We start from the raw sequence: 144,179 nt of genomic DNA on the forward strand, positions 1-144,179 counted from the left end.
TGACAGAATATTGTAGTGATCAGCGTCACACTATGCGACTCTTCAATTCCACCCGGGGGGGTAAACGTTAACATTATACAAAGTTATTGTTTGTCTGTATACCTGCATTGTTATCACTCTTTAATTTAATATTGTTATTATCAGTATGCTGCTGCCGGAGTATGGGAATTTCCCTTTGGGATTAATAAAGTATCCTATCTATCTATCTATCTATCTATCTATCTATCTATCTATCTATCTATCTATCTATCTATCTATCTATCTATCTATCTATCTATCTATCTATCTATCTATCTACATTTTGACAGAATATATGCCACTAGCATTATTTTTATTATTATTATCATTCATTATTATCCATCCATCCATTATCCAACCCGCCATATCCTAACTACAGGGCCACAGGGGTCTGCTGGAGCCAATCCCAGCCAACACAGGGAGCAAGGCAGGAAACAAACCCCAGGCAGTGTGCCAACTCACCGCAGGGCACACTCACACACCAACACCAAGCACACACTAGGGACAATTTAGGATCGCCAATGCACCTAACCTGCATGTCTTTGGACAGTGGGAGGAAACCAGAGCGCCCGGAGGAAACCCACGCAGACACGGGGAGAACATGCAAACTCCACGCAGAGAGGACCCGGGAAGTGAACCTCAGGTCTTCTAACTGCAAGGCAGCAGCGCTACCCTCTGCACCACCATGCCACCCACGGGTACAATGCCTGAACACATCCAAGCTGTAATGGCGTCCATTTTGCAGTCTCCTAGACGTTCAGCGCCCTTCCGCCTTTCGGCATTTCCATCACGTCTTTGATTTTGCACGAGGACCTTCATTTCCGTTGATACCAAAATGATGGCAGTGCAGGAACTCACTGAGAGAAACTGGGAGAGCTGTAGAGAGTTGAGCACCAACATTCTGTTCATCGAGATGCCATCGTCATGTGACATCAGCCACAAGGCCCATTTTCATTTGAGTGGTTGCATAAATAAGCAAAACTTTCACTATTGGGCTGAAACCCACCCTTGTGATCTTCATCAGAGACCCCCGCACAGTCAGCGTTTTACAGTTTGGTGTGCCGTTGCAGAATTTGGCGTAGTAGGCCCTTACTTATTTGAGGAAGGGAGGAGCAACGGCCACCGTCTCTTCAAAACGTCACATTGAAATGCTAGAGAACTGGAAGAAATGGATGTGGTGGACGCCTGGAGCGAGAGCTCACACGGCCTGCGCGGAGATCCATGTAAGTTTTGGGGGAGATGTTTCTGGGGAAGTTGATCTCCCCGTGTGGCCATGTCAGGTGGCCTTCACATTCACCTGATCTCGCTCCGTGTGATGGTCTACACAAACCGACCTCAAAAGCTTGAAGCACTCAAGGATGCTATTCACCAAGAAATTGCCACTATTCTCCCTTGAAATGGCCGAACGAGTCATGTGAGCGTTCAGAAATTGTCTCGAAGGGTGTATCGATAATGATGGCTGCCACACGAAAAAACCCGATCTAAATCCGTGAAGTAGTTCTCTTGTACAAAGCGGACAGACAGACAGATGTTGAAATTTATATGTTGTCACGCACGAGCGCTTGGGGAGCAGCTTAAGGACCCGTTTTGCATCGCGACAAGTCCTGCAGGGGGACAACGGCAGCGTACTAATCTCCCTCTCTTTGCTTCTTCAGGAAGGCCGAGACATCTCCGCCGTAAAGATCTCCCGGATGACTTTAAGAGACGCACACTTCTGGGTCCTGCTTCCTGATTGATGACATCATACTCCCATACTCCACCACGATTCTCCCAGCATTCCACAGTTTAATTTCTGGTCCTTCCCCATAAACTGTCTGTCCTCCCTCCCTTTGGTGTCTTTTGAGTTTCGTATAAACAATTGACGGAATTTTTGTTATAGTATACGGGGCTAAAACCCCAAACGTTTATGAGTGTTTTGTGCTCTTTATTACAATATATTTAAAGACTACGTAGTAGTGAAACAGGACAAACTTTAAAAATCAATACACAAAAAGCTAAGCGAAGGCAAGTTACACTCCAAAACACAGAGGTAGAGCGACTCCCCACTCATGACGTCAGGCTTCCTCCTCCCCTCGTCCCGCAGCCTCACTCTCGGATTAGCGCGAATAAATTGCTCCTGTAAGCGAACTCTGATACTTCGCCCGATGAGAGAAGTCGCAAAAGAAAACCGGAATGTTCAAGCAAATTCTAGAAAAACGCTCGATCTAAATCAGTGAAGTACTTAACCTGTTCGCTCACTAAGCTGAGGTAAGCTGAGGCGGGCCCCACCATTCTTCCCTCATCCCGCTGCGTCTCTCTTGGAGTCGCGCAAATAAATCACTCCTGTAAGCGAACTCTGATACTTCGTCCGATGAGAGAAGTCGCAAAAGAAAACCGGAATGTTCAAGCAAATTCTAGAAAAACGCTCGATCTAAATCAGTGAAGTACTTATCACGTTCGCTCGCTAAGCGGAGGTAAAGTACGTGCCCCGAGGTTGGTGCATGAGTGTGGTGGGCTCCGCCACTCTCCCCTCGTCCCGCTGCGTCTCTCTCGGATTCGCGCAAATAAATCAATGCAGCAAGTGAACTGCGATACTTAGCATGATGAGAGAAGTCGCACAATCAACTGGAATGTTCAAGCAAATTCTAGAAAGAATAATAATAATAATAATACATTTTATTTATATAGCGCCTTTCCCATGCTAAAGGCACTTACAGAATATAATAAAGAACGGCAGCGTATACAGTATATAGCATTGTACAAACCAGATAAATAAATAAAGAAGATTAAGACAGTGATTAAGATTAAGAAAAAAGATTCCGAATCCGTTAAGTAGTTCTCTCTCGTTCGTTAACTAAGCGGAGTTAAGGTTACGCCCCAAGGCAGACGCATGAGTGGGGAGGGCCCCACAGCCCGATGTGTCTCTCTCGGATTCGCGCTAATAAATCGAAACCGCAAGTGAACTGTGATACTTAGCGCGATAAGAGAAGTCTGACAAATCAACCGGAATGTTCCAGCAAATTCTAGAAAAACGCTCAATCTAAATCAGTGAAGTACTTAACCTGTTCGCTCACTAAGCCGAGGTAAGCTGAGGCGGGCCCCACCATTCTCCCCTCGTCCCGCTGCATCTCTCTCGGATTTGCGCAAATAAATCAATGCAGCAAGTGAACTGCGATACTTAGCGCGATGAGAGAAGTCGCAAAATCAACTGGAATGTTCAAGCAAATTCTGGAAAGAAAAAAGATTCTGAATCTGTTAAGTAGTTCTCTCTCGTTCGCTAACTAAGCAGAGTTAAGGTTACACCCCGAGGCAGACGTGTGAGTGAGGAGGGCCCCGCAGCCCGATGTGTCTCTCTCGGATTTGCGCTATTAAATCGAAACCGCAAGCGAACTGTGATACTTAGTGCGATGAGAGAAGTCGCAAAATCAACCGGAATGTTCAAGCAAATTCTAGAAAAAACCCAATCTAAATCAGTGAAGTAGTTCTCTCGTGAAAAGCGGAGAGACAGACCGACATTGGATTGTATATGTAGAGCAATGTAACGAGTTACTTCATGAGGTAGAAGCACATCATAAACAAGAATAGTAGCATCAAATATTTCAAGTATTAAAATGTGTCAAGTCGGGGAGCATGCACTACACGTCGAACAGTTGGCAATGCCAAGGCAGACACGCGGTCCAGTCCCACCCTCCGGAAATTACCTTTTATCTGCTGCAGCCAGGTGTTACGTAGGCAACCCCTTGGCCTGGTCCAGCTACTCAGGTCCACAACAATGAGGATCTTATGAGCTGGATCACCCTCGGGGAGACGCGCCACATGGCCGTAGTGCTGTAACTGACTCTCCCTCACAATGCAGGTCATGTGACTCTTTCGGGACTCCATGAGCAACACAAAGTCAAACCAACGGCCCCCCAAGGATTTTCCGGAGAGACACACATGAAGGAGTCCAGTCCTCATCTCAGGTCACTGGATAGCGTCCAAGTCTCACAACCATATAGTAAGAGGAGAAGCACCAGGACTTGGACCTTCATCCTTTTGCATAGATATCAGGAGCGCCACACACCCGTTTGTGGTGACCTCATGACCCCCCGTGCTCTCCCAATCCGTCTACTGACTTCACAGGAAGAGTCACCAGAGACATGAATGTCACTGACAAGTTAAGTAAACCTCTTAATGATGAGGTCGAGACACTCTCTCCGCAGACAGACACACTGATGATGGCTGTGCCCAAGAGGTCATTAAAGGCCTGGATCTTTGGTTTTTATCAGGACCCTCACAAGCCCAGACACTCAGACCCCTAACTCAGTCTCTCAAGACCCCCGATCAGAGCCTCCATTAACTCAGTGAAGATCACAGCATCGTCAGCAAAGTCAAGATCTGTGAATCTTTCTTCACCAACAGATGCCCCACAGCCGCTGGACCCCACAACCCTGCCCAACACCCAGTCCATGCCAGCATTGAACAGAGTAGGAGCAGAACAGACTGCTGACAGACCCCAGAATCAACTGGGATAAACTAAGAGGTTCTGCCTCCACTCTGCACAGCACTCACAGTACCAGTGTACAGGTCGGCCATGATATCCAGCAACCTCAGGGGGATCCCGCGAACCCTCAGGATGTCCCACAGGGCAGCTTGATCAACTGATTCGAATGCATTGCGAAAATCAACAAAGACTGCAAAGAAACTCTGCCGATATTCGCATTTGCGCTCCATGAGAACCCTCAGAGCCAGGATGCGGCCGATGGTAGACTTCTTAGGCGTAAAACCAGACTGTTCCGTTTGCTGGTAGGTGAGCAAGTAATCACGGATCCTATTGACGACGACCCTAGCAAGGTCCTTACCTGGCACCGAGAGCCATGTGATCCCCCTGTAGTTGCTGCAATCCAGGGGTCTCATGTATAAACGGTGCGTACGCACAGAAATGTTACGTACGAATGTTTCCACACTCAAATCGCGATGTATAAAACCTAAACTTGGCGTAAAGCCAGACACATTTCCACGGTACCTCATGCCCTGATGTACGCAATTTCTCTGCTCGGTTTTGCAGACTGGCGGCACCCAGCGTCAAAGCAATGCTACTGTTCCTGTGTGGTTACCTTTTCTTTCTTAGACCCACATTCCTGACGCGGCTTTATAAATACACTGAAACTAACTGCATATTGTTTATTAGTGTAATGCATCTGATTGTAATTAACCTGCAGCAATATAATGGGCCAGGGAATAGCCATAGTATTCCAAATACCATAACTGCTTTAGCATTGTTACTCTCACTGCATCTTCTTCTTCTTTCAGCTGCTCCTGTTAAGGGTTGCTACAGCAGATCACCTTTTTCCATATTACTCTCACTGCACCACTCGGAGTATTTATATCACTGTATCTCAGTGGGGAATCACAGCAGCAGCTGATCGGAAAGAGAATTATCGGTATACAGTTTCAAACACACACTACTTCAACCACGGCAAAAAGCGTCAAAGCCTTTCCTGTACGGACCTCGCGTTTCAGAAACAGTTTCATCCCAAGAACTATAAACGCACTCAATCAGTCCATCAAGTGCTCCTTGTAGAACTGTTTGTACTTATAAGTACAATTACCGGTACCTCACTGTAAACTTACACTACAGTTATAATATTGCACAACCTGCGCCACTTTATAAAGCGCGTATGATGACAATACAATTTTTAAGATGAAATGCAGCAAAATATGTTGCTTATAGTATACAGATAAAACTTTAACTTCATTTAAATAATCTGTATTATTAATAATTAAACATGTGAGGACACGGTGGCGCAGCGCTAGCTAGTTCTGGGATTGTTCCGGTCTTGCGCTGTATTATTGCTGGTGCTGACGCGACACTGGAAGGATAGACGGATAGAATAATTAAACATGTACTATGAAGATATTTCAATGTTCCTTAAAAGTTTTGAAGAATCGGCGTTCTAAGCTTACAAATGGCTTCACGTCTATTACAGAGCTGATTGTGTGGCGATTGGGTATTTGGAGAAAGAAAAGTAAGGACAGGAATTGGAGGTTAGTACATTTGAAAGAGACAGTACTGCTGTGATAAATTATTTCATCGAAGGTCGCACACGGCGCAGCAAGCCTCTTGCGTGAGATATGAACAATCACTGCGCCACCGTGTTCCCATGTTTAATAACATGCTTTAACTCCTATCATCATGAAAAAGATATCACGTATACATCTCAGTATTTTAATTATTCAGAGAGCTGTAATATCTCGAATGTCATGGATTATGTGTCCTGTCGGAGAAAGAGAAAGAACGGAAGCACGTAGTGATTCACACACATAGCGGACATAGAAGATCAAATACAGAACAAAGCATTTAACGTGCTACTTGAGAAACTAGTAAAATAAATGATTTTAAGATGAAGTTTATGATGTTCTACTTTAATGACAAAATAAACTACATGATTAAAGTGGAAATTTCGAGATTAAAGTTGACATTTCGTGCTTTTTCCCCACTGTGTGCCTATTTTTTTTGTCTGTACCCTAATAAGCTTTCATATGACACTCAGACGGTGGGCTAGGACTTGCCTTTTCACGGCGACTTTGATATTTTTTTTGATACTTTGCACTTTTTTATTTCGGGCACCGTGCGACTTTGTGAACTTGAGCTTTCAAGTTTCTCCGACACGCTATGTCACTCGATCAACTTTCTTTTGTTGATTATCCCACTGTTTAAACCAACAAATAGTACGTTTTTTGTTTGCCTCCACTTGGTATTCACTGAAATTCTTATATTTTCCCCTGTGCTTTTCCCATTGTCTTTTCTCAGAAGGCTATTTATATCGATTTGCAAATTCAAAGAGGCGTAATTCTGGGAGGAGTTGGGGTGGGACAGAAGGCGCGTGCACGTGCGTTACTTTTCACGCTGATTGGGATTTATGTAGTAGAAGAACGTGAAAGTTTGCGTGCACACAGATTCCTGCATCTGGATTTTTCTGTGCGTACGCACAATCCCGCTTTTGTGCTTACGCCATGTTATAATGTGAGTTCTACGCACGGCGTTATACATGAGGCCCCAGGTGATCACCCTTCCCTTTCCAGATAGGGACGACAAGTCCATTGCTTCCATTTGGGAGACTGGCATTAAAATGTGTGCTTCAATTTAAATGTTTTCAGTACACACATCTGAGATTGGGTGGCACGGTGGCGCAGTGGGTAGCGCTTCTGCCTCGCAGTAAGGAGACCCGGGTGTTCGCTTCCCGGGTCCTCCCTGCGTGGAGTTTGCATGTTCTCCCCGTGTCTGCGTGGGTTTCCTCCCACAGTCCAAAGACATGCAGGTTAGGTGGATCCTAAATTGCCCCGTGTGTGTGCTTGGTGTGTTGGTGTGAGTGTGTGCCCTGTGGTGGGCTGGCGCCCTGCCCGGGGTTTGTTTCCTGCCTTGCGCCCTGTGTTGGCTGGGATTGGCGACAGCAGACCCCCGTGACCCTGTAGTTAGGATATAGCAGGTTGGATAATGGATGGATGGATATCTGAGATTGTAATACCACTTGGTCATTTTTCACCCTCTGATAGGTCCACAGTGGAGTAGGCCCCCAGTAAAGGAAAAAAAAAAATCAAAAATAAACCCACAAACATAATCTCTGACTTTGAAATAGTCTAAAACGATAGCCCAGATGCTCATGTTTGAAATTTGTCATTTTTTATTCTATAGGGCTAGGACCACCGGTGTAGAATCAAATATCAAACTTATGATCATATGTGTGATCAGCCCCCTCGAAATCCCATTAAACAACCCTCCACAGGCCGATATTAACACCCCCCCCCCACCTTTTCAAAGTTTTCTGTCACTTTGACCCCTCGTATCCCATTAGAGGGGGTGAACCCCCCTGGGCTCGGTTGATGGGTACAGCACAAGTTCAAGGCCTTCTGATCGTTTCTGCTCAAGAGGCCGATTGGTTTGCTTTTTATCAGAAGGGTGTAATTTCCTGCACAAAAATAAGATTCACAGATGGCCTGAGAATTAGGGATTTTTTTTGGGGGGGGGGGGGGTCTAGAGCATCAAAAATATGGGTTGGAGGCAGTTAAAGGGCTCAGATGAGGGAAAGTCCATGCCAGACCAGCAGGTGGCAGAGTGTACTGATCCTTTCTCTCTTTCCATTGCAGGCTGACTACTGGAAATTCCACCTGGTCCCGATGATGTCATTTCCGATTCCCCCAGGGTCCAATGACATCACTTTCCAGTTCCGGCCCCCGATGACGTCACTTCTGGGTTCCACCCACCAACCAAACATGACGTCACTTCCTCTACTCTCCCTTGAAACTGCCGTCTTTGCATCATCAAGACAGTTCTGTTTTGGACTCGAACTTGTACACCACCGTACATACAATTCTACTATTTTGCTGCCAGGAATAATTATACGGGTGGCTACCCCAAATCTTCTTTTTTTTTTGGGCCCCTTTGTCTCCTCTTTGACAGGGGAAACCCAAAAAGCAAACCAGACATCAAGACAAGCTGGACGGCACATCATATGTGAGGGTTTTCTCATAAAGGTATTTAAGGAGGTGCCGGACTAAAAAATAGAAAACTGAAGTAATTTCAAAGAATTCATATAAAGGGGCCAAAGGGGCACTTCAGAGCGATGCCATAGGAGAAAAACAGCCATCAGCATCAGGGGGTGATTGACCTCGGTCCTGGAGGGACGCAGTGGCTGCAGGTTTTTGTTCCAACTCAGTTGCTTAATTAGAAAACAAATGGTTGCCAATAGCAAATCTGATTTAATTTCACGGCTTGTTGGGGTTTTAACTCTGCAATGTCAGGCCATTAATACATCGCAGGCTATTTCCATTTCTGTGGATCTCTAAAAGTACTTCTCAGATCTTCACTTTGTTCTCTTCATTTTCCTTCCTTTTTAATATTTTAATAAACCGGACAGATCACGAAGACTACACACAGCTCTAAATGGAGACAAGTTAGATGTTTGCCATTGACATTTCATTGCTAATAAGAAGCAAATAAAAAATAGGGAAAGCAGTGTTTGAAGACTAAAATAAACAGTTAAGGGTAAGGAATCTAAACATGTGAGACAACAAAAATGAAGCCAAAAAATGTCACTTGAGCAGTAAGAGCTTCGTCAGCAATAACTGACTTCTCATGAAGCAACCGGGCTGAAACAAAAACCTGCAGCCACTGCCGCCCTCCAGGACTGGCATGAAGTTCTAAGAAGAACCTTAAATGATTTACACCCACAGCAGACTTCGTAAAGAGCCATGAGCAGATGACAACAGGTTAGTACAATAGATGGAAAGATAGAAAATAATAATAATACCTTGTATTTATATAGCACCTTATCACAGACTCAAAGTGGCTAAAATAAGATAATCAAGATTATAAAAGCATACAGATGCTAAAAAAACACAGAATATTTTAAAACAAGTTAGAATACATAGCAGAACACATTTTTATTATTTTAAAATATGAACCGATGAGTAAAGACTGTTAGGTTTGAATTAAGGAATGATAATGTTGAGCAAAAACAAAAGATACTATATAAGCAGTATATAATAAATTAACACTAATGAGCTATAGATACATACCTAGACATAAAGACAGATGGATATGAAAGCAGGTTTGGGAGAAGGATGGATAGACGGATATGCAAGGCACTACATTGTATAGATAGATAGAATGAAAGGCAGTATAAAATAAGATATAGATAGATATGAAAGGCACTATATCAGATAGATAGATAGAAGTGAAAGGCACAATAAAATAAGATAGATAGATAGAATGAAAGGCAGTATAGATAGATAGATAGATAGATAGATAGATAGATAGATAGATAGATAGATAGATAGATAGATAGATAGATATGAAAGGTGCTATATAAGATAGATAGATAGATAGATAGATAGATAGATAGATAGATAGATAGATAGATAGATAGATAGATAGATAGATAGAATGAAAGGCAGTATAAAATAAGATATAGATAGATAGATAGATAGATAGATAGATAGATAGATAGATAGATAGATAGATAGATAGATAGGCACTATAAAATAAGATATAGATAGATAGATAGATAGATAGATAGATAGATAGATAGATAGATAGATAGATAGATAGATAGATAGATAGATAGATAGATAGAATGAAAGGCAGTATAAAATAAGATATAGATAGATAGATAGATAGAATGAAAGGCAGTATAGATAGATAGATAGATAGATAGATAGATAGATAGATAGATAGATAGATAGATAGATAGATAGATATGAAAGGCACTATATAAGATAGATAGATAGATAGATAGATAGATAGATAGATAGATAGATAGATAGATAGATAGATAGATAGAATGAAAGGCACTATAAAATAAGAGATAGATAGATAGATAGATAGATAGATAGATAGATAGATAGATAGATAGATAGATAGATAGATAGATAGATAGATAGATAGAAGTGAAAGGCACAATAAAATAAGATAGATATGAAAGGCACTATATGATAGATAGATAGATAGATAGATAGATAGATAGATAGATAGATAGATAGATAGATAGAATGAAAGGCAGTATAGATAGATAGATAGATAGATAGATAGATAGATAGATAGATGTGAAAGGCACAATAAAATAAGCTAGATATGAAAGGCACTATATGATAATAATAATAATAATAGATAGATAGATAGATATGAAAGGCACTGTAAAATAAAATAGATATGATAGATATCAGATCTCAACCTAATGAAGCATCTGTGTGATGTTTTTGAACAAGCCTGACCCATTTCACAACCTACGGGAGTTAGAGGGTCTGCTGTTAATGCTCGTGTGCAGATACCACATGACGCCCTCCTTCAGAGGTCTTGCAGAGTCCATATTGTAAATTTCCCCTTGAGATTAATAAAGTATCTATCTATCTATCTATCTATCTATCTATCTATCTATTGGTGGCACACGGAGGAGCTGCAGCAGGTTAGATGTGTAGTTCGAAGTTTTTGGCTCATCAGTGTATGTAATGAAGCATGAAGTCTCCATGGTGACAGGTGTGCCCTTTTGTCTGGTGTGTTTTTTTCATTTAGATAGATAGATAGATAGATAGATAGATAGATAGATAGATAGATAGATAGATAGATAGATGAAAGGCACTATATATTGCGTCTTCGGCGGCGTAAGACTGCGGACCCGTCCAAGATCTCATTCTGATTTTTTGCACCAAAGGCTTCCGAAAATTTGCGCTCTGAAGAAATGCACAGGTGGAAGCCCCTAAAGCACGCCGAGCGATTGTGAAAATGGAGTCTAAAAATGAGACTGACTAGTGCAGTCACCCTGCTCTGGGACACGTCGCGTTATGGCGACTTTGCATCTACCCAATGCGTGACTCACTTCAGTCATGCCAAGCACTTTGTTCAGCTGATAAAGCGTTTGGTGATATCGCCGTGGAATTTGGGCTAACTCAGTACACGCAGGCTGCCATGATTCACAGTTTCACCTCCTCCTCCTCCTCCTCCTGGTACGGAGCGCGCAACAATCCAGTAGCAGCTCGTCTGCCATTAAACCAAAAGAAAAAAAAAAAATCGTTTATTATGTCGTAGCTTCGAGCGAACCAATCATCATTAGCGGGGCGTGCCCTGTTACGTCACCATGTACACACCAATGAGTGCTCACCGGGCGCTATACAGTAAGCACAGCTTTCAAAAGACACAGATCGAGTGAGGGCAGGCGATTGAGAGGGTTATGTTCGCTGTCATTTGCTTCCTTTTGTGTTTTTAAACTTAAGCACGGATCTGCGTTCAATAGAGCAGCTTCCTCGTCTCTGTAATTTTAATCGATAGAGGTCTATATCTATTTAAAGCAATCGATTTACTATTTTTATTCCCACTACATTTCTATTTAAATTAACCTCCAGAAGACAAAATGAAAACCAAGTTCATGAACGGCGTCTCCACATCCCCCTCCTTGACTCTGGGCCTACTGGTAGACACGGGCGAGCTTCAAGTTCAGCCCGATCCGCAGCCTGAATGCAAAGACGTGATCCGAGCCGAGGAGCCCGACGAGCAGACTCGACGCAAGGCGTACCTCTGGTGCAAGGAATTCCTGCATGGCGCGTGGAAGAAGATCAACGTAGACGAATTTCACATCAGCATCATAAGGTGAGCGCAGATATCAGGAGACCGTACTGTACCCTATCGGGTTTCATAGAAGACAGGGAGGCGATCAGGAACGTCGATGGGTTAAAGTATTCATAAGAGAAGTCTTAAAGCGCGATTCTTTACAGAGGGCGGCATTTTTTTCTTTTTTGTGAGAAAATGTAAAAATGAACACATTTCTGTTTTATTATGCTGGATATAAGAAGTATAAATGTAAGGCAGATACGAGTCACGCAGTGAATGCGCCACTGACTGAAAAGAGGGGGTGTGGCGCCTGGAATATACGGTCAGTGACCCGCACGAGGATTTGCTCGTTGTGTGCCCTTTGGAGGAAGTCCTTTCGCTAAAACACGGAAACCGTTATATACAGGGAAATTTTAGAAGTGGGGAAAAAGAGAAATATATGTATGCAAAAGTCTCACGCGCGATGTGCCCCCCAAGTTGGAGGTAGTGCTTCGGCAGTCGGTCCGGGTAGAGCGGAGACTTAAAGCGAACGAACGAGATGAAAGGGGCGGGCACGCGCACCCACCAGTCCGAAGAGAGGCGAAAGCAGGCGTTCGCGCGCGGGGACAAGGGGTTGCCCGTATCTTTGTACTGTCACCATACTGACTGTCACGCAAACCCAAAATAAATGTGCTCTTGTATTCTTCTTGTAGAGGAGGGCTAAGCAACATGTTGTTCCTCTGCTCCCTGCCAGACACTGTGGACAGCGCCGGGGACGAGCCCAGGAATGTGCTGCTCCGTCTGTATGGGGCCATCCTGCAGGTCAGTCTGGGCGGGGCATGGGGCGGCGGGGTTATTAAAACTAGGAATGGGAGATCATTTGTGGGGCCCTAGCTGTAACAAGTGCATTATACTGGATGTGTTTCTGTTTGTAACAGTAAGCTTTTCATGGCTCAAATCAGTTACGTGCATTGTAATGAAACGGCATTCCCACCCAAGGAAACAGAACTTGGAACAAGTCGGACTTTAAGTATCTGGGAGACGCCTAATCAACACCGAAATTAGCAGATCAAGCTAAATTCCTAAAATATTACATTTGTACCCTCTCTTTGTCTTGAGTGTCATTATGAAATCTGACTTCTAAGAGGACAGGGCGGCTAATGAGATAAGGAACTAAAACACGAAAGTCAGTTTTTAGTTTTATTCAAAACATCTCAAAGTAAATGTTTATTCTACACCGGTTTGTGTGTTTTCAAATTGTGTCATCTGTTGAGCTGACCGACGTGTAACTGCCACATTTATTTTCTCAGCAAATACTTTTAACTTTATTATTATTACCTCGTCATTGCCGGACGCCTTTATCCAAGGCAGCTTACAACATCTGAACTGCAAATGGTTCCATTTCTTCTGTTGTCCCAATCTTATCTATCATATAGTGCCTTTCACATCCATTGATTACATAGTGCCTTATCTATCTATCTATCTATCTATCTATCTATCTATCTATCTATCTATCTATCTATCTATCTATCTATCTATCTATTATATAGTGCCTTTCTTATCTATCTATTTATCTATCTATCTATCTATTATATAGTGCCTTTCTTATCTATCTATTTATCTATCTATCTATCTATTATATAGTGCCTTTCTTATCTATCTATTTATCTATCTATCTATCTATTATATAGTGCCTTTCTTATCTATCTATCTATCTATCTATCTATCTATCTATTATTATATAGTGCCTTTCTTATCTATCTCTATCTATCTATTATATAGTGCCTTTCTTATCTATCTATCTATCTATCTATCTATCTATCTATCTATCTATCTATCTATTATATAGTGCCTTTCTTATCTATCTCTATCTATCTATTATATAGTGCCTTTCTTATCTATCTATCTATCTATCTATCTATCTATCTATCTATCTATCTATCTATCTATCTATCTATCTATCTATTATTATATAGTGCCTTTCTTATCTATCTCTATCTATCTATTATATAGTGCCTTTCTTATCTATCTCTATCTATCTATTATATAGTGCCTTTCTTATCTATCTCTATCTATTATATAGTGCCTTTCTTATCTATCTATCTATCTATCTATCTATTATATAGTGCCTTTCTTATCTATCTATCTCTATCTATTATAATTATTATTATTATTTGGCTGATGTGTATTATCCAAGGTGACTTACAGCATTTGAGATACAAGTGGTTCCATTCATTTGTTTTTCTGTCTGGAGCACAGGCAAGTGAAGTGATTTCCTCAGGGTCACACTTTGTCAGTAGCAGTAGATTTGAACCCACAACCTCAGGGTGTGCAGTTGAAATCCATATCCACTACACCACACTGTCTCCCAGAAAGACATCTCACAACATCTGGGTTTCATTTCTGTCGTTCTGTCCCCATCAGAGCACTGGCAGGTGAAGTCCCTTGCTCGTGGACACACAATGTCCGTGTGGGATTTGAACTCGCAGCCTTGGGGTTTGTTGTCTGACACCTTCACCACTATGCCGCACAGCTTGCCAGAATGGTGATGTACAACATTTGAGATAGAATTGGTTCCATTTCTTTAGTTTTTCCACTTGGAGCACAGCCCGGTGAAGTGACTTCCTCACAGTCACCCAGTGTCACTAATGGGATTTGAACCCACAATCTCATTGTTTGAAGTCAGAAACCTTAACCACTACAGTACACCACACTACCTGTTTGAATAAGAGCAGAATTATCTGAGAATTTCCACAAGTGACCTGCCTTGCTGTTATTTTTTTTTTTTGTCTGAGGTGCACAAGGTGGAGAGATGAGGAGACGCCATTGCTTGATGGGCTGATAGGTCAGGTTTTTAAGACAGCGTTAAGACCAGCTGTGATGTGTGGAGCCGAGACGTGAACAGTCAATGGAGAGTATGAGAAGTTAGAGGAGAAGTGAGAGCATTGAGATGCATGTGTGGAGTTCCAGAAAAGGACAGAATAAGAAATGAGACAATTGGAGGGAAAGTGGGGAAAAACATAAAGTACAAGGAAAGTGGGTTGAAGTGGTATGGACATGTGATGAGGAGAGACGATGAAGATGTGGGCAAAAAAGTGATGGGGATATGGAAGAGGAAGCAAGAGATGATAATAAATAAATAATTCTTTCCATTTATATAGTGCTTTTCTCACTACTCAAAGCGCTTAGCAATTGCAGGTTAAGGGTCTTGCTCAAGGGCCCAACAGAGCAGAGTCCCTTTTGGCATCTTACAGGATTTGAACCGGCAACCTTCCGATTGCCAGTGCAGATCTCTAGCCTCAGAGCCACCACGCCACCAAAGCAGAGGTGGATGGAGAAAGTAAAAGAAGATCTGAAGGAATAAGGCGTCTGACAGGCAAGGGTGGTGCAGGACTGAGAGCTATGGGGAAGGCTGTTCAGGCACATTGACCCTTCATAGAAGTGGGAAGAAGAAGAAGAGGAAGAAGACGAGACTGAGCCTGTAACCGTACAGCTTAATAAAGTTCAATGGCACACGTTACCATAATGTGGCAAATTGTCATGCTGCATGGAGGACAAATTCACATCTATAGATAGATAGATAGATATGTGCAAGGCATTATATAATAGATAGATAGATAGATAGATATGAAAGGCACTATATAAGAAAGAATAGATAGATATGAAATGCACTAGATATGTGAAAGGCACTATATAATAGATAGATATGAAAGGCACTATATAAGAAAGAACAGATAGATATGAAATGCACTAGATATGTGAAAGGCACTATATAATAGATAGATAGATATGAAATGCACTATATAAGATAAATAGATATACACTCATACCTAGACCTCTAGTGCTCTCTCATCTCAGGATATTTACAACAAACATCTGGTTTTTAGAATCTGTTAGTAACTACAGTCCCTCAACAGGCTGCTTGCTTGGGATCTGGACTTTGACAGGCTGCTATCTATACTGAAGTACAAATTATTTGCTGAATGTCGATATGATACCTTTTTAGTAGTTGAAGGGGGGCTTGATTCATCTGTGTGCAACTTTAATCTTGTATCTATTTTTGATGCTGATTTAGATAGATAGATGCGAAAGGCACTATATAATAGATATAGATAGATAGATACTTTATTAATCCCCCAGGGGAAATTCACATGCTCCGGCAGCAGCATACTGATAGAAACAAAATTAATTAAAGAGTGATAAAAATTTAGTGCAAGTTAAAAAATGCAAGGTGGAGAGTGCGAGGCAGGTATAACAGTCAATAACATTCAATAACAGTCAATTATATATTGATAAATATTGCGTTTTATATTGTAAAATTGTTTCAACAATTGGTGTCAGTAGTGGGATGTTGACTGGAAAACCCACATTCCCTGGGGGTCCCAACTGCCTGTTTTCCTGTGGTTTGTGTCTGAAATGAATCTAGCATACCTCCATCACTCTACTCATTACCTAATGTTACTTGATGTTTTGTAAGTCGCTTTGGACAAAAGTGTCTGCCAGGCAAGTAAAAAAAATGTAAATGTACTCTGAATTTTGTGTTTTAGTTCCTTACATCAGCTGTTTTATTGGTCAACTTGTTGCTGCAAGTAGCTGCAATAAAGAGGGGATTTGTACTTTGTTAAAATTTTGTTATAATAAAGTAAGAAAAATATAAGATGGGTGGAGAGGTGGGAAAGCAGTCTCTGGTACCACAGAGCCCCAGGATGGTGCCATTTTACATGGGAGAGACCTTAACTGAGGCCACTGACAGGAACACACATACACCATAGTAAAGAAAAATATGCAGAATTCAGTATTATTGAGTTATGTAAAAATCTGTAAATGAAATGTAAATATAAAATTATTGGTGATGAGAGACCCTGAATTGCACGTGTCTTCTGAACGGAGCCCAGTGGGTGAGGGGATTTTACCAATTGGCAGTTCCAAATAGGCCACGTGTGAATGGGTGTCCTGTCCAGATAGACAGAGAGATGGATAGATAGATGGACATGAAAGACCCTATAAAATAAGTGATAGATAGATGGATAGATGTGAAAGGCACTATAAGATAGATAGATGGATAGATAGATGTGAAAGGCACTATAAGATAGATAGATGGATAGATAGATGTGAAAGGCACTATATGATAGATAGATGGATAGATTTGAAAGGCACTATATGATAGATAGATGGATAGATATTAATTGTAGCATAGTTGGCAGGATAAGACAGACGTAGATAGAGTGGAAGGCCCTATATAGATAGGTTAATAGATAAATGTGAAAGGCACTATATAATTAATGGATAGATGTGAAAGGCACTATATAAATAATAGATATTAATTTTAGCGTAGCTGGCAGATTTAGATAGATTGAGTGAAAGGCAATATACAATAGATAGACAGATAGATATTAATTTTAGCATAGTTGGCAGGATAAGATAGAGTGAAAGGCACTATATAGATAGATAGATTTGAAAGGCACTATATAATAAATAAATAGATTAATAGATAGATGTGAAAGGCACTATGTAATAGACAGACTGTACACTCTGAGGTTGGGATCTGGTGTCCTGTCCAGGGTTGGGTCCGGTGCCGTTGGATTGGCTCCAGTTCCCTTATGACCCTTAGCTGGATTAAAGAGATTTGAGTGTTTTATGCTATAATAATATCATAACATTAGACTCTCAACCCCTCTTATATGGCAAGGTGAATGAACATTTAGAGATTTCTCAAAAAGCATTTTAAAACCTCATCTTCCTCTCGTTTATATCCTGCATCGACACAGGGTGCACTTTACGGCATATCGTTCTCCATGGCACCTTCTGGTGTGGCATCGTCTTGTTTCATGTCCTCATTCAATTGAACCAGCCATCTCTTCTTCGGTCTTCGGTCCGCATGGTCTTTTGCCACCAGGGTTGAAGTGAAAGGCTTTCTTGGCCACCGCCTGGTTGTCACTCTGCATCACGGGACCGTACCACCGCATATCTGTGCGATTGATGCCACTGCCATCACTCTTTGTACGTCTTCGTTCATTCCACGATCCATCAGGCCCAGGCTCAGGCTCCAGTGTAGCGTCTGCATTTCCATGACATGCACTGCTTGCTCCTGCTCGGCTGGTCTTGGTTGGCTTGGTCTTAAAATGAATTACAGATATCTGGACATGCATCTCAATCAGGATAATCACTAATGCGCTTTAAGATATCTTGAAACAAGTTTCTGTGCATTTTGAGATGCCTTTAAGTAAGTCTGTAGGCAGTTTGAAATAGCGGCAATACAGTTGAAGGGGTCTCAGAATGGTCTTTTGTGAAAAGGCCTGTGTTTTCAATGGAAGGGAATTTCAGATATCTGGAAATGAGCAGGGTGCTATTTTGAGACATCTTGAAAATGCGTTTCAGATATGCGCTGAGATATCTGAAGATGTATTTGAGATATCTTAACACTTTGGAGGCAGGAGTTGAGTTGCGTCCGCATAAGCGGGTGAAGGCGAATGTCAACTAATGTCGAAATCCGGAGTAGAGGGTGGTAATCGGTTGTACCCATCGAGCAAATGACGCCATTACCTTTATAATTTGACTCTGTTTGCTAGCGGGCAGTTAGTGACGTTGATTTGTTTGTGTGTAGAGTAGCGTGAAGTAAGCAACATCTAAAATGGGATCGTCAACTGGCGAGCGACCAAGGTGAACGCTGAAAGCGAAATACTCTGTCGACGACGTTTTACGTATTATTGCTGAATCAGGACTCTTATTTATCAGACTCCGATTGTGAGGCAAGTGATGTTGGATTCGAAAATGACAGTGAGGTACCTGCATCAGCTGATCGGTAGCTGACGTGGCTATGGCAACATTCGCCCTGGGAGGACTACACGGACCGAGAGATCTGTGGGAGGCAAGCTGGGTACCGGAACTCGCCAAACAACGTGGACGCTACGGATTACCAGCCACTCGACTTCATTCAAACTGTGTTTTTTCCCCAAAAGTGCCTTTGAGTTTATGAGCCTATGAGACAAACAGATATGCCCAACAATTTTTTGATTCCTCCAGATGAACTTTCACTGTATTCTCAAAGTGGAAGCCTACAGCTAAGGATGAAATGAAGGGTTATGTGGCATTGCAGACTGAGATGGGACTTGACTGGCGCTGAAATGGTGTCACACTGTGCATCATGGCGTATGTGAGGTTGCACTGACCAGTGACTACTACTGTACCAGCAGTCATACAGTATAGCGATTGAATGCTGCCAATTTCCGCAAGAAGGTGGTAGACGTCTTGCTGTCCAGAATACGCCGCAGTACCCACCGTGAAGCACGGAAGGCCATCACAAAGGCCACTTCCAGACAGGCTAACCAAGCGCTAATTTCCTGCCACTTTCGATGACAAGAGGTACAAACCAGATTGCGTCGTGTGCAGAAGCGGCCACACTAGTGTGGCGATGTGCGTCACTTTGAATGTTAGATTAATGCTGACGGAAGTGGAATAACGAGCACCTGGAGCACTTCTGGGTACTTTATAAAATGAGTCCGCAGGCGCTACTCTGGGTGTCAGTGTCGGGTGGGAGAAGACGAAGCTTGCCTGGAGGAGTGGAGGAAAAAAGAAGAAGAGAAAGAAGAAGAGTTTTGTGTTGTGCTTGTGGGAAACGAGGGAAGGCGTTTCCCACAAAGAAAGAGAAAAATAAAAAAACATGTGCCTTGAACTTGTGTCCCACGTCTGTCTGTGTCGGGTTTGGACGGAGGTGTGCCCCTTGGTGGTCCACACCAGGTATCTTAAAATGTACTTTGAAGTTATCTCTAAATGTTAATTAGCGTCTCGTATTACAGACTTTTTCTAAGATATCATGGCACGTATTTGAGATCTGTCAAAGTGCACGGCAGTTTATTTCAAGATATCTTGTATTGCATTTGAAATACTGTGAAATGCATTTGAGATATCTTAAAATGAACAGCGTATCAATTCACGTTATCTTGAAATCTTTTCGAGATTTCTCAAAATGCATTTCGGGTATCTTGAAATAGACCAAATTTTCAGATATCTGCAATTCATTTTAAGATATGTCAAAATCTTATTTTGGCTTGCCACAGTCTCTGCTGCATTCCAGAAGATATCTCAAATACATTTTACGATACCTTTGATAAAACAAACTTATTTCAGAATCTCTGAATGTCATTTTCAGATAACTCCTATATAATTTTAAGATATCACAAATACATTTCCACGTTACCATTCTAGCTTCTTGCACATTTTCAAATATCTGAAATCCATTTCAAGCGATCTCAAAATAACTGGTTTATTCAAGATATCTCAGATACATTCAGAGATTTCTCAAAATTGACAGGGAGACGCATTGAAAGAATAGGAAATTTTACAAGAAATTTCAAGATATCACATTTCTTTCCAAGATATCTCAAATATATTTGAAGATTTCTCAATATTGACAGGAAGACGCATTGAAAGAAGAGGAAATTTTACAAGACGTGATTTTGAGATCTCATTTCTTTACAAGATATCTCAAATGCGTTTTGAGATTTCTTAAAATAGACAGGAAGATGCATTGAAAGAATGGGAAATTTTACAAGATGAATTTCACATATCTTAAAATACATGCAGGGTCAATTCGAGATCTCTCAAAGTGCGCGGGAGCTTATTTCAAAATATGGTATCTTGAATTGGATTTGAGATATTATAAGAGGTATTTCAGATATCTTAACATGAACAGAGAATCTTTTCAAAATATCTTGAAATCTTGTTGAGATCTCTTAAAATGCATGTAGGATGTCTTGAAGTAGACATTTTTCAGATATGTGTAATTCATTTCAAGACCTGCCAACGTCATGTCCACATATAGTAAAATACATTTTGAGATATCTCTAGATGTTAATTCTGCTTGCTGAAATCTCGGCTCTATTCCAGAAGATATCTCAAATTAATTTAAAATGTCTTTGAAAAGACAGAAATGTATTTCGACATATCTGGGTATCATTTCCAGATATCTCCTATATAATTTAAGATATCTCACATACATTTAATAAATTTCAGATATCCATGCAGGGTTCAATTTGAGAAATCTGAAAATGTATTTGAGATATCTCAAAATGCATGGGAGCTTGTGTCAAGATTTCTTGAATTGCATTTGAGATACCATAGGAGACATTTCAGATATCTTAAAATTGACGACATATCATTTCAGAATATTTTGAAATCTTTTTGAGATCTCTTAAAATGCATTTAAGACATCATGAAAGAGACATTTTGCAGATATCTGTCATTCATTTCTTAAAATACATTTTTGAGAAATCTTTAAATGTTAATTCGGCTGGCCACAGTCTTACCTCCATTCCAAAAGATATCTCGGATACATTTTAAGATGTCTTGGAAAAAGACAGAAACTTATTCCAAATTATCTGAATATTTATATCATTCAAGACGTCTCAAATACGTTTTCAGATATCTCAAAAATAGAGAGCAAGTTGCAATGACACGATAGGGAAATTTTACAGGACGTGATTGTGAGATATCTCTAAGTGTGTTTGAGATCCCTTAAAATGCATGCAGGGTCTGTTTGAGTCTCTGAAAATGTATCTGAGATATCTTGAAACAGACAAGCAATTATTTTGAGATATGCATTTGAGAAAGTACAGAAATCATAAATTGAAAAGGGTCATATTTGAAGATATCCGAAATTCATTTTGTGATCTCTCTCTAAATGTTCATTCAGCTTGTCATACTCTTACACTGATTCCAGTTTGGCAAACAGGCTGGAACCAACATCAAGAAGAAAAGGCTGGAGCACTGGCATTATATAATGTTGCTCAGTCATATCATATTACGAGGGTAAATACGAGCAGAACTGGGCTTCACTCTGTCTATCGGTTCAGTACACGTCAACACTTGAGACCGCAGGGATCTCTGGGTCAGCAGGGATATTCTGTAAACCTATGCGACTGAGCTTTCTGCATTTCTTGAATAGCCATCTTAGATTAACGTTACATTTTTTAGCTCTTGTTGCTTATAGTTGATGACTTGTTTTATTTTCTCAAGGGTATATCATTATTGGTCCATTTTGTTTCATGTGTTCTTGATAACTGATAACTATGGTGGTGCCCAGTACTGTTTGTATTTACCCTCTTAATAGGGTTTAAGGCGCTATATAAATAAAATGTCTCCTTCTTCTTGTTCTTGTTGTTTTTATTCTTTGCCCTGTATAACTATGTATGTGACAAAATGAATAAAGAATTCTTGTTCTTCTTATTGTTCTTCTTATTTGTATTCTTATTGTTCTTCTTATTTGTATTCTTCTTGTTGTTCTTCTTGCTCTTTTTCTTATTGTTCTCCTTCTTCTTGTTCTTGTTGTTCTTCTTCTTATTGTTCTCCTTATTCGTATTTTTGTTCTTTTTCTTATTGTTCTCCTTATTCGTATTTTTGTTCTTCTTCTTATTGTTCTCCTTATTCGTATTCTTCTTGTTCTTCTTCTTATTGTTCTCCTTATTCGTATTCTTCTTGTTCTTCTTCTTATTGTTCTCCTTATTCGTATTCTTCTTGATCTTCTTCTTATTGTTCTCCTTATTCGTATTCTTCTTGATCTTCTTCTTATTGTTCTCCTTATTCGTATTCTTCTTGATCTTCTTCTTATTGTTCTCCTTATTCGTATTCTTCTTGTTCTTCTTCTTGATCTTCTTCTTATTGTTCTCCTTATTCGTATTCTTCTTGATCTTCTTCTTATTGTTCTCCTTATTCGTATTCTTCTTGATCTTCTTCTTATTGTTCTCCTTATTCGTATTCTTCTTGTTCTTCTTCTTGATCTTCTTCTTATTGTTCTCCTTATTCGTATTCTTCTTGTTCTTCTTCTTATTGTTCTCCTTATTCGTATTCTTCTTGATCTTCTTCTTATTCTTCTTGATCTTCTTCTTATTGTTCTCCTTATTCGTATTCTTCTTGATCTTCTTCTTATTGTTCTCCTTATTCGTATTCTTCTTGATCTTCTTCTTATTGTTCTCCTTATTCGTATTCTTCTTGTTCTTCTTCTTATTGTTCTCCTTATTCGTATTCTTCTTGATCTTCTTCTTATTCTTCTTGATCTTCTTCTTATTGTTCTCTTTATTCATATTCTTCTTGATCTTCTTATTGTTCTCCTTATTCGTATTCTTCTTGATCTTCTTCTTATTGTTCTCCTTATTCGTATTCTTCTTGATCTTCTTCTTATTGTTCTCCTTATTCGTATTCTTCTTGATCTTCTTCTTATTGTTCTCCTTATTCGTATTCTTCTTGATGATCTTCTTATTGTTCTCCTTATTCGTATTCTTCTTGATCTTCTTCTTATTGTTCTCCTTATTCATATTCTTCTTGTTCTTCTTCTTATTGTTCTCCTTATTCGTATTCTTCTTGATCTTCTTCTTATCCTTATTCGTATTCTTCTTGATCTTCTTCTTATTGTTCTCCTTATTCGTATTCTTCTTGTTCTTCTTCTTATTGTTCTCCTTATTCGTATTCTTCTTGTTCTTCTTCTTATTGTTCTCCTTATTCGTATTCTTCTTGATCTTCTTCTTATTGTTCTCCTTATTCGTATTCTTCTTGATCTTCTTCTTATTGTTCTCCTTATTCGTATTCTTCTTGATCTTCTTCTTATTGTTCTCCTTATTCGTATTCTTCTTGTTCTTCTTCTTGATCTTCTTCTTATTGTTCTCCTTATTCGTATTCTTCTTGATCTTCTTCTTATTGTTCTCCTTATTCGTATTCTTCTTGATCTTCTTCTTATTGTTCTCCTTATTCGTATTCTTCTTGTTCTTCTTCTTGATCTTCTTCTTATTGTTCTCCTTATTCGTATTCTTCTTGATCTTCTTCTTATTGTTCTCCTTATTCGTATTCTTCTTGATCTTCTTCTTATTGTTCTCCTTATTCGTATTCTTCTTGTTCTTCTTCTTATTGTTCTCCTTATTCGTATTCTTCTTGATCTTCTTCTTATTCTTCTTGATCTTCTTCTTATTGTTCTCTTTATTCATATTCTTCTTGATCTTCTTATTGTTCTCCTTATTCGTATTCTTCTTGATCTTCTTCTTATTGTTCTCCTTATTCGTATTCTTCTTGATCTTCTTCTTATTGTTCTCCTTATTCGTATTCTTCTTGATGATCTTCTTATTGTTCTCCTTATTCGTATTCTTCTTGATCTTCTTCTTATTGTTCTCCTTATTCATATTCTTCTTGTTCTTCTTCTTATTGTTCTCCTTATTCGTATTCTTCTTGATCTTCTTCTTATCCTTATTCGTATTCTTCTTGATCTTCTTCTTATTGTTCTCCTTATTCGTATTCTTCTTGTTCTTCTTCTTATTGTTCTCCTTATTCGTATTCTTCTTGTTCTTCTTCTTATTGTTCTCCTTATTCGTATTCTTCTTGATCTTCTTCTTATTGTTCTCCTTATTCGTATTCTTCTTGATCTTCTTCTTATTGTTCTCCTTATTCGTATTCTTCTTGATCTTCTTCTTATTGTTCTCCTTATTCGTATTCTTCTTGTTCTTCTTCTTGATCTTCTTCTTATTGTTCTCCTTATTCGTATTCTTCTTGATCTTCTTATTCGTATTCTTCTTGATCTTCTTCTTATTGTTCTCCTTATTCGTATTCTTCTTGTTCTTCTTCTTGATCTTCTTCTTATTGTTCTCCTTATTCGTATTCTTCTTGTTCTTCTTCTTATTGTTCTCCTTATTCGTATTCTTCTTGATCTTCTTCTTATTGTTCTCCTTATTCGTATTCTTCTTGTTCTTCTTCTTGATCTTCTTCTTATTGTTCTCCTTATTCGTATTCTTCTTGTTCTTCTTCTTATTGTTCTCCTTATTCGTATTCTTCTTGATCTTCTTCTTATTCTTCTTGATCTTCTTCTTATTGTTCTCCTTATTCGTATTCTTCTTGATCTTCTTCTTATTGTTCTCCTTATTCGTATTCTTCTTGATCTTCTTCTTATTGTTCTCCTTATTCGTATTCTTCTTGTTCTTCTTCTTATTGTTCTCCTTATTCGTATTCTTCTTGATCTTCTTCTTATTCTTCTTGATCTTCTTCTTATTGTTCTCTTTATTCATATTCTTCTTGATCTTCTTATTGTTCTCCTTATTCGTATTCTTCTTGATCTTCTTCTTATTGTTCTCCTTATTCGTATTCTTCTTGATCTTCTTCTTATTGTTCTCCTTATTCGTATTCTTCTTGATCTTCTTCTTATTGTTCTCCTTATTCGTATTCTTCTTGATGATCTTCTTATTGTTCTCCTTATTCGTATTCTTCTTGATGATCTTCTTATTGTTCTCCTTATTCGTATTCTTCTTGATCTTCTTCTTATTGTTCTCCTTATTCATATTCTTCTTGTTCTTCTTCTTATTGTTCTCCTTATTCGTATTCTTCTTGATCTTCTTCTTATCCTTATTCGTATTCTTCTTGATCTTCTTCTTATTGTTCTCCTTATTCGTATTCTTCTTGTTCTTCTTCTTATTGTTCTCCTTATTCGTATTCTTCTTGTTCTTCTTCTTATTGTTCTCCTTATTCGTATTCTTCTTGATCTTCTTCTTATTGTTCTCCTTATTCGTATTCTTCTTGATCTTCTTCTTATTGTTCTCCTGATTCGTATTCTTCTTGTTCTTCTTCTTATTGTTCTCCTTATTCGTATTCTTCTTGATCTTCTTCTTATTCTTCTTGATCTTCTTCTTATTGTTCTCCTTATTCGTATTCTTCTTGATCTTCTTATTGTTCTCCTTATTCGTATTCTTCTTGATCTTCTTCTTATTGTTCTCCTTATTCGTATTCTTCTTGATCTTCTTCTTATTGTTCTCCTTATTCGTATTCTTCTTGATCTTCTTCTTATTGTTCTCCTTATTCGTATTCTTCTTGATCTTCTTCTTATTGTTCTCCTTATTCGTATTCTTCTTGATCTTCTTATTGTTCTCCTTATTCATATTCTTCTTGATCTTCTTCTTATTGTTCTCCTTATTCGTATTCTTCTTGATCTTCTTATTCTTATTATTGCCTTATATGACTGGGTCACATTATATGACGCCTAACATCTATTCTTGAGTAAACTGTTAGTAGGTGTTATAGCATAAGAAGATGATTTAAAATTCCGAACCAACATCGGACATGGCACTAGTCCATCAGAGGGCCCATCGTTGTATTCTATATCAACTATAGTGCCTTGCAATAGGTGCTTCACAAGTAAACTCAGATCACAGTTCAATTTTAGTAACAATAGGCATTTCTAGAATATCCCAGATATTTCAGGTTTCCTTTGAGGGTAAATGAAACCCCCCAATCTGATAACCAGCACTTGTTGCCATGGAGATGTTAAATATTAATGTCCCGCTGGGCTATTTTGTTAACAATGTCTAAACCTTGAGTGGGGGTGACTGCCTTTTGTTCATGAAGTTATCTCGCAGTGTAAATAAATAAGACAAAGAGCCACCCGATTCCCAAACCCAGTGTCACCGGGGCCAGGTGTCTTCCTGCCTACTTTCTGGTGGTCCTCCTCCTCCTCCTCCTCCCCATGAAAGCTTTGGAAATAAGTCTCCTGTTTGCCGTGACCGTCTGTGTCATTTATGTTTTATTTTTTTCCTCTGAGATTTCTTTTCTTGCATGGAGCTGCTGCGGTTGGTCGAGCGAGGCCTGGGGATGGCTAAGGAGGTGATTTGGTCACCAGGTAAATCCTGAGCAGCTGCTGGGATGGCAGATGCTGCCAGGAGTCCTTTTATCCATTTGAGTGTGGCGCATGAAGAAATGTCAGGAGAAGGTCAAGAGAAGTGGCGACTGCTGTGGGCTGACAGTTTATTATTTCAGATGAGATGTTTTGGGGGAGGGTGGTGGTGGTGGTGGTGGGGGGGGGGGGGATGTGTTATGCCCTCAGCAGTGCCCTTCTAAACTTAGATGGGGCATCTTTATACTCAGACCTGCATGTGTGTGCTGTGGATTAAGCCACGGCAGGTTTGAATGTACCCCAGATAAGCACCTAAAGGGGGCAGAATGTGAATTCAGTGAAGTCCTAGTGAATGTCAATGTCGCCCAAATGTTTAACTAATCCTGTACATGGCATCAAACTGGGCATCCTCCTTCAAATTCCCTAAAGCTGCCAGTCTTATCTTGTGTGTCCACCAGGGCCAAAGGGCCTCAGGGAATGACGGTGGACGATAGAGAAGCTGCAAGAGGCCGAAAAATCAGGGGGCAGAGTGGGTGAAGGTGACTGGGAAGACTAAAAAAAAGAAATCACAAGCCTTTCATTTGCATCATACGGAAGTCGAGAGAGAGGACGTGCAACATCGTTATTTTTTTTTTTTTTTAAATTGTTTCCTAGAGATAACGGACTAATTTTATCGAAATCTCGATAAAACAAAAGATCTTGTTTTCTCGAAATTATGAAATAATTGTATCTTAACGTTGTAATGTTTAGCTTATTGAAGCCACGTCCTGTTTGAAACGGCAGAAGAGCAGGACTGTATTGATCAGCGCGTCACACTTTTGTTCAATCAGGGGCTGACGCTGGCTGAAATACGTTTAGAAAATAATAACGTCAGTGTCCGCCAGTTAAGAAGACGGTTAGCAAGGCTTCAGCTGTATAGGCGTCGCAATCTAAGCGAGCCCGACGCCAGGAGCGAAGGTTAAGTTTCGTTTTCTCGAGATCGCGATAAAATGAGTTTGTTATCTCGAGGAGACATTTTTAAAAAAATAACGATATTGCACGTCCTCTCTCTCGGCTTCCGTACTATCATTGACTTAATTCCTATCATTTTTTTTTGTTTGTTTTTAACTGTACCGGCGTATCTTTCGGGAATTTATTGGAGTGTTGCTAATTCTACCAGAATTCAGAATTTTGTAGTTAGTGGGTCAGCCTCTGTTTTATAATAGCGACTTTCACAACAAGCAACACCACATTTGAACAAAACATATAATGTGACAAATCCACCACCTTAATACCAAATTATAAAGTGTAATGACATATAATTCGGGGACACAGCCGGCTGAATCCCATCTCACACACATCGGACACATGAGGAGCACGTCGGCAAGGACCAACCCGGGATCGAGCACCAGTCCACTGCATTATATTATATTATATTATGGGGTGGCGCAGTGGGTAGTGCTGCTGCCTCGCAGTTAGGAGACCTGAGGTTTGCTTCTCGAGTCCTCCCTGTGTGGAGTTTGCATGTTCTCCCCATGTCTGCGTAGGATTCCTCCCACAGCCCAAAGACGTGCAGGTTAGGTGCATTGGCGATTCTAAATTATCCCTAGTGTGTGCTTGGTGTGTGTGTGTGTGCCCTGTGGTGGGCTGGCACCCTGCCTGGGGTTTGTTTCCTGCCTTGCGCCCTGTGTTGGCTGGGATTGGCTCCAGCAGACCCCCATGGCTCTGTTGTTAGAATATAGCAGGTTGGATAATGGATGGATGGATGGATGGATATTATATTATGGGGCGGCATGGTGGCACAGTGGTAGCGCTGCTGCCTCGCAGTAATGAGACCTGAGGTTCGCTTCCCGGGTCCTCCCTGTGTAGAGTTTGCATGTTCTCCCCGTGTCTGTGCAGGTTTCCTCCCACAGTCCAAAGACGTGCAGGTTAGGTGCATTGGCGATTCTAAATTGTCCCTAGTGTGTGTGTGTGTGTGTGTCCTGTGGTGGGTTGGCACCCTGCCCAGGATTGGTTCCTGCCTTGTGCCCTGTGTTGGCTGGGATTGGCTCCAGCAGACCCCTGTGACCCTGTGTTCGGATTCAGCGGGTTGGATAATGGATGGATGGATGGATATTATATTATGGGGTGGCACAGTGGTAGCGCTGCTGCCTCACAGTAAGAAGAACTGGGTTCGCTTCCCGGTCCTCCCTGTGTGGAGTTTGCATGTTCTCCCCGTGTCTACGTGGGTTTCCTCCCACAGTCCAAAGACATGCAGGTTAGGTGCGTTGACGATCCTAAATTGTCCCTAGTGTGTGCTTGGTGTGTGTGTGTGTGTGTGTGCGCCCTGCGGTGGACTGGTGCCCTCCCCTGGGTTTGTTTCCTGCCTTGCGCCCTTTGTTGGCTGGGATTGGCTCCAGCAGACCCCTGTGGCCCTGTCATTAGGATATAGCGGGTTGGATAATGGATGGATATTGTTGGATATATATGGATATGGTCCTCTGCTGAGATGGAAGAACCTGTAAGAAGGACCACCGTCTGAGCAGCACTCCATCAATCAGGGGTTTATGGTAGGAAGCCACTGTTGATTGATGGCCTGAAAGACTTTGAGATCAAGAGGAGAAAGAGTCTGTGGTCCAATGAGACAAACATGAAAGTCTTTGGGCAGACCTCCAAGCACACACTGCTCATCACTTGCCTAAAATGTCCTTATGGGGAACCTCCATGTTGTTGGTTTAACGAAGCACATTTGACTGAAGTGGCCATTCTAACCCATTAGATGCTGGCAGTGACCAGAGAAGAAGCAGGAGCACACACTTTATTATGAATCGATCAAATCTGAAATTACATGACGCCTTTGACAGAGGGTGTCATAACATTCAGCTCGGTTTATGTGTGTATAGCGCCCTTCATTGACCCGGAGCACTGTGACAAGTTCACCAGTCAGTGCAGTGACCGGCTTTACAATTTGTGAATTCCGTGAGGTGCACACAGAAAGATCCACAATTTTTTGAAACCGAAAGGTGAAATAAAGTCATTGAAAACCAATTAACGTAAATGGAACCCAACAAAATCTGTCTGTTAATTAATTGTCGCTTTTTACAAAATGGAAAAAAAAAAAACACACACACCAGATAAGAAGACGTACCTGTCACCATGGAGTCTTCATGCTTTATTGCATACTCTGAGGAGCCAAAACCTTCTGACCACCCATCTACCCTGCTGCAGCGACTCCACCGTGTGCCACCAATATGGACTCTGCAAGACCTCTGCAGGCGCCCTGTGGTATCTGCACCCACACATCAACAGCAGACCCTCTGAATGTCGTAGGTTGTGCAATGGATCCAGAAGTGGGGTCAGGCTTGTTGTTCTAACACATCACACAGATGCTTCATTGGGATGAGATCTGAGGAATTTGGAGGCCAATAAAACGCCTTGAACTCCTTATCATGTTCCTCAAATCATTCGTGAAAGAGCACATAATCCTGCTGAAAAATGACACTTCCAGTGGGGAATACCAGACAAATGAAGTTTATCTATCTGTCTATTATATAGTGCCTTTGATCGATCAATCTATTTATGTATCTATTAGATAGAGATAGATATGAAAGGCACTATATAAAAGATAGAGTGAAAGGCATTATATAGTAGATAGATAGATGAAAGGCACTATATATCTAACTATCTATCTAAGGCACTATATAATAGATAGATATAGAGATAGACATGAAAGGCACTATATATCTATCTATCTATTATATAGTGCTTTTCACTCTATTATATAGTGCCTTTCATATCTATCTCTATCTATTATATAGTGCCTATCTATCTATCTATCTATCTATCTAAGGCACTATATAATAGATAGATACATAGTGCCTTTCATATATCTATCTACCTATCTATTATATAGTGCCTTATATAGTGCCTTTGATCTATCTATCTAATAGATAGATAGATCCTTTCATATCTATCTCTATCTATTAGATAGAGATAGATAGATATGGATAGAGTGAAAGGCACTATATAGTAGATAGATATATAGATAGATATGGATAGAGTGAAAGGCACTATATAGTAGATAGATATATAGTGCCTTTCATCTATCTATCTCTATCTATCTATCATATAGTGCCTTTCATATCTATCTTTGTCTATCTATTATATAGTGCCTTTGATCTATCTATCTAAGGTACTATATAATAGATATATAGTGCCTTTCATATATCTATCTATCTACTATATAGTGCTTTTCACTCTATCTATCTATTAGATAGAGATAGATATGAAAGGCACTATATAATAGATATATAGTGCCTTTCATATATCTATCTATTATATAGTACCTTTCATATCTATCTAATAGATAGATAGAGTGAAAAGCACTATATAGTAGATAGATATATGAAAGGCACTATATATCTAGCGCCAGTGCTAAGTGCTTATCAAATTAACATCCAAATCAATGCCCAAGATCCAGGGTTTCTTAGCTGATCACTGCTCAAAGTATCCCACTCCTTCCACCAATTTAGCTTTATCCCACAGTGCTTCCTAATGCCATCTCTTGTCCAGGTAAATGATGCCCAGAACATAGGATTCATCTGACCAGACACCCTTCTTCCATTGATGCAAGGTCCAGTCCTGACACTCGTGGCCATTGTAAGCTCTTTCGACGTTCCACACGAGTTAGCACGGGCACCCACACCCCATACACAGCAGTGTGTGTCGTGGCACACTACTCCCATTTTTTACCAACATTAATATTGTCCGAGATTTGTGCCACTGTAGCCCTCTTGTTGGTTCGTACCAGACAGGACAGCCTTCGTTGACCTCTCACATCGATGAGCCTTGACCACCCAACACTCTGCCTAAAGAAATCTCACGACAGCACGTCTTGACCAATGGTGCAGTCCCACAGCAGAGCATCCATGTTCATTTGACCTTGTCTTCAACTATACCATGGGCCGCGTGTTGCCACTGTCGGCTCGCAACTTACCCTTGTATCCAATGGGAGCTTGTTGTGAACGGTCTGCTGATGGTTTCAGTGATCCAGATTGCTCTGCCATGATGTCTGCGGCGATTCTCCAAGGGAAGCACATGTTGACGATCATCATGGACTGGATCTTGAAGACACTAAGAAGGGCTGCACTTTGTGTGCTCAAATTACCCACAAGCCACCACGAATGTGTTGTATTGCGTCGGCCGCTGCGGTCACTGTGTAATATTCAGATTGCCTTTACTTTTATTTTTAACCCTCGTAGATCCCCAAACTCCATTTGTGCCACCGCTACGAGATCACCGACGTCCATCGCTTCACATGGGAGGGCTTGGAATGTTTTGGCTCCTCGGTAAATGTGCACAGTAAGACCCAGAAACGGACGGAAAGTTGGGTGCAGAACAAACTAACAGACAGACAGACTTGGATGGCGTGTCCACCCGTTGTGCTAGATGATGGGCAGCACGGGTCACAAGTGCCACCCTCTCAAGTCCAAAGGCTGGATGAGATGCAGTTGAAGTCCGGCGTTTCGAACCTTTATACTGGACACTCTCATGGAGTGATGAGACCCCTGCGCTTCTGCCTGGCGGTGACAGGATTCCCAGATACAGAGTAGCCGGAATGCCCGATGCCCACTAGTTTGTAACTATTTCATTGCATAGATTTACTTAGCGATGAAGGCAAAGTGTTGAATTGGGGACGGGGTTGGGTGGGGTGGGGTGGGGTGGTCCTTCATCCTTCATAACTTCTTGTGTTTTTATTTAATTTTGAAGTACAGTATATGTTGGTGTTTTCATGTCTTTTTTTAAATATAAGCTTTGTTTGCACCGAGCGGGGGTGGTGTATTGTATGGGGTGGGGCTGGGTGGGGGGTTTAATGTACCACCATGGCTGTACATGCGTGTGTTCTTTGCCGTAGGCTGTGCCCCCACCCTGCGATCGTGCCTAGCGCACTCTGGTTTCCAGGTGACAGACACGATGCACGGTACAGTATGAGATCTCTGAAGATTGACGCATTACCTCTTTTTTAATTTTTACTTTTATTATTTTATTAATTTATGTATTTATTTTTGTAAACCCATAAACGTCTCTTCTTCTCCTTTCTTGATCCTTCTGACTTGTTTAGATTTGTTATATTCTAGCATATATTTGCATATTTCTTGTGCTAAGTCTGCAGCAGGGCTCACTTACTGTGTTTGACCAGCTAGAGAAAGACAGTGCATGCTGATTGGCCGCTTCTGTTGTCGGCCCCCATAATTATCTGGCACCGGGGGGGGGGATATAAGAATCGTAAATCTAACGAGCCGAGGGAGATTTGAAAAAGATGTTCAGCCAAATGTGAGTGTCGGCGAGCCAACCTGAATGAGAACCCTGAGGCTTCTGACAGGGGGAATGGGTGGGATGTTTTGCCTCCCCCAAGTCCGCAGCCTGGCAACATGGCATTCACTGGAAAGAATGGCACTGGGTAGACTGAAATGACTTGGCAGCGATGCTGGGGGGAGTCATATACTGCATAACAGACTTCGGTGGGGAGGGACACAGCGGAAATCCTGACCTCCTGGGGGGGAATTGAGGTATACAAGTAGCTCAGGTGTGCAAACAGTAAAAAAAAAAAAAAAAAAAAATCACAGTGCTGTGAAAAAGTATTTGCCCCCTTTCCAGATAATAAGAGTAATAGGGTTAATTTATATAGCACACTAAAATAACACAGTCGCCCCTTGAATGAATGCAGCAGTAATACTAAACAAATCTGTGTGGCATGCTAGGCTCTTTGGTTTTCTCACGTCACCAAAGACTACAGTCATGTCACAGGCCATGTCACATTTGACGAATTTTCCAGTGATTTTCAGTTGTAGCCTTCTTATCTTATCATATCTTACATAATCTTATCAAGTCGGAGGTAGTTAATGGTGGGTGCCAGAGAAAGTCATTCATCTACATACACGTATCTGTTGGCTTGCTATGTGTCTGTTATATGCCATTTGTTGTGGGATTTGTAAAAGCAGCGCTAATGTTTGTAATGCGCCGTCTGTTGGAATGAGAAAGGCAATGCATCTTATTGCTTCATGCACAACTTAATATATTCTAATAGATGGTGCACTACAGACATTAACAGTGAACACGTCCAACACAGAATAACTACCGGACTGGCAGAAATCCACTTGTCCACCTTAATAAAAAGACAAGTGTCTGTCTGTGGGTGTGTCTGTGTATCTGTGTGTCCATCCAGTTACTATGTCTCTGTTGTATACCATTTGGTATGGGGTTCATAAAAGCAGTGCTAATGTTTGTGATGCACCATCTGTTGGAATGATAAATGCAGTGCATATGTCTCTGTTAAATGCCATTTGGTATGGGATTGGTAAAACCAGTGCTAATGTTTGTGATGTGCCACCTGTTGTAATGACAAATGGAATGCATATGTGATGCGCCATGTTGTAATAACAAATGCATTGCATATGTCTCTGTTTAAGCCATTTGGTATGGGATTCGTAAAGCAGAGCTAATGTTTGTGATGTGCCACCTGTTGGAATGACAAATGGAATGCATTTTACTACTATGTGCAGTACTAAATACATTCCAATATGTAGTGCACTACAAACATTAATGGTGAATACATCCAACAGAGAATAACTACCAGACAGACAGAAATCCACTTATCCACATTAATAAAAGGACAGGTGGCTGAGCCTCTGTTATAAGCCATTTGGTATGGGGTTCATAAAAGCTGTGCTAATATTTTTAATGTGCCATCTGTTGGAATGAAAAATACAATGTATATGTCTCAGCTAAATGCCATTTGGTCTGACATTTGTACAAGCAGTGCTAATGTTTGCTGGAATTGACAAATGCAATGCATATGTCTCTGTTAAACACCATTTGGTATGGGATTCGTAAAATTCTGGAATGGAAAATGCAATGTATTTTACTACTATGTGCAATACTAAATAAATACATTCCAATAGGTAGTGTACTATAAACATTAACGGCTGTTAACATTAAAAGAGAATAATAATAATAATAATAATAATAATAATAATTCATTACATTTATATAGCACTTTTCTCAGTACTCAAAGCGCTATCCACACAGGGAGGAACCATGAAGCGATCCCACAATCTTCCACAGTCTCCTTACTGCAAAGCAGCAACACTATCACTGCACCACCTGTGAGGTTAACTACCGGATGGATAGAAATATGCTTGTCCACCTTAATAAAAGGACAAATGGCAGTGTGTCTGTGTATCTGTGTGTCCATCCTGTTACTACGTCTCTGTTATATGCCTTTTGGTATGGGGTTTGTAAAAGCAGTGCTAATGTTTGTGATGCACCATCTGTTGGAAAGAAAAAATGCAATACATTTTATTACTACATGCATTACAAAATACACTTCAATGGTTGGTGCATTGCAAATATTAGCATAGAACACGTCTAAGAGAGAGTCCCCACCATACTGACAGGAATCCACTTACCCCGCCTTAATAAAAGAACAAGTGTCTGTCTGTCTGTCTGTCTGTTTGGTTCCTCAGGTTAGGAAGAAAAATGTAAACATAGGCAAAACATGTATAAGTGGGATAATTAATAAAAATACCAAGTAATGGTCTAAAAATAAGAAAAATGGTCTTGTCCGATGGGTGGCACGGTGACGCAGTGGGTAGTGCTGCTGCCTTGCAGTTAGGAGACTCGGGTTCGCTTCCCGGGTCCTCCCTGCATGGAGTTTGCATGTTCTCCCCGTGTCTGCGTGGGTTTCCTCCCACAGTCCAAAGACATGCAGGTTAGGTGCATTGGCGATTCTAAATTGTTCCTAATGTGTGTGTGCCCTGCGGTGGGCTGGCGCCCTGCCCGGGTTTGTTTCCTGCCTTACACCCTGTGTTGGCTGGGATTGGCTCAGGCAGACCCCCGTGACCCTGTAGTTAGGGTTGGATAATGGATGGATGGGTCTTGTCGGATTAGTCTTGCTATTCACCAGCAACAGACCCGCTTGAGTCATGTGAAAGAGGTTTATATGGCTGATATCTGTTGCCCACCACAGAAAGTTGAGTGGAAAATAACAATAAATCAGTGCATACATTGGGACATCCAAGACCCGACATGACTACGCTAGAGTCGCTAAACCAGGCCAATGTGGTAGCAACCACAGCTGCCTTTTCCAAGCACAACACTTTGACTCTCAGAGTGGTCACTTCAGTGAGCACCGCTGAGAGAAAGCGACGAGAACGGGCGGCTCTATCCGACGAGGAAAAGACCGCCATCGGAGAAAGGGACTTACACCAGACCAAATGGACAGCCCATGTATCAAATAAAGACAGCACATCAACGTTGATTATTTCAATTTCAGCCCATCTTAGACGGGGAGCACCGCTAGTAGCAGAGCCGGATTGAGACCCCCACAGGCCCCTGGGTGACGGAGCTCCTTAACAGAGAGTTCATCGTACTTTCAGCAATGACACGTTTAATGCAGCTCAGTAATTCTCACTTTTGATGTGGATGTGGGACGTGGAGTGGGATCCCCTCTTGATCATGTCAGCTGGTGGATACTTCATTTTTTCATCAGGCAGGGGGGTCTCGGTGAACAGGCCCCTTGCCATCACTTGCACCCAGAACATTCTGATGGTAGATCTGCCCCCTGGATAATAACTTAATCCAGGATATTTTAAACAGAAAATGAAGAAAGAATGATAGAGGGAGTGCTAATCTCCTTTGAGTCCTTTAAACACTCTGGTGGTCCGCTCTCATTAGTGTAGTTAGATGAACGCATCTCTTTCTCTGTCAGTTCTCCCCGGTGGGTTCCCCCCAGCTGCAGTCATCATCAACAGACTCTTCATCCCGCCTGTCTTTTTGAACTTTGGCCCAGATGCGCCTAGCCGGCCCTCCATCATCCCATACATTGTACCCGGACCGTAGGAGGGTCCGTCCCAGTCCCTGCTTTTATACTAAAGCTAAGCGGGGAACATCCCTCAGGGCACCATTGCCTTTGCTCCCTCTCAGCGACCCCAACCACCCTGCCTCCTCTCCTTCTCCATGCTTGCTTGCCCCACCGATCTTACCTTGAAGCTCAGTCTCCTTATCCTGCAACCTCCTCTCCTTTTGAATATCGGCGGGCACAGGTGCTTATCTGGGTGCCCCAGAGTGCCAGTGAGGCTATCAGCCCAGACTGTGCGCATCTGCACGTGAATGCACGATCCACTGACCACCTCAATAACACACCGCAGCCGCTCCACCACTTTATAACTCACCTGCACGCTGCCCACTGAGCTTATCGCACTTTAAATTTGTACCACCAGTGGCAGATGGCCAGGGTCTTTAAGCCTTTGGAGTGCAAAGTAACAGGTGAGAGGGCATACACTGGGCACTCTCTCTGTCTCTCTCTGCCGGATCGCTAAATGGCAGCCCTCTTGAGTTGCATCGGTGCCTCGAATTCCCACTGGGCACCATGGGACACGGAGGTCGGCAGCTCTGCCCTGTTGTTCTCCATGGGTGCCGCCAGGGGGTGCTGCAGAGCTCTGTTTCATCGAGCTCCCACCTTACCAAGCCTAAGGGATTCAGAGTCAGGAGGTTGTGGACAATTCTTGCTGGAGGAGGAGTGGAGGTAGATACAAAGAAGGAGTTGCTGTGTGCTGCGTTATTGCAGTTATTGTACTGTGCTGCTGTGGGAAAGAGTTGGGAAGAGTTTCCCACAGAAAAAATAAAGCCAGTGTGTCGTACTGGACTTGTGTCTGCGTCCGCTTCTGTCAGGTTTGGGGAGCCGGCGCACCCCCTGCAGGCCACACACCACGGATCTGATCTTCATGACACTTTTCCCATCATTTTTGCCTATTTCAAAACTTCTTCCTTAGGTTGTGCTGTATGCACCATCTGTTGGAATGCAAAAAATAAAGTGCATATCATTAGTGCCTGTGGTGGGCAAGGTACCCTGCTCGGGGTGTATTTCCTGCATTGTGCCCTGTGTTGGCTGGGATTGGCTACAGCAGACCCCCGTGACCCTGTAGTTAGGATATAGTGGGTTGGATAATGGATGGATGGATGGAGGTTGTGCTGTATGCACCATCTGTTGGAATGCAAAAAATAAAGTGCATATCATTAGTGCCTGCGGTGGGCTGGCACCCTGCCTGGGGTTTGTTTCCTGCCTTGCACCCGGTGTTGGCTGGGATTGGCTCCAGCAGACCCCCGTGACCCTGTAGATAGGATATAGCAGGTTGGATAATGGATGGATGGATGGAGGTTGTGCTGTATGCACCATCTGTTGGAATGCAAAAAATAAAGTGCATATCATTAGTGCCTGCGGTGGGCTGGCACCCTGCCCGGGATTTGTTTCCTGCCTTGCACCCGGTGTTGGCTGGGATTGGCTCCAGCAGACCCCCGTGACCCTGTAGTTAGAATATAGTGGGTTGGATAATGGCTGGATGGATATCATTAGTGCATGGAATGGGCACGTCGAGAGCAGTGAGCCTGTTGTGAGTGACATTTGAGGCATTGCAGACAGGGCTGTCTTAATGCATGGGCACGCTGGGCAGTTGCCCAGGGGCCCACGTTTTTTCTGATGTATGTTTCTGTTTTGCTATCAAAACAGGAGCCCCAGTGCTCTACTTTGCCCAGGGGTCTATGATGCCGTTAATAAACGGCCCTGATTGCAGAACAGCAGAGTTTGAATTAGATGACGCTTCTGCACTTCGATTTAAACGCTGAACCAACAGTCCACCACAATTTATCGTGACATCTCCCGGCTAATATTAGATAAATTTGGATATTTCAGATGAAATGTGAAAAGAGCACCTGCTGACTAAAACGGGCATACCAAACTACACACGACAAATCGGGCGGGCGATCCAAATCCTGCTCCATGCTGCCTCATTTGCACCCAGTGGAACTCCCTTCAGGTTGGCTTCGTTGACACTGGTTTGGACATTTTAACATCAAAAACAAATCTTTAGCTCCAGATTTAGAAGTCTGGTTTGGAGGACAAGCAATCGGAGATGTTTGTGGTGCCATTTTCTTCGGTCGTTTGAGACCTGATATGAAGAACGCAGTGCTGTAGCCAGCATGTGCTGTGTGGAGTCGGCAGCGGCAGCAAATGGCACGAGCAGTGAGAAGAAGGGCCACTAAGGGAGCCAACTGCAGGGCCATCTGCTGCCTCTGCCGCCGGGCGAAAGTTAAGGCAGATGAGGGGCGACGTGGAGATGGCAGAGCTGCCACACAAGAGCCAGTCTAGGTTGTCAATTGTCTGAATGCTTAGAATAAGGCAGACGTTTCATTTTTTTCTTGTTGCTTAATAAACATCTGCTCTTTCTCTTGTTATTAGATGTCTTGTAATAAAGGGGACTCCAGACAGGCTGAAAAAGAGAACGACTTTCAGGTAAGTGGCCTCGTGAGCCATGTTGGTGGCTGTCCACCCGGAAATGACATGTTGGCCGAGAAAAACTGTAACGTCGTGTCTTCAAAAACCAAAGATCCAGGCGTTTAATGACCTCTTAGGGAAGGCCATCAGCAGTGTGTCTGTCTGCAGAGAGAGTATGGACCTCGTCATTGAGGGGTTTACAGACCTCGGCAGTGACATTCATGACTCTGGTGACTCTTCCTATGAAGTCAATAGAATGATTTGGGGGTCATGAGGTCACCACAAAGGGGTGTGTGGCACTCCAGATATCTCTGTAAAAGGACGAAGGTCCAAGTCTTTAGAGTCCTGGTGGTTCCTGTTTGTGAGACATGGACGCTGTCCAGTGACCTGAGATGAAGACTGGACTCCTTTGGCCTGTAAGTGAGGGTCTGAAGGGCCAAAAATGGGGTCGGAATCCAAAATGCTTGATGTCTTGCACAATTAGACCTCAAGGTAGGTTGACCAGCATGTGCATTTCCATTTGAACAGAGGAGGTCCGGCTTGTAGTGTGCAGGAAGGGAACCCACTAATAGGAGTTTGTTTGTTCTGATGGGTGACGTCTCCAGCATAGCAGCTGAATGATCCATATTACTAACCGAGAATGCTAAACCGGATGATGGACGCAGGCACATCCGGCAATGGGCCGTAGCTGCAAAAAGACGTACTGCGCAGGCGCAAAAAGAGTCCGCGAGGGTCGGCTGAGGAGCCGAGAAAGGCGGATAGAAGAGGGCGAGAGAGGCGGACAAGACCACAGAAAAAAGGAGTGAGCACAGGAAAAATTGAGAAATGAGGCGCAAAGAGCACCGAAAAAAGGAAACGGCACATAAAAAAGTATTCAAACGCAAGCAAAGCACGAAACACATTGCACACGAAACTAGACCCAAAAAAACAAAAAAAAAAAAAAAAAAAAGAGGCTCGCGCACAACAGCAAGGCACCCCCCCCCCCCTACAGGCACCGGACGGGACACACACCAAGAGGGGGATTCAACAAGCCCATGGAACACAAAAAAAAGAACACAAAACCACCCCACAGACCCTACAAGCAAGGGACGGGACACACACAAAGAGGGGGATTCAACAAGACACAGGAACACAAAAAGAAAGAAGACGCTCGCGCGACAACAATCCTCAACCCCCCCCACACACACACACACACACACATCCATAAGAAGTGACACCCAAAGCCACATATTCTAAAGTGAACGTCAGCACCTTCACACTACACAGCATAGGTGTCAGCATTGGTGGATCTCCTTACAATAAAGCACTATTAACCGTTCAACTGCAGAAAAAGAAACATATTAACAGTGACTGCGATCCTTCTTATTACTTATCCATATTTCGCATGCTGAGAAAGAAACAAGTCATGAATACACGGTCACGGGTACAAAACGAAAAGGAAAGGATAACAGGAACAAACACACGAAAACGAAAGAAACAACAAAATAGACGGCTATGCGGCATAGGTGGATCTCATTACAATAAGGCACTATTAACCGTTCAACCGCAGAAAAGGCTCCATATTAACAGTGAGTGCAATTCTCCTTATTACTTATCCATATTTCGAAAAGAAAAAATGTCTCGACTCCAAAAACGCAAAGCTCAACTAAAGCTTCTAACTAACGATGTACCTAAAAGTAAAAACTTTATGAACTGCATTAGATCCTACAATAGTTCATTTGCTTTTAGTAAATATCAGGCCACCAAAAGGCAATGGCCCATACTACTTTCCCATATGTGCACAAATACTGCATCGCATTGGAACAGTGCACCCTGAAACAAATCAACAACGCAAATATGCACAAATCTACATCCTAGATCCACATTACGCAATCTATCAATCAAAGTGCTGCATCGCAACAGGCACGGATTCAAAACGAAACACCTCCCGTCTCAGACATACGTTAATGGCAGCGAAGGCTACAACGGGCTTCTCACACAGCACAGGCAAATCGATTACAGCTCCAAAACAACATGTCCCAAATACTACACATGCAACAACGCGCCTCTCAAACGGCACAAGCAAAACATACACCAGGAAAATTCATTCGGATTAATGAATGTCATTTGCAATCATTGTCATTCAGTTCACTTCCCTGAAGAAACAACTGGAAATACAAGTTATACATTTACACGTTGTTGTCAAAAGGGTCAAATTAGACTGCCTTCTTTACATTCATATACTGAATATCTACAGAAGCTTATAACTGACGATGTACCTGAAAGTGAAATCTTTATCAACTACATTAGATCCTACAAATCGGTATCCACTATGAACATTAACGGTGGCACTGCACGTGACATCCGTCTTGAAAAAATGTTGTTTATTGATGAATGTACAATGGCATAAAGTCACTTACTCAACACCATTCATAAACTTCTACAAACGTTTATGAATAATAATATTCGATTTGGAGGAAAGGTACTTTTATGAGGAGGAGATTTTAGACAGTGCTTAGCTATTCTTCCAGATGCCATGCACTCAGCTATTGTTCAGTGCACCTTAAAATACGCAGACAATTGGCATTGCTTTCAAAAGATACAGTTAGTAAAAAAGATACGATGTCCAGAACCAGATCATAACAATTGCTTATTACAACTGAGAGATGGTACACTCACCAATACAGATGGACTTCAGCCACATATTATTACAATTCCTCAAGCCTTTATCTGCGACAACTTAGTTACAGAGAGATTTCGAACAGCAATCTCATTAGACCAAATGCCCCTTTTAACACAACGCACTATATTATGTCCAAAAAATATTAATATGGAAAACATTAATACCCAAGTCATTCCATTACTTCCTGGAGAGACACAACTCTTTCTAAGCTCTGACAAACTTGACTCTGATCACAACAATAACCATTTTAAATGACCTTACAAGTTCTGAGCTGGAATTACCTTTTACACTTAAACGGCGTGTACAAAGAAATTTTCAAATAAACCTTTACACTGTGCCACACACTTTATTGTTTGCTTTCTATTTGCATCATCTACACCGTCACACTATTCTATATCTCATTCATACATCACGCTCTTTGTCATTCCCAAAACCAGGGGTTGGCGAGCGAAGCGAGCAGGGGGCGGAGCCCCCTAGTTCATCATTAGAATATTAGAGAGATTCACTGATCTCGACTTTGCTGACGATGCTGTGATCTTCATGGAGTCCATGGAGGCTCTGATCAGGGCTCTCGAGAAACTGAGGGAGGGGTCAGAGTGTCTGGGCTTGTGAAGGTCCTGATAAAAACCAAAGATCCAGGCGTTTAATGACCTCTTGGGCACAGCAGTGTGTCTGCCTGCAGAGAGAGTGGACCTCGTCATTGAGATGTTTACTGATCACGGTAGTGACATTCATGACTGGTGACTCTTCCTATGAAGTCAGTAGATGGATTGGGAGAGCATGGGGGGGTCATGAGGTTGCTGGACAGGGGTGTATGGTGGTCCTGATAGCTCTACAAAAGGATGAAGGTCCAAGTCTTTAGTGTCCTGGTGCTCCCTGTTTGTGAGACATGGATGCTATCCAGTGACCTGAGATGAAGACTGGACTCCTTTGGCCTGTAAATGAGGGTCTGAAGGGCCACAAATGGGGTCTGAATCCAAAATGCTCAATGTAGGTTAACCGGTATGTGCATTTCCATTTGAATAGAGGAGGTCCAGCTTGTCGTGTGCAGGAAGGGAACCCACTAATAGGAGTTTGTTTGTTCTGATGGTTGAAGTCTCCAGCATAGCAGCTGAATGATTCATCATTAGAATATTAAAGAGATTCACTGATCTCGACTTTGCTGATGATGCTGTGATCTTCACGGAGTCAATGGAGGCTCTGATCGGGGCTCTCGAGAGACTGAGGGAGGAGTCTGAGTGTCTGGGCTTGTGAGGGTCCTGATAAAAACCAAAGATCCAGGCGTTTAATGACCTCTTGGGCACGGCCATCAGCAGTGTGTCTGTCTGTAGAGAGAGTGTCGACCTCATTGAGAGGTTTACTGACCTCAGCAGTGACATTCATGACTCTGGTGACTCTTCCTATGAAGTCAATAGAATGATTTAGGGGTCATGAGGTCACCACAAAGGGGTGTGTGGCACTCAAGATATCTCTGTAAATGGACGAAGGTTCAAGTCCTTAGAGTCCTGGTGCTCCCTGTTTGTGAGACATGGATGCTATCTAGTGACCTGAGACAAAGACTGGACTCCTTTGTCCTGTAAGTGAGGGTCTGAAGGGCCACAAATGGGGTCAGAATCCAAAATGCTCAATGTAGTTTGACCGGTATGTGCATTTCCATTTGAACACAGGAGGTCCAGCTTGTAGTATGCAGGAAGGGAACCCACTAATAGGAGTTTGTTTGTTCTGATGGTTGAAGTCTCCAGCATAGCAGCTGAATGATTCATCATTAGAATATTAGAGAGATTCACTGATCTCGACTTTGCTGATGATGTTGTGATCTTCATGGAGTCAATGGAGGCTCTGATCGCGGCTCTCGAGAGACTGAGGGAGGAGTCTGAGTGTCTGGGCTTGTGAGGGTCCTGATAAAAACCAACATCCAGGCCTTTAATGACCTCTTGGGCACAGCAGTGTGTCTGTCTGCAGAGAGAGTGGACCTCATCATTGAGAGGTTTACTTACCTCTGCAGTATTAGGGTGTTGTACCGTGTTAGCCAATAAGGATGTAGTGAGAAGTCAAGCAAACTCTTTATTGGCTAGCTAAAAAGATTACAGTATGCAAGCTTACATCTTGCCTGAAGAAGGGACCTGAGTTGCCACGAAAGCCCACATATTGTAATCTTTTTAGTTTTAAGGGTGTCATTTTGCTTGACTTATCGTTACCTTGGCAGTGACATTTGTGTCTCCGCCAAGTCTTCCTATGAAGTCAGTAGATGGACTGGGAGAGCATGGGTGGTCTTGAGGTCACTGGAAAGGGGGTGTGTGATGGTCCTGATATCTCTGAAAAGAATGAAGGTCCAAGGCGGAGAGAGTGGACCTCGTCCTTGAGAGGTTTACTTACCTCGGCAGTGATGTTCATGACTCTGGTGACTCTTCCTATGAAGTCAATACAATGATTTGGGGGTCATGAGGTCACCACAAAGGGGTGTGTGGCACTCCTGATATCTCTGTAAAAGGATGAAGGTCCAAGTCTTTAGAGTCCTGGCTCTCCCTGTTTGCTCTCCAGTGACCTGAGATGAAGACTGGACTCCTTTGGTGTGTCTTCAGAGAATCCTTGGGGTGGGGGCCGCTGGTTTGACTTTGTGTTGCTCACGGAGTCCCGAATGAGACACATGACCTGCAATCAGTTACGGCACTACGGCCATGTGGCGCGATTACCCGAGGGTGATCCGGCTCACAGGATCCTCATTGTTGAGGGCCCACACGTATTAAATAAAACAGACCACCATGGCCCCCTAAATCCCATATATTCTCATTAGCAGACCATTTCAGTTTCTTGTGAAGCCTTACGAAGGTCTTACCATCAGAAGACATTTGAAACACCAAAAAGAAAAGTGACAGGAAGTAGCAACTTGTCTTACCTGCTTAAAATGCCCAATGTCAGGTGCCAGTTAGGGGTTTGGAGTGGCGCAGAGGAACATACCGTACCACTATAATGAAATACTTGGAGAAAAGAAGTTTCTAGAAGCCTGCAACTCTTGTATAAATCGCAAAGGTCACAAAGGTCTGGTCAGGGCCATTTGGCACATTTGGCACCTGGCGGGTTGGACATGTGGATGCAGTGTCTGCCCACCCTGGCATGTGTGTGGTGTGATGGGCCAATACCCCGGCCAGGATTGGTTGCCCTCTGTGTGGCTGCTGAGTCAGAACTCGACACAAATGAAATATTTATTTTATCGGCAGTAATGTGAATGTGTGGGACAGTCCCGTGTGGCGTTTCTTAAATACGCGTAGAGGTTTTGCTTTTTGTTTCTTCCCCCCCCCCCCCCCCCCCATTCTGTACGAATTTATGAAGCGCGAAGGTTTTGCAGAAGTGCCAGTCACCACTTTTTTTTCACTAATGTGTTAACAGGACGTGCCATGAATTGGCAGCGGTGTGTTGTTCGGTTGTGGGCAGACGCCTGTAGAAGTCCGATTGTGTGGATTGACAAGTCACTCGATGGGGTGTGAGCTGCTTGATCAGTCCGAGTCCATGGCAGTGATGATTCAGCTTCGTCTTTTTAGCTCCCTTTCTTTATAATGCCCCTCCATTCCTTACAAAGCCTCATTTTACTCTTTTTAAATGGACTCCGACCACATTTAGCATTCCCGTCAGCCAAAGCAGAAGAATTAGCGTCAGTCACAAAGGGACATTGCGGCACAACTGAACACCACAAAGAATTAAAGGATAAAAGCAAAGGCAAGGAAGTCGGAAGCAGCAGCAGGCATCTTGAATTCTCTCCTCTGATGCTGTGCCATGGAAAGCTGCCAAGAAGCAAGTGGCAGGAATGTGTGTTCCTCTGAAATGTCCGCCGAATGTGCAAACGCGAGGATGACGACGATGCTGTGTCTACCCCCCCCCCCCCCTTTTATTTTTTTTAATTCACAACTTATTTGCCTTGGCACACATCGGCGGTCCCACTGTGAGGACTTTACAGATGCTGTGAGTCGACAGCAGAAGTGGAAGATGGTGGAAGATTTCATATCATTTGGCATTCCAGTCAGTGCCAGTTGAAGCCCATTTGGAGGCCTAGGTGGGATTTTTGGGGGTTGGGGGGGGGGGGGGTACAGCCTTCAATGTCCCTCGATGTCCCTCGATGCCCTAGCAGGTACTCAGTATTGGACCCTGACAACTGCTGCTGTCCACAGTGTAGTTATATAAATGGCGCGCCCCTCTCTGTGCCCCTTAACTTTTACAAATGTCAAGTCAAGTTGGGCTGCGGTGGGTTGGCACCCTGCCCGGGATTGGTTCCTGCCTTGTGCCCTGTGTTGGCTGGGGTTGGCTCCAGCAGACCCCCGTGACCCTGTGTTCGGATTCAGCGGGTTGGAAAATGGATGGATGAAAGTCAAGTTGGGGAGCATGCCATGTACTGCGCATTGCCACACCCACTACACGACAAAACAACTGGGGATCCCGGTTGGCAACCCCCCAGGCAGACATGCGGTCCAGTCCCACCCTCCGGAAATGACCCTCTATCCGCTGCAGCCAAGTGTTACGTGGGCGACCCCTTGGCCTGGTCCAGCCACTCGGGTCCTCAACAATGAGGATCGCCCTCGGGTAATCACGGCACCTGGCCGTAGTGCCGTCACTGACGCTCCTTCACAATGCATGCCATGTGCCTCATTCGGGACTCCATGAGCAACACAAAGTCAAACCAGCGGTACCCAAGGATTTTCTGGAGAGACCCGAAAGTCCAGTCTTCGTCTCGGGTCACTGGATAGCGTCCATGTCTCATAGACAGGAAGCACCAGGACTCTAAAGACTTGGACCTTCGTCCTTTTGCAGACATCGGGAGCGCCACACACCCCTTTGTGGTGACCTCTGACCCCCCATGCTCTCTCACTTCGTCTACTGACTTCATAAGAAGAGTCACATGAATGTCACCGCCAAGGTAAATAAACCTCTCGATGACGAGGTCGACACTCTCTCCTCAGGCAGACACACTGCTGATGGCTGTGCCCGAGAGGTCATTAAAGGCCTGGCGCTTTGGTTTTTATCAGGATACTCACAAGCCCGGATCCTCAGACTCCACACTCAGTCTCTCGAGACCCCCAATCAAGGCTTCCATTGACTCTGTGAAGATCACAGCATCCTCCGCAAAGTCAGGATCCGTGAAATCTTTCTTCACCTACAGATGCCCCCCAGCCGCTGGACCCCACGACTCTGCCCAACACCCAGGCATTGAACAGAGTAGGAGCAGAACAGACCCCCTGAGGGATCCCAGAATCAACTGGGCACAACACAGAGGTCCTGCCACCACTCTGCACAGCACTCACAAATGGCGCTCGGCTGTAATCACCATTCTGAACTTTTATGGTGCAGGTTGGCCCATGTCACCCATACCTAAATCTGCCATCGAGTCCACTGGAGGTTTCATGATGGAATCGTGATGGATGAGTTGACAGCATTTACTGTAGCTGTTGATCTCTGAACATCGGGACATGTTGACTTGGTCCGTACCAGGAGCGATAAAGATGGAAGTCAAGGTGTGTGGAGAATCAGCCCGGACCCAGACAGAAACTGGACACACGAGTCCAAAACACACACGTTTTATTCTTTTATCTTCTGCCCTTTACAGCACCGCATCATCACCAACCAGCTACAACGCGGTCCTTTTCTTTCTCTTTCTTTCTTTCCTTCTTCACGTCTTCGCTCCGTCCTCTGCCTCCAGCCTCCCTGAATGGAGTGAGGTGGCTCTTGTGACGACGTGGGTTCTGCTCCATGCTCCCATCTTAACTCTGGGAGCCCTCGAACCCGACACCGTCGGTAACATCACCGATGAGCTGGACAGTGAGACACAACAAAGCAAGGGGATGGTGCAAAAAGTGTGAAGTGTTTTTATTAAAAATCAAGAAAATGAAAACAGTGTTCAAGTAAATAAGTGCAGTGTCTCTCAGATCTTCAGATAAATAATCCAATCTGTGGAGGTTAAAAACACAATAGGAAAATCCTTTTAAAACGAGGTCAGAAACGCTGGAGGCAGTCTTTCTTAAAAACTAAAGTCGGGTACGTTCTTCTACTGGCGGCTCCCCTACTTCTCCCATTTGGACCCCGCAACAGGGGAGTCGGCCTACCAGCAGATGCAGCTCCTTCTTTTCTGGTCCGGTAGCTCTCCGATCCCCCAAGACATTTCTACAATGGAGAGACGATACCAGGGCAACAGGAATCCGTCAATGCTTGCTGACTGCTGTTGGACACTGCAACCTGATGTACCAGACATTGAATAGAAAAGAAAATCGGGAGCAAAACACTTTGAATTCTGTTGAATTTAATAGCTTATGCGAAACATAAATAGGACTACATATAAACATATACAGTGCATCCGGTAAGTATTCACAGCGCTTCATCACTTTTTCCACATTTTGTTATGTTACAGCCTTATTCCAAAATGGATTAAATTCATTTTTTTACTCAGAATTCTACACACAACACCCCATAATGACAACATGAAAAAAGTTTACTTGAGGTTTTTGCAAATTTATTAAAAATAAAAAAAATTGAGAAATCCCATGTCCATAAGTATTCACAGCCTTTGCCATGAAGCTCCAAATTGAGCTCAGGTGCCTCCTGTTTCCACTGATCATCCTTGAGATGTTTCTGCAGCTTCATTGGAGTCCACCTGTGGTAAATTCAGTGGATTGGACATGATTTGGAAAGACACACACCTGTCTATAGAAGGTCCCACAGTTGACAGTTCATGTCAGAGCACAAACCAAGCATGAAGTCAAAGGAATTGTCTGTAGACCTCCGAGACAGGATTGTCTCAAGGCACAAATCTGGGGAAGGTTACAGAAAAATTTCTGCTGCTCTGAAGGTCCCAATGAGCACAGTGGCCTCCATCATCCATAAGTGGAAGAAGTTTGAAACCACCAGGACTCTTCCTAGAGCTGGCTGGCCATCTATACTGAGCGATCGGGGGAGAAGGGCCTTAGTCAGGGAGGTGACCAAGAACCCCATGGTCACTCTGTCAGAGCTCCAGAGGTCCTCTGTGGAGAGAGGAGAACTTTCCAGAAGGACAACCATCTCTGCAGCAATCCACCAATCAGGCCTGTATGGTAGAGTGGCCAGACAGAAGCCACTCCTTAGTAAAAGGCACATGGCAGCCCGCCTGGAGTTTGCCAAAAGGCACCTGAAGGACTCTCAGACCATGAGAAAGAAAATTCTCTGGTCTGATGAGACAAAGATTGAACTCTTTGGTGTGAATGCCAGGCGTCACATTTGGAGGAAACCAGGCAGCGCTCATCACCAGGTCAATACCATCCCTACAGTGAAGCATGGTGGTGGCAGCATCATGCTGTGGGGATGTTTTTCAGCGGCAGGAACTGGGAGACTAGTCAGGATAAAGGGAAAGATGACTGCAGCAATGTACAGAGACATCCTGGATGAAAACCTTCTCCAGAGCGCTCTTGACCTCAGACTGGGGCGACGGTTCATCTTTCAGCAGGACAACGACCCTAAGCACACAGCCAAGATATCAAAGGAGTGGCTTCAGGACAACTCTGTGAATGTCCTTGAGTGGCCCAGCCAGAGCCCAGACTTGAATCTGATTGAACATCTCTGGAGAGATCTTAAAATGGCTGTGCACCGACGCTTCCCATCCAACCTGATGGAGCTTGAGAGGTGCTGCAAAGAGGAATGGGCCAAACTGGCCAAGGATAGGTGTGCCAAGCTTGTGGCATCATAGTCAAAAAGACTTGAGGCTGGAATTGTTGCCAAAGGTGCATCGACAAAGTATTGAGCAAAGGCTGTGAATACTTACTGTAAATGTCTATTTCTCAGAGTTCCTACGTGATGCATTAAAACCAAAACTATATTTATGCATACCCAGTACGTACAGTGAGTACGGAAAGTATTCAGACCCCCTTCAATTTTTCACTCTTTGTTATATTGCAGCCATTTGCTAAAATCATTTAAATTAATTTTTTCCCTCATTAATGTACACACAGCACCCCATATTGACAGACAAAAAAAAGAATTTTTGAAATTGTTGCAGATTTATTAAAAAAGAAGAACTGAAATATCACATGGTCCTAAGTATTCAGACCCTTTGCTCAGTATTTAGTAGAAGCACCCTTTTGAGCTAATACAGCCATGAGTCTTCTTGGGAAAGATGCAACAAGTTTTTCACACCTGGATTTGGGGATCCTCTGCCATACCTCCTTGCAGATCCTCTCCAGTTCTGTCAGGTTGGATGGTAAACGTTGGTGGACAGCCATTTTTAGGTCTCTCCAGAGATGCTCAATTGGGTTTAAGTCAGGGCTCTGGCTGGGCCATTCAAGAACAGTCACAGAGTTGTTGTGAAGCCACTCCTTCGTTATTTTAGCTGTGTGCTTAGGGTCATTGTCTTGTTGGAAGGTAAACCTTCGGCCCAGTCTGAGGTCCTTAGCACTCTGGAGAAGGTTTTTGTCCAGGATATCCCTGTACTTGGCCGCATTCATCTTTCCCTGGATTGCAACCAGTCGTCCTGTCCCTGCAGCTGAAAAACACCCCCACAGCATGATGCTGCCACCGCCATGCTTCACTGTGGGGACTGTATTGGACAAGTGATGAGCAGTGCCTGGTTGTCTCCACACACACCGCTTAGAATTAAGGCCAAAAAGTTCTATCTTGGTCTCATCAGACCAGAGAATCTTATTTCTCACCATCTCAGAGTCCTTCAGGTGTCTTTTAGCAAACTCCATGTGGGAGTTGGCCTTAAGTTCAGTTTTTCATTTTTAATAAATCTGCAACAATTTCAAAAATTCTTTTTTTTGTCTGTCAATATGGGTTGCTGTGTGTACGTTAATGAGGGAAAAAATTAATTTAAATGATTTTAGCAAATGGCTGCAATATGACAAAGAGTGAAAAATTGAAGGGGGTCTGAATACTTTCCATACCCACTGTACTTGTCACAATCAGCAAAACCTGTTCAGGGAGCAAGACTTCTCAAAAAAAATTGTTGTGCAGTGTCAGGTGTCCATGAAAATTTAAAAAAAAAAAAAAAAAAATCTCATGCTACTCGTGTGGCACAATCCACGTGTGAAGTCCTCCGGTCGTGGGCTCACTGCAGCCCACTGTTACGTCCTAATCCAGTCAGTGGGTCTGAAGCTATGGATATGGAGACATTTTTGAGCTCCTCTGTCCCTTTCTCACCCACTCTGATCTGTGGATGAATGGCATCGGGTGACACCACCACCTCGTGGTGTCAAATCTCACTGCAGACTCTTTTCATGTGTGGCTCCTGGCTGGTGGAACGAGCTGCCCACCTCCATCATGACTAAGAAGCGTTTGACGTCTCTCGTTTGTCGAATTTCGATCTAACCGATGGTTTTGTTACCTAGGACTTGTAATGCGCTCGTATTTTTTTTCTGAGCTCTTCACTTGTGGTGATCAGTTTTGTCACCTTGTCCCATCCCACTTATTCCCAAACAGCCCCCCAGGACTGATGTGTACTTGATTATGTCGACCTCTTTTTGTAGCATCTGCTAAGTGAATAAATGGAAATGTATAATGTAGGTGGACGGAGCCAGCTCAGGGGGTGCATTGTGCCCCTATGCACTGTTTTGGTTGCACGTGTCCAAAAAGTGACATCCAAAGGAGAGTGACCCTTTTTTGTAAGTCACTTTGGGGGAAAAAGAAAACATCTGCCAGGCAAATAAATGAAACACTCGACTGCTGGCTCTCCCTTCTGACTGGAGATAAATAGCCAGGAGGAGGAGTCAGCAGTTGTGACATCAGGGCCTCCTGAGGGGAGGCTCCTCCCACAAAACACAGGGAAAGGAGGCACATTTTTAAAGGACCAGAATACAAATAACAAATGAGAAGTAAAACTAAACATAAAAAGATAAAAAATAATGAAAACTAAAATACACAACAGTTTTAACTGATACTCGGGAAATTAATTAATGACAGGCAGTTTTGTTTGTGAAGAGACGTTCTTGTTGATCACACTGGCGTCTCCTGTCACGTGAAGCTGCTGGCCGTTGTCTCGTGTGTGTGTGTGTGTGTAGTTCCATTTTTGTCGAGAATGAGCTGACTCGAGAATTCCCCTTCCTTGATCTTTAAACGGCCTTTGTTTGCTGCCACTTCTCATTTTAGATCAAGGACGCTTTTGTTTCCTTGGCACGAGGTTTAGCGGGACTCGTCTCTTTACACAATCTGTGGTATTAGATGGGGACTTTGTGCTGGTCGAGCTGTACAGGTGGCTGACATTACATAGTGCGATTATGTTAGGAGAATTATAGACGTCATGCAACCTTCTTGGCAGCAAACTTCTAATACTGTGATGGTTACAAGTGTCGAATTCATCAGGAACTTTCTTAGAACTGGCTGATGTTAAGAGTGGTGAACAGCAGGGCTCAGTGATCGGGAGCTGTTTCTGTTTTTTAATATCTATAAATGATTTAGATAAGAATATAAGTAACAAACTGGTTAAGTTTGCCAATGATACCAAGATAGGAGGATTAGCAAATAATCTGGAATCTGTTGAATCATCACAGAGGGTCTTGGATAGCAGACAGGCTTGGGCAGATTTGTGGACGATGAAATTTAATGTCAGTAAATGTAAAGAATTACACATAGGAAATAAACATGTGAGGTTTGAATATACAATGGGACATCTGAAAATCAAAAGTACACCATATATGAAGAATTTAGGAGTCATAGTGGACTTGACAATTTCCAGGCAGTGTTTAGAAGCCATGAAGAAAGCTAACAGAATGTCAGGTTATATAGCGCCTTGATGTGTGCAGTACAAGTCACAGGAGGTTCTGCTCAAGCTTTATAACGCACTGATGAGGCCTCATCTGGAGTCCTGTGTGCAGTTTTGGTCTCCAGGCTACAAAAAGGACACAACAGCACTGGAGAAGGTCCAGAGAAGAGCAACTCGGCTGATGCAGGGCTACAGGGGATGAGTTATGAGGAAAGATTCAAAGAGCGGAGATTAACACTTGCATTAAGTTTACGTCTTGTTAAGTCTGAATACACAATGGGTGGTCTGGAAATTGAGAGTACACCTTATGAGAAGGATTTAGGAGTCACAGTGGACTCAACACAATCAACTGACAGTGTTCAGAAGCCATTAAGAAGGCTAACGGAATGTCAAGTTATATAGCGCCTTGACGTGTGGAGTACAAGTCACAGGAGGTTCTGCTCAAGCTTTATAACACACTGGTGAGGCCTCATCTGGAGTCCTGGGAGCAGTTTTGGGCCCACCAGACATAGCAGAACTAGAGAAGGTCCAGAAAAGAGCGACTAGGCTGATTCAGGACTACAGGGGATGAGTTATGAGGAAAGATTCAAAGAGCTGAGCCTTAAGGAGATGAAGAGGAGACCTGACTGAAGGGTTTAAAATGATGAAGGGAGTTAGTCCAGCTAAATCTCGTGTCACTTTTCATTTCAACCCAAAGCTGAGCCTAACACTTGCATTAAGTTTAGGTCTTTTTAGATCTGAATACACAATGGGAGGTGTGAAAATCAAAAGTACGCCTTATAAGAATGATTTAGGAGTCGTAGTGGACTCGACAACATCAACTGTTCAGAAGCCATTAAGAAGGCTAACAGAATGGCAGGTTATATAGCGCCTTGATGTGTGGAGTACAAGTCACAGGAGGTTCTGCTCAAGCTTTATAACACACTGGTGAGGCCTCATCTGGAGTCCTGTGGGCAGTTTTGGTCTCCAGGCTACAAAAAGGACAAAGCAGCACTAGAGAAGGTCTAGAGAAGAGCAACCAGGCTGATTCAGGGCTACAGGGGATGAGTTATGAGGAAAGATTAAAAGAACTGAGATTAACACTAAGTTTAGGTCTGCATACACAATGGGAGGTCGGAAAATCGAAAGTACGCCTTATGAGAAGGATTTAGGAGTCATAGTGGACTCTAAGCTCTTGACTGCCCTCGTATCGCAATAAGGGCACCTAGTGAGAATGGCGCTGCTTATGTTAACAATGAGCAGTGACACTCCATTAATGCAGGAGTCATCTGTGACAAACGTTGTGGCTAAGAGGCCTGGCTCAACCTGTGATTCAATTCTTTTGAGCCAAAGTAGCATTGATCAGACAGCTTGCTGATGGTGCTCTATGTGATGGCTGGCATGTTGGTAGGGTGAATGGCTGAACCCTCCATGTTTCATGTGGCTTTTAGGTTTCATTGTAACCGTTTCCCAACGTTACAACCTGGAAACTCTCCCCTGTAGTCGTGCCAGCTCACCAGAAGCATTTCCGGGTCCAGCATAAAAGCAACAATTACAAGTAGCGTAGTCGGCAGGATTTTTGGCCATTTGCTTAGCAGGGACCTGCAAAATTTTTTTTAAGTGTAACCAGCAGAGGGGGTACCACCAAGATGCAAACCCCAGATCCAGAAATGTCACAGGTCCATACAGTATAATGCATTTTTAGTCCTCCAAGCACCTTTTTACAATAAAGCACAGCCAATAAATCATACAATGGACGCCTATCCTCTCCTTCCACCTGCAGTTGAGTGTTGCCCGGCTTATTTTATGCTGGACCCGGTATGGCTCCTGGTGACTTGACGTGACTTGTGGGGAGTACTTTTCGGGAATCAGGATAGTCCTCTCCCAACAGTGCCCCCTTGCAGCACCCAGGGACCCCAGACAGGGTTGAACTTCCGGACTCCAGTTTCCATGAACCCTTGTGGGTGTCCAAACTGGGACGCCTCCAGGGAACCACTGCCACCTAACGTATGGTGGGAGATTTAACTGCTCCTGGCCTCCAGTTTTCTGCTTGTCCATCCCCTGGCACCTTCCATTGTACCCAGAGGTCATGCTGTCCGCCATGGTACTCACTCACATACTACAGTAGTTTTGGTGACTGTCTGCAGCTGGAGTACTGCTCTGTTAAGAGATTAAATAAGGGTCATGGTGGCACTTCTGATTTAATATGGCATCTTCTACTATTTTAAAAATCCTTTCTACGTACGCCATAACTGTTGCCATAGTTCTGGTGGCAGAACATGTGTCAACCTTCAGGACGTGTGCAATAAGAAATCCATGAGATTTATACATTTGAAGTTCCAAGGAAGCTCCTGATCACACTGTAGGACACAATTACAGTCAGGGAGTTGCACTGCCATGTGTGCAGAACAGAGGGCGCTGGTGCCTTCCAGAGGTCAAAGGGCGCGTGTTGATCAAGCAGAACAGGAAACAGAGACGTTTAATTCCTGAGCAGAGCAGAGTTATCAGGAATGGCATCCTAGGATTCCACATCATCACATGACATCCACAAGATGAATTGAGCAAATTTCTTGCAGCACTCGAGAACGTTGGTGGGGAAAGAAAAGAGGAAGCGCTTTTTAAGTAAGGAGGAAGTAAAGATTTGGAGGTCTTTAGATAAAGAAAGTTAGTTGAATTGAAGAAGTGACAAGATGATAATAATAATAATACATTTTATTCCTATAGCCCCTGTCCCATGCTCAAGGCATCCCCTGGAGAGGAACATGCAGCCATCGCCCAGGGGGGTCTGCTGTAGTAGTAGTGGAGTGATCAGGTGTCCGCAGAAGCCCAGGCGGGCAAGCAGAGGAGTCTGAGATTTGGACTTGAGAGGCCCATTGTGAGCCTCCATGGCCTTTGGGGACCCTGGCCTGGGCCCGGAGAGAGGGAGCCTTACCATAGCCATGGGACGACAGGGACCCGGAAGGTCAGTAGGGGGACTCCTCTGCTGCGAGGCCCGTACGGGATAAGCAGGGGAGCCTTCAGTTAAAAGAGCAACACGCCCGGGCTTTTAGAAAAGGACACTTACCCACCACCGGGATTTCATGGATTGATTTAATTGTTTTAATTGGATTATTTGTTTATTTGGGAACTGCACACTGCGCTTTTTGAACACTTTTTTTTTTTTTTTCTTGAATTACTTTAATAAAAGCACTGAGCAGATGGCACCTTAATAATAATAATACATTTTATTTATATAGCGCCTTTCCATGCTCAATGCACTTCAGAGTTTAAGATAGAATGGCAGGGTATACAGTATATAGCATTGTACAAAACTATCCATCCATTTTCCAACCTGCTGAATCCGAACACAGGGCCACGGGGGTCTGCTGGAGCCAATCCCAGCCAACACAGGGCACAAGGTAGGAACCAATCCCTGGCAGGGTGCCAACCCACCGCAGGACACACACAAACACACACACACTAGGGATAATTTAGAATCACCATTCCATCTAACCTGCATGTCTGTGGACCGTGGGAGGAAACCCACGCAGACATGGGGAGAACATCCACGCAGGGAGGACCCGGGAAGTGAACCTCAGGTCTGCGCTACCCACTTTGCCACCGAGAGAAGACATCGCCTTGTTTTTCTTCGTATTCCTGTTATCACAGGAATGTGTGCCTCGCTTACCGAGGCTGTCAGGGAGGTCAAAACAGTTGGCAGCAGGTGGCATTCTGTTTGCATTTTACACGGAGTCTGTTTTTGCTTTTGTGCCTGGTCTGCCCGCAGTTGGCTCTTTCTATCTCTAGATTTGTGTATTTTCTCAAAACATGAGCACTGTGCTGCTTATGGAAAGGCACTCGATGCCACCTGCCGTGTAATTTGGTTTTTCTGCACACATTCCCCCATCTATCCCTATTGGAGACATTTTGTTAGTTTTTTTGCACTAAATGTGTACATTTATTGTCACCTTTCTGTCCGGCAATTTCAATGTGCTTCATATGCCACGGTGGGCAGTGTCACTAGCCTGTAAGGTTTGCACCATCGGTCGCTTCCCACCTCAATAGGACCGGAATGCTTTCTGCTCGCATATCTGGTGTTTTACGTTAAGGCGTCAGTCCATCCTTCAGTCCGTGGCATCAAGAACCACCGATGACCGCAGTGTCACACAAACACTTGCGCTGAAGTTGACTGAAGCAGGACTTAAGTGTGGTACTACACTTCTGGTTTATTTTACAAAGAGGCCGAAAGCGGAGTGAGAAGCAGGCCCGGACCCTCGTCTGTTATATCTCAGCCCCTAGGAGCAGGCGCTGATACAGTGCATTGCTGCATCCACCAACTCAGAATCCCAGATTAGGACCCGAGTGCAGCCATTCAAAGGGTGACACCTCATGACCACACCAGTTTAGATGGAATGGAACAGGGTGAGGCTTTAAATGGTGGCTGGAGTGCCAATTCTGCCACCAACCCCTAGGTTGGAGGGCCTACATGCAGGGCTGGATGCAGATTAACGTCATACCCGGGACGGGGCAGTTGCTCAAGTACCCAGTGGAGTTGTCACTTTTGACGTTTTACGGGATTTGAACAGGCTACCTTCTGATTACCAGTGCAGATCCCTCGCCTCAGAGCCACCACTCCGTCCTGCCAGGCGCTGCCAGGCTGGGGCTCAAAGTCTTGGTTTATGCCTGTTTTGTTCATTTTTAAGTCATTGAGGTATATTAAAGGTACTTTTCTTTATTGTCCGCTTTTGTTTTTTTGTGCCCGTGTGATGTTCCATACGTTTTATAGGTGGTCCCCCAAGAGGCGGGACCAGCTGCCAAGCATCATCAGGAACTGCCCGCCACCCTAAAAATCCAGAGGGTCTTCCACAGTTCCCTTACGGTTAATTTCAAATGTGTCTTGGGAGTGTTTGGTGAGTTTCTGTTATTTTTCTGTGCTTGGGATTTTTTTGTGGATTATTTTGAACCTCTGCTCTGTCACCTTGGATTCTGCATTGAGACTTTGTTCACTTGCATTGCCTCGTGTTGCTGGAAACTGAGCTTTGCAGTGTAACGAGAGTATTTTGTGAGAATAAATCTTTTGTTTTATAAAAAAAATATTTTGGTATCTAGCCAGGGTTTTTGACAGGATTTCCCCCTCTAGTAGGCATTTCTGGAAGTGTTCCAGAAACTCTTTTGTACTTTTGGGCTCTCAGTCATAACACTGTCATGGTTCTCCTTTTTATGTCCTTTGTTTTCTACTTAAATTCCGCTTTTATATCATCTTTGTTTAAATTCATATATTTTCATGTCTATCTTGTTTATTTATAATAATAATACACTGCGGTGGGTTGGCACCCTGCCCAGGATTGGTTCCTGCCTTGTGCCCTGTGTTGGCTGGGATTGGCTCCAGCAGACCCCCGTGACCCTGTGTTCGGATTCAGCGGGTTGGAAAATGGATGGATGGATAATAATACATTTTATTTATATAGCGCCTTTCCCATGCTATAATTTATGCTCCATTTATGTTACTTCATTGGTATGTACTTTTAGTTTCTATGTAATGTCACATTTTCTCCTGTGTTCCTTGTGTTGTGTGGCTGATTCCACCTGTCAGTCTTCATGAGGAACCATAAAGGGCTGAAGAGACCCACAGGTCAAGTGCGGCTCATTTCTTCTGTTTTCAGTGTTCTCTTGGTTTTTTTGGAATTTTATTGTTATTCTTTGTTATGCAATGTGAGAATTCCCAAGCATGTAAGTCCCAAACAGTTCCAAAAATGCCCTGTACTGGGGGAAATCCAGTCGAAAAACCCTGGCTAGAAACCCAGAGAACCATGTAGAATCTTTGTAAAATAAAAAAGATTTATCCTTAATGAAAATGCTGTGAAATAACATGAAGCTCCATAGAGCACAAAAAAGGTGAAAGGAGGACTTGCCAGAAAAGGCAAAGGCAATCCAAGGCAAACAAAGTCACAATGCAAAATCCAAGGTGAAGTCAAGAAACAGAGCTCAGGTTCAAAATCCAGAGAATCACAAAAGGACAAGAACTTGCCACACCACACATGCATTCAGATGAACCGCAAGGATCTCTGGGAAACCTTCATCTTTATTGAGCTGAGGGCAGTCCCACCAAACTCCAGCAGACAGCATGCAAAATGAACTCTGCTGGACTTCAATTTGAAGCCGTCCTTTAAAGGACTCCTGGGTGGTCCCATGTTGGTGATGGATGGATGGATGGATGGCTCCGCCTCTTGGGGGGGATCCTCCCACAAAATACAAGAAACATGAGAGAACCACAAAACACACACAGATACTACATAATAACTAAACAGGATAAAATGAACAGACAGTACATTCTGAGAAGATCATGTATCGTCGCTTTGCTTTTGCTTTCCAGGATGGATTTTTTTTTATAATAGATATACTGTATATGAAAGGCACTATATAATACAAGAATGGATATGAAAGGCACTATATAATACAAGGATGGATAGATATGAATTCACTGTATAATAATGGATAGATAAATATAAAAGGCACTATATAATACATGCATAGACAGATAGATATGACAGATACTATATAATACAACAATGGGTAGATAGATATGAAAGGCACTGTGTAATACAATTATAGATAGACAGATAGATGTAAAAGGCACTATATAATACAAGGATGGATGGATAGATAAATATAAAAGGCACTATATAATACATGCATAGACAGATAGAGAGATACTATATAATACAAGGATGGGTAGATAGATATGAAAGGCACTGTGTAATACAATTATAGATGGATAGACACATAGATGTGAAAGGCACTATATAATACAAGGATGGATGGATAGATATGAATTCACTCTATAATAATGGATAGATAAATATAAAAGGCATTATATAATACATGCATAGACAGATAGATATGAGAGATACTATATAATACAAGGATGGGTATATAGATATGAAAGGCACTGTGTAATACAATTATAGATGGATAGACACATAGATGTGAAAGGCACTATATAATACAGGGATGGATGGATAGATAAATATAAAAGGCACTATATAATACATGCATAGACAGATAGATATGAGAGATACTATATAATGCAAGGATGGGTAGATAGATATGAAAGGCACTGTGTAATACAATTATAGATAGACAGATAGATGTGAAAGGCACTATATAATACAAGGATGGATGGATAGATATAAATTTACTATAATAATGGATAGATAAATATAAAAGGCACTATATAATACATGAATAGACAGATATGAGAGATACTATATAATACAAGTATGGGTAGATAGATATGAAAGGCACTGTGTAATACAATTATAGATAGATAGACAGACAGATGTGAAAGGCACTATATAATAGCAAGGACAGATAGATAATTCTTAATTTCTAACATGGCGTATGTGTATTTTCTGTATTGTGTTTCTGGTTCGGGTGGCACTGTGGCGCAGTGGTTAGCACTGCTGTCTCACAGTTAGAAGACCTGAGGTTCGCTTCCCGGGTCCTCCCTGCGTGGAGTTTGCATGTTCTTCCAGTGTCTGCGTGGGTTTTGCTCCCACAGTCCAAAGACATGCAGGTTAGGTGCATTGGCAATTCTTGTCCTTGGTGTGTGTTTGGTGTGTATGTGCCCTGTGCTGAGCTGGCGCCCTGCCCAGGGTTTGTTTCCTGCCTTGCGTCCTGTGTTGGCTGGGATTGCCTCCAGCAGACCCCCGTGACCCTGTAGTTAGGATATAGCAGGTTGGATAATGGATGGATGGCTGTTTCTGGTTTATGTCACCTTTTCATCTCTTTTGTAATTTCTGTTATATTTGCTGAATATTTAATATTGTGCAATTTATCTTTAAACGTTCTGCCATGCCATGTCAGAGAGAGGGGACCCAGCAGTGGGTCATTGAGTTTCTTGTCAGTATGGCTTTCTTTAGAATTTTCTGCTTTATTTGATTTTTGCTTCTGCCCTTGAGACTTGTTTGCTTTGGATTGCTTTTAATAGACAAGCCCCCTTTTGCCCTCCTCTCATCTTTTGTTACTCTTTGCTGGGTACTCTTTGTTTCCTAAAGATTCATGGCTTGTATTTGGACTCATCTAGCCATAGGTTGTATGGTTCCTCTCCCTACAGGAGCATTTTGAACTTTTATGCCAGGGCCTTCTTAACTTTTTACAGGCCAAAGCCTGCCTGTGGTGTTTGGGGACTGGATGTCTGCGGTGAGGCCATACCTGGGAAGGTTAATGAAGGTCCTGGCCTGCTTTGTGGCTCTTATTAAGGGGGCTGGCACCTCTTTTCACCGTGTTTGTGACTCACACCCCTTGCCAGACAGCATGGCTGCCTTACGCCATTAGAACATTACAAAGATTTAGTTGAGAACAGGGCATTCAGCCCAACAAAGCTCTCTAGTCTTGTCCACTTCATTCTTCTAGCTCATCAAGTCGAGTTTTGAAAGTCCCTAAAGTCCTCCTGTCTACCACACTACTTGGTCCATTATTCTGGTAGCACCACTTGTACCCCAGTTTGATTGTCCTCTCTGTGTCTGCATGGGTTGTCCACCTGACGCCCAAAGATGAGGTTTTCGATTGGCTGACAACCCGATTGTGTCTTGTGATGGAATGGACTGTCACCCTCTGTGGGGCCTGTCACTGCATTGTGTTTTTTGATGCTAGGCTAGGCGGTGGCTTACTGTGAGCCCATTCATTGATGACCATCACACGCCTATGAATAAATAATAGTTATCTGCAGATATTTAAGTTACTCTAGTCAAAAAAAAAATCTGAAAAATATATGTATTCTTTGTCAGTTATTAAAATAAAAATTGAGACAATGGAGAAAATGATGCATGAAATGAGTTTCAGTGAGGAAACTCCAAACGTTTTCAAAGGTCTACTTGCTTGATTTAATTCCTGTCATTGTCTTGCAGGGCGCTGAAGCGATGGTGCTGGAGAGCGTCATGTTTGCTATCCTGGCCGAGAGGGCTTTAGGCCCAAAGCTCTATGGAATCTTCCCACAAGGTCGCCTTGAGCAGTTCATTCCGGTAAGTTCCGGCTCTCTCCGCCATGCTAAGGGTCTGATAACTCGACTCGTTGCTCTTGATCACCAGGTTGTTACTTGGGACAAGTCTTGGGGTTAGGTGTCTGAGAGGCAGTAGCCCCCAATCTGTTGTGCTAAGCCCCTAATCATTTTTTTTATGAATGTTCAAGAATAACTAGAAGTGGGAGTTCAGGGTGTGGAGTGCCAATGGGCACAGAATTGGCTCAGACACAGGAAAGCAGAGGGTGATGGGGTGAGGAGCCTCATCAGAATTGAGGGGTGGCCAGCAGGAGGCAGTGCCTCCTGAATATTTATAAATGATTTGGATAGAAATATAAGGAACAAGGGCGGAGTGGTGGCTCTGAGGGTAGGGATCTGCACTGGCAATCAGAACGTTACCGGTTCGAATCCCGTAAATGCCAAAAGGGACTCTGCTCTGTTGGGTCCTTGAGCAAGGTCCTTAACCTGCAATTGCTGAGCGCTTTGAGTAGTGAGAAAAGCGTTATGTAAATGCAAATAATAATAATAATAAGCTGGTGAAATTGACAGATGATACCAAGATAGGTGGATTAGCAGATAATCGAGAAGCCATTCAATCATCACACCAGGACTTGGACAGCAGACAGGCTTGGGTACATTTGTGGACGATGAAATTTAATGTCAGTAAATGTAAAGAATTACAGATAGGAAGTAAAAATGTGAGGTTTGAATACATAATGGGCGGTTAGAAAATCGAGAGTCCACCTTATGAGAAGGATTTAGGAGTTGTAGTGGACTTGATGCTATCGACTTTCTGTCAGTGTTCAGAAGCCATTAAGAATACTATCAGAATGTCAGGTTATATAGCGCCTTGATGTGTGGAGTACAAGTCCCAGGAGGTTCTGCTCAAGCTTTATAACACACTGGTGAGGCCGCATCTGGAGTACTGGGTGCAGTTTTGGTCTCCATAAAGACATAGCAGCACAAGAGAAGGTCCACAGAAGAGCGACTAGGCTGATTCAGGACTACAGGGGATAAGTGATGAGGAAAGATTCAAAGAGCTGAGCCTTAATGAGATGAAGAGGAGACCTGACTGAAGGGTTTAAAATGATGAAGGGAGTTAGTCCAGCTAAATCTCGTGTCACTTTTAGTTTCAATGCAAAGCTGAGCCTAACACTTGCATTAAGTTTAGGTCTTTTTAGATCTGAATACACAATGGGAGGTGTGAAAATCAAAAGTACTCCTTATAAGAAAGATTTAGGAGTCGTAGTGGACTCGACAACATCAATTGTTCAGAAGCCATTAAGAAGGCTAACAGAATGTCTGGTTATATAGCGCCTTGATGTGTGGAGTACAAGTCCCAGGAGGTTCTGCTCAAGCTTTATAACACACTGGTGAGGCCGCATCTGGAGTACTGGGTGCAGTTTTGGTCTCCATAAAGACATAGCAGCACAAGAGAAGGTCCACAGAAGAGCGACTAGGCTGATTCAGGACTACAGGGGATGAGTTATGAGGAAAGATTCAAAGACCTGAGCCTTAATGAGATGAAGAGGAGACCTGACTGTAGTGTTTAAAATGATGAAGGGAGTTAGTCCAGCTAAATCTCGTGTCACTTTTAGTTTCAACCCAAAGCTGAGCCTAACACTTGCATTAAGTTTAGGTGTTTTTAGATCTGAATACACAATGGGAGGTGTGAAAATCAAAAGTACGCCTTATAAGAATGATTTAGGAGTGGTAGTGGATTCGACAACATCAATTGTTCAGAAGCCATTAAGAAGGCTAACAGAATGTCTGGTTATATAGCGCCTTGATGTGTGGAGTACAAGTCACAGGAGGTTCTGCTCAAGCTTTATAACACACTGGTGAGGCCTCATCTGGAGTCCTGGATGTAGTTTTGGTCTCCAGGCTACAAAAAGGTCCTAGCAGCACTGGAGAAGGTCCAGAGAAGAGAGACTATGCTGATTCAGGGCTATAGGGGATGAGTTATGAGGAAAGATTAAAAGCGCTGAGATTCACACTTGTATTACGTTTAGGTCTTGTAAGGTCTGAATACACAATGGGAGGTCTGAAAATCGAGAGTACGCCTTATGAGAAGGATTTAGGAGTCATAGTGAACTCAACACGATCGACTGACAGTGTTCAGAAGCCATTAAGAATACTATCAGAATGTCAGGTTATATAGCGCCTTGATGTGTGGAGTACAAGTCGCAGGAGGTTCTGCTCAAGCTTTATAACACACTGCTGAGGCCTCATCTGGAGTCCTGTGTGCAGTTTTGGTCTCCAAAAAGGACATAGCAGCACAAGAGAAGGTCCAGAGAAGAGCAACTGGGCTGATTCAGGGCTACAGGGGATGAGTGATGAGGAACGATGAAAAGAGCTGAGCCTTAAGGAGATGAAGAGGAGACCTGACTGAAGGGTTTAAAATGATGAAGGGAGTTAGTCCAGCTAAATCTCGTGTCACTTTTAGTTTCAACCCAAAGTTGTACTTCCTATGTTTAAAATCTTACATTTACTTACAATAAATTTCACCTGCCACCAATAGTGCGGCCAGTGTGGCGTAGTGGTTAAGGTTCAGGACTTCAAACCCTAAGATGGGCCTGGTATTGAAGTCACCTGACCAGCCTGCACTCCAATCGGATAACCAAAAAGAAATATAATAACCAATTGTATCATAAATGTTGTAAGTCACCTTGGATGAAGACGTCAGCCAAATAGATGAATGAAATGAATCCGATTCGAGGGTCAGCTCAGAGCTACTGCACCCTTCATAGCAACTTTACCGACCTCATTAATGGGGAAAACAAAAATTAATGTCCTTCTCTTGTAGATCGGCAAAGATGGCACTTGCTAACACCACAAATGGAAGACCCTGACCAGCTGTGCTTATTTTTCAGAGCCGCAAGTTGGACACGGATGAGCTGAGCCTTCCCGACATGTCAGCAGAGATAGCAGAGAAGATGGCCAGATTCCATGAAATGAGAATGCCGTTTAACAAGGAACCCAAGTGGCTGTTTGGAACAATGGAGAAGTAGGAGCACGCCTCTTCATCTTTATTTAGATAACATTGATTGCAAGTGTGGGTGGCACGGTGGCGCAGTGGGTAGCACTGCTGCCTCGCAGTTAGGAGACCTGGGTGTTCGCTTCCCGGGTCCTCCCTGCGTGGAGTTTGCATGTTCTCCCCGTGTCTGCGTGGGTTTCCTCCCACAGTCCAAAGACATGCAGGTCAGGTGCATTGGCAATCCTAAATTGTCGCTTGTGTGTGTGTGTGTGTGTGTGCCCTGTGGTGGGCTGGCGTCCTGCCCGGGATTTGTTTCTGCCTTGCGCCCTGTGTTGGCTGGGATTGGCTCCAGTGGACCCCCGTGACTGACTTAACTGATTGCTAGTGTGGTCCACCAGGGGGCGTACAGCTCCCTCTACCCCGACACAGACAGACTAAGACACAAGTTCAGCATGGCACAACACGTCAACTTTTTTGCTCCTCACTACACAGCACAGTACAAAGCACCAAACAGAAATAAACACTCCTGTCTTTCTCTTTCTTTCTCTCTTTTTTGCCTCCTCTCTTCCTCCTCGCAAGCTTTGTCCCCCACCACCCGACTCCTCGACTGGTGGTGTGGTGGAAGTCTTGCAGTCCAGGGCTTAGCAAATGTCCGGCTGGCGGTGGCCACGGACCCCCCATAGGGTTGAGTCTTCCAAGCTCTATTCCCATGGCCCCCGACTCGTGTTCCAGGGGTGGTACTGCTCTTCTCCAGGTCTTCTTCCATTCTCAGGAGACCCAGCCATCCACCACACCCCCTGTCCTGATCCACACCTCACCACCGTTTGACCGCGGAGATCCTTGGATCTCATGGTTTGGTTTTTGTCCTGACATGCAGTGTGGATGGTGGGACCCTCTATACACAGGTACAGGTGGGCCTTTCTAAATGATGCCCAGTCAATTCAATGCGCCACCAGGTGGACTCCAGTCAAGTTCTAGAAAGATCTCAAGGCGGATTACAGCAAATAGGATGGACCAGAGCCGAGTGTGGAGTGCTGAGTGCCACCTAGGAAGGGGTTTTTGATTTGCCATAAATTTGCAAATCTTTCTGTCCTGAAGGGTTATTGGTGGGCAAAAAGGGCACATTTATCTGTTTGAAATGAAACTTACAACACAATAACGTGTACAGAAAGTAAAGGGGTCTGAATACTTTTATGAATGAAACATTTCAGCATTTGATTTTTAATAAATTTGGGAATCTGTCTGAAAACACATCTTGAGTGCATCCATCCATCCATCCATCCATTTTCCAACCCGCTGAATCCGAACACAGGGTCACGGGGGTCTGCTGGAGCCAATCCCAGCCAACACAGGGCACAAGGCAGGAACCAATCCTGGGCAGGGTGCCAACCCACCGCAGGACACACACAAACACACCCACACACCAAGCACACACTAAGGCCAATTTAGAATCGCCAATCCACCTAACCTGCACGTCTTTGGACTGTGGGAGGAAACCGGAGCGCCCGGAGGAAACCCACGCAGACACGGGGAGAACATGCAAACTCCACGCAGGGAGGACCCGGGAAGTGAACCCAGGTCCCCAGGTCTCCCAACTGTGAGGCAGCAGCGCTACCCACTGCGCCACCGTGCCGATCTTGAGTGCAGAAATGTCAAATTTTTCCATTCTCATAAGTCCCCCCTTTTGTGACCCCGGGCAGACCACTTCGCCGTGCCTGCTCTTGAGTTTTAAAAAACGTGAAACTGATGGACTGTGAAGATGCGCCTTTCTGCACGATTTCTGCCCAGAGGTCAAACGGCAAGTGTTGTGTGTATAAATCACGGTACCCGGGGGTCCAAAGTCCCAATTACTGTGCAGTGGAGACAAAGTTCATCTGGTTAATGTGACAGTTGAAAACAGAAAAGCCCCTTGTAATCTGAAGCTGCTGATTGTGCGGACTTTGGACTCAAGACAATGAAGGAATGGAATTTGACAATAAACAAATGGCACCCTTGAGTAGAAATGCCAGGAGCCTTCCTCTGAGCGCTAATGGTGTCACCTTTCAATTCCTCTCTTGCAGGTACCTGAACCAAGCGATGAGGCTGAGCTTCACGAGGGAGTCGCACGTTCGAAAATTTAATCGGCTTCTCAACTACAACTTACCGCAGGAACTGAAAACTCTCAAGTAAGACCCCCGTCTTCCTTCTCTTATCTGATACCCGGCGGATGGAACGCATGTGGATGCAGCAGAAATGACTGCTGTGTTCCACACTGGGTTATTCTGTGATTAACAAACGAGTGCGTCAGTCTGCTAATGAATGAATGAACGAGTCAGTTAGTCAGTCAGACATCACACAAACCATGAAAAATGAATCCAATAAACACGCAGCCAGTTGTCAAACACTCAATGAATGAACCCAATCAGAAGTTAGTTGGCCACTCCACCAATCAATGAATGAATGAATGAATGAAACCACTAGCCAATGAGTGATTGAATTGATGAACCAAGCACTCCAGCAGCCAATCAGTCAGCGAGCCACTTAATGCAAAAGGGTGGGCAGTCTAACAATGAATGAATAAATGCAGCCACTAGCCAATGAGTGATTGAATAGATGAATCAATGAATAGATTAATCAAGCATTCAAACAACCAATCAGAAAGCTAGCCATTTAATACAAAGGTGGACCAGTTGACCAATGAATGAATGGATGAATAAATGAAGCCACCAGCCAATGAGTGATTGAATAGATGAATCAATCATTCAAAAAATCAACCAGTTTAATCCAAAGGTGGACCAGTTGACCAATGAATGAATGGAGGAGAAAATGAAGCGACTAGCCAATGAGTGATTAAATAGATGAACCAAGCATTCAAACAACCAATCAGAAAGCGAGCCAGTTAATTCAAAGGTCGGCCAGTCTACCAATGAATGAATGGATGAATAAATGAAGCCACTGACCCAGTGGTTCTCAAATTGTGGGGCAGGCCCCCCTAGGGGGGGCACGAATTAACAAAAAGGGGGGGGGGTGCAAAGATGTGGGAAAAAAGAAAACAAGAATCGAATATATGAAAAATACATCTATTGAAACCGAAACAAATGAACTTAAACTACATTCTGATACTAGAAAAATAAATATAGAGTTAGATAAATGTGGATAAAAGTTAAGTAGGTATAATAAAATATGCATCTATGATATATCATTAATTAAAAAAGAACAAATTGGTATTAGTGGGCTCCTTTCAAAGAAACGTTAGGGGGGCGCGATTAAAACTGTTATGAAAACTCGGGTCGCAAATACTTAAAGGTTGAGAAACGCTGCACTAGCCAATGAGTGATTGGATTGATGAACCAAACACTCCAGCAGCCAATCAGTCAGCGAGCCAGTTAATGCAAAAGGATGGGCAGTCTAACAATGAATGAATAAATGCAGCCACTAGCCAATGAGTGATTGAATACATGAATCAAGCATTCAAACAACCAATCAGAAAGCTAGCCATTTAATACAGAGGTGGACCTGTTGACCAATGAATGAATGGATGAATAAATGCAGCTACTAGCCAATGAGTGATTGAATTGATGAACCAAGCATTCTAGAGAGCCAATCAGAAAGCTAGCCAGTTAATCCAAAGGGTGGGCAGTCTAACAATGAATGAATAAATTGTGAATTTTCCCTTGGGATTAATAAAGTATCTATCTAAATTAAGCCACTAGCCAATGAGTGATTGAATAGATGAGCCAAGCATTCAAACAACCAATCAGAAAGCGAGCCAGTTAATTCAAAGGTCGACCAGTCTACCAATGAATGAATGGATGAATAAATTAAGCCACTAGCCAATGAGTGATTGAATTGATGAACCAAACAGTCCAGCAGCCAATCAGTCACAGCAGCCAATCAGTCAGCAAGCCAGTTAACACAAAGGTGGACCAGTTGACCAATGAATGAATGGATGAGTAAATGAAGCCACTAGCCAATGAGTTATTGAATTGATTAACCAAACACTCCAGCAGCCAATCAGTCAGCGCAATTCGAGCATGATGTGTCACGTTGAGGAGTCCTTCACGTCGCCACTTGCTCAGTTTTAGTTAAACTTTTATTTAAAAAATTTAAAAAAACAAACTGGTGGGTTTGATCTGAAGCCCTTTTAGCAGATGAGACACAGTTGGGGGGATTAGGATGTCTGCTGAACGGATGTACCCCCCCCGCCCTCCACAAAGATGGCATGCTTTGGCTCCCTTCCCTTTTCTTTTGTATCCTTTCTGCTTGTTCTATAAATAGGACCGGGGACATGCAGGTTGCTTGCCAAACTTGCTGCTGCTAAGAGAGGCTGGCACCACTCCTGAGTGCCCACATTGTTTGCCCAGATGAGAAATGAATCCTTTTGTTATTTGTTTTTCTTTTTTTGCCACCAGTCACAGGCTCATTCCTTGCTCTGCAGCCTCAGTCGCTTGGTATAGTTTACGGGTGCGACTACAGGAGCCATTGGCGATGTTTTCAGATTTATTTATTTTTTTTCTGTGTTACTTTACTGACTTTCCACACCATCTCATCGGGCTGAAACCTAACATTTTTTTTTTATATCCAAGGGCATTGTGATAAAAGTACGTTATATAGTGCCTTCAGGAAATCTTGGGGCCCCTTCACTTTTTTTCACATTTTGTTAATCATTTCCATTCATTTTTTTTTATCCCCTCCTCAAGCAACACTCAAGACCCCCAGAGTGACAAAGTGAAAACAGGACTTTTTTTTGCAAATCTCTGTATTATATAAAAAAAAAAAATCCTTTGACACGACAAAACTTTTTGGAAGAGAGATTTTATCAAGTCCCGCGAGATGAGACTTTGGCCATGAGATTTTTTCAAGTCCCGCCTTTCTCTCAACAGGCCACGCCCACAGTCCTCTCACCTCTCATTCGTGTGAATGCTTTTGTCAGACTTAGTTCCTGCACTGTCAGCTCTTATAAAGTTTAACGTTTTCCTCACTTTAAGTTCCCAATTAAAGATGACGTATTATGTCCAAATCTTATTGAAGAATTTTATCCCAAAGGGTTATCAACAGAAGAAATGAGTACACGGGCAATCCTAGCACGATGAAATCAAACGAATTAATGCGAAAATTGTCGATCGATTACACGGCAAATTGGTTAAATGTGTATCAATAGACTACAGTCATATGAAAAAGTTTAGGACCCCCTCTCAGCCTGCATAATAATTGACTCTCCTTTCAACAGTAAAGATATCAGTGGTATGACTTTCATTTCCTAGGAACATCTGAGTACTGCGGTGTTTTCCAAACAAAGATTTTTAGTGACGCAGTATTTAGTTGTAAGAAATTAAATCAAATGTGAAAAACTGGCTGTGCACAAATGTGGGTCCCCTTGTCATTGTGCTGATTTGAATGCCTGTCACTGCTCAATGCTGATTACTTGGTGTGATGAGCTCATTAAGCCTTGAACTTCATAGACAGGGGTGTCCATCATGAGATATAAAGGTATTTAAGGTGGTCAATTACAAGTTGGGCTTCCTTCCCTTTGACTCTCCTCTGAAGAGGGACAGCATGGGATCCTCAAAGCAACTCTCCAAAGATCTGAACACAAAGATTGTTGAGTCTCCTGGTTTAGGGGAAGGCTACAAAAAGCCATCTCAGAGGTTTAAACTGTCAGTTTCTGTAACTGTAAGGAATGGAATCAGGAAATGGAAGGCCACAGGCACAGTTGCTGTTAAACCCAGCAGATCTGGCAGGCCAAGAAAAATACAGGAGCGGCATATGAGCAGGATTGTGAGAATGGTGACAGACAACCCACAGATCACCTCCAAAGACCTGCAAGAACATCTTGCTGCAGATGGTGTATCTGGACATCGTTCTACAATTCAGCACAATTTGCACAAAGAACATCTGTATGGCAGGGTGATGAGAAAGAAGCCCTTTCTGCACTCACGCCACAAACAGAGTCGCTTGTTGTATGCCAATGCTCATTTAGACAAGCCAGATTCATTTCGGAACAAAGTGCTTTGGACTGATGAGACAAAAATGGAGTTATTTGGTCAGAACAAAAAGCGGAAGAAGAACACCGCATTCCAAGAAAAACACCTGCTACCTACTGTCAAATTTGGTGGAGGTCCCATCATGCTGTGGGGCTGTGTGGCCAGTTCAGGGACTGGGGCCCTTGTTAAAGTCGAGGGTCAGATGAATTCAACCCAATATCAACAAATTCTTCAGGATAATGTTCAAGCATCAGTCACAAAGTTGAAGTTACGCATACAGGGGTTGGATATTCCAACAAGACAATGACCCAAAACACAGTTGGAAATCTACAAAGGTATTCATGCAGAGGGAGAAGTACAATGTTCTGGAATGGCCATCACAGTCCCCTGACTTGAATATCATCGAAAATCTATGGGATGATCTGAAGCAGGCTGTCCATCAAATTGAACTGAACTGGAGAGATTTTGTATGAAGAATGGTCAACAAGACCTCCATCCAGAATCAGACACTCATCAGAGGCTATAGGAGGACAGCGTCTAGAGGACAAAAGGAGGCTCAACTAAGTATTGATGTCATATCTCTGTTGGGGTGCACCTGTCTAATTTTGTGATGATGCATATTGCATATTTTCTGTTAATCCAATAAACTTAATGTCACTGCTGAAATCCTACTGTTTCCATAAGGCATGTCAGATATTAAAAGGAAGTTGCTACTTTGAAAGCTCAGCCAATGAGAAACAAAAATCCAAAGAATTAAGAGGGGCTCCCAAACTTTTTCATATGACTATGTGCTGAAACAGTTGGTGGTGATGGTGAAGAAGATGAAAACATCAACTTACAATATCACGGAGAATATCTACAATCGTTAACACCATCTGGTCTTCCACCAGCCGAATTACTGCAGACAGAAGGACGTATCGTAATGTTATTGCGTAATTTATGTCTGAGTGATGGGCTATGCAATAGGATTAGTTGTATTCAAAATTGGTCAAACAATTCTGACATGTAAAATTAACAGGCGACAAGAAAGGTAATGTAGTCCATCTTCAGGGGATAACATTAGATAGATAGATAGATAGATAGATAGATAGATACTTTATTAATCCCAAGGGGAAATTCACTAGAATTTTATTCATTAGAAACCAAAGGAGATCTTGATATGCCATTCGTATTAAAACATTAACAGTTTTCCATTAGAATAGCTTTTGCAAAGACAGTTTCCCTGAATTTCTTCCTCGTTCCTCTGATTTTCTTCATTTCTTTCCTTAAATGGCCCCCAAACAGAAGTGAAGTGTGAAGTGAGGGAGCCAACAGAAGACCAACTGAGTCAGGGCCTCAAACTCCAATTTTCACTCCAACCAGTTGCTTAATCAGATGCCGATTCTTGTTAATTAAACTCGTTCTTTAATTCCATGGCCTGTCGCTGCTCTCATTGTGTAATAGCAGACATTTCTGAAATTGTGGATTTTCTCTTTTCTAAGAGCAGATCAGCATTCCTGAGACCTTCACCTTTCTTTATTTTCAGATATTCTATGATGGACACCAGTTGTTTTGGCTCATTTTGTATCTCATAATTGTTTGGCTGCTAATTAAGGAAAAAGAAACAATTGAAGGGTCTGAGTCTTCAAGAGCAAATCGAATCAAATGAATTAAAAATAAGTTAATTATCTTAGAATAAGAAGAAATAATTATTTCCGCATTTCTTTCCCTTCTCCATTTTTTATTTACCTATATATATTTTGTCCTTTTTTTTTGGTTTATTTTTGCCCTATTAAAAAGCCCTAAACAATTCTCCTTTGGCCATGCTCTCCTTCTCAAGGGTGGGGTTTGATTTGTCTTTAATTCTTTTTTGTATAAATTGATCTATTTGTATGGAATGATTACAATAAAATTAATAAATAAAATTAAAAAAAAAAGAAATTAATTAGCAGCAAAAACAGGTCACTCTTTAAGAAAAGGGTTGGAATGAAAACCTGCAGCCATGGTGGTCCTCCAGGACTGGAGTTGGGCACCCCTGGTTTATAAATATATTTTAAGAGGTTTTTAGGCAGTATCGTAGGATGTTTTAAAGTGGGGGCAGCATGGTGGCGCAGTGGGTAGTGCTGCTGTCTTGCAGTTAGGAGACCTGGGTGTTCACTTCCCGGGTCCTCTCTGCATGGAGTTTGCATGTTCTCTCCGTGTCTGTGTGGGTTTCCTCCCACAGTCCAAAGACATGCAGGTTAGGTTCTAAATTGTGCTTGGTGTGTGTGTGCGCCCTGTGGTGGGCTGGCGCCCTGCCCGGGGTTTGTTTCCTGCCTTGCACCTGGTGTTGGCTGGGATTGGCTCCAGCAGACCCCCATGACCCTGTAGTTAGGATACAGTAATCCCTCACTTATCGCGGGAGATAGGTTCAAAGGCCGACCGCGATAACTGAATTTCCGCGAAGTAGGGACACTATATTTATTTAATCATTTAACGTGTATTTGGACGTTTTTAAACCCTCCCTGTATTGTTTACAACCCACCATTTATCTCTATTAATAACAGGGACAACTGCTAAGTAATATGAAATCGGTAGATAAGTTTACACTTACTGTATAGCGAAGTACACGTAGCAGCTTGTAGGCGGTCATGACGTCGTCGACCTTGTTGCAAAGATTCCTAAAGCAGATTCCATCCAGACTACTGCCTTATCACGTCCACTTGCAACTCGTTTTACGCCCTGGTTAAAGGACACTGCGGCCGTAGATCTTATATGCTTTTCCTCCTTTTTAAATAAAAAGAATCGTGGACTCATTGATGCTGTAATGGTGTCCTGCAGCGGTGTAGCTGTTCCCTTCCTTCAACATATCCAAAACTTTTACCTTTTCTGCAATCATTTGCATCTTCTGTTGGCGCTTGGACATGACCCCTGAAGCAGGAGCACGTTAATGCTGAATGAGTGAGATGAGACTTCCTGGTTAATGCAACACTCCGTCGCTGAGCCAATCAGCAACACACAGGAACTTAACTGCGTGCTCTGATTGGGTAGCTTCTCAGCCATCCGCCAATAGCATCTCTTGTATGAAATCAACTGGGCAAACCAACTGAGGATGCAAGTATCAGAAGTAAAAAGACCCATTGTCCGCAGAAACTCTCGAAGCAGCGAAAAATCTGCGTTATATATTTAGATATGCTTACATATAAAATCCGCGAAAAGTGAACCACGAATTAGCGAGGGATTACTGTATAGCGGGTTGGATAATGGATGGATGGATAATCTAGGGTAAAGTTTTGACGCAGGGATAGTAAGTAGGTACTATTTTCACAGATAAGCGTGCCCGTGTAATTTCTGGCCTCCAGGGGGCGTCATTCTCTGTAACCCTAACCATAACTCTAATGTAAGGAAGCTTAATGAGAGACACAAAAATGGAAATGACCAGAAGACGCCAAAACTAAAATACAGGCCGAGGTCAAATCCGGGTTAAAATGCAATCAAAGTGACGAGTCAGAAAATGAGAGGAGTCTCGAGGCCAGGAATTCAGAGGAAAAGATTTCGTTTGGTCGCCGAGCAGCAGGATATTATTGTCTGCCAAGCTCTGATACCCCAGTAATAATGGTGTCGAATCTTTTGATACCATTGCATGTTTGATGGCAATAATGCGCCACATCCAGGGGGCAACGCCGAGGGGGGTTTCCATGGCAACGGCCAGCACACCACCAGTGGTGAAACCAAAATGGCGTCAAGGGAGAACGTAAACAAAGAGTTTTGTAAGGAGGCAAATAAACCAAATTAAACTGACCTCAGGTTCAGACTCTCCGGACCACCTACACATCAGCTGAGGCTAAGCATGGTCCGGCCTGCCCAAGTACAAGTACAACACCTAATGTATGATGAGGGTACTGGCACAAAAATGGCTGCCGTCATACTGTCCTGGTGGGCACACTGCACATCAGTGGTGGTTGAAGTGGCTCCCCACTCACTGTGTAAAGAACTCTGAATAGTGAGAAAAGTACTATATAAATTGTAAAGAATTATTATTTGTAGATGCCACACGGGCTGGATGGACATCCCGGCCAGGAAAGGAAGCAGACCCGGAAGGAAGAGATGGATGGACAGCCCCTATAAAAGTAGAGATTATCACTAGGGAATTGTTATCCCCCCTAAGTGGGAAGCCAGCAGGGCATGCTGGGAAATGTAGTCCAGTAGAGCAGAGCATGCTGGGAAATGTAGTCTGGCAGGGTTGCCTTGCTGGGGTCACGGGGTGCCAACAGAGGGCGTTGCAGGGAAACAAGCTCCCTACTCTGATAATGGACTTCCATGTAACCTGGAAGTACTTCCATCGGGCAACCGGGTACTCCCAGGTCTGTAATTAAAAGGGACCGCACTCCCTTATTCAGGAGGTAGAGAGGCGACACTCGACTGGACGAGGGCACTGCGGTGGTGAAAGAGTATATTGTGTTTTTGTGCTTTGAGTAATACATTTTGGAGTAATTTCAAATAAAACCTTCATTTAATTGATAACTGTGATCGTGTAGGGGTTTGGGCAGGCTGACGCCCGGGTGTCCATCACATATTATTATTTTCAAAACTCCATAATAGATAATAATAATGTCGAAGAACATTGCATGAGTTGCAAAAATTGAGACCAGGTGGGTCACCTGACATGACTGCCATGTAAGGCAAAGGCGGCTGCACCTCATTGGAGGAGAGCTTTGGCTCCACCCTTAACCCTAAGTCTAGCCTTTGTGTGCTGCCCCCTAGTGATGTGGTCTAGTAACTGTGTTTTACACCGACGTCGTGTACTATTAACATTTGCGAATTTAAAAGTGCATGCTGGGAATGGAAAAACATTATTTTTTCCCCTAGGAGTGTGACTGATGTATGTCAGATTTCACTAACGATTAACTTACTTTAAGTTCAGTGTTTACCTTTTAACTCCATCAGAAGAACGTCTGTTAAGCTCAGCATTTTTTACTATTTATTTTTTAACTTTTTTTTTTTTCTCTTCTCTTCCTTGCCAGAGCTTTGCTCGAGATGACCCCGTCTCCGGTGGTATTCTGCCATAACGACTGCCAGGAAGGTAAGTGTCTGTTCAACTGTTTGTTCCCTTCCTCTAAATCCACAAGCCTGAGGGCATTTCTTTGGAATCCCAAACCGCCACTCAAACATGTTAGCGTCCTTGGGCAGCTTTTCAGTTGGGTCACATGCATCCTAAAGGGGGACTAAATTTGAAAACGAAAGTGTCATCACATCGCATCTGCCACTCCAGGAGGACTCGACCGAGCTGTTTGATCTCTGATGGCCGAATCACCCAGCTGTCATTCGCTAAACGTCTCTCCTGTCACGGACAAAATTAAAAAGGAAAAAACGCCCGGGGGCTGCGTCTCTCTGTCATTAGGACATTAGAACACTCTGGATGAGAACAGGCCATTCAGCCCAACAAAGATCGCCAGTCCTCTCTACTTATTTCTTCCAAAAAAACATCAAGTCGAGTTTTGAAAGTCCCTAAAGTCTTACTGTCCACCACGCTTACTTGGTCACTTATTTCAAGTGTCTATCGTTCTTTGTGTAAAGAAAAACTTCCTGATGTTTGTGTGAAATTTCCCCTTCACAAGTTTCCAACTGTGTCCCCGTGTTCTTAATGAACTCATTTTAAAGTCACCATCTCAACCCACTGGACAAATTCCCTTCATCATTTTAAACCCTTCAGTCAGGTCTCCTCTTCATCTCTTTAAGGCTCAGCTCTTTGAATCTTTCCTCATAATTCATCCCCTGTTGCCCTGAATCAGCCCAGTTGCTCTTCTCTGGACCTTCTCTTGTGCTGCTATGTCTTTATGGAGACCAAAACTGCACCTAGGACTCCAGATGAGGCCTCATCAGTGTGTTATAAAGCTTGAGCAGAACCTCCAGTGACTTGTACTCCACACATCAAGGCGCTATATAACCTGACATTCTGTGAGCCTTCTTAACGGCTTCTGAACACTGTCTGGAAGTCGATAGCTTAGAGTCCACTATGACTCCTAAATCCTTCTCATAAGGTGGACTGTTGATTTTCTGACCGCCCATTGTGTATTCAAATCTCACGTTTTTACTTCCTATGTGTAATACTTTACATTTACTGATATTAAATTTCATCTGCTCAAGCCTGTCTGCTATCCACGTCCTTCTGTGATGATATAATAGATTCCAAATTATCTGCTAATCCACCTCTCTTGGTGTCATCTGCAAACTTCACCAGCTTGTTCCTTATATTCCTATCTAAATCATTTATAGATAGTAAAAGTAGCAGCGGCCCCAGCACTGCCCCCTGCTGGTCACCACTCTTCACATCGGCCAGTTCTGATGAGGTTCCTCTCATCATCACCCTTCCTGTGTCTGAGCCAATTCTTCACCCATCGACACACCACACCCTGAACTCCCACTTCTTTAAGTTTGATGCCCACCCTCTCATGTGGCACCTTATCAAAAGCTTTCTGAACGTCCACATCAATAATCTCATCTGCTCCACTCTGGTTGTATCCTTTTCTTGCCTCCTCATAGAATTCCAGCCTGTTAGTAAAACACGACCTCCCTCTTCTGAACCCACACTGACTGTTCCTAATAACTCCTGTCCCTGCCAGGTGTTGCTCAATCTTATCCTTAATAATTCCTTCCATTAATTTTCCTGTGATGCATGTTAAGCTTACTGGCCTGTAGTTGCTCTGATCTGCCCGGTCACCCTTTTTATTTAACAGGATGATATTTGCCATTTTCCAGTCCTTCGGAATCTCTCCAGTGCGCAGTGACTTCCTAAAAATATGTGTCAAGGGTTTCTATCTGCACTCAATAAGAACTCGAGGGTAAATATTATCTGGTCCTGGTGATTTATTTGATTTCAGCCTATTTAATCTCAGCAGCTCTTCTCTCTCTTCAATTTCCAAATCCCTCAGCACCTCCTTAGTAGTCCCTGTTACTGCTCTGTGGTTATCCACTTGTAAACACCTCAGAAAAATGTAAGTTTAGGGCATCTGCTATTTCACTGTCTGTATCGTTTAATTCCCTTTTACTATTTCTGATGCACTTGACCTCCTCCTTGACTGTTGTTTTATTACTAAAATACTGAATGGCCTGACTCCTCCAAATCGGTGGGAATAAAACACATGAGGTCCGCCAACTCGGCCAGCAATGAACAACTCTAGCTAGAAATCCGAAGCGAGAACACACACACACACAGTGTCGTGAAAAAGTGTTGACGATTTCCTCTACTTTGGATTATTCAGAACACTTTTAATGTTTACGATCTCACAACAAATGTAGTAGGATAGAAAAGACAACCCGAGTTAACACGATGCACCGTTTATTAAAGGAAAACAAATAATTTCAAATTATGGCAACCAGTTGTATTTATGCTACTCAGTGCAAAGTCAGTCATCTCATCTATATTGGTGAGATGACTGACTGACTTTGGTCAGCCTTGATGTTGTTTTTAAAGTGCTTTATAAATAAATAAATAAATAGATTGGTGCAGTGGTAGCGCTGCTGCCTCGCAGTTAGGAGACCCGGGTTCGCTTCCCAGGTCCTCCCTGTGTGGAGTTTGCATGTTCTCCCTGTATCTGCGTGAGTTTCCTCCCACAGTCCAAAGACATGCAGGTTAGGTGGATTGGCGATTCTAAATTGGCCCTAGTGTGTGCTTGGTGTGTGGGTGTGTTTGTGTGTGTCCTGCGGTGGGTTGGCACCCTGCCCGGGTGCATCTTGCTCTGTGACACCCACCACCGTCCTGTCCCCTCTCACATAGCATAGCACATAGGTTAGGAGCACCCGCTGATATACAGTGCATTGTCGCACCCACCACATAACAAACCAATGCCATCTCGCCTCTCTGACTTTGTCTCCCAACCGTCAAACTTGAGCTGACCCTCTAATGTCCTCATTTCTAATCCTGTCCATCCTCATCACACCCAACACAGATCTTAGCATCTTTAACTCTGCCACCTCCAGCTCTGTCTCCTGTGCCACCGTCACCAGCCCATACAACATAACTGGTCTCACTACCATCCTGTGTAGACCTTCTCTTTCACTCTTCAATGAAACACTTCTGGCAACGGGAGATCAGGCTTTGGCATCACCGTGGAGAAATTTCAAATTCAGATAGATAGATAATGAAAGGCACTAGATAATAGATAGATAGATAGATAGATAATCAAAGGCACTATATAATAGATAGATAAATAGATAGACAGATAGATAGATGCCTCCCTGTGTGGAGTTTGCATGTTCTCCCCGTGTCTCTGTGGGTTTTCTCCCACAGTCCAAAGACATGCAGGTTAGGTGGATTTGCGATTCTAAATTGGCCCTAGTGTGTGCTTGGTGTGTGGGAGTGTTTGTGTGTGTCCTGCGGTGGGTTGGCACCCTGCCCGGGATGGGTTCCTGCCTTGTGCCCTGTGTTGGCTGGGATTGGCTCCAGCAGACCCCCGTGACCCTGTGTTCGCATTCAGCGGGTTGGAAAATGGATGGATGGATAGATAGATAGATAGATAGATAGATGTGAAAGGCACTATATAATGGATAGATGTGAAAGACATTTTATGATAGATAGATAGATAGATAGATAGATAGATAGATAGATAGATAGATAGATACTTTATTAATCCCACGGGGAAATTCCCATACTCCAGCAGCAGCATACTGATAAAAAAACAATATTATTTAAAAAGTGATAAAAACACAGTGCAAGTTAAAAAGTGCAAGATGGAGAGTGCCAGGCAGGTATAACAGACAATAACTTTGTATAATGTTAACGTTTACCCCCCGGGTGGAATTGAAGAGTCACATAGTGTGGTGGAGGAACGATCTCCTCAGTCTGTCAGTGGAGCAGGACGGTGACAGCAGTCTGTCTCTGAAGCTGCTCCTCTGTCTGGAGATGATCCTGTTCAGTGGCTCCAGTGGATTCTCCATGATTGACAGGAGTCTGCTCAGTGCCCGTCGCTCTGCCACAGATGTCAAACTGTCCAGCTCCATGCCAACAATAGAGCCTGCCTTCCTCACCAGTTTGTCCAGGTGTGAGGCGTCCCTCTTCTTTATGCTGCCTCCCCAGCACACCACCGCGTAGAAGAGGGCACTCACCACAGTCGTCTGATAGAACATGTGCAGCATCTTATTGCAGATGTTGAAGGACGCCAGCCTTCTAAGGAAGTATAGTCCGCTCTGTCCTTTCTTGTACAAAGCATCAGTATTGGCAGTCCAGTCTAATTTATCATCCAGCTGCACTCCCAGATATTTATAGGTCTGCACCCTCTGCACACAGTCGCCTCTGATGATCACAGGGTCAATGAGGGGCCTGGTCCTCCTAAAATCCACCACCAGCTCCTTGGTTTTGCTGGTGTTCAGTTGTAGGTGGTTTGAGTTGCACCATTTAACAAAGTCCTTGATTAGGTCCCTATACTCCTCCTCCTGTCCACTCCTGATGCAGCCCACGATAGCAGTGTCATCAGCGAACTTTTGCATGTGACAGGACTCCGAGTTGTATTGAAGTCTGATGTATGTTGGCTGAACAGGACCGGAGAAAGTACAGTCCCCTGTGGCGCTCCTGTGTTGCTGACCACAATGTCCGACCTGCAGTTCCCAAGACGCACATACTGCGGTCTGTCTGTAAGATAGTCCATGATCCATGGCACCAGGTATGAATCTACTCCCATCTCTGTCAGCTTGTCCCTAAGGAGCAGAGGTTGGATTGTGTTGAAGGCGCTAGAGAAGTCCAGAAACATAATTCTTACAGCACCACTGCCTCTGTCCAAGTGGGAGAGGGATCGGTGTAGCATGTAGATGATGGCATCCTCCGCTCCCACCTTCTCCTGGTATGTGAACTGCAGAGGGTCGAGGGCATGGTGGACCTGTGGCATCAGGTGGTGAAGCAGCAGCCCCTCCACATTGGAGGTTTTTTTAATTGCAAACTGCCCACTTAAGGTCCCACCACCACATCTCAATGGGGTTCAAGTTAGGATTTTGTTAAATACTCCCCTTAACTTTCCTTTGACAGTTGGCACATTGCTGTTGTTCTGCCCGTATAGGAGAAGCCCCCCCCCCCTTTGTTTCAGTTTACCTTGCGGGCTTCATGCTGGGCTATGAGGGGGTACCAGAAACCCAAAAATGAAGCACATGCATGTGATGATCACTCCGGCACAGCTGAGGCCTCCCTAATAGCCCACAAAACAAATCTGATCCCAAGGCAGAGCCGGACCCCCATGAAAATGTGAGGTTTCAGGCCTGATTAGGGCTCAGAAGGGCATTCGGACTTTTAAATTCAAAGGAATAGCAAAAAAGTCCCCAAAAAAACTTTGAAGTTTATCTGACCAGAGGGAGAACAGGCTGAAGAAGAAACAAATCCAGAAATAATCCGCATAAAGTCTGAACTAGTGTAAGCCACCCTAAAATGTAATCACTTACTTCTTGAGGTAGAAATACATAATAAACAAGAAGAGTTGGGTTAAATATTGAAATGTATGCTTCAAAATAAATGCTTAGTCTAAATATTCTTGATTGTAAAAGAAAAAAATGAAAAATAACACCAGATTTGCAGTCAGTGACCTTGAAATAGTCTAAAACGATATGCTACATGCTTATGTTTAAACTTTGTCTTTTTTTTTAACCTTCTGGGAGGGGGGCTCTTAGAGGGCTCGGACCACCGGTAAAGAATCAAATCTCAAAAATATGATCATATAAATGATCAGCAACCTTGAAATCACATAAAACGACCCTCTTTATGCCTACATTACCCATCCCCATTTTTTCAAAATTTCACGAAAAGGAACAACTTTGACCCCCTTGTATTCCATTAGGGGGGGTGAACCCCTGAGGTCGACTGAGCCTCAGGTCCTTCTGATCGTTTTTGCTGAAGACCCCTACTGTATTGGTTTACTTTTTATCATAAAGGGGTATCTTCCTGTAGGAAATGTGGACCAAGATGGCTTAAAAATGAAGGTCTTTCCGGTCTAAAGAACCAAAGATGGGGGGGGGGGGGGGGGTTCCAAAAAGATTGACATCTTACATAACTTGACATCAAGACGATCTGAATGGTTAATCATATGTGGGGGTTTTTGTTTTGTCAGTCAGGAAGAACTTTTTATTTCAAAGCATTCATTGGAGGGAGGGACACCCAAGTGACTGTCCATAAAACTTTTGTGCAAAATTTTGTGCTAAAATTACCAAGGGGAGACCCCACTACCCCACTCGATGAAACAACTAGGCTAAAAACACCAAGGGGAGACCCCACCACCCTGATTGATGCAAAAATGGTGTGTTGTGGGCTAATATCACCAAGGGGGGATCCCACTTGATGAAACAACTTGGTACCTGTGGGCTAAAATCACCAAGGGGGGACCCCACCACCCCGCTTGATGAAACAATGGGGTGTCATGGGCTAATATCACCAATGTGGGTCCCCACTACCCCACTCAATGAAACAACTGGGTGCCGGTGGGCTAAAAACATCAATTAGGGGCTCCACTACCCTGCTCGATGAAACAATGGGGTGCCTGTGCAGTAAAATCAACAAGGGGGGACCCCAGCACCTCTCTAAATGAAAACATTGGGTGTTGTGGACTAATATCACAAAGGGGGGGGCCACAACCGCACTCAATGAAACAACTCAGGGCCTGTGGCCTAAAATCACCAAGAGGGGATCCCACCACCCCACCTGATGAAACAACTGGGTGCCAGTTGGCTAAAAACACCAAGGAGGACCCCACCATCCTGATTGATGATAAAATGGTGGGTTGTGGGCTAATATCACCAAGGGGGAACCCTACTTGATGAAACAACTCGGTACCCGTGGTCTAAAATCACCAAGGGGGGACCCCAACACCCTGATTGATGAAAAAATGGTGTGTTGTGGGCTAATATCACCAAGGGGGGACCCCACTTGATGAAACATCTTGGTACCTGTGGGCTAAAATCACCAAGGGGGACCCCACCACCCCGCTTGATGAAAAAATGGGGTGTCATGGGGTAATATCACCAATGTGGGACCCCACTTAATGAAACAACTGGGTGCCGGTTGGCTAAAAATACCAAGGAGGGACCCCACTACCCTGCCCGATGAAACAATGTGGTGCCTGTGGGGTAAAATTACCAAGGGGGACCCCAACACCACTCTAAAAGAAAACATTGGGTGTTGTGGACTAATATCACAAAGGGGGTCCCCACTACCGCACTTGATGAAACAACTCAGGGCCTGTGGCGTAAAATCACGAAGAGGGGATCCCACCACCCCACTTGATGAAACAACTGGGTGCTGGCTGGCTAAAATCACCAAGGCGGGACCCCACTACCCTGCTTGATGAAACAATGGTGTACATGTGGGCTAAAATTGCCAAAGGGGATCCCACCAAACAAATCGATGAAATAATGGTGTGGCAGTGGGTAGTCCCCACCACCCAGCTCAGCGAAACAATGGGGTGGCCGTGAATTAAAATCTGCAAGGGGGACCCCAACACCCTGCTTGATGAAAAAAATCGGGTATTGTGGGCTAAAATCCCCGAGGGTGTTTCCCACCCCTCTCTGCTCGATGCTGATGATAAATATTAAGAATTCCTGCGCTACATTAAACGGCCGAGTCTTCACATGTTGCATTGTTTGAAGTATAATCAAGGAGCTTTTTCACCCAGGGGTCTCTGGGGGTCCTAATCCGCCCTTGGTTACAACCCTAGTGACGCCACTGCTTGAGTAGAGTGAGTCTGTAAGACTGAGAGGACAGCTGGTCACGTCCACCACCCCAAGGCTGCGTGCCCACTTTGAGATGTCCGTCCACCACATGGAGGAGTTGGGATGACTAGAGGGGTCTTTCTTTTGTCGGGTTGAGCTGGAGATGGTCCTCCTCCATCCAGGTTGGAATATCCGTGAGATATGTTGAGATTCCAGCGTCTGGAGGGGATGACAGATACAATGTTATGTCAGGACACGAGAGAAGATTTTTTTTTCAAAGGGTGAAAGCACCTGAGAGACGCATAACAGGAAACGTTCGAAGCCGGGAGACGGACCATAAAAATAAAAAGAATTCAGATATTAGCGAGAGGAGGAACCCTGGCTTAAACATGACAGTGTGCACCTGTGGCCACTTATCATGGGGCGCCATCACTTGTGTGTGCCAGCTGCTCCCATTCACACAGTGATACTGGGCAGCTTCTCCGAGCCCTTGGGACCACCGCCAGACAGCATTCTGAAATTGGTAAAGACCCCCCCCCCACCCCCCATCAAACCAAGACAGGCCATTTGTGAAGTATGTCAAAGGTGAAGATGTAAGACAGTGTGGCCCCTTGGGAAGCCCTTAGGACCCCCCACAGTGGTCAAGGCCACTGGACTTTAGACCCTAAGCTGTGCAGGATCAGACCCTCTGTGTGTCCCCCCCCTGCATTCATAACACATCCCCGTCCTCACGAGGTCTGCTCCTCGGTTCCATGCGTTACACTTTTACTGCACGTACGGCGGCCCGCTCCCTCGCTGTAAATATTAAGCCGGACCACCGCCTTTCATTTCGTGCAAATCCCCTCCCTCCCCTCCCCCACACACACAAACTGCTGGCCATCGAATGCCATTGTGCTGCTTTTTTTTTTTTTTTTTTCCCTCTCAGGAATGTTTTGAAAAATCTCGAGGCCCCCCTAGACCACCCCCCCCCCCCCCCCCACTGCATTCCCAAAACCATCCCCCCAACCCCCCCCCCCCCCCCCCCCCCCCCCAAGTCGGATGTGCCAAAGTGACTCGTGATCATCTGCTGTTTTGTATTAGTGGACTCTGTGGGAAATGGAGGTTGTGTTTTGAAGTGGGAGGAACGATTGAATTATTTATCTTCCCTATTTTCTCTTTTCAAGGTAATGTTTTACTGTTGAAGGGCCGAGAGGAATCCGAAAAGCAGAAACTCATGCTGATCGACTTTGAGTACAGCAGCTACAATTACAGGTAAGGAAGAGGTGACAGCAGCAGTCGTCATCGTCGTCGTCATCAGTTCTTTGTGTGGCTTTTGTCTGCCGTCTCCCGTCACACACACACTTGTGCTCCTGCATCCACACCTACGGGGCCGGGCACCGGCCCAGGGGCGCCAAAGCCCCTCTTTGAATTAATAATAATTTATTCCATTTATATAGCGCCTTTACACAGTGAGTGTGCAGCCACTTCCACCATCCCTAACGTGTAGCATCCACCTGGATGATACGACGGCAGCCATTTTGTGCCAGTCCACTCACCACACATGAGCTGTTAGGTGGGCACGTGGTGAGAGAAACAGCCAATTAGAGCCAAGGGATTATTGGGGGCAGAGTGGACATCTGGATACCCCCTAATCTTTATGAAGGGATCTTTTATGACCACAGAGAGTCAAGACGTCGATTTTATGTCTCATCCTTCTTTACTGCCCAGGGTCCCCGTCACTGCACTTGGGCAATTGGGGTCCACATTCAGACCACGGGGTAAGTGCCCCCTGCTGGCCTCAACCAACACCTCTTCCAGCAGCTAATCAAACTTTTGCAAGGTGGTCTGGCCGGGGCCGAAGCATGCTTAGCTTCAGGTGGACGCATGCGTGTGGCACGGCTGCTGGCATTGCCCCCTCCATCTCCCAGCACTCCCTGTTCAGGAGATATGCTGCGATCCCCCCTCCCAAGTACAATGCTCCAATTCCCCCACTCCAGTAAAAGGCCAAGGGGTGCAACCCCCCCCCCCCCCCAAATCCTCTTTCGTCAATCTGACTGTAGTTCTAAAAGGGGCACTCCATTGTAGATGGGCATTTGTAACCCACACTGCATAGGGGCCTACTGTACCCTTGAGTCGGCCCTATCCATCTCCATTATACATTTAAGTTTATTCACTTAGCAGACACTTTTCTCCAAAATGGCATACAGAAGAGGTCCGCATAATCAGTCTGGGGGGGGGCTCTGCTTGGGAACGAGTGTGACAAAAATTAGTGCGTTACAGTTCCTAAGTGACAAAACCTAACCGCTTATGTCAGTCAGGCAGACATTCACCAGACGAGGGGCTTCCATCACTCCGTTAACACATTGAGGGAAGTAAGTAGTTTGAATGGCGGTGGTCAGCTCATCCCACCAGCCAGGAGCTACATATGAAAAGTGTCTGGATTGAGATTTGAGGCCACAAAGAGGTGGCATCACCAGACTCCATTCACTGGCAGACCTGAAGTGGTGAGAAGGAGCAGAGGACCTCAGCAGTGTCTCCACATACTCTACTACTCTGTGCTGGCTGTCCAATCTGACGACAGAATTTTTTCAACCGAGCAGTGGCACCTAAACACAAGAAAAAAAAATGTCCTTCAAAAGGGGAGGGTAACCGTAAACCCCAGGCCTGAAACGATAAAAGGCAAAGCAAAGTTCTTTTATTAAAGATTAACATAAATAGAAACCGATAACATCGGTCCTTGAATTAATTGTTGCTCTATGGCCAGTTGACAACAGAGAAGATGAAAACTGCAAAAGAGAAAGTCACACACGGTGACAGTCCTGGAGATCTTGGCCAACTAACTGGCCACTCTGTGCTTCTCGTTCTAACAACAGAATCTGACGACAGAAATTTTTTTAACCGATGACTCCAGTACTCCCGGTATCTGAGATGACTTTTCCATAGGCAGGAGAACAGCAGCTTGGCAATAGACCAGTGGCACCAAAACACAAAAAAATGTCCTTCAAAAGGGGAGGGTAACCGTAAACCCCAGGCCTGAAAGGACAAAAGGCAAAGCAAAGTTCTTTTATTAAAGATTAACATAAATAGAAACCGATAACATCGGTCCTTGAATTAATTGTTGCACTATGGCCAGTTGACAACAGAGAAGATGAAAACTGCAAAAGAGAAAGTCACATACGGTGACAGTCCTGGAGATCTTGGCCAACTAGCTGGTCACTCCCTGCTTTTCATTCTAACGTGGAGTCTGTGCTGGCCGTCCAATCTGACGACAGACTTTTTTCAACTGATGGCTCCAATACTCCCAAGTATCTGGGATGACATTTCCATAGGTAGGAGAAACAGCTTGACAGTAGAGCAGTGGCACCTAAACACAAAAAAAATGTCCTTCAAAGGGGAGGGTAACCATAAACCCCAGGCCTGAAAGGATAAAAGGCAAAGCAAAGTTCTCTTATTAAAGATTAACATAAATAGAAGCCGACAACATCGGTCCTTGAATTAATTGTTGCACTGTGGCTAGTTGACAACAGAGAAGATGAAAATTGGGAAGGAGAAAGTCACACACGGTGACAGTCCTGGAGATCTTGGCCAACTAACTGTCCACTCCGTGCTTCTCGTTCTAAAAACAGAATCTGACGACAGAAATTTTTTTAACCGATGACTCCAATACTCCCGGTATCTGAGATGGCTTTTCCATAGGCAGGAGAAAAACAGCTTGGCAGTAGACCAGTGGCACCAAAACATAAAAAATGTCCTTCAAAAGGGGAGGGTAACCGTAAACCTCCGGCCTAAAAGGACAAAAGGCAAAACAAAGTTCTGCTATTAAAAGAATTTACTTAAAGAATCAGAAGGCCTCCCAAAGCAAACGACTGCAGCGCATAATTCCCGTGCCCATGTATGTGTGTGTATGTGTGTTTTTTTTCCCAGATATGCCAGTTAGTTTGATTGTTGACTCTAACCTGCCCCTCTGTGTAGATGGATGCCCAGGCGAGTATGCCATACGATGGACTAGCGTCCTTGAATGAAATCCGTTTTTCATCATCAGCTTTAGGAATCGACTTAATCCCGGCAGGGCTTAATAAATTAATTATTAAATTGAATTTAATTACATAGAACAAGAAATTTACAGTAAGCAATATCCCACTTTTTGTTTGATTATATTTATGAATGAATTTTTGTTATTCATGAAAACAGATGTCTATGCATACAGTATCAACATAATGACAGATATACAGTACATAATATACAGTATTATATAGTGTGTGTGTGTGTGTGTGTGTGTGTGTGTGTGTGTGTGTGTGTGTGTGTGTGACACCTAACATTATCAAGGAGTGCATCCGAGTTTGTGGAATGGTGGCCCCACAGGAACAGGCGCCAGTCACTCTGGTGGGAACCCTGGTTTAGCACTAAAGTGCACTGAAAGAAGATGGCGTCCCCTCCAGGACAAGAGCATATCAGTCTGGTGTGACCTCAGATTGAGCACTCCTGTGCCTGCCCTCTAGATGAGGGCGGTTCTTTAATGTTGACATCAGGCTGGCCCCGCCTATTGGGATGAGGGCGGTTCTTTAATGCTGAAATCAGGCTGGCCCCGCCTCTTGAAATGAGGACGGTTCTTTAATGTTGACATCAGGCTGGCCCCGCCTCTTGAGATGAGGGCGGTTCTTTAATGTTGACATCAGGCTGGCCCCGCCTCTTGAGATGAGGGCGGTTCTTTAATGTTGAAATCAGGCTGGCCCCACCTATTGGGATGAGGGCAGTTCTTTAATGTTGAAATCAGGCCGGCCCTGCCTCTTGAGATGAGGGTGGTTCTTTAATGTTGACATCAGGCTGGCCCCGCCTCTTGAGATGAGGGCGGTTCTTTAATGTTGAAATCAGGCTGGCCCCACCTATTGGGATGAGGGCAGTTCTTTAATGCTGAAATCAGGCCGGCCCCGCCTCTTGAGATGAGGGTGGTTCTTTAATGTTGACATCAGGCTGGCCCCGCCTCTTGAGATGAGGGCAGTTCTTTAATGTTGACATCAGGCTGGCCCCGCCTCTTGAGATGAGGGCGGTTCTTTAATGTTGAAATCAGGCTGGCCCCACCTATTGGGATGAGGGCAGTTCTTTAATGCTGAAATCAGGCCGGCCCCGCCTCTTGAGATGAGGGTGGTTCTTTAATGTTGACATCAGGCTGGCCCCGCCTCTTGAGATGAGGGCGGTTCTTTAATGTTGACATCAGGCTGGCCCCGCCTCTTGAGATGAGGGCGGTTCTTTAATGTTGACATCAGGCTGGCCCCGCCTCTTGAGATGAGGGCGGTTCTTTAATGTTGAAATCAGGCTGGCCCCACCTATTGGGATGAGGGCAGTTCTTTAATGCTGAAATCAGGCCGGCCCCGCCTCTTGAGATGAGGGTGGTTCTTTAATGTTGACATCAGGCTGGCCCCACCTCTTGAGATGAGGGCGGTTCTTTAATGTTGACATCAGGCTGGCCCTGCCTTTTGGGAATGAGGATGGTCCTTCAGCAGTGACACCAGGCTGGCCTTGCTAAATGAGATGAGGGCAGTTCTTTAGTGCTCACATCAGGCTGGCCCCACCTTTTGGGATCAGGGTGGTCCTTCAGTTGTGACATCTGGTTGGCCCCGCCTCTTGTGATTAGGCCAGTCCTTCAGGCGTGAGATCAGGCTGGCCAGGCCTCTTGAGAGGAAGGCGGTTCTTTAATGTTGACATCAGTGTGGCCCCACCTCTTGTGATTAGGCCAGCCCTTCAACACAGACTTCAGGCCCACCCTGTCTGTTGGGATGAGGGTGGTCCTTCAGTTCTGACATCTGGCTGGCCCCACTCCTTTTGATTAGGCTAGTCCTTCAACACTGTCATAAGGCTGGCCCCTCCTTTTTGGTTAAGGGTGGTCCTTCAGGGGTGACATCGTGCTCACCCCATATTTTGGGGTCTCCATCCACAAAGTACAAGGATCATAACAGAACAGCACCAAATGCATAGAAACTAAAAGGCAAATAAACAGAACAATACTAAAAAATACATAATTTCACTAAACATATATGACAAAATAATAACTTAAAATAGACAAAAATGGCCCAAATAAGGAAAATAAACACATGTGGTCATCCGAGGGAATGACAGGCTGATACTGTGACAGATTCTTGGGGTGCCCGATTACTTGCAAAATTCAACAAAAACAACAGGCAACAAAATTGCTGCCCCCATAGTGCGACTAAATCAGTTATAACCAGGCTGTGGAGCTCTTCTTCTTAGGCCGCTTGAACCAGAAGTGACGCCTCCTTTTATGGTTTCGGGGAGGAGGGCGGAGTCAGTTGCCCTCACTGGGCGGTTTCTCTGCACAATGAAGGAAGAAGAAGACAAAGACACGCAGTTAGTGGCAGCGCCCCCTCTTGGCTCAGAGTAGTAGTACACACCTGGGAAGAGCTCTGAGAGGGTGACCCTATGACGCGTATGCGTGACACACACCCTGGCTGAATCCTGACAGTTACAAATGCTGTATAAGGTCAGCGATTTTGACTCCTGGATTGTCCAAGTTTGTGGATGTTACAGAATACAAAACCATTAGGTTGTGGGTTTATTGTTTTTCACTTAGTTCTGAGTTTTGACTTTTGACTTGGACTTTAGCTTTCTAAATTCAGGGCAGCGACTTTTGGCTTGGTTACAACGCCTTGCTTACCTTTCGTCCTTTTGTGAAGTCACTTTTTTTCCATATCTGAGGATCAATTCCTAACATCTAACACGTCTTTGAGATGTGAAAAGAAGATCTGGAGTATCAGGGGAAAAAAAAGGGCATGTTTGAATGTATTGTGATGTCGGCACAAAACAATGGAATTCTTACTGTGCACGTCTCCCTCAGACTGGTGACAGTAATCCTATACCAACAACAGACAAAAAACATGAATACATCGCACAATGAATGTAACTTATTGATGCAATTTATACACATACAATATAAAAAAGGAACAATAAAGAAAGGCAGTTCCCATGCTGATAAAACAAAGTATTAGAAAGAAGATTCAAGTCATATGGTTTCTGTTCTTAGTAATCATTTTAGGGTGTGGGAATAAACTTTACTTTTCATTCCTTTGTCAGCCCCACCCCCCATTTAACTCTGAAAGAAGCCAAAGTGTATTTGTAGACATGGAGAACACAAAAAAAAGGCTAAACATGTGCAACAAGGGGCCGGGTGTCCTAAAACAGTGAGGAGGCAGAGCTTTAGACACTGTGGACCCATGAAATATATTTAGATTTACCAAAGAGCCAAAAAATAGCAAAACAAACAAAAAAACACAGCAAACAAATGCCAATGGTAATCCAAAATTTCATAAAATCAGTCCTTATAATTTGAATGTTAATGAACTACTGAAAAGATCCACTGTCCATCCCCAAAATACATAAGCTGAGGGCGGTCCTTCAGCCATGACGTTAAACTGGCCCCACCTTTTGGGATGACGGTGGTCCTTCAGCTGTGACATCAGGCTGGCCTTGTTACATAAGATGAGGGCGGTTCTTTAGTGTTGACATCAGGCTTGCCCCGCCTCTTAGGATGAGGGTGATCCTTTAGTTGTGACATCAGTTTGTCCCCGCCTCTTAAGATTAGGCCAGCCCTTCAACACTGACATCAGGCTGACCATGTTACATAAGATGAGGGCGGTTCTTTAGTGTTGACATCAGTTTGGCCCTGCCTCTTAGGATTAGGCCAGCCCTTCAACACTGACATGTGTGCTGATGCAGATCCCCCATTAACTCTGAAAGAAGCCAACATGCATTTGTAGACATGGAGAACACAAAAAAAAAGGCTAAACATGTGCAACAAGGGGCCGGATGTCCTAAAACAGTGAGGAGGCAGAGCTGTAGACACTGTTGCCCCCATGCTCCCATTATAAATACAGTAATCCCTCCTCGATCGCCGGGGTTGCGTTCCAGAACCCCCCGCGAAAGGTGAAAATCCATGAAGTAAAAACCATATGTTCATATGGTTCTTTTTATATATTTTAAGCCCATATAAACTCTCCCACACTCTTATAAACATTTCCTGCACAATTATACAGCATAAACCCTTTGTATTCTCTTAGATATTAGGTAAGATTCATTGAAATTATGTATGTAAACACACTTGTTTATATACAGTAAAACCTAAATATTATTTTAAAGATATTGAGCATCTCCAATATCACATATGTTACAGCCAGTACGACAGACAGGCCACCAACAATAAATACGTACAATGCAAGAAAAATTGTATACAGTACAGTAAAATGTGTGTACAGTGACACTAAACTATGTACATGTAATAAGTACTGTATGTAGAAAATTAATTATGTTACTCACCAACAATGACACGGCGACTTGTCCGATAACGATGAGTTTAATTTTACTGCACAACAAAGGACAGCGTTACAGCTCTTCTAAAGGAGCCTCTTCAGGCGACTGTGTAGCACCGCCGTTGTTCTTCTGACAGTCTTCAATCCAAATCCCTAAAGCAGATTCCGTCCGGACTACCGCCTTATTACATCCACTTACAACTCGTTTTGCGCCCTCATTAAAGGACACTGCGGCTGTAGATCTTATATTCTTTTCTTCCTTTTTAAATTAAAAAGAATTGTGTACTCATTGATTCTGTAATGGCGTCCTGCAGCGGTGTAGCTGCTCCCTTCCTTCAACATATCCAAAACTTTTACCTTTTCGGAAATTGTTAGCATCTTCCATTGGCGCTTGGGCACGGCCCCTGAAGCAGTAGCAGGAGCACGTTAATGCTGAATGAGCGAGACGAGACATCCTGGTTAACACAGCGGAATTGAATTCTGTGCTCCATCGCTGAGCCACTCGGCACACAGGAACTTAATCAGCCATCCGCCAATAGCGGAAATTCAATTGAATTTCCCCTTGGGATTAATAAAGTATCTATCTATCTATCTATCTATCTATCTATCTATCTATCTATCTATCTATCTATCTATCTATCTATCTATCTATCTATCTATCTATAATATAGTGACTTTCATATCTATGTATTATATAGTGCCTTCTATCTATCTATCTATCTAGTGTCCCTTGTATGAAATCAACTGGGCAAACCAATTGAGGAGGCATGTATCAGAAGTAAAAAGAGCCACTGTCCGCAGAAGCAGCGAAAAATCCGGTTATATATTTAGATATGCTTACATATAAAATCCGCGATAAAGTGAAGCCCGAAAGTCGAAGCGCGATATAGCGCGGGATTACTGTAATGAAATAAATTTAGATTTGCCAAAGAGCCAAAAAATAGCAAAACAAAACAAAAAAAAAACACAGCAAACAACTGCCAATGGTAATCCAAAAGAGGAGCAGTGAATCTAAAAATTCATAAAATCAGTCCTTATACTAGAGTAATAAATGTTAATGAACCAGTGAAAGAGCCACTGTCCAGCCCCAAAATATATAAGATGAGGGCGGTCCTTTAGCAGTTACATCAGTTTGGCCCCGCCTCTTATGATTAGGCCAGCCCTAAACACTGACATCAGGCTGGCCTTGCTATATAAGATGAGGGCGGTCCTTTAGCAGTTACATCAGTTTGGCCCCGCCTCTTATGATTAGGCCAGCCCTTCAACACTAACATCAGGGTGGCCTTGCTATATAAGATGAGGGCGGTTCTTTAATGTTGACATTAAGCCGGCCCAGGCCTCTTGGAATGAGGGTGGTCCTTCATTTGTGACATAAGTTTGGCCCCGCCTCTTGTGATTAGGCCAGCCCTTCAGCACTGACATCAGGCTGGCCTTGCTATATAAGATGAGGGCGGTCCTTTAGCAGTTACATCAGGATGGCCCCGCCTCTTATGATTAGGCCAGCCCTTCAACACTAACATCAGGCTGGCCTTGCTACATAAGATGTGGGCGGTCCTTTAGCAGTTACATCAGTTTGGCCCCGCCTCTTATGATTAGGCCAGCCCTAAACACTGACATCAGGCTGGCCTTGCTATATAAGATGTGGGCGGTCCTTTAGCAGTTACATCAGGATGGCCCCGCCTCCTATGATTAGGCCAGCCCTTCAACACTAACATCAGGCTACATAAGATGAGGGTGGTTCTTTAGTGTTGAAATCAGGCCTGCCTCTTGATTAGGGTGGTCCTTCAGTTCTGACATTCATTTGGCCCCGCCTCTTATGGTTAGGCCAGCCCTTCAGCACTGACATCAGGCCCACCCTGATGTGTGCTAACGCAGCCCCCCTATTACTTTGAAAGAAGCCATCGTGCATTTGTAGACATGGAGAAGGCAAAAAAAAAGGCTAAACGTGTGCAATGAGGAGCCGGGTGTCCTAAAACAGTGAGGAAGAGCTGTAGACACTGTAACCACAAGGGGGCACTACTGAGAACCAGAAGAAAGATTAATGCATAAATGGATATGACTCAGTGCATCAGCTTCAAATGACTCCACGTATTTCATCTTTCATCAAGCGCCTTGTGCATAGGAAAGGTCAGGTCAGGTTGGGGGGGAAATGCACTGGTATAGGATGGTGCCGCACTCACGACACAATGAAACCGCTCGGGATCCCGGTTGGCAAAACCCCCAGGCAGATACACAGTCCAGTCCCACCCTCCGGAAGTGGCCATCTATCTGGCATAGCCAGGTGTTAGGTGGGCGTCCCCTTTGCCTGGCCCAGCCTCAACAATGATGATCACCCTCGGGTAATCTCACCACATGGCCGTAGTGCCGTAACTGACGCTCACAATACAGGTAATGTGTCTCATTTGGGACTCCGTGAGCAACACAAAGTCAAACCAGCAGCACCCAAGGATTCTCCAAAGAGACACCAAAGGAGTCCAGTCTTCGTCTGAGGTCACTGCATAGCGCCCATGTCTCGCAAACACCAGGACTCTAAAGACTTGGACCCTCTTTCTTTTGCATAGATATCTATAACCCCAAACCACAGATACAATAAAGTCCAAGCACAATTCTGGGTTCAAATAGAAGCTCTCAACTCCCTTTTTTATACAAACACCAGCCCCAATGCACAAATTCTGTCCTTCTGCCTCCCGTAGAGTGTTGCCCGCTGCCTCCCGACTCACACTCAGTCAAGTGTGGCAGCAGACAGCAGCTCTCTTGAATCTGACCCAGAAACTGCTTCCGGTGTCACAGCCAGGTCATCCAGAGTACAAACCAGGGCTGCCTTCCTCTGGCGCTACCCAAAGACCCAGACAGGGCTACGTTTCTGGACTCTTAACTCCTGTGCCACCCTGCGGGCATCCTAGTCTGGTTCAACCAATGATGGCCACTGCCACCTTTCGTGTTGGGGAATTGAACTGCTCCTGGTAATCCACTTTGCCCAGTCCATCTCTTATGCCCTCCTGGCTGGGTATGAATCCAGTCTTTATGCCAGCCAGGATGCCTGTCCTTCCTCCTTGGCACCTACACGGTTCAGGAAGCCCTTGAGATAAAAAAAAAAAAAAATGGAAATGAGGGGCGCCTGACTGCTTGTCACAGCCAAAAGTTTTAGGCAGTGAGCCAGAGAGCAGTATGAGGGGAAGAGAAAGAAGCCGTAAATAAAAGACTTCTTGCCGGACTCTCGCAGCGCCACTCACATGCTGCGACCTTCATGTAGGTTTTAGCAAGGTAGAGCCAGTTGACACGGGCACACAGACCAGCTGGGTTCAATTATCGAGTCAGAGCCATGAGATTTACTGTAATGGGGGGCTTAATGTAGCAATGTCTTGAGCCTACAAGCTTTGTGTGGTAAACATCACAGGCTGGTTCTTCAGTTGGTGGTGGGTTGGCCATTAGCCATCTTTGGCAGAGGAGCAGAGGGTCTTTGAATGGGACCCTCAGCAGAATCTGCCAACCGAGGAGCAAATGTTCTCTGCTCTGCACACGTGACTCACCACACACTAAAAAAAATGGACACCAATTAAGCTCATCGTGTGTATAAGCAATGACACCCAATACAGAGAAGGTCACACAATTCACCAGTGTGGCACCCTGTCTAGTGCCATTTGCCACTCTGTGCCCGGGCGTGGACTGTAATGGAAAGAGGTGGGTTCAGAAATCAGATGTGTATGCCTACAGTATCAACATAATCACAGATATACATAATATAAAGTATCATATACTGTGTGTGAAAAAGTAAGTGCACCCCTTGGCATATGCGGACCTATTAAGATTAGATCTTTTATTATTATCATATCATTAAAGGTGATTTAACAGGAGAAAAAAAAAACAAAACACAACAATGAACATGTGACTTTGCAATTATGTATTCAATGACTATATGGAAAAAGCAAGCCCACCCTTGACTGTAATGGCTGGTGCTGCCCCCACCTCAAGTTGGCATTTCTTAGGAACTGTGGAGAGATCTCTGACATCGACTGGCCTAAAGTTCTCCCCCACTCCTCCATACAGAATTCTTTTCAACTGTGTGATGTTTGAGGGGCGTATTACTCGCAGTGACCCCCCAAGCCCCAAACACACCCACAGCATCTCGTTGGGATTCAGATATGGGCTTTGACTTGGCCATCTCACCACCCTCCATTTCTTTCTTTTTCAACCATTTTCTGCTGGATTTACTGGTATGTTTAGTGTCTTTGTTACTCTGGGCTGAGCGTCGGTCTTCTGACAGGTGGTCTCACATTTTCCTCAATGAAGAATTCCTAGTGGATTCTATGATGGGGAGCTGCCCAGACCCCAATGCAGCAAAAGAGCCCTAAACCTGAACATTTTCCACCACCGTGATTTGCAGTTGTTATCGGGAGCAGAGGACCCCACCAGGGTCTCCACATACTCAGCTATTGACCCACCATCAAGGAAATCCTAAGTTAATGTCTGCTGCGTCAGGAACTCAGAGTAGCAACCGGAAGAGAAGAGTGACGTGCGCCCATTTGGCTGGTTGAACACAAGATGGGCTACTGCATTTTGGACCACCTGTAGTGGCTTGATGGCACATGTGGGTCCTGTTTCTAGCAGTGAGTTGCAGTAATCTGAGATGTGATGAGACTAAAGTCTAGACCTGACATTGTGCTGCCTACTCCATCAGATAAGGTCTGATTTTGAGGAAGTTGCACAGTGTGGATCTTCATGACAGCTGAGATGTGGCCCAAGTGGGTGAGGAGGAGCACAGGGACTCACAAGATGTCTCCAAGTACATATATATACCCCAAAGCAGCAAAAGAGACCTAAACCTGAACATTTACACTTGCTATCGGGTTTCCTCTGGTCCAATGCTGTCTTGGTTTTTTGTTTTTTTTTTTTGTCCCACCACGTCTTTTGGTACCATAGCCAAACATCTCTAGTCTTGTAAAGTCCTGGTCTTTGCCTTGGTTTCCATGAGAAATCATTCATTAGCCTCGATTCTGATCTTCTTTCCAGTTTCCTCCTTGCACACTCCCATGCTAGATCTCAGCTTTTTTAGCCTCATGCACTTTGAAAGCAACCTGGAGGTCCCGTGATAAAATTCTGGACTCCTTAGGCAGAGCGACGGGCGCCGAGCAGACTCCTGTCAGTCATGGAGAATCCACTGCATCCACTGAACAGGATCATCTCCAGACAGAGGAGCAGCTTCAGCGACAGACTGCTGTCACCGTCCTGCTCCACTGACAGACTGAGGAGATCGTTCCTCCACCACACTATGCGACTCTTCAATTCCACCCGGGGGGGGTAAACGTTAACATTATACAAAGTTATTGTCTGTTATACCTGCATTGTTATCACTCTTTAATTTAATATTGTTATTATCAGAATGCTGCTGCTGGAGTATGGGAATTTCCCCTTGGGATTAATAAAGTATCTATCTATCTATCTATCTATCTATCTATCTATCTATCTATCTATCTATCTATCTATCTATCTATCTATCTATCTATCTATCTATCTATTATATAGTGCCTTTCACATCTATCTATCTATCTATTATATAGTGCCTATCTATCTATCTATCTATCTATCTATCTATCTATCTATCTATCTATCTATCTAACTATCTATCTATCTATCTATTATATAGTGCCTTTCACATCTATCTATCTATCTATCTATCTATCTATCTATCTATCTATCTATTATATAGTGCCTTTCACATCTATCTATCTATCTATCTATCTATCTATCTATCTATCTATTATATAGTGCCTTTCAATCTATCTATCTATCTATCTATCTATCTATCTATCTATCTATCTATCTATCTATTATATAGTGCCTTTCACATCTATCTATCTATCTATTATATAGTGCCTTTCAATCTATCTATCTATCTATTATATAGTGCCTTTCTATCTATCTATCTATCTATCTATAGGCTTCTTGTGTCGTACTCTCTGGCTGGACGTGCTGGGGTGGCCTGACCTGCACAAGATGACCGATGCAGATGATCTTCCAGTCAGTCAGTCATTATCCAACCCGCTATATCCTAACTACAGGGTCACAGGGGTCTGCTGGAGCCAATCCCAGCCAACACAGGGCGCAAGGCAGGAAACAAACCCCAGGCAGGGCGCCAGGCCACCACAGAGGATTATTATTATTATTTTTATTACCTAAAGATCCTGTTTAAATGAAGATGAAATATCGATATGTTCACACGTGCTAAAAAAGAACATTTCGTGAGGCGTACTTTCTTTTTCACATGTATCTCGCTTCATGCCCAGGAATCTGCAGCCCTCTGTTGAAACGATTTAAAGTTCGTCCTGTTGGCCCGGCGTCCGCGTCTTAATGCGACTTTTTTTGGAGTAAATATCCATTACCTCTGCTATGACCGAGACCTGCCTACGTGAGCTCTTAGGTTTGAACTCTTCTTTGTACCTCGCTGCTCCTGGCATTGCTGAGAAAATGGCTCATTAAACATTTGACTGGCGCAGTGTTCACTTTACACTTTACCCCACCCCACCCCCTTCGCCCAAAACCACCCCCCCCCCCCCCGTTTCTCCACTTTTCCCTCAGCCATGAATGAAACTCCCACACACGTCCATTGCTGCCCACTGACTACAAGCTGCTCGAGAAACAACAAAAAAAAGCAAAGCACAGCCACCAAAACATTCAGTCAAAGAAAGAAAGAAAGAAAGAACGACTTTGAGTTTTGAATTGAACTTTATTAATCAATAATCAGCAAAACATTTACATTATCATAAATAAAACAAACCCCACCCCAAAAACAAGCCAATAGTATTACGTACAGTCATTTAAATGTGCCTCCCTTTCTTGTGTTTTGTGGGTGGAGCCTCGGGAGGCGGGGCCACCCTCTGGCTTTTGCAGGCCCGAGAAGAGTGAGCTCAGATCAGGAGAGTATTGCATTTCTTTGGGTTAGAAGTTTTGTAAGTTGTGATGTTTTTCTTTGGATTTTTTCTTGCTCAGTCTTAAAGGAAATACGCCACCCAAAAAAACGAGTTTCTTACCCCATGGATTTTTTTTTAGTGATGACGGAGAAACGTTTTTAATCTCCATGTTTTCATGCAGAAAGAGAGGGAAAAGTTTATAATGTAGTGAAATGTTGTAGCGACCTGTTTTGTAGAATGGCCAACAATGAGAAAAAAACGTCCCTGGGGAAAAAAAAAAAGAAACATTCTCACGTTATTCGTGCCTCAATATCCACATGTCCGTTAGCCAGTCACAGGCATTGTTTGCTAAAATCTTGTGAATTCTGGAAAGAGCAGAATACACCGTAAACAGGAAAACGCATTCCCTTAATTGTGTGCTTTTGAACTGAAGACCCGCCTCTCCTCCTCATTCATTGGCTAAGAGTCCTGTCTTCAAATCATAAGTAGTTCATGAATTCATAAATCTTTTTTACTCATTTGAACATTTCCTTATTTTTTTTTATTTTGTGATAAAAGATCCTAATATATAAACATTCTTTGTTTGCACTTATCTTGTAAATGCCAGGGGTTTACGACCATCCTTCCCCTTGTGTGGCTCTTTGCCATTTTCTTTGACTTTTCTAGTTATTTTGCCACCTCCCCTTGGTTGGGCCCTGCTAGGCCGAAGCCTACTAGTCATAGTTCTGAGTAAGCTGGACTGGGAGAGCCTCTTCTCGGCTGGACCCTGGCCAGCCTTCTGGTTCTATGTTGGACGCCACACACCCATTTTGTTACATTTGAGAGTCCATCTTACAATCAGTAGGGTATGGTTACATGGGGGCAAGGGCCAACCTGGATAACACCGATCAAAGCCATTGGATTGGCAGAGAAGAGGGAATTGTTATCATTCTGTTTATTGGATTATTTAATGTTCGCTGGGAAATTAGTAATGCAAGTTAATTCTTCTTACTGACCAATGGCTTGTGCTTATGAGACGTGTACCCCGACAGCGCTTCTCCTTTTTTATTCCCAGAATTAGGTGTGTTGCTCTGCTTTTCACTTAGTGCATGAGTCAGCTCTTGTGACACGTTGTGCATCTCATTCTTCTTTTTTCAGAGGCTTTGATATTGGAAACCATTTCTGTGAATGGATGTATGACTACACCTACGACAAGTTCCCATTCTTCAAAGCCAGTTTAAGGAGCTATCCCACAAAAGCTCAACAGGTACGGTATGTTCTTTGCCTCTCCAACAGGTCAGACTAGAGTTTCATTTTGCCTTTAGACAAACCATAGATTATCACACTTAAGTGTATTGTCTGAAATGTAATTGTTCTGTTTGATACTTTTTGCATGTTTATATTTGGTATTTTACATTTGATAGGGTTACAGATTTATTTATTCATTCAACACTCCACTTAGAAATTATAATACAATTATATATAAATATATATATATATATATATATATATATATATATATATATATATATATATATATATATATATATATACTGTTGGATTGAGAAATTAAGTGCATTTTATTACCCCACAAATACTGGTGATGTACCATCTGTTGGAATTACAAATGCAATGCATTTCTTTAATACAAATGTTTGTGATGCGTCCCCCTGTTGGAATGACAAATGCATTGCTTTTCATTACCACAAATGTTTTTGATGCGCCCTCTGTTGGAATAACAAATGCAATGCATTTTATTACTACAAATGTTTGTGATGCACCATCTGTTGGACTGACAAATACAGTGCATTTTATTACCACAAATGTTTGTGATACACCATCTGTTCGACTGACAAATGCAATGCATTTTATTACCACAAATATTTGTGAAGCACCATCTGTTGGATTGACAAATGCAATGCATTTTATTACCCTAGAAATGTTTGTGTCATGCCACCTGTTGGAATGCCAAATGCATTGCATTTCATTACCACAAATCTTTGTGATGCGCCATCTGTTGGAATGAAAAATGCAATGCCTTTAATTACTACAAATATTTGTGATGCGCCCCCCTGTTGGAATGACAAATGCATTGCATTTTATTACCACAAATGTTTTTGATGCGCCCTCTGTTGAAATGACAAATGCAATGCATTTTATTACCACAAATGTTTGTGATGCGCCATCTGTTGGAATGAAAAATGCAATGCATTTTATTACTACAAATGTTTGTGATGCACCATCTGTTCGACTGACAAATGCAATGCATTTTATTACCACAAATATTTGTGATGCGCCCCCCTGTTGGAATGACAAATGCATTGCATTTTATTACCACAAATGTTTTTGATGCGCCCTCTGTTGGAATGACAAATGCAATGCATTTTATTACTACAAATGTTTGTGTTGTGCCATCTGTTGGAATGAAAAATGCAATGCATTTCATTACCACAAATCTTCGTGATGCGCCATCTGTTGGAATGAAAAATGCAATGCATTTCATTACCACAAATCTTTGTGATGCGCCATCTGTTGGAATGAAAAATGCAATGCCTTTAATTACTACAAATATTTGTGATGCGCCCCCCCTGTTGGAATGACAAATGCATTGCATTTTATTACCACAAATGTTTTTGATGCGCCCTCTGTTGGAATGACAAATGCAATGCATTTTATTACTACAAATGTTTGTGTTGTGCCATCTGTTGGAATGAAAAATGCAATGCATTTCATTACCACAAATCTTTGTGATGCGCCATCTGTTGGAATGAAAAATGCAATGCCTTTAATTACTACAAATATTTGTGATGCGCCCCCCCCTTTTGGAATGACAAATGCAATGCATTTTATTACTACAAATGTTTGTGTTGTGCCATCTGTTGGAATGAAAAATGCAATGCATTTTATTACCACAAATGTTTGTGATGCACCAATGCATTTTATTACTACAAATGTTTGTGTTGTGCCATCTGTTGGAATGAAAAATGCAATGCATTTTATTACCACAAATGTTTCTGATGCGCCATCTGTTGGAATGAAAAATGCAATGCATCTTATTACCACAAATATTTGTGATGCACCATCTGTTGGATTGACAAATGCAATGCATTTTATTACTACAATGTATTTGTGTGGTGCCATCTGTTGGAATGAAAAATGCAATGCATTTTATTACCACAAATGTTTGTGATTCACCAATGCATTTTATTACTACAAATGTTTGTGTTGTGCCATCTGTTGGAATGAAAAATGCAATGCATCTTATTACCACAAATATTTGTAATGTGCCATCTGTTAGATTGACAAATGAATGCATTTTATTGCTCCAGAAATGTTTGTGTCGTGCCACCTGTTGGAATGGCAAATGCATTGCATTTCATTACCACAAATCTTTGTGATGCGTCATCTGTTGGAATGACAAATGCAATGTCTTTTATTATTACAAATGTTTGTGATGCGCCCCCCTGTTGGAATGACGAATGTAATGTATTTCATTACCACAAATGTTTGTGATGTGCCATCTGTTGGAGTGACAAATGCAATGCATTTTATTACTACAAATGTTTGTGATGCGCCCCCCTGTTGGAATGACAAATGTAATGCATTTCATTACCACAAATGTTTGTGATGCGCCATCTGTTGGAGTGACAAATGCAATGCATTACCGTTAATGTTTGTGATGCACCATTTGTTGGAATGATAAATGCAATGCATTTTATTACTACATTTATTACAAAATGCATTCTAATAAATGGTCAACTGCAAATGTTAACGCTGAGGTCTGTGTTGGTTACTTAGATTTCCACCCATCTTAGATGGGTAGCACCACTAGTTTAAAATTAAATGTTGAGGCTGTTCACTCATCTTCACGTCTCCTTCTTTTCTTGTCACTTTGCAGCTTCATTTCTTTACAAGCTACCTGGCAGAATCTGATGAGGGTTTTCTGCATTTAAGCAAAGACGATCAGATTAAAATAAAGGAGGAGATGTTGCTAGAAGTCAACAGGTAAGTTTGGTGGTGTCTTGACTGCCGAGGGCCACAGTGCCTGCTGCTGTCTTCCACGCTTTGGCTGTCTTTTCTGCTTCTGTCTGTGCGGAGGATGCAAAAATGTTCACAGCTTTTGCCAATGTGATTTACATTTACATTTACATTGATTTGGTTATTCGCGACTGATAACAGAGTTCAATGTCATCGAGTAAACATCAGTCTGAGGGGCCGTCTGGGAACAGGTGTGATAGGACAAGTGAAAGGGCTACGAACAAAATGCCAGCGAGCTGCAGTTCCTAGACTGCAAAATCTAATGGCTAACATCAGTTAGGAAAAAATTCGCCCTGATGGAGGTGGAGAGCTCATTCCAGCAGCCAGGAGCTGCACATTAAAAGAGCCTGAGCTGAGATTTGATGCCACGCAGAGGTGGCATCGCCAGACACCACCAAAAAGTTGAGAAGGAGCAGTGGACCACCAGATTAAAAGGGCTGACCCACTGACTACAGGCATCGAGGATCAGATATGTGCTGCAATAGGGGGGCTAATGTGGTGGCGATGCTGTGCAGAGAAGGTGGAGGGCAGACACAGAGAGAGAGAGAGATCAGCTGATGTCACCAGGGAAGCCCACCGCTCACGGTGTGTTGAGAGATGGGCTCTGCGTGCGTGGCTGATCTCTCTCTTTAGCTCACACTGCAGAGCGCTCGCCTCTGAGCTGAAGAACGTGGGCTCAAAACTGCCCACCGACAAATGCTCCCACCACAAAGCACCCTGGTGGGCTGCAAACCCGCGGTCTCCGGCTCAGAGGCGAGAGCTTTGCAGTCTGAGCTAAACGGAGAGATCGGCCACAAGGAGCCCATCTCTGAAGAAACTGTTGCATGGTGGGCTTCCCTGGTGATGTCAGCTGATCTCTCTCTGTGTCTGCCCCCCAATAACCCCCCCCCTCACCTCCTCTGCACAGCATCACCACTACATTGGCTCCTTGTAGAAGAACACATTAAGTTCACACCAATGTAGTGACCCCTAAAGAGGGGAGTGAGATGTGCCCACCTTGGTTTGAATCATCTGCCGCAGTGACACGTGCAGAGAGTTACCAGCAGTCGAGACGTGACGGGACCAAAGCCTGGACCAGGAGTTGTGCTGCGTACTCGGTCAGATTGGGGTCTGATCTTGCCGATGTTGTATGGAGTGAGTCTACAAGACTGAGAGACCATTGCAACGTGGAGGACTACTGGTCATTGACCGCCACCCTTATGGATGCTTAGAGACTTGGCAGGCGTTGGCACTTGCTAAACCGAGCTGGGGTGCCGAATAGACGGGCGACCTCGGATACCAAGGAGGTCCGTCTTGGCCAGATTGAGCTGGAGGTGGTGGTCCTTTGTCCAGGTTGAGATGTCAGTGAGACATGCAGAGATTCTGATAGCTGATACCGTGTTATTCAGCCATTTTGGGTTGCGGGCTGCCCTGCCGGTGGGTCACCAGTTGCTGTTACTTAGACTGGTAGTGGATCACAAGTGGGCCACCGCTTCTCCTTCCCCCTGGGGTGATTGCACTTGATTAAAACCCCGTGCTCGATTTTCCTTAAGGGGACCCCTCGTGAAGGGGGATAAACAAGTGGGCCACGACACCAGAAAGGCTGAGAAACCCTGTGCTCTGGAGGGAACGACTGGTGTTGTCAAACCAACAGGGGGGCGTACCTACACCCCACCCGACAGAGACAGGCGTAGGACACGAGTTCAAAGCACTCATGATTTTATTTTCTTGTTTCCTTGTGGGAAACGCCTTCCCCATCCCCACAAGTCAAACACAGTTCTGGGCACAAGCACACCTCAACTCCATGCTCTTCTTCTTCTTCTTCTTTTTCTCCTCCACTCCTCCAGGCAAGCTTCGTCTCCCTCTTCCCGACTCTGTCTCCTTTTATAAGGCACCCTGAAGTTCTCCAGGTTCTTGATGACCTAATTCCGGGTGTGGCAGAAGAATCCCCCCCAAACAGGGTCAGCAGCAGCTGCAGCACCCCCTGGTGGCGCTCACGGGTCCCAACAGGGCTGCACCAAACTCCAACTCCCATGAAGCCCTGCGGGAGTCCGAGGCACCGCTGCAACCCGGGGCCATATAGCTCCATGGGGTGGTAACGCTCTGGCCTACGCTTGCTCCCCCGGTCCTCCCAGCGTGGCATGGAGGCATCCCGGCCGTCCACCACAATGTGTATCGGCGGCATAGCACTGACGTGAGAGACCATGGGAGTGGATGATAGGACCTGCTGAGGACACAGAGAGGACCCGTCACTGAATCTTGGGGCACCCCATGCTCGCCTGATGCCATCGCTTCATGCCAGGGGGCAGTGGTAGAGTTCGGACCACTTGAGGGTAGTCCCAGTGGTGCCAGCCTAAGAGAGGGTAGCAAGGAGGATTTGAGGGTTGATTGTGTTGTAGGCCAAGGAGAGCTCTGGCAGGATGAAGATAAGAATGTGCTGGAGCGTGTCACCTCACCAATAGGGAGCTTGGCAGAGTGCCCGCTCTTGAAGCCTGACTGATTAGGATCAAGCAGTCAGTTCCGTAGCAAGGAGGAAGAGACTCAGTTAGGGACGTCATGGTCAAGTGTTTTGGAGAGAAAGGAGAGGAGACTGATGGCTGGCAGTGATGGCACCTTATTGCTAAGGAGATCAAGGAGATGGACAAACCCGTTTCTCTGAACGGCACTGCCAGTCTAACAAGCATTAAGTAGCAAGTTAACGCCCGAGGGTAAGGATCTGACAGGTGAATGTGTACGCGTTGCCAGGGAGTGCCAGGAGCTGAACAGAATGTTCATCCATTATGCGGGTTGCTGCCGTATTTTGGACTTCAGAATGTGCCACACAGGGCAGGGCTGCAGGCAGACTAATCTCGTGCCCGCACTCTCCGCTTTACGCTGCCACGCACTCGTAATCCAGCCTGAATGTGCTTTTGGCATAATCCAGCTGTAAAACGCAGGAATATCCCGGGAAAATGCGGCGTCTGGATGGGAGCGCCTGCTGCTCCAAAATTTGTACACTTCTTTCTGCGATCAGGGTGCCCTCCCAGATGCCATGGCCGCTGACACACCCTCATACCAAGACAGACTCCCAACTTTTCAGACCCGACGCTGATAACAGCTCGGTGGTCTTTATTCTGCTCTTATCCCAGAGAACACGACAGCTGGTTTGAAATGTTGACACGCAATTCCACTCGCAACTTCCCATCTGAGATAAGACCAGGAGAAGTCGACGGCGCTTCTGGACAGTGTTGATGATGTGTGTCTTCTGCTTGGCATAGCAAAAGCCTTTTCCTGCAGCGTCTGTGGATGGCGTTGACTGACAAAGGTTTTCTGGAGTCTTCTCCAGCCCATGTCATGATATCCATTACAGACGCGTGAGCGTTTTTAAGACCGTGACGTCTAAGGGATCGGAGATCAAACACAATCAGATGTGGTTTTTGGCCTTGGCCTTTACGCAATAAGATTTGACCGCATTCCTTGACTCTTTTAATTAGATTATGTAGAGGGTGAAATGCCCAGAGTCGTATCGATTCATCTTTGGGGAAACGTTATGCACTGACGCATCTTTTGGTATGTTGGCAAATCTCGGACCATCCTTGCTCTGGGAGGACGCTGACATTTTTGGAGGCCCCTTATATAGGAGAACACGACTTCCTGCTTCACCTCAACTTGTTATTTCGAGTTGTACCATTGTGCCAGGGTCTGTACGATACCCAGAGCCACCAGAACAGGGTGAGCCCAATAAGTACCCTCACGACGTCGAAGACGCCTGCTCTTGAGTACTGTGATCGCATCCGGGATTATAAAGCTCTCACGTTATTGAAGACATTCTGGTGACACGACCGTTACCTCACAGCATACAAAATGGAAATTGATTCCTAGTTATATTTATTCATTCATTTTCCACTGCTTATCCGAGGTGGGTGGCAACAGTCTTAGCAATGAAGCCCTAACGTCCTTTTCCCCAGCCAAACTTGCCAACCCTTGCTGTGGCATCCCAAGGTGTTTCTAATCCATCTGGGGAGATGTAGTCCTCCCAGTGAGCCAGTGAGCCCTGGGTCTCATAGGGGGGGTCTCCTCCCAGTTGGTTGTGTCACAGGAAGGCTTTGGGTGGGGGGGGGTATCCGTAATCAGTTGCCCGAACCACCTCAACTGGCACCTCTCGATGTGGAGGGTCAGCCCCACCACCTTCAGGAGGAATAGGAGTCGGGTGAAATGTGACCTGGGCGGCAGTCGGTGGCACAGGCTTTGGCGGATTGGCACCCAGACACATAAACCAGGGACCTGAGCAATCAGCTGTCAACGTAGTACCTAAACCTGGTGTGTGTGTGTGTGTGTGTGTGATGCAGTACTGCCAAATAATACAAAGGGTACACGACACGTGTTTCACCCTTATTGGGTCTCGTCAGGTGTATGGGGAGCAAACCTCGGGCATCAGTGGCAAAGCCTTTGAAATTGTGCCATGGCGGCTGGTTCGCTTACTTGGCATGGTGAACATCAGAGTATTACATTCGTAGGTCTAAATCACAGTCTGATTATGAGGTGGTTACCCACCAGGTAACACTTGTAGTTGGTCTGCCGGTTGACGAAATCTGCCACGTCCTCTCAGTTGTGTGAAACAGATCATAGATATGTGACACAGTACTTGCCAAATAATACAAAGAGTACATACTGTGAAATAGACGCTATATAGCGCCTGACCCGGCACAGACTAACTTGGAGGCACGTGTACAAACACAAAGACTTTTATTTTCTTCACCCATGGGGCACGTCTTCCCCGTGAACCCCACAGGCACAACACAGTCCAAAAAGTACTCAAATCACACACTCCTTTCTCGAACCACCACTCCTCCCTGGTAACCTCGTCCTCTTCCTCCCGATTCTGGCTCCTGAGTGGTGGTTGCCAGCCCTTTTTATAGCCCACCAGGTGCTTGTTCACCTGTTTCTGATTGCACTTCCGGGCAGGGCTGTAATGTTCTTCAGGCCGGCTCAGGGACCCATGCAGCACCCCCTGGTGGCCAACAGGGCTCTGGAGAACTCCATCTCTCATGGAGCCCTGTGGGAAACTGAGGCACCATCGTCAGCCAGGGAGGCTGCCACCAAGTGTCCCGTGGGAGGTACTGAGACGCCCATGGTTGCTCCCCTGGCATGGGACCTGGCCACCCACCATGATACATATACAGTGCATCCGGAAAGTATTCCCAGCGCATCACTTTTTCCACATTTTGTTATGTTACAGCCTTATTCCAAAATGGATTAAATTCATTTTTTTCCTCAGTATTCTACACACAACACCCCATAATGACAACGTGAAAAAAAGTTTACTTGAGGTTTTTTGCAAATTTATTAAAAATAAACAAACTGAGAAATCCCATGTCCATAAGTATTCACAGCCGTTGCTCAATACTTTGTCGCTGCACCTTTGGCAACAATTCCAGCCTCAAGTCTTGTTGAATATGATGCCACAAGCTTGGCACACCTATTCTTGGCCAGTTTCGCCCATTCCTCTTTGCAGCACCTCTCAAGCTCCATCAGGTTGGATGGGAAGCGTCGGTGCACAGCCATTTTAAGATCTCTCCAGAGATGTTCAATCGGATTCAAGTCTGGGCTCTGGCTGGGCCACTCAAGGACATTCACAGAGTTGTCCTGAAGCCACTCCTTTGATATCTTGGCTGTGTGCTTAGGGTCGTTGTCCTGCTGAAAGATGAACCGTCGCCCTAGTCTGAGGTCAAGAGCGCTCTGGAGCAGGTTTTCATCCAGGATGTCTCTGTACATTGCTGCAGTCATCTTTCCCTTTATCCTGACTAGTCTCCCAGTCCCTGCCGCTGGAATACATCCCCACAGCATGATGCTGCCACCACCATGCTTCACTGTAGGGATGGTATTGGCCTGGTGATGAGTGGGCCTGGTTTCCTCCAAACGTGACGCCTGGCATTCACACCAAAGAGTTCAATCTTTGTCTCATCAGACCAGAGAATTTTCTTTCTCATGGTCTGAGAGTCCTTCAGGTGCCTTTTGGCAAACTCCAGGCGGGCTGCCATGTGCCTTTTACTAAGGAGTGGCTTCCGTCTGGCCACTCTATCATACAGGCCTGATTGGTGGATTGCTGCAGAGATGGTTGTCCTTCTGGAAGGTTCTCCTCTCTCCACAGAGGACCTCTGGATGTCTGACAGAGTGACCATCGGGTTCTTGGTCACCTCCCTGACTAAGGCCCTTCTCCCCCGATCGTTCAGTTTAGATGACCGGCCAGCTCTAGGAAGAGTCCTGGTGGTTTTGAACTTCTTCCACTTACTGATGATGGAGGCCACTGTGTTCATTGGGACCTTCAAAGCAGCAGAAATTTTTCTGTAACCTTCCCCAGATTTGTGCCTTGAGACAATCCAGTCTCGGAGGTCTACAGACAATTCCTTTGACTTCATGCTTGGTTTGTGCTCTGACATGAACTGTCAACTGTGGGACCTTCTATAGACAGGTGTGTGCCTTTACAAATCATGTCCAGTCAACTGAATTTACCTCAGGTGGACTCCAATGAAGCTGCAGAAACATCTCAAGGATGATCAGGGGAAACAGGAGGCACCTGAGCTCAATTTGGAGCTTCACGGCAAAGGCTGTGAATACTTATGTACATGTGCTTTCTCAGTGTTTTTATCTTTAATAAATTTGCAAAAATCTCAAGTAAACTTTTTTCACGTTGTCATTATCGGGTGTTGTGTGTAGAATTCTGAGGAAAAAAATGAATTTAATCCATTTTGGAATAAGGCTGTAACATAAGAAAATGTGGAAAAAGTGATGAAGTGCTGTGAATACTTTCCGGATGCACTGTATATACTTGGGGGATTTGCCCCCTGCTCGCTTTGCTCGCCAACCCGCCGGCCTGTGCTACGTGCCAGCAACTTCGTGTCTCTGCCACTTGTGTTTGTGGATTTCACTTTCACCAAACAACAAATCTTTTAATTCTCATGGATACGCCTCTTCACTTCTGTCATATCCCCTACAGTATGTCCATATATTCGATCTCTTTTCGCTTTTACCGTTTCCTCAATATCGCATTGAAGTTTGATTCCGTGTTTGGATGTACATCGTGACAACGCCACGTATAACTGCCCGTGGGTGAATATCGTTTCTTTCTGTCTACAGGAAATGTGTCTGACAATTAGCATTCACACAAATGAGAAATGATTGGACCGTGTGTATGGTTATGTGGGCGGGACTTTTCCAAATCTCTTTGCATAAGCTCTTGTCTCGCGGGGCTTGAAATTTTCTCTTGCGGGATTTCACTTTCACCAAGCAACAGATCTTTTAATTCTCGCCGATACGCCTCCTCACTGGGATGAAACACTACTTTTCCCTGATGGTAACACAAATTAGATGATCTACAAGTCTCTGACTTAAAGTTTAAATCCAAACAATATATTCAATCTCTTCTCACTGTTTCCCCCGAGTAGTAATTTCCGTTTGTTTGTGCCAATGCGATCTTTACTATCCTTTGTTACAGTAGGGGGCGCTAGTGCTCCCTTGAACCCTCAGGTACCACTCCAAACATCAGGTAAAACTCCAATTATTATTTATTTTATGATAATAATGTGCACAAAGCACCCTCCACTCCACACTACACATACAATACTCACTAATCAATAATCAATACAAATAACCAATCCTCCTCTCACAGACGCGTTGCCACCCTTCCACCCAGCTCAGCTCACCCGTCTGGTGTTTCCCACAGTCATTTATACCCCCTGACCCGGAAGATTAAAAAGTCCTTTTCTTCAACCCGGATGCACGTCGTTCCTTCCTGTCATGTGATCATGACTCACTTCCAGGTTATAGGGCACGTATACGTCCTTGAGCCTCCCTACAGCGGCTCCCGGTGGCCCCCATGGTATCCAGCAGGGCTGCGGATACAAACTACAAGGTCCATAAGGCCCTGCTGGAATTTGGGGAACCTCCATACTGTTGGGAGAGCTCCACCTGGCGGCCTGGAGGTGTGGGCCGGAATATTTAGCCGGCACATCCATCACATCTTTCTTTGAGACTTTCGAATTTTCGTACTTCCATTATCTCTAACCTGCTGTGCATGTGTACCGCGCCAACGGTTTTTGAATTCTTTATGGCGTTCTACTTTGTCATCTACTCTTTGTCTTTTATTTCCGGTCCCTGGTGTGGTTAAATCTCTTGGCACAAAGTCTCATCTCGTGGGACGTGAAAGTGTCTCTCTGAAAAAATCACGTCTTGTCCCAGGATTTTTTTTATTATAATAGCCTGACACCAGGGCTCTTGCCCTGCCAGGACGCCTCCACGCTAGGAGGACCAAGGGGACCAAGCGTGAATGGAGCGTTACCTCCCTCAGGACACTAGATGGCAACCCCCCTGGGTTGTAGCGGTGCCTCGGACTCCTGCAGGGCTTCATGGGAGTTGGAGTTCTCCACCCCCCGGTTGGGATCCACAGGCGCCGCCAGGGGGTGCTGCAGCTGGAGTTGTTGAACCCTTATGGGCAGTTCTTAAGCGACACCCAGAGGTGTGTAATCAAACACCTGGAGCACTTCTCTATAAGGGACCGGCAAGCAGCCCTGCTTAATGGCCACTGAGCAACCATGAACACTTTTGGGCATATCTGGTAGACTTTGGACTGCTGATCATGTCGTAGTGGAGATGGGCACCTTTAGTCCAAGGAAGGCATTCGGAGTCATAAAGGGCAGGCAGCAGAATCGATGCACATAGAAACTCAAATCAGATGACTAAATGGGGCTGCCTTCCTTGTATTCCAGTTCTTATCAAACGTTCACCTCACTCAGCTCCCCTATCTGACTCCCACCTTCCCGTTGCCTCGGTCCTGCCTTTTAATTAGCTCCACCAATATCTCCCAGCTTAATGAGCGCAGCACTCTATTCTATCCATTATGCCCACGTGACAGGCCCTCTCTTCACCTTGAACCCGTCCAGTTCCTGCCACCATTATCTCTAGTCCTCTAGTCCTCAGCTCACATTCACCACCTGGGAAGAAGGGGCTTTGGGGGGGGGGGCTGTGCCTGTCAGCCGCTGTCTACATACTTGACCTTGGCTCATGAAATATTGGTGGTTTCCAGCTTGCTAAGGAAAACAAAAAATATACAGGCACAAGCCTTTTTGTGAATTAACCCCTGCTGTACTAACATGCATGACGATATAGTTGTCATATATGCCTTTGATTCTCTTTAAATAAATCAAATCATCAACTTTAAGAATATCAATCCATCCATCCATTATCCAACCAGTTATATCCTAACTACAGGGTCTTGGGGGGTCTGCTGGAGCCAATCCCAGCCAACACCGGGCGCAAGGCAGGAAACATACCCCGGGCAGGGCGCCAGCCCACCGCAGACTTTAAGAATATGCTTTTCTATAATCACAAAAATCACCTTTAAATTTTCTGTTCAAACACCATTTTATTGCAAACGGCTATTTTTGTGATTTCCTCTCATATCAGAAGTGTTGTGGCCTGTAGAAGGGCATCAGTCACCCAAACCTGACACCGACAGACACCAGGCACAAGTTGGCACAAAGCTCCTTTATTTTTCAGGGGAATCGTTTCCCAATCGCTCCCCTCACAAGCGCATTACAATAGTACAACACACAGCACTTTCTTTTCTTCCTGTCTCTATCTCTTTTTCCTCATCCTCCTCCTCCTCTGGCAAGTTTCACCCTCTTCCTCCCGACTCTGGCCTCCAGAATGAAGGCAGGTGGCTCCTTTAAAACTGCACCTGGGAGTATTCTGTTAAGTATCCCCTGGGGAGATAACACCCTGACCACACTGTCTCCCCTGGCCCTTCCACTATGTTGATGTCCTGGCCGGGTAGGGCACCACCTGTTCGAATGACAAATGCAGTGTGTTTTATTACTGCAGATGTTTGTGATGCACCATTTCTTGGAATTTAACATGCATTGCATATGTCTCTGTTACATGCCATGTGGTATGGGATTCACAAAAAGCAGTGTTAATATCTATCTATCTATCTATCTATCTATCTATCTATCTATCTATCTATCTATCTATCTATCTATTATATAGTGCCTTATCTATCTATCTATCTATCTACCTATCTATCTATTATATAGTGCCTTACATATCTATCTATCTATCTATCTATTATATAGTGTCTTACATATCTATCTATCTATCTATCTATCTATCTATCTATCTATCTATCTATCTATCTATTATATAGTGCCTTACATATCTATCTATCTATCTATCTATCTATCTATCTATCTATCTATCTTTTATATAGTGCCTTACATATCTATCTATCTATCTATCTATCTATCTATCTATCTATCTATCTATCTATCTATCTATCTATCTATCTATCTATCTTTTATATAGTGCCTTACATATCTATCTATCTATCTATCTATCTATCTATCTATCTATCTATCTATCTATCTATATATCTATAGTGCCTTTGATCGATCTATCTATCTATCTATCTATCTATCTATCTATCTATCTATCTATCTATCTATCTATCTATCATATAGTGCCTTTGATCTATCTATCTATCTGTCTATCTATTGTAGCAGATAAGCCCTTTGTCCACCTCTCGGACCCTCAGGTACCACTCCAGACACGTTGTAAAAGCACAAGACTCTTTTATTTTACAGTCACGTGCACAAAGCACCCTCCACTCCACACTACTCATACAATAAACTACTCACAAAACCAATACAATCCTCCACTCCCAGACACTTCGCCACCCTACCTCCCAGCTCAGCTCAATGTACTGGGCTTCCCAGAGTCCTTTTATACACCCTGACCTGGAGGTGTTCCTGCCCAATCAGTCCACAGTTCCTTATTCCTTCCGGGTCAGGGTAAACAGTCCTTTTCTTCAACCCGGGAGCACGTCATACCTTCCTGTCACGTGACCATGACGTACTCCCGGGTTATAGGGCACATAAGAGCCTCCGAGTCCTCCTACAGCGACTCCTGGTGGCCCCCAAGGTATCCAGCAGGGCTGCGTATAAAAACTACATAGTCCATGAGTCCCTGCTGGAACTCAGGGCACGTCCACGCTGTCCGGAGAGCTCCTCCTGGCGGCCTGGGGGTGATGGCCGGAGTAAGAAGCCGGCAATCCACCACACTATCTATCTATCTATCTATCTATCTATCTATCTATCTATCTATCTATCTATCTATCTATCTATCTATCTATCTATCTATCTATCTATCTATCTATCTATTATATAGTGCCTTTCACTCTATCTATCTATCTATCTATCTATCTATCTATCTATCTATCTATCTATCTATCTATCTATCTATCTATCTATCTATCTATCTATCTATCTATCTATTATATAGTGCCACATGTCTTACTAGCGCCAACCCTTATTACCAAACACACAGGCTCCTGTTCATCTCTCACTCTCCATCTTTAAAGCCAACCACTTCATCCATCCATTTCTAGTCCACGTGCATATCAGTTGTGCGGGTGGCTGGTGCCCTTACCCAGCAGGGATGCCCTAAATATTGAAGGACTGGGAGGGGAAGAGAGAATTTGCAAGACCGTTTCTCTCCCAGACTGACAGAGGGCAGCCCCCCTTGGTTTGCAGTGGGGCCCTGGGTTATGAGCATGGAAGTTCAACCCTGCTGGGGCCCATGGCCACCGCCAGGGGACACCTGGATGTTTATAGGGCCCTATTTGGCAACACTTCGTGCCACACGTGGAAAGTGCTGCCGGAAGAAGCTCATTGGGCACCTGGAGCCAGTCGCCACCACTCAATGGCCGGAGTCGGGAGGAGGAGGACAAAGCTCTTGAGGAGGAGTGGTGGCAGAAGGACTGCTGGCAAAAGGGACTGTGTTGGGCTCTGTGGCAATGCTGTGTAAATAAACCATGTGCTGTGTGGCAATTGGTGTCCTGCCTGTTTGTGTCGGGGTTAGGGCGCCTGTACGTGCCCCTGGGCTTCTCATAGTCCCATGACAGAAAAGCTGCACCTTCTGACACCTCCACCATGTCTCTTGCTCGTGGGGTTGAAACAAACTGCGAGCTTCCACACCTTAACGTTGTCACAGCAAAGGGCAAACCTGATTTTAACTTCACTGTTGGGTTCCTCCACCAACTGAAAACGTATTAAATGAAACCTAGAAACAGAGCTCCAAATCTGGACTCAAACATTCAGCAGATAAATGGATTGTAATGAAAATGTCTTCTGAACCCTTCTAGGTTTGCCCTGGCATCTCATTTCTTTTGGGGACTGTGGTCCATCATACAGGCCAGAATCTCCTCCATTGAGTTTGGATATATGGTAAGTTGTCCTTTATTTTTGGCACTTGATCTTCATTTAGGCCCAAAGGAGTCATACATTAAATATGGAAAGGTAATAAATCTTAATGCTTCAAATGGCTGGCCAGAATATGGTTCAACTGTGATATAATTATACTGTAGCTTTGCTGCCTTTCTCAGGTGGGTGGAAGTTTAAATAATCAATGTAGACCTCAGTGTATTCAGCATTAACATTTGTAGTGCACCATCTGTTGGAATGTATTTGCAATGCATGTAGTAAATAAAATGCTTTTTGTTTTTCATTCCAACACATGGTGCATTACAAACTTTTGTAGTAATAAAATGCAGTACTACAAATCCTTGTGTTGCACCATCTGTTGGAATGACAAATGTGATGCATATGTCTTTGTAATATGCCATTTGGTAATGTAAAAGCAATGCTAAAGCTTGTGATATTCCATCTGTTGGAATAACCAATCTGATGTATTTTATTACCACAGATGTTTGTGATGCACCATCTGTTGGAATGACAAATGCAATTTCAAATGTCTCTGTTATCTGCCATTTGTGTTAATGTTTGTGGTATTCTGCTAAAATGACAAATCCAGTGCATTTTATTACTAGAAATGCTAGTGATGCACCATCTGTTGGAATGACAAATGAGATGCATATGTCTTTGTTATACCATTTGGTAAGGAATTTGTAAAAGCAATGTTAAAGCTTGTGATGCACCACCTCTTCGAATGACAAGTGTAGTATATTTTATTACTGCAAATGTTTTGTGATTCATCATTTCTTGGAATATAAAATGTATTCCAAATGTCTTTGTTGTATGCCATATGGTATGGGATTTGCAAAAAGCAGTTTTAATGTTTGTGATGTTGGAATGACCAATTCGATACATTTTATTACTACAAATGTTTGTGATGCACCATCTGTTGGAATGACAAATGCAATTTCAAATGTCTCTGTTATCTGTCATTTGGTATGGGATTCCCAAAAAGCAGTGTTAATGTTTATGGTATTCTGCTAAAATGACAAATCCAGTGCACTTTATTACTACAAATGCTTGTGATGCACCATCTCCTGGAATGACAAATGAGATGCATATGTCTTTGTTATATGCCATTTAGTAAGGAATTTGTAAAAGCAATGTTAAAGCTTGTGATGCACCACCTGTTCGAATGACAAATGCAGTATATTTTATTACTGCAAATTTTTGTGATGCACCATTTCTTGGAATATAAAATGCATTCCAAATGTCTTTGTTGTATGCAATATGGTATGGGATTCACAAAACGCAGTTTTAATTTTTGTGATGTTGGAATGACAAATGCAATTCATTTTATTACTACAAATGTAATGTGCCATCTGTTGGAATGAAAAATGCAATGCAAATGTCTGTGTTATATGCCATTTGGTATGGGATTTGTAAGAGCAGTGTTAATTCTATCTATCTATCTATCTATCTATCTATCTATCTATCTATCTATCTATCTATCTATCTATCTATCTATCTAATGTTAGTGATGCTCCATCTGTTGGAAAGACATGGACATTGAAACCTGATAGACACACAGCCACTTATTCTTTCATTAATGTGGATTATTCCCCTCATTAGATGGACCTACGAGTCGTAGGAAACAACATCCAGAAAGTGTGCAGAAGCCATTAAGAAGGCTAACAGAATGTTACGTTATAAAGAGTGAATTGGTGTTCTGCCATACCTTTACTCAGGTGTGCACAGCGGCCCTCGCAGCTTTTCAGTTACACTTGGGGCTTGATGGCTCAGCCCTTCTTAGTGACTAATTGGTGGATCTTTTTGTGACACAACTTAAATGGTGCGTGAACTTGCACACCTCGCTGATTGGAAGTCATCATCATCAGCATGAATCATTTCAGTTACAGTGGATTCAGAGAGTATTCAGACCCCTTCACTTTCTATAGATTTTATTGTCTTATGATTTCAGTCATGCAGACGGAGTGTGTTCTTGTTTGTGATGATGCTGCCCATGAAAAGTTCTTTATTAAATGAATGAATCTCCAGGCTGTCATTATGCAACTCAACCACAGACCACCCACTGTGCAGTGTGCCAGTCCAGGGCAGCGCAGTCAGTGAGGTGCTACGTCTTCTTCAGCTCCAAATAAATCTTATGAGCTTCACCCAGAGGTGTCATTTTGATTCCAAGGCTCCGTTTTCTTTGGTCCTTCAGTCACTCATTTAGCGCCCAGCGCCTCTTGTGGTGCTGATAGTTGGGTCTTCCAGTTTCTCCTTCCTAAGTAAGAAGCCAAAGCAACAGTGTGCCAGTATTCTTCCATGCCAAGTTAGTATTTATTCAGCTCGTATGTTCACATCGATACTTTTAGGCAAAAAAATGAAATCAATGAATAAATAAATTAAGGCAGCTATCTGTAAATTTCCAGCACATCCTGTGAGAATGTTAACTAAATGTTAAAACACAGCAGGAAGGAAAAGCTTGTTGTGTAAAGCCAAAGCAAACAGGGGATTAGCTTGTTTTAAGCACAAGTGCACAGCAGCCTGGTTTATGTAATCGTTGTGACCGACGGGAATTAAGAAAATATGCGGCATACGGCCAGAGGGGCTCGGGGGGCAACGTCCTTTACTGAGTCCTACAGAAAGTTTGATACAAAATGTGGCTGAGCAGTGCAGGGCAGTGGAGCGGCTGAGGTACTGGACTGTCTGTCTGTCATATAGTGCCTTACACATCTGTCTGTCTGTCTATCTATCTATTATATAGTGCGTTTCACTCTATCTATCTATCTATCTATCTATTATATAGTGCCTTTCACATCTATCTATCTATCTATCTATTATATAGTGCCTTTCTATCTATCTATCTATTATATAGTGCCTTTCTATCTATCTATCTATCTATCTATCTATCTATCTATCTATCTATCTATCTATCTATTATATAGTGCCTTTCACATCTATCTATCTATCTATCTATCTATCTATCTATCTATCTATCTATCTATCTGTCTATCTATTATATTGTGCCTTTCACTCTATCTATCTATCTATCTATCTATCTATCTATTATATAGTGCCTTTCACTCTATCTATCTATCTATCTATTATATTGTGCCTTTCACTCTATCTATCTATCTATTATATAGTGCCTTTCACTCTATCTATCTATTATATAGTGCCTTTCACATCTATCTATCTATCTATCTATCTATCTATCTATCTATCTATCTATCTATCTATTATATTGTGCCTTTCACTCTATCTATCTATCTATTATATAGTGCCTTTCACTCTATCTATCTATTATATAGTGCCTTTCACATCTATCTATCTATCTATTATATAGTGCCTTTCACATCTATCTATCTATCTATTATATAGTGCCTTTCTATCTATCTAACTATCTATCTATCTATCTATCTATCTATCTGTCTATCTATTATATTGTGCCTTTCACTCTATCTATCTATCTATCTATCTATCTATCTATCTATCTATCTATCTATCTATTATATAGTGCCTTTCTATCTATCTATCTATCTATCTATCTATCTATCTATCTATCTATTATATTGTGCCTTTCACTCTATCTATCTATCTATTATATAGTGCCTTTCACTCTATCTATCTATTATATAGTGCCTTTCACATCTATCTATCTATCTATCTATTATATTGTGCCTTTCACTCTATCTATCTATTATATAGGCCTTTCACATCTATCTATCTATCTATCTATCTATCTATCTATCTATCTATCTATCTATCTATTATATTGTGCCTTTCACTCTATCTATCATATAGTGCCTTTCACATCTATCTATCTATCTATCTATCTATCTATCTATCTATCTATCTATCTATCTATCTATTATATAGTGCCTTTCACTCTATCTATCTATTATATAGTGCCTTTCACATCTATCTATCTATCTATCTATCTATCTATCTATCTATCTATCTATTATATAGTGCCTTTCACTCTATCTATCTATTATATAGTGCCTTTCACATCTATCTATCTATCTATCTATCTATCTATCTATCTATCTATCTATCTATCTATTATATAGTGCCTTTCACTCTATCTATCTATTATATAGTGCCTTTCACATCTATCTATCTATCTATCTATCTATCTATCTATCTCTATCTATCTATCTATCTATCTATTATATAGTGCCTTTCACTCTATCTATCTATTATATAGTGCCTTTCACATCTATCTATCTATCTATCTATCTATCTATCTATCTATCTATCTATCTATCTATCTATCTATCTATCATATAGTGTCTTTCCTATTTATCTTTTTCGGAGGATTGCGTTAAACCCGTGCCAACGCCTTGCACTTTTATTGCCCAAGCTGCCATGTAAGCCCCTGGACTCTTTTGCTGTAAGGTGGCAGTGTTTGTGATCCCGAGTTCATTTCCCTTTAACTTCCGTTCAGTCATTTTCTGCCCATTTTCTGTCTGTTTCTTCAGTGTGCCTACTGGTTGCTCACCAGTTTTGTGAGATAATGCCATACTGTATGTAAAAGTTTTTGTTTTTAAGTAAGCTATTTATTTTTTCTAACTTTGTGTTTTTTTGATTTTTTAACAGGACTATGCCCTGGCGAGATTCAATGCCTATTTTGAGCAGAAGAGGAGGCTGGGTGTGTGAAGAGCAACGACAGAAATGCCGCGCTGGGCCAGTGGAGTTTCCATTGTGCTTTGGGGGGTGGTGAGGGTGGCGGGGTGGCATTTGCATCAACTGTGAAGAGAAGCTCAAGAGAGTCGTCGTCGGACCCCATGAGCCAAAGCCTGGCTTTCGCTTATCAATAGGAGTAAAGTTTACCGAGCGTCCACACTACCTGAACACCTTGGTGGGGTCCAAGTCCTGAACGCTGCCTGGCACACCTGATGCTCTGCTTTCCAGTTTTAGCCTAAGTGGGGTCACCCGGGATGAGAGACTTGTGTCAAGCGCAGCCCTCTTGTATCATGTGGGGTCTCTTGGCGTGATGGCCATTCGTTTGTCACAGACGAGGCCGGCCACCGCACTCCTTGCCACCTTGGCATTTCCTTCTCGAGGCTTAGGAGAATCGGAGAAGTCTGTAAAATGAACATCTTTAGGGTCACTGGATAAGCTGATTTTACGCACTTAGCGCGTCATACTTTTTAGAATGGCAATCATTTTATTTGTCGCATCAAAGTATGGGGACTCTTGCACACTTGTCTTTGTAATTTTTGAAATGCTGTGAATTTGAGGGGTACTGTCCTCTAAAGTACAACTGGCATGCTGGGCACCCTGAGCTTTTAAGGTGGGCACTGCCCTGTTCTTTAAAAGTGTCCTGGATTCAGCAATCAATGCACAACTCTGCGGTTTTTATGCCAACCTTCTAGTTCTTCATAGTTGCTTGGCAACAGCTGGGCAATGCAAATGACCCCCTACCCTTAATTTCCATATTATGCTTAAAATACGTGCCGCTCCCTCGCCGGTTTTGAATGGCTGCCTGGGTAGGGCGTCCCGTATGTCGTAGGCTTTTAGAAAAACACAAATTAGCTGCTTATTTGTTTACGTGGATTTTTCGTTTTCAACTAATTCTGCAAAAGTTGACGGGTGGCAGGACGCACCGGACATACCGTGACACGCAATGCCAGCCGGGACGGAGTGAAGTCACATGAGCGTCCACGTCAGCGTCTTTCTTATTTCCAGGGTCACTTGGGAATCTGAACGGATAGAATCTCTGATCATGTGGAGGAAAAAGAACGACATCGGTCTCTCATTGTATGAATGTGCTTGGATTTTATTTTTCGACGAAAGCAATCACTGTTTTTAGAGGGTCACACTATAATTAAGGCGGTTCGAAAGGTCCATCTTTTTTCTTTTTCTTTTTTTTGAAATAAGATATTTTGTGTTTCTGTTTAAATAAACACTTGTTTAACTAAAGCGCATTTCCAGCTGTCGTTTTTCCTTTGGGCGATGCAAATGACTCCTGATGAACTTTGAGCTTTTGCTCCTGGGCAGATAGTTCATGCAGTCGCGCGCTCTCACGTCTCACTGTCTGTCTGTGTTTCTGTTTAATGAGATAAGTTTTATCAATCCCAAGGGGGAATCCCTCTCTTTTCTCTCATATCCCCCTTACCAGTACCCCCCCCTCCGAAGTGTAGAATCATCTGAGACTTTCTACAGGTGACCTGACCTGCTGTTCTATGGTGTTGTTGCCTAAACTGAGAATAAGCCTGTTAAAGGGATTGTGCAGATATTGAGATTGTGTTTGGGGGTCCAGTGGCGCCCCCTGCTGGTCACAGCTCACCCATCCAGCCCCTGCTTATCTTCAGAGTAATTTCCCTGCCACTACGGTACAGTTTGCCTCCGTGACCACCCGTGTGTTGTTGTCGCTTGTGATTCGCATTTATGGACCTAATGGCGGAAATAAACACACTGGCGGGTTCGGAGGACCCCAAATTATCAGCCTTGGAGGACCCCAAATTATCCCAAATCATGACCGTTGATTTGATGCTGTGGTGACAGTTTGTTCTAAAAGGGCCTTTACCAGTGTCGCGCAAGTTCACACCTCCCAAGAAGTCGCTCCAAGTTCAGCTCCCACAGATTCAAATGAATAAACTCACATTCATAGTTCACCGATTCCATTTTGAACTCGTTCGTGTTCAGTTCATTTTGCATGTTTTTAAGGAGTGAGAATAAACGACCCACAAGTTGACTTTTGGCAATTTTGCATGCCTTATATTAGGCCAGGGGTGTCCAACTCCGGTCCTGGAGGGCCCACAGTGGCTGCAGGTTTTCATTCTAACCCGCTCCCTAATCAGTTTTTGCTGCTAATTCAATTTTAATAGCCCAGTGTTTAAGGTGTTGATTCGTTTCTTCATTAAATGGCAGCCAAACAGAAATGAGATGTAAATCAAGCCGACAGATGACCAGCTACATTGGAACATCAAGCTCCATCCAATTTCACTCCAACCAGTTCCTTAATAAGAAGCCAATTGTTGCTGTTAATTAAATTGAATATCCTGACTTGCCTGCAGTGGGTTGGCACCCTGCCCAGGATTGGTTCCTGCCTTGTGCCCTGTGTTGGCTGGGATTGGCTCCAGCAGACCCCCGTGACCCTGAGTTTGGATTCAGCAGGTTGGAAAATGGATGGATGGATGGATCCTGACTTGTTGCTGCTCTCATTTTTCCACAGCAGACTGTTGATTTTCTGTTTTTTCTAAGACCACCGTCAAGATGTTTTGGTGACTCGAGTAGACCAACATGACCAAGATCTTCACCTTTTCTTTATTTTCAGCTGAGCTGGTCATGTGGAGGCTCGTTTTGTGTCTCGTTATTGTTTGGCTGCCAATTAAGCAAAAAGAAACAACTGAGCGGTCCGAGTCACGTCAATTAAAACGAAGGCCAAACGAGTTCATCAGCAGCAAAAACGGCTCACTAATTAAGAAGATGGTTAGAATGAAAACCTGCAGCCACCACAGAGTTGGACACCCACTGGTTTAGACCAATAGAATTGGTTTTCCTGTCCCTCCCTAACCAATGAGAGCGCTCAGGTACAGCTCATCCCTCCGATGTTTTGTTTAGTCAGTTTATGGCCTTCTGGCGGTGGATGGCTTACTGGCTCATGTAAGTCCAAATGCCGTCACCTTCACCAAGCTGGTCTGATAGTCAGTCCTAAAGGCTAGTTATTCCACCCATCATCCCGTTTATTGTGCCATTCCATTATTTGCTTTTCTCAAGATCCGAATCAACATTTACGGCAACCTGTGCAGAGAAACCCCAGGGTTTAGGTTCACACCAGCCATCGCTGAGGACACATACAATTCAGCCATCCATTATCCAACCTGCTATATCCTAGCTAAAGGGTCACAGGGGTCTGCTGGAGCCAATCCCAGCGTACAAAGGGCGCAAGGCAGGAAACAAACCTCAGGCAGGGTGCCAGTTCACCTTAGGGCACACACACACCAAGCACACACTAGGGCCAATTTAGAATCACCAATCCACCTAACTGGCATGTCTTTGGACTGTGGGAGAAAACCCACGCAGACACGGGGAGAACACGCAAACTCCATGCAGGGAGGACCTGGGAAGCGAACCTCAGGTCTCTTAACTGTGAGGCAGCAGCGCTACCACTGCGCCACCGTGCCGCCCACATACAATACAATACAATACAATTTATTTGTGTATAGCCCAAAATCACACAAGAAGTGCCCCAATGGTCTTTAACAGGCCCTGCCTTTTGACAGCCCCCCAGCCTCGACTCTCTAAGAAGACAAAGAAAAAACTCCCAAAAAAACCTCGGGAAAGGCAGTTCAGAGAGAGACCCCTTTCCAGGCATGTTGGGCATGCAGTGGGTGTCAAAAAGAAAAGGGGGTCACAATACATAAGTAATCTTCAGTACAATATAATAGGACAATAGAAATATTTAAAGGACAGAGCAGAATTCAACAGTAGATGATATTGTATTGTTTTTCACTGCGCTGAATGCATTTTGTTTTCATCGTCCCGTTTGCTATGCTATACGTGTGTATCAGTAAATGTCCCCGTAAGATAAAAGCGGAAAGGATGATGAAGGGAGACCACAACCCGAGACGTAAATTACCTGTTGTTTTCCACCAATTACATCCGGGACTGTCATTATTTAAACTAGAGGAGTGTAAAGAAAAAGGGAGCGAGGAGAGAGAGAGAAAGAAAGAAAGAAAGAATTGAACCACCAGCTGAAGTTCGAATTGAGTATCAGAATGGGGAACACGGGGGCCAGAAAGAAAGAGAGAAAGAAAGAGAAAGAAAGAAAGAAAAAGAATTGAACCATCGGCTGAAGTTCGAATTGAGTATCAGAATGGGGAACACAGGGGCCAGAGGGAAGGAAAGAAAAAGAAAGAAAGAAAGAAAGAAAGAAAGAAAGAAAAAAAGAAAGAAAGAATTGAACCACCAGCTGAAGTTCGAATTGAGTATCAGAATGGGGAACACAGGGGCCAGAGGGGAGGAAAGAGAAAGAAAGAAAGAAAGAAAGAAAGAAAGAAAGAAAGAAAGAAAGAAAGAAAGAAAGAAAGAAAGAAAGAAAGAATTGAACCATCGGCTGAAGTTCGAATTGAGTATCAGAATGGGGAACACAGGGGCCAGAGGGAAAGAAAGAAAGAAAGAAAGAAAGAAAGAAAGAAAGAAAGAAAGAAAGAAAGAAAGAAAGAAAGAAAGAAAGAAAATGAATTGAACCACCGGTTGAAGTTCGAATTGAGTATCAGAATGGGGAACACAGGGGCCAGAGGGAAAGAAAGAAAGAAAGAAAGAAAGAAAGAAAGAAAGAAAGAAAGAAAGAAAGAAAGAAAGAAAAAGAATTGAACCACCGGCTGAAGTTCAAACTGAGTATCAGAATGGGGAACACAGGGGCCAGAAAGAAAGAAAGAGAAAGAAAGAAAGAAAGAAAAAGAATTGAACCACCGACTGAAGTTCGAATTGAGTATCAGAATGGGGAACACAGGGGCCAGAGGGAAAGAAAGAAAGAAAGAAAGAAAGAAAGAAAGAAAGAAAGAAAGAAAGAAAGAAAGAAAGAAAGAAAGAAAGAAAGAAAGAAAGAAAGAAGATCGTGAGAAGGAAGGAGCCATTATTTACAGTCGTTTCCACCCCAAGAAGACAAGGAAAAAACTCCCAAAAAAACCTCGGGAAAGGCAGTTCAGAGAGAGACCCCTTTCCAGGCATGTTGGGCATGCAGTGGGTGTCAAAAAGAAAAGGGGGTCACAATACATAAGTAATCTTCAGTACAATATAATAGGACAATAGAAATATTTAAAGGACAGAGCAGAATTCAACAGTAGATGATATTGTATTGTTTTTCACTGCGCTGAATGCATTTTGTTTTCATCGTCCCGTTTGCTATGCTATACGTGTGTATCAGTAAATGTCCCCGTAAGATAAAAGCGGAAAGGATGATGAAGGGAGACCACAACCCGAGACGTAAATTACCTGTTGTTTTCCACCAATTACATCCGGGACTGTCATTATTTAAACTAGAGGAGTGTAAAGAAAAAGGGAGCGAGGAGAGAGAGAGAAAGAAAGAAAGAAAGAATTGAACCACCAGCTGAAGTTCGAATTGAGTATCAGAATGGGGAACACGGGGGCCAGAAAGAAAGAGAGAAAGAAAGAGAAAGAAAGAAAGAAAAAGAATTGAACCATCGGCTGAAGTTCGAATTGAGTATCAGAATGGGGAACACAGGGGCCAGAGGGGAGGAAAGAGAAAGAAAGAAAGAAAGAAAGAAAGAAAGAAAGAAAGAAAGAAAGAAAGAAAGAAAGAAAGAAAGAAAGAAAGAATTGAACCACCAGCTGAAGTTCGAATTGAGTATCAGAATGGGGAACACAGGGGCCAGAGGGGAGGAAAGAGAAAGAAAGAAAGAAAGAAAGAAAGAAAGAAAGAAAGAAAGAAAGAAAGAAAGAAAGAAAGAAAGAAAGAATTGAACCATCGGCTGAAGTTCGAATTGAGTATCAGAATGGGGAACACAGGGGCCAGAGGGAAAGAAAGAAAGAAAGAAAGAAAGAAAGAAAGAAAGAAAGAAAGAAAGAAAGAAAGAAAGAAAGAAAATGAATTGAACCACCGGTTGAAGTTCGAATTGAGTATCAGAATGGGGAACACAGGGGCCAGAGGGAAAGAAAGAAAGAAAGAAAGAAAGAAAGAAAGAAAGAAAGAAAGAAAGAAAGAAAGAAAAAGAATTGAACCACCGGCTGAAGTTCAAACTGAGTATCAGAATGGGGAACACAGGGGCCAGAAAGAAAGAAAGAGAAAGAAAGAAAGAAAGAAAAAGAATTGAACCACCGACTGAAGTTCGAATTGAGTATCAGAATGGGGAACACAGGGGCCAGAGGGAAAGAAAGAAAGAAAGAAAGAAAGAAAGAAAGAAAGAAAGAAAGAAAGAAAGAAAGAAGATCGTGAGAAGGAAGGAGCCATTATTTACAGTCGTTTCCACCCCAAGAAGACAAGGAAAAAACTCCCAAAAAAACCTCGGGAAAGGCAGTTCAGGGAGAGACCCCTTTCCAGGTAGGTTGGGCGTGCACTGGGGAACAATACAATACACAGAACAGAACAAATGCTCAATACAGTGTATAAATAAAAATTTTACAAGTACGGAGCAGAATTTAACAGGAGATGATATCCCATAATATGATTTGGATTTGTTCAGAGTCCTGGAGACATCGGCCGTCAAGCTGCCTCCCCCTATTGGCCATTCCACAGCTGGGCCAGCCAATCCGATGAAAGGACCCCTCTACCTGACGATTCCTGCGATCCTCCATCAGAGATGACTTTACCTTAAAACAACTTGGCAGGTGGGCGGTGGCACCAAGTGGCACATTTGGTGAGGTTGTTTTTGTATTGTCGGGAGGAAGCGAGGTATCACCACATCAGACAGTCATTAATATTCGCTGGACTTTTACTGCTTTGGGACTCACTTATCATTTACATTTCACCTGCTGTTTATTATCAGTCTGTGTTCTTGTTAATGTGCTGTGATAATCTGTTTATTGTTTAGGGGCAGGGGAGGCTCTTTGTAAATAGTATTATTGTTGAATATCTGTGCGCTCGTGTATGTAATATATATAGAAATATTCACGGTGGGTGTCATTGGGATTGTGGTGGTTTGTGTGCACTTACATATTATTAAGTATTCGTCTGTCCTCGTGTGTGTATATAATAATCATTTACAATATATCCGCATTTGATTTTACATTTCTGTCTACTATTTGCTTGTTGTTTCGTCGTGCCGTGGGAAACAAGGACAATCTGTAAGAAGTACGGCTTGTTACCGTCTTGAGAGTCTTCAGGTTAGCCAAGGCAATAGTCTTGGTAGTGTAGTGGCCGGTCTGGGAAAAGGGGGTCGACCGTTACAATATGACATAATATTTTTCTAAATTGGCCCAGTGTCATTGGGCCCTGTGATGCGGTGTCATTGGGCACCCTGTCCGGGTTTGTTTCCCACCTTATGCCAGGTGCTGCCAGGATATGCACTGTGCCCTCCAAGACACAGAATTAGTTTAAGTACTTTTGAGAAGGTTTGTACATATAATATGTCTGTTTGATAAATGAGTGTCATTAATTATACCAAACTGAAAGAATAATAAATCCCACATGTGACAATAATGACCCTAAAACTCTAATTGACAGAGGTGCCTCATGTCACTTAACTTATTGAGCCTCTGGTCCCATCAGCCACGTGGCAGTTTCCGGGTGCACAGCTAACAGCAGGAGGACATTCCAGCTGGAACTGCCATCTCATTCAGCCTTTAAGCCGCTTACAGCAAAGTCTTCCAGGAATGTTTGCCTGGTGGCCTGCGTGGCACCCGGTCACTGTGTGCTGAAGGAGAGATGCCAGGCAGAAAAAAAATGTTATCTTATCAGGGCCAGGAGCAAAGCAACACCCGAGTCAACATGCACTTTGAGGGCCTTGTGTACCCTCACCACGTGGCATGAGAGAGAAGCCGACAAAGTGCAGCCTCCTTGGGTGTCACATTGGTACTTGGAAGGGCACACAAGTCCAAAGGTGGAGAATGCCACATTACCCTTGGCCTGCCTTCATGTTATTATAACCCGCCAGAGTCGTGAGGGCACAAGAGGTGCCATGCATGCCCCCCGAGACCTGGCTTGGACTGGCTACAGATGTTCTTATTCACCGCTCTTCTGGCTGGCGAGAACTCAGTGACTGTGCAGAAAGGGTGGCAGAGGATCATTAGATGTTGAATTTTCTAAATGGACCTCTGGCTACCAAAGGTGTTCTTCTTCCACATTTCCATGCTGCTGTACATTTTGTGTCTTTTTATTTCCATGTCACCAAGAATTTGGGGGTCTGTTTTGTGGGTGGCTCTCAAAGTTAAGCCACAGTGAAAACTTCTGTCTGCTGTACAGAATATAAACACTCACTGGACAAATTATCAGGCACATCTGCACATCTGCCTAACTAGCCAATCGTGGGGCAGCAGTGCCATGCATCCAATCCAGCAGACTGAGGTCAGGAGTGTCAGTTCATGTTCACATCAAACCCCAGAATGGGGAAAAATGTGACCTCAGGGACTTCAGCTGTGACACAAATGTTGGTGCCAGATGAGCTGGTCTGAGTATTTCTGGAGCTGTTGAGTCTCCAGAGTTTACCTAGAATGGTCCAGAAACACCAAGCATCTCCTGAGCGGCAGTTCTGTTGATGAGAAAGGTCAGAGGAGAATGGACAGAATGGATCAGAAAGGTCACAATACCTGCAGATATCCACCCTGTACAACTGTGGTAAGCAGAAGACCATCTCAGAATGCAGAACACGTCGAACCTGGGGATGGATGAGCTACAACACAAGAAGTCCACGTCAGGTTCCACTTCTGACAGTCAAGAACAGAACACTGGGGCTCCAGTGGGCACAGGTCCACCCAAACTGGACAGATGCAGACTGGAAAAACACAGCCTGGTGTGATGAATCTCGATTCCTACTGATACACACCATTGGTAGAGTCAACAGTGTGGATCCCTGCACCACTGTGGCAACATTCCAGGTTTTTGGTGGAGGTGTCAGAGTGTGGGCAATGTTTTCTTGGCACACTTTGGGCCTGTTAGTACCCATCAATCATCTCTGGAACATCATAGCCTATCTGAATGGTTTTGACAACCACATGCATCCCTTCATGGCCACAAGTGGCCCAACTTCTAATGGCTACTTCCAGCAGGATATCGCATCATTGTCACAAAGCAAACTGGTTTCAGGAACTGGGTTCTTCCGTGGCCTCCTCATTCACCAGATCTGAATCCAGTAGGACATCGAGATGCGGTAGAATGGGACGTTCAGAGCAGGAATCTGCCATCCTGTCAGCAAAAGGAATGTTTGGGACATCCTGTGGGATCCATGGCATGAAGAACTGTGCCTGATTTTGAGAGCAAAGAGATGGCACACCCAGTGTTAGCATCGCGGTCCAAAGAATTTGTTCATATTGTAACGAAACAAGAGACAAGTGGGATATAACAAAGTGTTTTGGAGCAGTCGGTGCAAGAAAAGGGTGTGGGAAGAAAATCACTGTGGACATTGGTCAGCCTTTGGCGCTTCTCTTCTTATGATATTACAATACAATACAATACCATTTATTTTTGCGTAGCCCAAAGTCACACAAGGAGTGTGACAGCCCCCCAGCCATGACTGTCTAAGAAAACAAGAAAACACTCCCCTTATAGGGAAAAAAATGGAAGAAACCTTGGGAAAGGCAGTTCAAAGAGAGACCCCTTTCCAGATTGTTTGGGCATGCAGTGGGTGTCAAAAAAAAGGGGGGGTCGGTACAACACAATACACAGAACACAAGTAATCCACAATACAATACGACAGTACAATAGAAATATTACAAGTACGGAGCAGAATTTAACAGATGATATCCCATAATATGATATGGATTTGTTCAGAGTCCTGGAGACCTCAGGCATCAAACTGCCTCCCCCATTTGACCATTCCACAGCTGAGTCAGTGCTGGGCCAGTCAATCCAATGAAAGGACCCCTCTACCCATCGATTCCTGCAATCCTCCATCAGGGATGACTTTACCTTAGGCAGGCAGAACAACTTGGCAGGTGGGCTGTGGCACCAAGTGACACATTTGAGTACCGAGAAGAGAAACAGAATAGCTGAGGGTTAGTAACAAATTATAACTGTCATGTTACTTATGTTTTAGTGCTAATGACTGACAACAGAGATGCAGTCTGCACAGTTAATCAGCAGCTCTAGTCAGGGTGTGCTAAACTGAAGTAGTGAGTCTTGGAAAGCTGAGACCAAAGGGGCATCTCTTATAGTAGCAGGCAGACCACTCCACAGTTTAGGGGTCCTGGAACTAAAAGCTCGACCTCCCACTATTATTTTATTAATCTTTGGAATCATAAGCAGACCGGCATCTTGAGATCTTAATGTGCACTCAGGTTTGTTAGTCATGATAAGATCAGATAAGTAAGCAGTGACTCTGCCATTTAATGCATTATATGTTAAAAGGAGGATTTTGAAATCTGCCCTAAACTTAACCGGGAGTCAGTGTAAGGATTACAGAACTGGAGTTATGTGTTCGTATTTTCTTGTTCTTGTAATAATTCTCGCAGCAGCATTTTGGATTAACTGGAGGCTGTATAAAGAACAGTTTGAACATCCAGTGAACACCTCATTGCAGCAGTCAATCCTACTAGAAATAAATGTTATTGCTGTTAAGCATGCTTTTTTCTTGGAAGTCCTTGCTTGCTGGTTTCAGGTTCACAAGTGAACGTTGCCTTCCAGTGTCTTCAAGTAGTCCTTGGGGTGGAAGAGTTGGGACCTCTGCAGCCAAACAAGAAGTGGTGTCAGTGAGCTTCATCCTAATTATCACCCACGCTTCCCCAGGAACTGATCTGTGTATTCTTACCTTAGAAGTGTTGTTAGGATGCTCCCTATTTGCATGTGCACAAGGGGGGCAATCTATGGGCTTAACAAAGTGCACTCATGACTTTTCTTCTTCCTTTGCAGAACCCCAAAAGGAAAGACCAGCTAAAACCTAACCAACTTCCACTTCCCTCTCCAGACCACACCCTCCTGCTGACATCACTTCTGCCGGTGACTTGTTGGATCCTCCTCTTCCTTCCCACCACCTATAAAGTCAGTCACTTGCCTTCCTCAGTCAGTTCCATTCTGGACTCAGTCCTTTGAGATTTCTTTTGACTAACACTAGTAAGTAAGTAAGTAGATAGATAGATAGATAGATAGATAGATAGATAGATAGATAGATAGATAGATAGATAGATAGATAGATAGATAGATAGATAGATAGATAGAGTGCATGCAGAAAGTATTCACAGTGCATCACTCTTTCCATATTTTGTTATGTTACAGCCTTATTCCAAAATGGATTAAATTCATTTTTTTCCTCAGAATTCTACACACAACACCCCATAATGACAACGTGAAAAAAGTTTGAGATTTTTGCAAATTTATTAAAAATAAAAAAAACTGAGAAATCCCATGTCCATAAGTATTCACAGCCTTTGCTCAATACTTTGTCGATGCCCCTTTGACAGCAATTCCAGCCTCAAGTCTTGTTGAATATGATGCCACAAGCTTGGCACACCTATCCTTGGCCAGTTTCTCCCATTCCTCTTTGCAGCACCTCTCAAGCTCCATCACGCTGGATGGGATGCGTCGGTGCACAGCCATTTTAAGATCTCTCCAGAGATGTTCAGTCAGATTCAAGTCTGGGCTCTGGCTGTGCCACTCAAGGACATTCACAGAGTTGTCCTGAAGCCACTCCTTTGATATCTTGGCTGTGTGCTTAGGGTCGTTGTCCTGCTGAAAGATGAACCGTCGCCCCAGTCTGAGGTCAAGAGCGCTCTGGAGCAGGTTTTCATCCAGGATGTCTCTGTACATTGCTGCAGTCATCTTTCCCTTTATCCTGACTAGTCTCCCAGTTCCCCACACCATGATGCTGCCTCCACCATGCTTCACTGTAGGGATGGTATTGGCCTGGTGATGAGCGGTGCCTGGTTTCCTCCAAACGTGACACCTGGCATTCACATCAAAGACTTCAATCTTTGTCTCATCAGACCAGAGAATTTTCTTTCTCATGGTCTGAGAGTCCTTCAGGTGCCTTTTGGCAAACTCCAGGCGGGCTGCCATGTGCCTTTTACTAAGAAGTGGCTTCCGTCTGGCCAGTCTACCATACAGGCCTGATTGGTGGATTGCTGCAGAGATGGTTGTCCTTCTGGAAGGTTCTTCTCTCTCCACAGAGGACCTCTGGAGCTCTGACAGAGTGACCATTGGGTTCTTGGTCACCTCCCTGACTAAGGCCCTTCTCCCCCAATCGCTCAGTTTAGATGGCCGGCCAGCTCTAGGAAGAGTCCTGGTGGTTTCAAACTTCTTCCACTTACGGATGATGAAGGCCACTGTGCTCATTGGGACCTTCAAAGCAGCAGAAATTTTTCTGTAACCTTCCCCAGATTTGTGCCTCGAAACAATCCTGTCTCAGAGGTCTACAGACAATTCCTTTGACTTCATGCTTGGTTTGTGCTCTGACATGAACTGTCAACTGTGGGACCTTCTATAGACAGGTGTGTGCCTTTCCAGATCAGGTCCAGTCAACTGAATTTACCACAGGTGGACTCCAATGAAGCTGCAGAAACATCTCAAGGATGATCAGGGGAAACAGGAGGCACCTGAGCTCAATTTTGAGCTTCATGGCAAAGGCTGTGAATACTTATGTACATGTGCTTTCTCAATTTTTTTATTTTTAATAAATTTGCAAAAATCTCAAGTAAACTTTTTTGACATTGTCATTATGGGGTGTTGTGTGTAGAATTCTGAGGAAAAAAATGAATTTACTCCATTTTGGAATAAGGCTGCAACATACGAATATGTGGAAAAAGTGATGCGCTGTGAATACTTTCCGGATGCACTGTAAATGCTCCGCCACAGATGTTAGACTGTCCCACGATTGCAGTGTCATCAGCGAACTTTTGCACGTGGCAGGACTCTGAGTTGTATTGGAAGTCCGATGTATATAGGCTGAACAGGACCGGAGAAAGTACAGTCCCCTGTGGCGCTCCTGTGTTGCTGACCACAATGTCAGACCTGCAGTTCCCGAGACGCACATACTGAGGTCTGTCTGTAAGATAGTCCACGATCCATCCCACCAACAACAACAACATTTATTACTATAGCACAATTTCATACAAATAATGTAGCTCAAAGTGCTTTACATGATGGAAAAAAGAGAAAAAAAGACAAAGTAAGAATTAAAATAAGACAACACTAATTAACATAGAATAAGAGTAAGGTCTGCGGTGGGTTGGCACCCTGCCCGGGATTCGTTCCTGCCCTTTGTTGGCTGGGATTGGCTCCAGCAGACCCCAGTTACCCTGTGTTCGGATTCAGCGGGTTGGAAAATGGATGGATGGATGGATGGATGGATGGATAAGAGTAAGGTCCGATGGCCAGGGACGACAGAAAAAACAAAAAAACTCCAGATGGCTGGAGAAAAAAAAATAAAATCTGCAGGGGTACCAGAGCATGAGACCGCCCAGCCCCCTCTCACCAGGTATGAATCTACTCCCATCTCTGTCAGCTTGTCCCTAAGGAGCAGAGGTTGGATTGTGTTGAAGGCACTAGAGAAGTCCAGAAACATAATTCTTACAGCACCACTGCCTCTTGTCCAAGTGAGAGAGGGATCGGTGTAGCATGTAGATGATGGATTCCTCCGCTCCCACCTTCTCCTGGTATGTGAACTGCAGAGGGTCGAGGGTGCGGCGGACCTGTGGCCTCAGGTGGTGAAGCAGCAGCCGCTCCATGGTCTTCATCACATGTGACGTCAGAGTGACAGGCCGGAAGTCGTTCAGCTCACTAGGATGTGATACTTTTGGGACTGGTGTGATACAAGATGTTTTCCAAAGCCTCGGGACTCTCCCCCGTTCCAGGCTCAGGTTGAAGATGCGCTGTAGAGGACTCCCCAGCTCTAATGCACAGGCCTTTAGCAGTCGTGGCGATACTCCATCTGGACCCACTGCTTTGTTGGCACGAAGTCTCCTCCGCTCTCTGCTTACCTGCGCTGCTGTAATTGTGGGTGGGGATGTCTCTCCTGTGCTGGTATCAGCAGAAGGATGGCTGGAGGGTGCAGTACCCCGAGGTGAGAGTGGGTTAGGGTGGTCAAACCTGTTAAAGAAGTTGTTCATCTGGTTTGCTCTCTCCACGTCTCTCTCGATGGTGGCAGCCCGCTTCGAGCTGCAGCCAGTGATGATCTTCATCCCATCCCACGCTTCCTTCATGCTGTTATTCTGCAACTTCTGCTTCAGCTTTCTCCTGTACTGCTCCTTCGCCTCCCTGAGCTGAACTCTAAGTTCCTTCTGCACGTGCTTGAGCTCATGCTGATCACCGCCTTTAAAAGCCCTTTTCTTCTGGTTCAAAAGGCACTTGATGTCACTTGTAATCCATGGCTTGTTGTTAGCATAGCAGCGTACTGTTCTTACTGGAACTACAATGTCCATACAGAAGTTGATGTAGTGCAGTCAACAACCTCCTCAATGTTCTCACTATGTGACCCCTGCAGGATATCCCAGTCTGTACTTCCAGTCTCTCAGAGCCTGCTCTGCCTCAGGGGACCACATCCTGAATGAGCGTGTGGTTGTAGGTAGGACCCTCACTCTTGGTGTGTAGTGAGGCTGAAGCAGAACCAGGTTATGATCTGCTTTCCCAAGCGCAGGCAGCGGGGTGGCGCTGTATGCGTTGTAAAAGATTAAGGTCTCCGTGACCCCTTGAACCCTCTGAGCAGACGTCAGACACCATATAAAAGTCCAAATAATCCTTTTATTTAGACAAATATGTGCACCAAGCACCCTATACTCTATAACACTCATATACAACTAATCAATAATCAATACAATAACCACCACTCCCAGACACGTCGCCACCCTTCCTCCCAGCTCAGCTCGGCGTACTGGGCTTTCCCATAGTCCTTTATACTCCCTGACCCGGAAGGGGTTCCTGGCACAACCCACAAGTCCGTATTCCTTCCGGGTCAGGGTAAACAGTCCTTTTCTTTAACCCGGAAGTACACCGTTTCCTCCTGTCCTGGGATTATGACGTACTTCCAGATCATAGGGCATATAAGAGTCCCCGGGTTTCCCTACAGCGACTCCTGGTGGTCCCCAAGGCATCCAGCAGGGCTGCGCATAAAAACTACATAGTCCATGAGTCCCTGCTGGAACTCGGGGCATGTCCATGCTGCAGGGAAAGCTCCACCTGGCGGCCTGGGGGTATTGGCCGGAATGCCAAGCCGGCCACATAGCACAGCGTCTTTAACGTTTGCATACAGTAGGTCAATAGTCTTATTTCCTCGGGTGTTACAATCCACATACTGGGAGAAGGCAGGTAATGTTTTGTCCAGCGTCACATGGTTAAAGTCTCCAGCAATTAGCACAAGCGCCTGTGGGTGTTGTGTTTGTAATTTAGCAACAGCAGAATGGATGATGTCACCCGATATCTCCATGGTAGGGATGTATACAATAACAACAATGACGTTTCCAAACTCTCTGGGCAAGTAATAGGGACGCAGACTTATGGCCAACAGTTTGATGTCCCTGCAGCAAGTGGAGATCTTAACGTTAACATGTTCAGAGTTGCACCATCTTGTATTCACATAGAGAGTGAGTCCACCTTGTTTCTGCTTCCCGCAGGTATTTGCGTCTCTGTCCGCTCTAACTGTGCTAAACCCGGGTAGCTCCACGTTAGCATCTGGGATGTTAGTTGTTAGCCACGTTTCACTAAAACACAACAAACTGCATTCTCTGTATGTCCTGACATTTTTCACCAGCGCAGCCAGTTCGTCAATCTGATTTGGTAGTGAGTTCACATTCTCCAGGATCACAGAAGGCACAGAAGGCACCGAAGGCTTGTATCACCACTTCCTCGCTAGTCGCTTAGCTTTTAGCTTAGCACCGGCTCTGCTGCCACGATACAACCTTCTTACCTCGTCAGGTAAATAGGGAACCACACCGGCGCGGGCATTTGTTCTCAGAACTTGAAGTTGACTACCTGAATAGATGAGTCTCGGCATTTAAAAATCCATGTCCAAGTAGTACAAAGTGTCCAGGGAACGAGTCCATATGAAAGAAAGTGGTAGTAGTGATCAGTGAAATAGAGAAAAATGTAGAAAGATAAAGTCATATGCGGAGCTGCTGGAAAGGATGCCACTCGCGGGTCAGGGAGGTGACAAAATACGGGGTGGACCACCAAACATTTTTCTTGTTTCTGTGTTATCTTTTACAACACAATACCATACAATACAATTTATTTTTGTATAGCACAAAATCACACAAGAAGTGCCGCAGTGGGCTTTAACAGGCCCAGCCTCTTGACAGCCCCCCCAGCCTTGACTCTCTAAGAAGACAAAGAAAATCTCTCAAAAAAACCCTTGTAGGGAAAAAATGGAAGAAACCTCAGGAAAGGGAGTTCAAAGAGAGACCCCTTTCATGGTAGGTTGGCCGTGCAGTGGGTGTCAAAAGAAAGGGGTCAATACAACACAATACACAGAACAGAACACAAGTCATCCTGAATATACAGTACATCCGGAGAGATAGATAGATAGATAGATAGATAGATAGATAGATAGATAGATAGATAGATAGATAGATAGATAGATAGATAGATAGATAGATACTTTATTAATCCCAAGGGGAAATTCACATACTCCAGCAGCACCTTACTGATATAAAAAACAATATTAAATTAAAGATTGATAATAATGCAGGTATAACAGCCAATATCTTTGTATAATGTTAACGTTTACCCTCCCAGGTGGAATTGAAGAGTCGCATAGTGTGATGGAGGAACGATCTCCTCAGTCTGTCAGTGGAGCTGGACAGTGATAGCAGTCTGTCGCTGAAGCTGCTCCTCTGTCCGGAGATGATCCTGTTCAGTGGATGCAGTGGATTCTCCATGATTGACAGGAGTCTGCTCAGCGCCCGTCACTCTGCCACAGATGTCAAACTGTCCAGCTCCATGCCAACAATAGAGCCTGCCTTCCTCACCAGTTTGTCCAGGCGTGAGGGGTCCTTCTTAATGCTGCCTCCCCAGCACACCACTGCATAGAAGATGGCGCTCGCCACAACCATCTGATAGAACATCTGCAGCATCTTATTGCAGATGTTGAAGGACACCAGCCTTCTAAGGAAGTATAGTCGGCTCTGTCCTCTCTCACACAGATCATCAGTATTGGCAGTCCAGTCCAATTTATCATCCAGCTGCACTCCCAGGTATTTATAGGTCTGCACCCTCTGCACACAGTCACCTCTGATGATTACGGGGTCCATGAGGGGTCTGGGCCTCCTAAAATCCACCACCAGCTCCTTGGTTTTGCTGGTGTTCAGGTGTAGGTGGTTTGAGTCGCACCATTTAACAAGTCATTGATTAGGTTCCTATACTCCTCCTCCTGCCCACTCCTGATGCAGCCCATGATAGTAGTGTCGTCAGTGAACTTTTGCACATGGCAGGACTCTGAGTTGTATTGGAAGTCCGATGTATATAGGCAGAAGAGGATCAGAGAAAGTACAGTCCCCTGTGGCGCTCCTGTGTTGCTGACCACAATGTCAGACCTGCAGTTCCCAAAACGCACATACTGAGGTCTGTCTGTAAGATAGTCCACGATCCATGCCACCAGGTATGAGTCTACTCCCATCTCTGTCAGCTTGTCCCTATCCAGAAAGTATTCCCAGCACATCACTTTTTCCACATTTTGTTATGTTACAGCCTTATTCCCAAATGGATTAAATTCATTTTTTTCCTCAGAATTCTACACACAACACCCCATAATTACAACATGAAAAAAGTTTACTTGAGATTTTTGCAAATTTATTACAAAGAAAAAAACTGAGAAATCCCATGTCCATAAGTATTCACAGCCTTTGCTCAATACTTTGTCGATGCCCCTTTGGCAGCAATTACAGCCTCAAGTCTTGTTGAATATGATGCCACAAGCTTGGCACACCTATCCTTGGCCAGTTTGGCCCATTCCTCTTTGCAGCACCTCTCAAGCTCCATCAGGTTGGATGGGAAGCGTCGGTGCACAGCCATTTTAAGATCTCTCCAGAGATGTTCAATCGGATTCAAGTCTGGGCTCTGGCTGGGCCACTCAAGGACATTCACAGAGTTGTCCTGAAGCCACTCCTTTGATATCTTGGCTGTGTGCTTAGGGTCGTTGTCCTGCTGAAAGATGAACCGTCACCCCAGTCTGAGGTCAAGAGCGCTCTGGAGCAGGTTTTCATCCAGGATGTCTCTGTACATTGCTGCAGTCATCTTTCCCTTTATCCTGACTAGTCTCCCAGTCCCTGCCGCTGAAAAACATCCCCACAGCATGATGCTGCCACCACCATGCTTCACTGTAGGGATGGTATTGGCCTGGTGATGAGCGGTGCCTGGTTTCCTCCAAAGTGACGCCTGGCATTTACACCAAAGAGTTCAATTTTTGTCTCATCAGACCAGAGAATTTTCTTTCTCATGGTCTGAGAGTCCTTCAGGTGCCTTTTGGCAAACTCCAGACGGGCTGCCATGTGCCTTTTACTAAGGAGTGGCTTCCGTCTGGCCACTCTACCATACAGGCCTGATTGGTGGATTGCTGCAGAGATGGTTGTCCTTCTGGAAGGTTCTCCTCTCTCCACAGAGGACCTCTGGAGCTCTGACAGAGTGACCATGGGGTTCTTGGTCACCTCCCTGACTAAGGCCCTTCTCCCCCGATCGCTCAGTTTAGATGGCCGGCCAGCTCTAGGAAGAGTCCTGGTGGTTTCAAACTTCTTCCACTTACGGATGATGGAGGCCACTGTGCTCATTGGGACCTTCAAAGCAGCAGAAATGTTTCTGTAACCTTCTCCAGATTTGTGCCTCGAGACAATCCTGTCTCGGAGGTCTACAGACAATTCCTTTGACTTCATGCTTGGTTTGTGCTCTGACATGAACTGTCAACTGTGGGACCTTCTATAGACAGGTGTGTGCCTTTCCAAATCAGGTCCAGTCAACTGAATTTACCACAGGTGGACTCCAATGAAGCTGCAGAAACATCTCAAGGATGATCAGGGGAAACAGGATGCACCTGAGGTCAATTTCGAACTTCATGGCAAAGGCTGTGAATACTTATGTACATGTGCTTTGTCAATTTTTAATAAATTTGCATAAACCTCAAGTAAACTTTTTTCACGTTGTCATTATGGGGTGTTGTGTGTAGAATTCTGAGGAAAAAAATTAATTTAATCCATTTAGGAATAAGGCTGTAACATAACAAAATGTGGAAAAAGTGATGAAGCGCTGGGAATACTTTCCAGATGCACTGTAATATAATAGTACGGTGGCACAGTGGTAGTGCTCCAACCTCGCAGTTAGGAGACCTGGGTTCGCTTCCAGGGTCCTGCCTGCTTGGAGTTTGCATGTTCTCCCCGTGTCTGGGTGGGTTTCCTCCCACAGTCCAAAGACATGCAGGTTAGGTGGATTGGCGATTCTAAATTGTGCTTGGTGTGTGCTTGGCGTGTGTGTGTGCTCTGCGGTGGGCTGGCACCCTGCCCGGGAATATGTTTCCTGCCTTGTGCCCTGTTTTGGCTCCACCCGGTGTGACTATACAGGTGCCCCCATATCGCCCACCAGAGGCAACAAGGAAAGTGATACACGAGACAGATGCTCCAATGGGGGGTTATTCGGCCAAGCAAAACCGAATGGTGAAGTCCAATTGTACTTGTCTCAAAGTCTGATGGTTCAGTTCTGTGTTGATTTTAGATGTTTGAATAAGATTTCCAAGTTTGATGCAGGGCGGTGCAGTGGGTAGCACAGTTAGGTGACCTGGGTTCACTTCCTGGGTCCTCCCTGCGTGGAGTTTGCATGTTCTCCCCGTTTCTGCGTGGGTTTCCTCCTACAGTCCAAAGACATGCAGGTTAGGTGGATTGGCGATTCTAAATTGTCCTTAGTGTGTGCTTGGTGTGTGTGTAGGTGTGTGCCCTGTGGTTGGGGCTGGTACCCTGCCCGGTGTTTGTTTCCTGCCTTGCGCCCTGTGTTGGCTGGGATTGGCTCCAGCAGACCCCCGTGACCCTGTAGTTAGGATTCAGCGGGTTGGAAAATGGATGGATTTATGATAGTGTAGTAGAGTTCTTTACCTGTCTTGCACTTCTTCTGTGTTCATGTGTATGTTGCACTGCAGTGGTCCTGTCATTTTTGTGCCACTGTATGCTGCAATACAATGCTAAGCTTTTATGGGCCTGGATGGTACTTGGATGGCACACCATCAAGGAAAAGCTTGAGTTGCTGCTGGAAGAGGTGTTGGTGAAGCCCCCCATTGACTTCAATGCCCCCAGCGCAGTGACAAGGACACTGTGCTTTAAACTTGGCGCCATCCTTCAGGCTAGACATAAAACCAAAGTCCTGACTCTCTGTGGTCATAAAATATCCCTGGGCATCATTTGTAAAGAGCAGTGTGTATCCCAAGTCCAGGCCAAATTGCCCACCACGGGCTGCTCATTCTGACCCCCCTAATCATCTCCTCTATCTAATGGTCTCTCTCTCTCTCTCTCTCTCTCACACCTTCACCAAGTAACAGCTCATGTGTGGTGAGCATACTGGTGCAAAAATGGCACTGCTGTCACATCATCCTGGTAAATGCTACACATTGGTGGTGCTCCCCACTGACTGTAGAGCTTTGAGTAGAGAGAAGTGCTATCTGCATTATTATTATTATTATTATTATGATAATAAAGCCAGTTGCCACTTCCTGGATATGTGAATCACCAAACCCTTAAAACCAGCTGATTGAGAGTTAATCTGAAGGCCCTGACTCAAGTTGGCCCAAGCCCCCCCCCCCTTTAAAGTGTGTACATAAGTTAGTCATAAACCACCCAGGTCAGGTCCACGGTGACCTGCTAGCTCGTACAATGCCAGTATTTAGATATTGACCAAACGACCCACGGTCAGAGTCACCGACTCCTGCACTTTGCTTCTTGACCTCTCAGCTTCTACTAATCAGACCACCAGAGTGTCGTGCCTTTGATCAGCTGGTCTTTTCAAGTTCAATCCCAGGTAGCGGGTCACATGGAGCAGAAAGAGCAGACCTGCCACCAGCTGAAGCGCCTTAACTCTCTCTTAATCAGGAGTCAAGCAAAACGACCCCTGTCATTGGCGAACTGAAAAGACCTGAGATTTGCCAGCTTTCGAGGCAGTTCGGGACCCCTGCTTACATCTTGCCTGAGTTGCCTCGAAAGCTGGCATATCTCAATCTTTTCTAGTTAGCCAATAAAAGGGGTCATTTTGCTTGACTTCTCATGACATCTATAATGGCCAACACAATACAACACCCCAGTACTTTCTCTTAATCACAAATCCAAGAAAAGGAGCTGAAATAGCACACATTATAAGGGCGTAAACGAGAGGAGACCACTCAGTCCACTAATAGCTAAGCCATCCCAACATCTCCTCAGGTTTTTCCTAAGGGCTTTCCAGGATTCTGCTTTAACTAGTTAGATTGTTCCAGAGTTCCTACAGCTCTGTGCACAAAGAAGTTCGTTGTGGCTTCGATCCCAAGTGCCCTTTCCTTAAATTGCCCCCTGGAGTCCTGATACACCATTATCCATCCCGCTATATCCTAGCTACAGGGTCACGGGAGTCTGCTGGAGCCAATCCCAGCCAGCACAGGGAGTAAGACAGGAACAAATCCTGGGAAAGGCGCCAGCCCACCACAGGACACACACACACACACACACGACATTTTAGGATCGCCAATGCACCTAACCTGCATGTCTTTGGACTGTGGGAGGAAACCCACGCAGACACGGGGAGAACATGCAAACTGCACTTATGGAGGACCCGGGAAGCGAACCCAGGTCTCCTTACTGTGAGGCAGCAGCGCTACTCACTGTGCCACCATACCACCATACACCATTAAGTAAACAGAATTCTGCTGGATTGACTTTATCAGTGCCTTTAAAATGGGTACAGCGATGCACTGTATCAGTGCTCCCGACCTCCTCCTTCATCAATGTCTTTGAAGAACTTAAATTCCTGGATGAGGTCCCCACACAGCCTCCTCTTCTTGAGACTTAACTGGATTAATTGTCTGAGTCCATCACAGTAGGACATGTCCTTTAGTCCCATGATGCACTTGGCCACTCTCCTCTGCACAGTTTCAGGTGCTGCTATGTCTTTCCTGTAGCATGGTGACCAGAACTGCACACAACACTCCAGATATGGTCTTAATGGTATATCCTGATGTCACTTTGCTGAGGAACCTCATGGAAATATTGACTGAGATGATATGAACTCCATTACCAGTGTGGACAAGTCCTTACAGTCTAGCTGCACTTATAAATGATATAGTAGCAATAGTGCTTCATCTATTATAAGAAACATAGTAAATTGGACAAACGAGAGGAGACCACTGAGTCCATCAAGCCCGTTTGTTTACCAAATAGCTAAGCTGTCCCAACATCTCCTCCAGATTCTTCTTAAAGATTCTCAAGGTTTCTGGTTCAACTCCATTTCTCGGGAGTTTGTTCCAGAGTTCCACAACTCTTTGAATAAAGAAGTGATTTAGTCCTATATGAACCACACACCCCCACCAAATTTCTAATGATGTTCTCAAGTACGAGATTCACCCTTCAGCTGAAAGAATTCTGCTGGATCTCCTTTATCAATGTCTTTGAGGAGTTTAAATTCCTGGATGAGGTCCCCACACAGTCGTCTCTTCTTGAGACTAAACAGGTTTGATTCTCTGAGTCTGTCACAGTAGGACATGTCCTTTAGTCCCATGATGCACTTGGCCACTCTCCTCTGCACAGTTTCAGGTGCTGCTATGTCTTTCCTGTAGCATGGTGACCAGACCTGCACACAACACTCCAGATATGGTCTTAATGGTATATCCTGATGTCACTTTGCTGAGGAACCTCATGAAAATATTGACTGAGATGTTATGAACTCCATTACCAGTGTGGACAGGGCCTTATAGTCTAGCTGCACTTATAAATTATATAGTAGCAATAGTGCTTCATCTTATATAAGAAACATAGTAAATTGGACAAACGAGAGGAGACCACTGAGTCCATCAAGCCCGTTTGTTTAACAAATAGCTAAGCTGTCCCAACATCTCCTCCAGATTCTTCTTAAAGATTTTCAAGGTTTCTGGTTCAACTCCATTTCTCGGTAGTTTTTTCTAGAGTTCCACAACTCTTTGAATAAAGAAGTGATTTAGTCCTATATACACCCCCCAAACCAAAATTTCTACTGATGTTCTCAAGTACGAGTTTCACCCTTCAGCTGAAAGAATTCTGCTGGATCTCCTTTATCAATGTCTTTGAGGAGTTTAAATTCCTGGATGAGGTCCCCACACAGTCATCTCTTCTTCAGACTAAACAGGTTTGATTCTCTGAGTCTGTCACAGTAGGGCATGTCCTTAAGTCCCATGATGCACTTGGAAACTCTCCTCTGCACAGTTTTGTTATATTGATCAGTACATACAGCAATCTCCAGGTTGTTGTTTCCAAATACCTTCTTTATTACAGCAAAATCTCCATTTGATAACTCTCCCTCTAGGAATTCTCCTACCCATCCCTCTCCCAGCTCTTCCCCTACAGTGCCACCTACTGTCCAAAATTCATAACATTAAATAATGCAACATAACAAGTTTCACGTGATGCTCTTGTCTTTTCCTGTAGTACGGTGACCAGAACTGCGCACAATACTCCACATGTGCTCTTACTAGGATAGCCTCAGACATTCCGATGTTGCTTTGGAGAGGAACTTCATAGAAGTATTGACTGAAACGACATGGACTCCATTAGAACATTAGAACACTATAGACGAGAAAAGGCCATTCAGCCCAAACAAAGTCCCTAAAGTCTTACTGTTGTGGAATAATAAAAAAATGTAAAATCAATATATTAAATAATAGTTGAACAAAGAATCTTGGACTGAGGACCTTTTGACCTATTTTTGTACTCAGATAAACAAATCTAAAATGCCTTGATGATTAATATCTGTGTGCATTTGGGTGGATGGAAAATATATTATTATGCAAACCAGCTGATGCTAAGAACATGTATATGTATATATATTTGCAAGTATAAGAGTTCTTTGTGTTAACCATATGAATGCATTAAGATTGTTAAAAGAGGAAAACCATTACCTGTATAATCATTTTAACAATATAAGTATATTACTAGTTTGTATTAATAGGCTATGGATTAATTGATTATTAATATGACTTACTTAAACTAATGAACTAAAGATTAATTGTTTATTAATAAGACTTACATATAAAAATTAAGTGTGTACGCAAAGCTGAAAGAACTTGCCCAGAGACCCTTCATATCCCTTGCATTTTCATTTCATCTACTAAAGCTGCTGCTTCAGTCCATCTCACATACTCACAGAACATTTTCTATCTAGGAGGTTCGGTCCCCCATGTGTCCTTGGCCAAATTTAACACCGTTCGTTGGGTCGACATTGGGGACTGGGTTGAGCAATGTCTAAATAGGACTGATTGGCTATACATCGCACCACGCATTTTTGATACTTCAGACCATTTGATAACTAAGGTGTTAATCCAGATTGACCTGCCGGTCGTTCGTTCCCTCTGTCATCCATCTCTTTCTCTATGCTCTCTATAAACTGACTTTTTCCCATGGCTTTCTTCAATTCCTGACACCCTATGGTCTCAGAGAAAGAACGATTTTGGCAGGATCGCAAATTGTGAACCTCTGGTGGTTTTTCCGAGATCATCCTTCCGTCCTCGCCGTGCGTAATATCCTCTTTCTCCCGAGGCCGAACTCGGAATTGCTGCTGTACATAAAGACCTCGTTGAAAGGGGAGCTATAATTCCTATCAAATACTCTCCTGTAAATTCTCTTATTCTGCCAGTAAAGAAAGCTGACAGTTCTTGACACTTTGTCCAAGACCTCAGACAAGTTAATTCTGCTATTTTTCTTAGGGCACCGATTGTCCCTAATCCTTCCAATATTCTCTCTACAATTCCTGCAACGGCTCGTTACTTCTCAGTAACTGACTTAGCAAATGCTTTCTTTTCTATTCCTGTACATCCTGATTCTCAGTTTTGGTTTGCTTTTACTTTTCAAAACCGCCGTTGGACATGGACCGTTATGCCACAAGGTTATACAGAGGCTCCTTGTGTATACGGCCAAGCGCTTGCACAGAATCTGGAGGGCTTCTGGCCCAACAGGGGGAGTGCATTGATCCATCCATCCATCCTCTTCCGCTTATCCGAGGTCGGGTCGCGGGGGAGCAGCTTGAGCAGAGATGCCCAGACTTCCCTCTCCCCGGCGACTTCTTCTAGCTCTTCTGGGGGAATCCCAAGGCGTTCCCAGGTCAGCCGGGA

The 144,179-nt window shown here is 43.9% G+C and overlaps 1 protein-coding gene and 1 long non-coding RNA gene across 3 annotated transcripts; one reads left to right on the plus strand and one right to left on the minus strand.

Moving 5' to 3' along the window:
- The first annotated feature begins 11,672 nt into the window (after positions 1-11,672).
- chka (choline kinase alpha) lies at positions 11,673-120,264 on the plus strand. 2 transcript variants are annotated; one of them, XM_051923499.1, is made up of 13 exons: positions 11,673-11,802; positions 11,875-12,118; positions 12,772-12,880; positions 38,947-39,000; positions 61,217-61,330; positions 64,200-64,333; positions 66,364-66,468; positions 75,249-75,307; positions 84,069-84,156; positions 99,248-99,356; positions 101,988-102,094; positions 114,282-114,363; positions 118,939-120,264. In XM_051923499.1, the coding sequence occupies exons 2-13, from the start codon at positions 11,883-11,885 to the stop codon at positions 118,996-118,998; spliced, it is 1,257 nt and encodes a 418-aa protein (XP_051779459.1). In that variant the 5' UTR covers positions 11,673-11,802; positions 11,875-11,882; the 3' UTR covers positions 118,999-120,264. The 2 variants fall into 2 exon arrangements, with proteins under 2 accessions (XP_051779459.1, XP_028651909.1); XM_028796076.2 differs by having other exon boundaries at positions 11,673-12,118.
- LOC127526778 (uncharacterized) lies at positions 90,117-93,186 on the minus strand. Its single transcript, XR_007934212.1, has 3 exons — positions 93,148-93,186; positions 90,510-90,677; positions 90,117-90,362 (listed from the first exon to the last, which is right to left on the minus strand). It is a non-coding gene; the product is annotated as an uncharacterized LOC127526778 (long non-coding RNA).
- Positions 120,265-144,179: the final 23,915 nt, after the last annotated feature.

This window comes from Erpetoichthys calabaricus, chromosome 2, assembly GCF_900747795.2.
Source record: "Erpetoichthys calabaricus chromosome 2, fErpCal1.3, whole genome shotgun sequence".
In the NCBI taxonomy this organism is placed as follows: Eukaryota; Metazoa; Chordata; class Cladistia; order Polypteriformes; family Polypteridae; genus Erpetoichthys; species Erpetoichthys calabaricus.

What these genes read in the sequence shown, in the direction of transcription:
- chka (XM_028796076.2), top strand. Translation starts at nt 11,883, where the DNA reads ATGAAAACCAAGTTCATGAACGGCGTCTCCACATCCCCCTCCTTGACT. An exon ending in TTTCACATCAGCATCATAAG is followed by an intron (nt 12,119 to 12,771) that starts GTGAGCGCAGAT and finishes TTCTTCTTGTAG; the next exon opens with AGGAGGGCTAAGCAACATGT. An exon ending in TGTATGGGGCCATCCTGCAG is followed by an intron (nt 12,881 to 38,946) that starts GTCAGTCTGGGC and finishes TCTTGTTATTAG; the next exon opens with ATGTCTTGTAATAAAGGGGA.